Raw genomic sequence first — 121,896 nt, 5'->3', positions numbered from 1 at the left:
GGCTGGACAACTCCCGCACCCCCCCCCCCGGCCACCCAAGCCCCCTCTCCCCCTTTACTAGCCACTAGCCGTTCTACTTTATTAGAGTAGAATGGCTGGTACTGGTACTCTTATAGGCAGTACCAGTGAGGAAGCTAGACATTATTTCACCCGGGGCAAAGAATCAGTTTGGTGCCCCCCCTTATGGGACAAGATTAGGCAGAAGTGAGAAACTTCCAGGCCATAGCTGTTGAGTCAGCTGTCTGTCCCCTCCCCCATGCTCCTCTGTCATCCCCCCTGCTCCTCTGATCCTCCCACTGCTTCTTTGTCCCCCCAGGTGAGCGCTGCGGGGAGGGAGAGGAGGTGAGTGCTGTGGGAGGGGAGAGACAGAGGAGCGGAGGGGGGCGGTGGTCCGCTGTCACTGAAGCCAGCCCACTGAGCCATCGGCCCACCAGGAAACTCCCTGTAGTCCCAATGGCCAGTCCATCCCTGGCTGCCGAGGGACCCCAGAAGACGTGGATCGGGGCCACTCTGTGCAAAACAAACTGCACAGTAGAGGTAAGTATAACATGTTTGTTATTTTAAAGGAACATTTTTTTTCCCTTTACTAACACTTTAATGTGATATTTCAGTTTCAGTTTTTTCTAAAATTCTGTTATCACTTTGTCATTGTCACCGAGTGCAGATTATTGAGAAAATTTTTTTATTTAAACAACAAAAAGTGAAGGGGGTCTTTCTACTTTATGAATGCACTGTGGCATGAGGAAAGATTTACATTTTTGTCAGAGGCACTTACTGTACAGTGCCTTGAAAAACTATTCATACCCGTTGAAATTTTCCAAATTTTGTCACGTTGCAACAAAAAACATAAATGTATTTTATTGAGATTTTATGTGCTAGACCCACACAAAGTGGCACACGATTGTGAAGTGGAAGGAAAATAATGATAAATGGTTTCACATATTTATTTGTAAAAAAAATAAATAGAAAAGGTGTGGCGTGCATTTGTATTCAGCCCTCTTTACTCTGATACTCCTAACTAATATCTAGTGAAACCAATTGCTTTCAGAAGTCACCTAATTAGTAAATAGAGTCCACCTGTGTATAATTTCATCTCAGTATAAATACAGCTGTTCTATGAACCCTCAGAGGTTTGTAAGAGAACCTTAGTGAACAAACAGCATCATGAAAGCCAAGGAACAAATCAAAAATGTCAGCTATAAAGGTGTGGAGAATTTTAAACGAGGGTTAGGTTATAAAAAAATATCCCAAGCTTTGAACATCTCACAGAGCACTGTTCAATCCTAAATCCAAAAATGGAAATAAATGGTACAACTGCAAGCCTACCAAGACATGGCCGTCCACCTAAACTGACAGGACAGGCAAGGAGAGCATTAATCAGAGAAGCAGCCAAGAGGCTCATAATAACTCTGCAGAGATCCACAGCCCAGGTGGGAGAATCCATCCACAAGACCTCTATTAGTCGTGCACTCTACAAATCTGTCCTGTGAAAGAGTGGCAAGAAGAAAGCCATTGTTGAAAGAAAGCCATAAGAAGTCCTGTTTGCAATTTGTCAGAAGCCATGTGGGGGACACAGCAAACATGTGGAAGAAGGTGCTCTGGTCAGATGAGACCAAAATAGACCTTTTTGGTCTAAAAGCAAAATGCTATTTGTGTGGTGGAAAACGAACACTGCACATCACCCTGAACACACCATCTTGTGAAACGTGGTGGCAGCATCATGTTCAGCAGGGATAGGGAAGCTGGTCAAAGTTGATAGGAAGATGGATGGAGCCAAATACAGGGCGATCATAGAACAAAACCTGTAATGCCACGTACACACGATCATTTTTCAGCATGTAAAAAAAATAAAGTTTTTCCAACTTCATCAATAAAACGACGTTGCCCACACACCATCGTTTTTAAAAAATGCTCTAACACGTACAACGGCACTATAAAGGGGAAGTTCCATGCCGATGATGTCACCCTTGGGGCTGCTTTAGCTGATTCCGTGTTAGTAAAAGACAATTCACGCTTTTCTGTCTGTTACAGCGTGATGAATGTGCTTACTCCATTATGAACGGTAGTTTTACCAGAACGAGTGCTCCCGTCTCATAACTTGCTTCTGAGCATGCGCGGGTTTTTAAAGTCGTTTTAGCCCACACACGATCATTTTTTACAACCCGAAAAACGACATAGTTTAAAACGTTGTTAAAAAATGCATCATGTTCGGAAAAAAAAATTGTCGTTTTTCAGAACCCGAAAAATGATATGAAGCCCATACACGATCATTTTAAATGACATTTTTTTAAAACAACGTTTTTTTCATGCCGAAAAATGATCGTGTGTACGCGGCATTAGAGTCTGCAAAAAACTTGAGATTGGGGCGGAGGTTTACCTTCCAGCAAGACAACAAACCTAAATATACAGCCAGAACTACAATGAAATGGTTTAGATCAAAGCATATTCATGTGTTATGCCGCGTACACACGATCATTTTTCGGCACAAAAAAAAACCAAAGAAAATAAACAAAGTTTTTCCAACTTCATCATTAAAAACTACGTTGCCCACACACCATCGTTTTTTCAAAATGATGAACAAAGCGCGGTGACGTACAACACGTACGACGGCACTCTAAAGGGGAAGTTCTATTGGGCTGCTTTTAGCTGATTCCGTGTTAGTAAAAGACGATTCACGCTTTTTCTGGCTGTTACAGCGTAACGAATGTGCTTACTCCATTATGAATGGTAGTTTTACCTGAACGAGCGCTCCCATCTCATAACTTGCTTCAGGGCATGTGCGGGTTTAAAACGTCGTTTTTGCCCTCACACGATGATTTTTAACAACACGAAAAAGGAAATTTTTCAGAAGCCGAAAAACGATGTGAAGCCCACACACGATCATTTTAAATGACGTTTTTAAAAACGTTGTTTGTTTTCATGACGAAAAATGATCGTGTGTACGCGGCATCAGAATGGCCCAGTCAAAGTCCAGACCTAAATTCAATTTGGGAATCTGTGGCAAGACTTGAAAATTGCTGTTCACAGACACTTTCCATCCAATCTGACAGAGCTTGAACTATTTGGCAAAGAAGAATGGGCAAACATTTCACTCTCTGGATGTGCAAAGCTGGTAGAGACATCCCCAAAAAGACTTGAAGCTGTAATTGCAGTGAAAGGTTGTTCTATAAAGTATTGACTCAAGGGGGCTGAATACCCATGTACGCCACACTTTTCACATATTTGTAAAAAAAATTGAAAACCATTCATCATTTTCCTTCACAATTATGTGCCACTTTGTGTTGGTCTATCACATAAAATCCCTATAAAATACATTTACGTTTTTGGTTGTAACATGACAAAATTTGCAAAATTTTAAGGGGTATGAATACTTTTTCAAGGCACTGTATATCCAAAAAAAAGGTCTGGTAAGGGTTTGTTTCTTGTATATGTCGAGTACTCTGGTGGTGATATCTATTGCTCAAGAAGTGCAGCAGCAATTAAATCCATTTCTACTTTCACTGATGTGTTTTAATTAATTTTGCATTATGAAAAATGAAACAGCAAAATTGGGTACATCCTTACTGTAAGAAAAGTGATGCTCCAATGTGGTGGTTGTGGGAGGGAAGTACATACAAAAAGCCAGCCACTAGACTCTATATATAACTGAAACATATCTTTTGGGTAGGCTGTAACTTCTAGCACTCCAGAGCATTGAGTTGAGATTTTCCCTATTGGCAGTTTTTATACTATCTCTATAGTCAGGTATGTTAGGAAACAACATAGTCATTTTATTATATTACAGGACATGGCTCAAATGCATCATACTTCTTCCTCCATTGTTGGCTCCCCTTATTATCATTACTTCTTTCTGTCAAATCTTAACCTCAGTCTAAAATCGAAATATTGGGCAAGGCATCCTTACTGAGCAATATTCAGATTTGGAGTTTTAATCTTTTTAAATAAAAAAAAGTTGGACAGTTTGTTAGTTTTTTTCAGGCAGACCTGATCGGATGCTCCATTCAGCCATATGGAGCAGCAATAGTCAGCAGTGACATGTTCGCTGACACCAGCTGCTATCCGATTCAAACCTGTCCACAAAATCCAGATGGATGGAGACTCTAATTTCCATCTGTCTGGTGGATGGGATCAGATGAAAATGGACAGGTGGTCCGTTTTTATCCGATCTCCCTATAGAAGACAGCGGGGCTCTGTGGGACCTGTCATCCTCCTGCATAGCAGGGATCAGTGGATCTATCCCCCGCTGAGCAAAGTGGAGCCTGTCGGGCGCACCAATAGTGTGAAAGAGCCCTTAAAGCAGGGGTAGGCAACCTTGACCCTCCAGCTTTGGTGAAACTACAAATCCCATCATGCCTCTGTCTCTAGGAGTCATGCCTGTGATTGTCAGGGTCTTGCAATGTCTCATGGGACTTGTAGTTTCAAAACAGCTGGATCGCCAATGTTGCCTACCCCTGCCTTAAGGTGTTACTAAACCCACAACAGTAAAATTAGTTTGTATATGCAGTAAAGCATGCTTGTTATACTCACAGTGGAACCTAAGGGGTTAATCCCCTGCATTGTGTAAAAAGGCAGCTTGAGCCTGTATGCAGAGATCCTCCTCTTCTTCCACTGATTCCAGAACAGGCCCAGATGAGACAGGTACTGGAGTCAGGCTGCACATGCTTAGTTAGGTGTGTATTGCTAGAGTATTTTTATTTTCTTGAAAGAGTGCATGTGATCAGCACAGGGCCAATCAGCACTGTCCAGAGGGTCAGGGATCCTGATAGGACAGCTCAATGCAGTATGAAAACTCCTCCTGCAAGCTTTACCAGGAACTGATAGAAGTCACAAGACTGCTGATGAAAAAACTTATTTAGCAGTTTATATTTACTAAAATGATTGCATTTCCATGTTCGGTGTACTGTGGGAGATCTATATAGTGAATGCAGGGTCCTGGGTTTAGTAACACTTTAACCACTTCAATACAGGGCATTTTCACCCCCTTCCTGCCCAGACCAATTTTTAGTTTTCAGCGCTGTCGCACTTTGAATGACAATTGCGTGGTCATGCAACACTGTACCCAAATAAAATCTTTGTTTTTTTTCCCCACAAATAGAGCTTTCGTTTGGTGGTATTTAATCACATCTGCCGTTTTTATTTTTTGCGCTATAAACAAAAGAAGAGCGACTATTTTGAAAAAAAAAACACTATTTTTTACTTTTTGATTTAATAAATATACATTTTTTATTATTATTATATTTTTTCCTCAGTTTAGGCCAATACGTATTCTTCTACATAATTTTGGTAAAGAAAAAATCGGAATAAGCGTATTTGATCGGTTTGCGCAAAAGTTATAGCGACTACAAAATAGGGGATAGTTTTATGGCATTTTTATTAAAACTTTTTTTTTTACTAGTAATGGCGACGATCAGTGACTTCTAGCGTGACTGTGACAGTATAGCGGACACTTCGGACACATTTTCGGGACCATTGTCATTTTTACAGCGATCAGTGCTATAAAAATGCACTGATTACTGTGAAAATGACACTGGCAGTGAATGGGGTTAACCACTAGGTGGCGCTGAAGGGGTTAAGTGTGCCTAGGGATGTGTTCTAACTGTATGGGGGATGGGCTGTGTTCACTGTCCTGTCACTAGGAAGACTGGGGAAATGCTTGTTTACATCAGCATTGCCCCCTTCTTCCTCACTGTGACACAATCGCGGGTATGCCCGCGGACATCAAGTCTGCGAGACCTGTGGTCGGATTTACGGAGCTTGCACGTGTCCACAATGCCGCTTCTTAAAGGGGACGTATATACACGTCCTTGTGCCTGCCTGTGCCATTCTGCCGACGTATATCTGCGTGCGGCGGTCGGCGTGTGGTTAATGAGAGTATGATTTTTAAAGAGGAGCTCCACCCTAAAGTGTATCTCCCGCTGATCGAATTCCTCGCCCCCTCCGGTGTCACATTTGACACCTTTCAGGGGGGAGGGGGTGCAGATACCTGTCTAAAGACAGGTATTTGCACCCACTTTCGGCCACAGTCTGCGGGCAGGACGTCACCTCCTGTCCCCGTTGTTCCTGGGAACACTCAGCGGGAGCCAATCATCAGGCGCAGCGCAACTCGCGCATGTGCCGTTGGGAACTGGGCAGTGAAGCCGGAGCGCTTCACTTCCTGGTTCCCTCACCGAGGATGGCGGGGGGGGCAGCAGAGTGACGAGCGATCGCTCGTCCTCTGCTGCGGACGGCGCTGGACTCCAGGACAGGTAAGTGTGCCGATATTAAAAGTCAGCAGCTGCAGTATTTGTAGCTGCTGGCTTTTAATATTTTTTTTTCGGCGGACATCCTCTTTAATGATAATGGAAAGGATGTATATATAATATCAAAATATCTATGAATTTCAAGCTCCCACAAAGCCTTTAATGGTTGGCTTCAAGTAGAATAAAATATAGACGCCATGCCACGCACAATGCCTATCATTTCCCTTTCACGCATTACTTTCATGTTGTGCTCACTTTGATTTCAGCCTTTACTACACCGTTTCAAATAGGAAAAAAAATGACACAAGCAAATTTGATGATTAAATATCCTTTTGTTTACAGTTTTCCAAGGCATACAACCCACATTTACGTTTGCATATGAATCTGCATGATTTAATTTGTTTATAAAAAAATATCAAATTTCCACTTTTTGTTGTAAAAGTGTTACATATAAAGAAAAGAAAACAAGAACAATACTTGAACAAAACACAGACTTTTATAAAATGACACTACACAAAAAGGCTTTGGCAAAATGACAAAAGTGATATACTCATGTAAATATGTTGTCAGATTTGATATTCCATCAAGTGCATGTGCTTGCACAAATGTGGTTTTATCAAAAAGTTCAATACTTGTGAAATGTCTAATAACGGCATCTGTCATAATAACAATGTGTTTTAGAATTAAAATAAATATTGCAAATGTTTCAGTAGTAACAAACCAATTTTGAGGTTGATATATTCAAATCTCTGGAGGCAGTGAACTGTTGTATGTCTCTGGATGGAAGCAAATACTTTGGGAAGTACTAGATAAACTGTAGGCAAAATAAGCTACAGCTGACCCAAGCATTAGTCCAGTCATGTACGACACAGTCATGGTGTTTCCTGCAGAATAAAAGAGAAAAACAAATGACTAAAAGCAAACAAACCACGAGCACAATAAAAAGAGACCAAAGTTCATCTACGTAATGCCAAAACGTTCTGCTTTAGTATTGGATAGTCAAACACGTTAAAGTAGTAGTAAGCTCCCCTCTGTGATTTTTACCTACAGGTAAGCTTATAATAAGGTTTACCTGTAGGTAAAATGAATACAGTTGAACCTTGGATTACGAGTATACTCCGTTCCAGGAGTATGCTCGTAATCCAAAGTACTCGCATATCAAAGCGAGTTTTCCCATTGAAGTCAATGGAAACTAAAATAATTTGTTCCGCATTGACTTCAATGGGATGCAATACCGAATGTGGCCAGATGTGGGGGGCACCAGAGAGTGCCGAAAACGGGCAAAAAGGCCAGAGGACACTTCAGCTCGATTCCTGCGCCCCCGTACCTCAGGCCAAATAAGGTACTGCAGGCATATTTACCTTGAATTATGCTCGTCTTGCAAGTCAACACTCGCAAGCCGAGTCAGAATTAAAAAAAAAAAAGTTGCTTGCAAATTAAAACGCTCTCAAACCAAGTTACCTATTTTCGGCTCTGTTTGACTTCTATGCCCCGTACCTCAGGCCAAATGAGGTACTGCAGGCCTATTTACCTTGAATTATGCTCGTCTTGCAAGTCAACACTCGCAAACTGAGTCAGAATAAAAAATAAAAAAAAAGTTGCTCGCAAATCAAAACGCTCTCAAACCAAGTTACTCTTAAACCGAGGTTCCACAGTATCTCCGAAACATGCACTGTTTAGGAGATATTCCAGTGAGCGGCAGCCGGTGACCTCACCAGCGCACATGCTCTGAAGGAACGGCATACCCGTGCCATTGCTTCAGAGCTGTGTACCATGGCCAAAACACTATTTCAAAATATACAGTAAAGTATGACCAGAAATATTTGGGCAAAACCAAAGCACTGTTAATTTCTGAAGCTGTCATCAACGGCGTAAGACCATTGTTGACTATTGGTTTACATCTTGCGTTTTCAATAAAACAGCATTCAAGCTTCTATAGGTTAAATGAAACCAATTCATACCTGCCAGCTCTCTTTGTTCCGGCACTACTTTTCCTGATGCCAGTATCATAGGTACACTGCCAAAATACCCATTGGTGATTCCCATAAGCAGGGAAAAGATGCATGGCCAAGCAGGGTGACTAAAGGTTGGCTTCCCACTTGGATACACACACATTATAAAAAGTGGAATAAATACAGCACGAGTGCTAGAACATATGAGGAGATTAACACCGCTCCAGTTGTATGGTAAAGCTGCCAGTATCTATAATGAAAAAAACAAAGGGAAAGTTATCAAATTTATATTATTTATACTTATCGTGTACATATGGGTAGTGATAAATAGTATCTATATGGTAAATACTGTAATTGTACTGAAAAACATTAAAAACTGAACTTAATAGGGTGATTGTGATTGTTTCATTAGACACTCGGGCTATCTGGCTTTTCATTCCTCCTTTTAAAGGGAATGTTTAGAGTTACATGTTATACCTCTTTCTGGTGCACAAAAATGCTAAATTTGTATTTTGGCCTTCAGGCCGCTTTCACACTGGGGCGTGGGCGGCATCGGCTGTAAAGCGCCGCTAATTTTTAGCGGTGCTTTACCATTATATTTGCGGAGGTATTCGGCCGCTAGCGGGGCACTTTTAACCCCCGCTAGCGGGCGAATAAGGGTTAAAACCACCCGCAAAGCACCTCTACAGCGGCATCTTTGCCGGCGGTTCGGCCGTGGTGCCCATTCATTTCAATGGGCAACAACAGTGGAGGAGAGGTGTACACACTGCTCCTTCACCGCTCCAAAGATGCTGCTTGTAGGAAAAAAAATGTACATCCTGCCAGCGCACCGCTCCAGTGTGAAAGCCCGAAGGCTTTCACACCAGAGTGAGAGGAGCGATTTTTTTCAGGGCGCTTTGCAGGCGCTAATTTATAGCGCTATAGCGCCTGCAAAGCACCTCAGTGTGAAAGGGGTCCAACTTAGAGGCACGCATTTCTACCGATTAGTTTACATTCTCACGCCAGCTTCTCTTCTGGTGATCCATGTGTGTCTATTAAGAATTATAATAAAAAAGTATAATTGCATTGAAAGTAACCCCAATCTTAGGGTCACTGGATTAGATGACATGGAAAACATTTTCATTTCCATAGATTAGTAGAGGAATAGGATTCATACATAGTCTTCAATAGTATCTTGATTGTTTTATATTCTGTTACTATTGTAACATACTAATGAAAGTACTTTAAAAAATCTTCAATTTAGATATAAAATATAATTATCATAAACTATGCTGTTAGAGATAAGAGTTTACACAATCTTCATCTTATCGTATAAATTAACAGTATACACACTGAATTATACTGATAGGATCACCAATTAAAAAGTTAATAAAATAGAATATCTGTTTTAATCTTCAACATACATAGTCAAAATATCAGTGTTACCATTTACAATTTCTGCTTTTTTATGCGGTTTGTTGTAGTATATATCCTGCACTTTATTTACGGACATGCATATAAGCTTTTAGTACAATATGATTTTATATACCATATGAATTATGAATACTTTTATATCTTCAGTTTTGTTTACTCTATGATATATTTTATTGTACTTGATGTTACCCATTCAGTAACTTATTAAAAACAAACTACTTCGATTATTTAACATTTAGGGCTTGTTCACAGTGCAACGCGGCGCAGGAAACCAGTTTTTCGCGTTTCCCAAACCATGCTCAAAATGCACTGGGTGTGCAATCTGCTGCAGTTGTCAATATAATTCTAACGACACCCCAAACGCGGTGCATTTGCCTGCACCAGATCGCACGGTACCCTGCAGTACCATGCAATCTGCTGCAGTGCATTTTTGAAAAGTGCATGAACTACTTTTGGTGCAATACAGTGCAATATCAGATGAAAATTGCACTGTGCAATATTTTATAGAAATTACATAGGAAAGCAGACCGCATTCCTGTGTGATTCAGGTGTGAATTGGCACTTATTATTTAACAGTTTACTTTGGCCTTTAATATTCCATAAATGCACTCTATTGAATCATTGTATGTATCTTTCCAGAAGAACCACTAACCCTTAGAAAGACAAAATTGTCAAAGAGCGTTTCTAGGCATTTTTAACAAATGAAAGCATTTAGTGAGCTACTAAAGCAGCCCATAGATTAGTCTTTTTTTTCATTCAACCATTGGGCTGAGCAGAAAATAATTACCCAATTCCCCCATCTACACATATGAGGTGGATGGGGGAATCCTCCTCTCCAAGTCATTGATTGTATTCTGACAGAGGGGAGACTTATTCACCATCAGATTACACTGATCAGTGCTGCAGGCTATAGCTGGTGGGTGATGCCAATCTAGTGGAATTTTTTTAACGTGCCAGTTTTACAAAAGTCAATCGGTAGATCAACTTCTGTACAACCACCCTGCCCATACATGGATCAAAATTTGACCAATTCCTGTCAATTGCTGGGCCCTGAAATAGCTAAAGCCCATATTATCTCATAATGACAAAAGAAACTATCATGTTTTTTGGACTTGTATTTTTCATATTGTCTGCCAAATATACTCCTCTTTTTGTATAATTATCACTAATTTGCAGTCACTGTTTGTGAACTGTTTTTAGCCTTTGACCCCAGTAATCACTAACTTAGATTAGGTGTCAAAAACCTTGTACTTCAAGTAGAACTATAGGCAAAATTTTTGTATTTTCATTTTGGATAGAGTGGGAGGGTTATAGCTCTTTTTTTGCCATTCCATTGAGGAGATTTACCTCCACTTCCTGTCCCATAGCCAAAACAGGAAATGAGAAAAATTCCTGCAAACTAAGGAAATTCTTTGGACCCCCCTAGGTCAACAAAACTAGATTTCCCCTCTATTACTTTTCTGGGGACAATTGGGGATATTCTTTTACTTTAATTTTCAATGATAATGGTAAACAGGACAAATAGAGAGGGTAAATCTCCCTAACGAGAGCGCAAAAAGCAATAAAAATAGTCAGGTGTTCTAATCCATCTTCACACTATCCAAAACAGAAAAAAAAATGTGTTTAGTTATACTTTCAGTGCTTCTAATTTGCGCACCATCTCCATAATACAATTACACTAAAATACTGGTAAATGGAAGTTAAACACTGCAAAGAAGGATCAACTAATGCCTTGTACACACGATCGGAATTTCCGATGGGATAAAATCCGATGTAATTTTCCGTCGGAATTCCATTCAAACTATCTTGTATACACACTGTCAGACCAAATTCCGACCGTCCAAAACGCGGTGACGTAAAACACTACGACAAGCCGAGAAAAATGAAGTTCAAGGCTTCCGAGAATGCATCGACTTGATTCTAAGCATGCGTGTTTTTTTCTCTGTTGGAGTTCCACACAGACGATCGGAATTTCCGATAGGATCTTTTTCCATCGGAAAAAAATAAAACATGTTCTTTTTCTAAACTCTGATGGAAAAAAGGCAGATGAATATCTGATGAAAAAATTTGGTCAGACTTTTTTCATTGTAAATTCCGATCGTGTGTACAAGGCATTAGTCATAGAGTATGTGAAGAGGAAGAAATGCCACAGAACTAGGGAAGAATGATTTTTGTCCATTTAAACTAAAAGGTGAGAACACAGTATATACCAATTACCAGTCTATAGCTGTTTTGGGGATAATATACAAGTGTTGCATGCACGCACAGGAAATGAGTAGCTATTGAATTAATTTAGCAAGAACAAAAGGGACAGGTTATGCATGAACATTTTATAATACATCACACATTTGGAACGATTTACTTTTATAATATGGAACATCAATTTGGGGGACTGGTGAACATTTGGCCTCGGAGACACCCTTGTTGGCCTAAACAACATGAGTTTATTGTAACATACCTTTTCACTTGCATATGCTAAAAACAAGGGGTTGTAGATTTTTTTTTTTTAAAGTAAGTACTTTATCAGCTAAACAGATAGACTGCTGCTATGTGAAAATTATATGGGCTCATTAAAAAAAAAATAACATGCTATAATTTAGAAATAATTCTTATCATCTCCCTTTAATCACTTCAGCCAAGTAAGGATTTACCCCCTTCTTGGCTTGCCCTTTTTTTGCGATTCGGCACTGCGTCGCGTTAACTGACAATTGCACGGTTGTGCGACACTGTACCCAAACAAAATTGATGTCCTTTTTTCCCCACAAATAGAGTTTTCTTTTGGTGGTATTTGATCACCTCTACGCTTTTTATTTTTTGCGCTATAAACAAAAAAAGAGCGTACATTTTGAAAAAAAAAAACAATATTTTTTACTTGTTGCTATAATAAATATCCCCAAAAAATATATATATAAAAAATAATTTCTTCTTCAGTTTTAGGCTAATATGTATTCTTCTACATATTTTTGGTAAAAAAAATAAAATAAATTGCAATAATAATATTGATTGGTTTGCACGTCTACAAAATAAGGGATAGATTTATGGCATTTTTATTATGATTTTTTTTTATTAGTAATGGCGGCGATTTGTGATTTTTTATCGTGACTGCGACATTGCGGCGGACAAATCGGACACTTTTGACACATTTTTGGGACCATTGACATTTATACAGCGATCAGTGCTATAAAAATGATTACTGTATAAATGTTCTTGGCAGGGAAGGGGTTAACACTAGGGGCGATCAAGGGGTTAACTGTGTGTTCCCTAACTGTGTGGGGATGGGACCAACTAGGAGAGAGGACAGATTGTTTTTTCTACTTTGTAGAAACACACTATCTGTCTCCTCTCCTCTGATAGCACAGGTATTTGTATTTTTACACACGCAGGTCTGAACAAGGGTGATGGGTATATGGTTATATATCGCCTAGCAACCGTCATTGACTGTGGGTTTTAACATACATTATTTGTTTTGGGTAAATAGAAAAGGGCGAATAAAAAATGATGCATCTATGAACCGTCATCAACAGTTGAGAACATGGGAAGCCAGTGTCTTGGGGCTCAGACATGGTATTAGATTAGGAAGAAGAACTCTGAAGATTTCTGAAAGAAATGCAGGATGAAGAAAAAGTGAAGATCAAAGAGATGGATTCATGATATGGAAAAGAACGTAACAAAGATTGTAGACAGAAGACTGAGATCGAAGGTGGGCATAGAGGAATTAGCTAATTGCAGGAAACCAGGGTTCTTCAATAACCCTGGTTATAGAACCCCCAAAAATAGGGAAGTGAGAGGGGAAAGAGACATTAGTTTTATATGTATGCCATACTCATTTTTGCTCATCTTATTTGACCTCCTTGTTATCTCATCGACTCTACTATCTGCTGTTTCATCCTTCAGATCCTCTCACTTCTTTGATTTGTAATAAAACAGTTCATCGCAGTCTGTTTTTTACCTATAATAACATTTACTGTTGCTAACAATCTGACACCTTCAACTCCACAATCTTTTTGAAGGATAATGTTTCATTCCTCTAAACCTCAAAGTCGCCTCCTATTTATTTAACATTTTCATTCTGAAAAAGCTGATTGCCTGGATTTCTTTAAAATGTTGGTGACACTTCTGCCCTACCACTTATGCATCAACAAACCTGTGTACAAACCTGTATCCAATATAATTGAACCTGTGTAATTAATGTGTGTCCTGGATTAAAGGAATGATGTGGCAACCCTATTGTAAACCCAGGCAGAAATAAAAACCTGCATTACAAAGACATAATGAGCTAGTATGCATAGCATACTAGCTCATTATAATATACTTACCTTAGATCGAAGCCCCTGCAGCGGTTCCAGCACACCGCTTTGGCTGGCGACGCGTCTCCTGGAGTTATTTCGGGTATCGCAGACACCGGCGCTGTGATTGGCCAGAGCTGCGATTACATCACTTCCACGCATGCGCGCAAGAGCAGCCAGTAACGGCACACCAGCTGAAGAAATGGCACGTACGAGCCGTCTCTTCAGTGTGCATGGGCCAATGACATCAGCACATGCGTATACAGTGAATATCTCTTAAACTATGCAAGTTTATGAGAAATTCACGGTAGATACAGGTAAGCCTTATTGTAGGCTTACCTGTAGTACTGTAGTATCAAAACTGATTTCAAAGGGTTTACAACCACTTTTTAAGTGGATGTAAACCCTTACATGTACACAGTGAAGTGAACAGCCTCAGATGATACACAGAGATTAAATAAATCTCCCTACCAGTGGCGGCTGGTGAAGTTTTAGCATATAATCCACCCACTCTGTCCTCTGTATTCCACTTCTTCCACCCATAGTGTCAGGAGTATTTAGCTCAGCATCACAGGACAGAGTATACATCCCCAGAATCACAGAACAGGAGTATACAGCCCCAGCACCACAGGACAGAGTATACAGTCCCAGCTTCCCAGGACAGAGTATACAGCCCCAGCACTGACTGATGATTATTGATCTATATCCACTTCCCCATAGTGTCTTTTGGTATGGGTATGCGGAGAGCTTCCTAATAAAGGTAGCAAACAGAAACAGATATTTTTCTCTAACTTGTGACCCATCGCTCTAGCACAGAGGGGGGACAGTCTCCTCAGTTGTTCTTTCAGTTGGTTTTAGCAAACAAATTGTAATGCAGCAATAACAACTTTACTTTTCCTAAGAGCCTACTAATTCTGGATTCCACAGAGCCATGGCGTCACTTCCGGTTTCTCACTGGCACAGAGAAACCGGAAGTGACGCTACAGCTCTGAGGGAAAGCACCGCCCATGTCTTACGGTGGTGCCAATAAAAAAAAGACATCAACATGAATGAAGGAGTGTTCAAGCTAATTGCAGCAAAAAAATAAGCAAATTAAGCAGGTCACCTGCAATCGCGTGAATGCATAGACGTCACGCTTCCAATAAGGCGCTGTGTCCAGTGCCCGAACACAGTGCACTTAAAGAACCTTTTTTTGTGACTGGCTTTGGGGGGAAGCGCCCATGCACCCCCCTATGAATGTTATATTTGTATATCTGTTGTCTTTAGCTTTCTACATTCTTTAGAAGTGCAAATCGTGTTACAAATCTTTCTTCCTATTTCAGCAGTAGGTATGGAGTCTGGGCATACACTGTGTGAAAGCTGATCCGAGGAATGGCACACACCTCCCACTCCACATAGGCAGAGGAATGAAGAAACTTGCAGAGCTGCAGTGTGAATAGGCTAGCTCTCTGCTAATCTATCTCTAAGCACCCTCCCTGACATAAATTTCCTATTTTTAAGAACTTGTCAGAAGTTATGCTGATAACAGAGGAATGAAGCAGCAGAAAGACACAGCACTTTAAAGAGAGATAAGTAAACACTACAGATATATGGGTCCAGGTCAGATTTCATGAATGGGGTTTGCAACCACTTTAACCAGTTCCCGACCCCCGCATGTACATATACGTCCACAATATGGCACGTACAGGCACATGGGCGTACATGTACGTCCTTGCCTATTAGCGGGTGGGGGGTCCGATCGGGACCCCCCCCGCTACATGCGGAGGTCGGGTCCGCTCGGGGGAGCGATCCGGGACCACGGCGCGGCTATTTGTTTATAGCCGCTCCGTCGCGATCGCTCCCCGGAGCTGAAGAACGGGGAGAGCCGTATGTAAACACGGCTTCCCCGTGCTTCACTATGGCGGCGCATCGATCGCGTCATTCCCTTTATAGGGAAGACACGATCAATGACGTCATTCCTACAGCCACACCCCCCTACAGTTGTAAACACATACTAGGTGCACCCTAACTCCTACAGCGCCACCTGTGGTTAACTCCCAAACTGCAACTGTCATTTTCACAATAAAGAATGCAATTTAAATGCATTGTTTGCTGTGAAAATTACAATGGTCCCAAAAATGTGTCAAAATTGTCCGAAGTGTCCGCCATAATGTCGCAGTCACGAAAAAAATTGCTGATCGCCGCCATTAGTAGTAAAAAAAAAAAAATTAATAAAAATGCAATAAAACTATCCCCTATTTTGTAAACGCTATAAATTTTGCGCAAACCAATCGATAAACGCTTATTGCGATTTTTTTTACTAAAAATAGGTAGAAGAATACGTATCGGCCTAAACTGAGGAAAAAAAATGTTTTTATATATGTTTTTGGGGGATATTTATTACAGCAAAAAGTAAAAAATATTGCATTTTTTTCAAAATTGTCGCTCTATTTTTGTTTATAGCGCAAAAACTAAAAACCGCAGATGTGATCAAATACCACCAAAAGAAAGCTCTATTTGTGGGGGGGAAAAGGACGCCAATTTTGTTTGGGAGCCACGTCGCACGACCGCGCAATTGTCTGTTAAAGCGACGCAGTCCCGAACTGTAAAAACACCTTGGGTCTTTAGGCTGCATATTGGTCCGGGGCTTAACTGGTTAAGTCTGTCTCCACTAACATACCTTGCCTCAGTGTTTTAATTGCCATGCCAGCCGCCAGATCCTTATGCCTGGTTATCCTGCTCCTGAGCTAGCCTTGCATCCTGTGCCCTGCTGCTTTACTCCTTCTCCTTGATTTCCTTGTTCCTGTACCCAGTCTTGATTCCCCTTTTCCTTACATTCCTAGTATTCCCTGTTACCTGTGTCCCTCATTGTGTATTAATTTGTATATATTGTTAGATTGCTGAAGTTTGTCATTCAGTTTTGATTTCCATGCATTCTCATGTTTATTGCTTGCTGGTGCGATTATCTTCCATCCACTGTAAATAAATCTCACTTTAAAGACATATGGTCTGGTCCAAGTTTCTTGGTGCAGCAACATATATCTGGTCATCCCAGCTGTTGACTCCTGACAGCTCAGTACTGAGCACTCCTGTGGTAATTTATGACTAGAGGGATTAGTAAACAAGATTGATGTTTACATCTCCTCTGTGAACAAACATGGAAGTGATCAGTGCTGGGAAGCAGGGGAGAAGGAGATTGAGTATCCTATCAACTGTTCTAAATCTTTCTCTCTATCTCAAAAGTGAAACATGCGATCTGTTTAGACCCCCTAATATTTCCCCAACGACCCTGGTAACAGTACTGTTTAAAAAAATAAATAAACACCCTTTACAAGTATTACACATGCACCTGTGCACTACACACATTGTGGTAATGCATTTTAGGTGGGTTGTACACTGGTGCATGAACACACTAAGGGCCCATTCACAAGTATGAACACATCATTTTAATGCACAAAACCTGTGCACTGGTGTTTAACCACTTCCTTACTGGGCACTTAAACCCCTTCCTGACCAGAGGACTTTTTGCGATTCGGCACTGCGTCGCTTTAACTGACAATTGCGCGGTCGTGCGACGTGGCTCCCAAACAAAATTAACGTCCTTTTTTTCCCACAAATAGAGCTTTCTTTTGGTGGTATTTGATCACCTCTGCGGTTTTTATTTTTTGCGCTATAAACAAAAATAGAGCGACAATTTTGAAAAAAAAAAAAAGTTTTTACTTGTTGCTATAATAAATAGCTCAATTTTTTTTTACGTTTTTTTTTTATCCTCAGTCTAGGCCGATACGTATTCTACATATTTTTAGTAAAAAAAAAAAAAAAAATCGCAATAAGCGACTGGTTTGCGCAAAAGTTATAGCGCCTACAAAATAAGGGACAGAATTTTTTTTTTTTACTAGAAATGGCGGCGATCTGCGATTTTTATTGGGACTGCGACGTTATGGCGGACACATCGGACACATTTTTGGCGCCATTCACATTTATACTGCAATCAGTGCTATAAATATGCACTAATTACTGTATAAATGTGACTGGCAGGGAAGGGTTAACACTAGGGGGTGAGGAAGGGGTTAAATGTGTACCCTAATATTAGTGTTCTAACTGTGGGGGAAGGGGGGTGACTGGGGGGGGTGACCGATCTGTGTCTCTATGTACAAGAGACACAGATCCGTCTCCTCTCTCCCCTGAAAGCACCGCAGTGCGCGCTCGGGAGCGCACGCGGGGAACGTGCAAAGGGGCGGCCGTAAAAAGAGGGCCTGTTAGAGATTTGGAGACCGCGCTGCGGCCGTACAAACTCGTACGGCCGTCAGCAAGTGGTTAATGTGCGCACGCACTGCAGTGCATTGTGACAACACTTTGCAGTGCTTGTTTTCCTTCTCTTCTTTTAGCTTTTGTTTAAATTCTAATTTATTTAACTCTATGCACAGCAGCACACTGTTGTTGCACTTTGTGATGCATTGCGTTGCCATACAATATATGCATGCATCATGCTATCGCAACACACACCAGTGCAGTACGCACACAGCACTGTGGATCTAGTGTTGTTATAACATGGTAAGTGTAAAGACAGCTTCCAGATTTTATTTATAGTTTTACCGTTGCCTTCGATTTTTAACCATTGCGCAGAAAGGCACAATTGAAAATGTACAAATATTTGTTATTTATTCAATACAGGGCATTTTCATCCCCTTCCTGCCCAGACCAATTTTTAGTTTTCAGCGCTGTCGCACTTTGAATGACAATTGCGTGGTCATGCAACACTGTACCCAGGGTTTTTTTTCCCCACAAATAGAGCTTTCGTTTGGTGATATTTCATCACCTCTGCGGTATTTATTTTTTGCGCTATAAACAAAAGAAGAGCAACAATTCTGAAAAAAACACAATATTTTTTACTTTTTGATTTAATAAATATCACTTTTTGTAAAAAAAAAATCACAATAAGCGTTTATTGATTGGTTTGTGCAAATGTTATATCGTCTACAAAATAAGGGATAGATTTATGGCATTTTTTTTTACTAGTAACTGGCGGCAATCTGCGATTTTTATTGTGACTGTGACATTGCGACGGACATATCGGACACTTTTGACAAGTTTTTGGGACCATTCACATTTATACAGCGATTAGTGCTATAAAACTGCACTGATTACTGTGTAAATGTAAATGTCAGGGAAGGGGTTTAAACTAGGGGGCGATCGAGGGGTCAATATGTTCCCTAGTGAGTGATTCTAACTGTAGGGGGAGGGGACTCACAAGGGGAGGAGACCGATGTGTGACATCACGGCCGCCGGGCACACACACTGGGTCCCGAGCGATGCGGCGCTCAGGACGTCATATGACGTCCACCCGGAGGGAGGAAGGGTTCCCGCCGACGTCATTTTACAATGACTTGGTAGGGAAGGTGTTAATTCAATACAGTTGTATTTTTTAGATTTAGTAATATAATTGTATGTTATGTTTGTGTATGCTAATAATTTTAGTGTATTTATATAAAAAATATTGATTTGGTAAACATCACGTGATATACAAAGTCAGCAGTACCAGCAAAGTTCAATATTCAACATCCTATGGGTCCTGTGTATGGTTTGTGGGATATTTTAAAGGACTTTCAAAGCTGTAGATACATTTTTTTTTAAACATAATAGAAAAATGAAAAATAGCAAAAATGCCACTGAGTTAAAAGTGGACAGCAGTGCCTGGCAGCAAAAGGGTTAATTTTTTCTAAGGCCTGATATAAGTGTGCAGATCAGGTGTTCTTATTTCAACTTGCTTTCTGTATGCGATTTTTAGAAGAAACAATGGCAGTCTCCATATTTCTCTCATATTTTTTTTTATTAAAAGCATTTTCTGCATTGCTGCCATTGTAATAAGGTGGTTATTTATATTGAATTAATTTAATGATAAAGAAAGGAAATTAACAATTCTGTTCAATCAAGTTAAATATTCTTAAACATTCAGATAATATAGCTGCAAAATATTTTGCAAAGATTTATACAGTTCTAACTACGAAGAAAGATATCAAGCAATAATTTAGCTTCAGCAAGCTGATGTGTGATGGTACCGAGTCACTATATGTCAGTGCAGAGTCTATAGTTCCCTGAAAATGATAACAGGTTCTGTTCTCAAAGGCAAGATTACTGCAGATATTGAAACACTAATTCCACACAGCTGAATCCTACTATGTTCAATAGAGATTTACTCTTTGATCCCAGAATAAAGCCAAATATTACTAGAGTAATACAGTATTCAGATGTCTGGTATGTTAATTTAGTAATTTAGCTTCAATCCCAGGAGTCATATATCCAATCTCCCTGTGTCAATCTGTTTCTCTCTTATGCTTCTAGCTTAGCCTCAATACTTAAAACCCACTCCAGATTTATGCTTTTTCTGTTCCTACTTCAAAAGAAATATTCAAAGTTTTCAAGTTTAATTACATTTTCACAGGCAAGCAGTTCCAATGGGTTGCAATGGACTTCTTTGTGGACAGAATTTGGGCAGAACCATGAGAAAAATAATGCTTATGTGACTGCGTAAATGTTTTGTGTCAAAGTGGAGATGTTATTTAAAGGGTAGGACATTCAGAGGACTCAGAAGTGCTTGGCTCTGCTTATTAGCAACATGGGATGAAGGACAAGCTGAGTTGCTCTAAACAGATAGTCAAAAAAGAATGCGCATTTGCCAAGTTGAAATAACTACACAACTGTTTTTCGGGTTGTAAAAAATGAAGTTTTTTTTTATGTCATTAAAAACGACCGTGTATGGGCTCCAGAGCATTTTTCACGATGTAAAAAATGAACATGCTCTAATTTTTTACGTCGATTTTAACGTTGTCGTTTTTAATGTCGTAAGAAATGGTCGTGTGTGGGCTTTAACGATGTGAAAAAACCGTGCATGCTCAGGAGCAAGTTATGAGACGGAAGCGCTCGTTCTGGTAAAACTAGCGTTAATAATGGAGTAAGCACATTCATCACGCTGTAAAAAGCGTGAATCGCAGACTGAAAAGCGCAAATCGTCTTTTACTAACACAAAATCAGCAAAAGCAGCCCCAGGGGTGGCGCCATCCGAATGGAACTTCCCCTTTATAGTGCAGTCGTACGTGTTGTACGTCACCGCGCTTTGCTAGAGCATTTTTGTTTTCACGATCGTGTGTAGGCAAGGCCATTTTAACGATCGGGTTGAAAAAAACGTTTTTTCTAGACCATTAAAAATTTAATTTTTTACAACCCGAAAAATGGTCGTGTGTACGCAGCATTATAGTTATTAAGACACAACCCGAATCACTATCTGAAACTACAAAACAGGACAGTTTCAGTTTACTTGTAAATGTTTAACTTTCTTACAAAAAAAAAACTTGCTTGGTAGGTTTTAGTTTTCGCCTAGCCTTCCTTTTACTTTTTTCAACTGCCTCGCGCTAGACAGTCCCCTTACTTTCTATAGCTTCCCTTACAGCTAAAACCAGTCATAGATGGTTCGAATCTTGTTCAGTTCAGCAAGGAACCGGCAAGATTCCACCCATTTAGGGCAGGCTGATTGTACCCAAGGCGATCCATTGATAGACTTGGGTACAACCAGCATGTCAGATTGCCAGCGGCTATAGCCACTAGCAGCAATCAATGTGTTCTCCTAGCAGAGATGACCCCCCACCCCCACCCTAGGAAAACACAATAGCTCTGAGGGAATGATTCCCCCATTAACACAGACTGTGACTTGTTGGGGTAATCAAGCAATTTTCTTTTCTGCAACCTGTGCAGGAAATAAAATCACTAAATCTATGGCCTGCCTCAACCTTATCTCTTTTAAACTGACTCATATCTCCACCAACCTGCAGCAGACTGCCAGTCCTGCCCCCTTTCCCACCCATATGGTCCTGATCCACCCAGATTCCTGAACCTGTAGCTTGCTCAGCCTCTCAGCAAGTTGCTGAGAGGCTGAGGCAGCAACTCCCTGCACAGCCCAGCGCTCCAGTGAGTGGTGGAGGAGCAGAGCAGAGAGCCAATGACTGACAGTCAACAGGTCTCTGCAGCCTGAAGTGAGTGATTAGCAGTGTTTGATTGCTCAGTTCTCGGTCTTAGAGTCGGTGGGGGACAGATGCTGCAGCCACCTAGGTGAGTAGAATTTATTTTTTTATGAATCCTGAACTTCGCTTTAATGATATTATATTATGTAGATAATATGATATATTTAAAGTCTTTGCAATTTTATGTTGAGGAACATTATTCTGAAATTGCTGGGCAATTTTTATGTTTTATTTTAGTTTATAGATGTTTTTTTCAATAGCAGACACATAGGGTGCAATAAATCTGATGTGGAGGGTTCCCTTTCATATGGTGTGGCATAAAATAATCTTATCCCTACTGTTATAGATGAGAAACAGTGGTTGAAAGAGTCGGGGAAGCTACTAAACAATGGGACCAAGGGACTAGGCCTAGAAGAAAATAGGCCCTTGCCAAAATAATTGTCCCAAATTTGTAAGGTAATTGGAGTAAGTAATGGTAAGGTATCCTTATAGAGTCTCTGTGAGGGTTCTGTCCAAGGTAAAGAAGTGAGATCAGAGACAATAGGATTGTTCTCTAAAGTAGTCTATAGTTTGATAGAAGTTCCATGATACCAGTCTAGTATTCTAAGCAGTGAGGCTGTGTGGAAGTGCAAAGATATATGAGGTAACATTGCACCTCCTTTAGTTTAAGGCAGCAATAAGAAGGTTAGTTTGATTCTCGATTTTTTTATTTGCTCTATTAAGTTGTATATCGCTTTGTTAATAGAAGAGAAAAAGCCTGAGAGTGGAAGCACAGGGACAGTTTAAAAAGTATATATCATTTGACAATTTAAGATTCAGCTTTTCACAGACTGGTGAACCTCTGCCCATCTTTACTTCTGAGACATCTGACTCTCGAAGATGCTTTTTTTTTATATCCAATCATGTTACTGACCTGTTGCCATTAACTTAATTAGATGCAAAATGTCCTTCCAGCTACTTCATGTTTGTATCACTTACTTTGCCAGCTTTTTGTTGCCCTGTCCCAACTTTATTGAGGTGTTGCTGCCATCAATTATAAAAATGACCTTACTTTTTTCTTAAAATAGTACATTTTTCCATTTTAAATATTTGATGTTTTCTTTTGTGTAAAAAATATGGGTTTATGAAATTTGAAAATCATTGCATTCTGCTTTTATGTATATTTTACACAGCGTCCCAACTTTTTTGGAATTGGAGTTGGACTTTGTGAAAAAAAGATCAGCAAAGGAGGACCAAAGGAGAAGGTGCTAATTAACTCCAGGTAGAGGCAAGAAGTGATTATTAGGATCTTTATCTAAAAAAATTCCCTCTTCCTCATGGAGATGATATTCCAGCAGCATGCAGTACTCCTAATGACCATCCGGTGTCACACCATATCGAGCTTTTTTTATGTGCCCTGACACCGGATGGTCATTAGGAGTACTGCATGCTGCTGGAATATCATCTCCATGAGGAAGAGGGAATTCGATGACATTACTGTTCAAAGCCTGTTTTAACATCAATCTGGTGAGTAGACATCCTTGAGGGGACATTGTCACTGGATTTTCGCATGTTTTGCTCGGCTCACGAGTGATATCACCAATCATGGACAGTTGAAATTGTCTTGAAGAGCACCCCTTTCTGTCACGGAATATTTGTGCATCCTCTGATCTCTGGAGAACTTTCTTACCTTCATTTATCTCTTTGAATGTGAATGAGTGATCGGATTTGAACTGTGTTCTGATCACTAGCGCTGCTGTATTTTATTGATAGAGACTTTTGATGATTTTTATCATTATTTTTATCACAATTTTACTATGTATACATATAATGCTTTTATTACTTTGTTAACCACTTGCCACCCGCCCACCATCAAATGACATAGGGATGGTGCGGCTCTTGTTCTGGGTGGACGTCTTATGATGGCGCACTCGAACGGCCGCTCCCGTGCGGCCCCCGATCTTTATAAAGAGCTGCTGATGCGGCTGTTTAACCATGTCATTGGCTGTGTCCAATCACAGCTGGTCACATGTAAATACAGGAAGTGCCAGCAATCGTCTCTCATAGCCTCACACTGACAGAGTGTGCGGCAAGGAGAGCCTATTAGTGGCGCCTCCTCGCAGGGGAGAACAGGGCATGTAATGAGTGCACTGATTACAGTAAAGCCCCAGAAGTGCTACAAATCGATGCCCATAAGTGCCACTAATCAGTGACCATGAGTGCCCATCAGTGACACAAATGCATCAGTGAAACAAATCAGTGCCCATTACTGGTCAGTGCTGCCTTTTAGTGCCCATCAGTGTCTGCTCATCAGTGCCGCCTATCAGTGCACACCTATCAGTGTCCATCAGTGCCACCTATCAGTGCCCATTAGTACGGCATAATAGTGCCTCCTTATCAGTGCTCATAAGTGCCACCTCATCAGTGCCCAGCATTGCAGCCTCCTCAGCGCACATCAGTGAATGAGAAAAAGTACTTGTTTACAAAATTTACTAAAGAAATACCACGCTGATAACCCAAAAATATTTAAAGCCGCCAGCACAGCAAGTGACAAAATTGGATAGCAAAATTTAAATAGGTATGTGCAGCGCTAAAGTGAAACATCTCTGTACATCTACAGGATAATCAGATATGTGCATCAACAAAAGTCTGTGTACCATAAAAGATCATAAATCTACAAAGTACCAAGAAAAATACATAACTATAAATCTCACACGGGTATATGGATAAACATTGAACCAGATTTAGGTAATGTGACAAAAGGTGATTAAACAGAAAGGGGAAAAAATGAAGAAAATATCAAATCAAAATGAGTCCACATAGGTGAAGAACAAGTGTTGAAATGGATCCAAAAAAGGAGGTTAAGTCCTTATGTTATCATCTGGGATCATATAGGGATCACATGTGTAAAGGAGACAACACCACCAACTTTGAGAAGGCTTACCGGAACGTGTGGACTCAATGAGGCATATGCCCGATGAGTCGCCAAGGCTTGTGGTGTATATACACAAATAGGATGGAACTTCCATACCTCATAAACCTGGCCAGAATGGGAGATGATCCCTCCGTCCCTTGAATGGCTCAATGTGGTAATAATCGGTCAGGACTGGCAGCCTCAAAACAAAGGATGGACCAAGTCTTCCTTATGTACTCATACCGTATAACCAAAAAGCAACAAATGCTCCACATAGTGTAAAACCGTAGGTGTGGAAAAGGATTTATTTTAAAACACTCAAATTTTAATAAATAAAAAGTGCTTATAGGAGTATTCAATAGCAGTCAAATCAATGCAATATCCCATGCATTTCGTCTAAAGAGACATCATCTGGGGTGTCTCTTGATTCCTATTTAGATTAAATTCATCCTTTTTTTGGATCCATTTCAACACTTGTTCTTCACCTATGTGGACTCATTTTGATTTGGATTTTCCCCCCTTTGTGTTTATTCACCTTTTGTTACATTAGCTAAATCTGGTTCAATGTTTATCCATATATCAGTGTGAGATTTATAGTCATGTATGTTTTACGATACTTTGTAGATTAATGATCTTTCATGGTACACTGACTTTTGTTGATGCACATATCTGATTATCCTGTAGATATTCAAGGATTTTTCACTTTAGCACTGCACATATTTCTTTAAATTTTGCAAAAAAAAAATTACTGACAGAAACTAAGAAAACCTTTTTTTTATTTTCAAAATTATTGGTCAGACAAGTCAGATAGGAGCTCATAAGGCTGACCTCTATGTTTGCTGCCCTATTGCACGGGTCATAGAGGTCAGAAACAGTGGGCAATTGTCTGTTCAGATAGGCATCTCTCAGGCTGACTGTTTGTCTATGCAGCCCTATTGCACGGGTGGCAAACAGTCAGAACCAGTAGGCAAATATCTGTCCGTAGCTTGTCTCCTCGTATGAGTCAAATAGTGAAAACTTCTTAACTTGTTCCAGAGCGTGGTCTCAGGTGAATTACCCTAACAAACTCGGTCGAGCCGGTCGACCGACTGGTCCACATCAGGTGACGGGTTTCCAAGAATTGGCAGAAGAGACCCATTCTGGTTCAAGGTTAGAACAATTCACTATTGTTTAAATTTGGTTAGAGGATAAGAATACCAATATCTAATATGCTTTCCTTGTAAGAAACTGTATAAATTAGACCTGTATCTTGTAATACTTTGAACATAAACCTGTATGTTCCCAGCCGTTGATAAACCTGCATTGCTGAAGTCCTGCCTGGTTCAAAACTTTATTATTCCACTACAATTTACACACGTGCAGAGGTTTGCTTTTTTTATGATGCCATTTTACATATAGTGCGCTGATCAAATTGTTCATGTGTGTTTTTTCATTTGTCAACACATTGTAGAAGGGCTTTTTAAGACAGAAAATGTCAACTCATAATCAAAAATGAATCTTAACCACTTGCCGTCGCCGCACCGTCAAAATACGTCCACAAGGTGGCTCTCCTGGGCGAGATCACGTAATATGATGTCCGACGCGTGAACGGAATTTGGGCGCGCGCGCGCGCCCCCCGCCGTTCCCGATGATCAGATTCGATGCAGAACTGATCAACCACCAGGTCCAGGCCAATAAAATCTGGTCTGGACCTGGTGATCGCTCTAACCAATGGTTGTCTTCCCCTGGCAATGTTTTGTAAACATTGGCAGGGGAAGTACTGCTCTCTCCCTCGTGTCGGTCTTTCCGTTCCAGACCGAGAGGGAGAGAGCATCTAACAGTGAGTTGCACAACACTACACTGACACCAGGTCACGTAGGCACACATTTAACCCCCTGATCACCCCCCGATCACCCCCCAAATTAACCCATTCACTGCCTGTCACTGTGTCACCCAGTACAGCAATCAGATTTTTTTTTGATCGCTGTACTAGTGTCATTAGTGACAAAAATAAGTGTTAGGGTAATCAGTCTTAGGCTCTAAATAGTCTAGGGACCCCCCCTAACCCCCCCCCAATAAAGGTTTAACCCCATCATTACCCCCTGTCACCAGTGATCACAGTATAAGTGTCACCGGTGACGCAGTTTAGCTAGTTAATTTTTTATTGCATCAAGGCACCCGCCATATTTTTTGCAATAAAATTTTAACCCCCTGATCGCCCGGCGGGTGATCAAAGTTTGGTTTTAGCGCCAGATAGGGTCTGCGTCGCCCCAGGCAGCGGCCAATAGCGCTAACACCCACGCACGCACCATACGCATCCCTTTAGTGGTATAGTATCTGATCGGATCGATACTTGATCTGATCAGATCTATACTAGCGTCCCCTGCAGTTTAGGGTTCCCAAAAACGCATGGTTAGCGGGATCAGCCCAGATACCTGCTAGCACCTGCGTTTAGCCCCTTCGCCCAGTCCAGCCCACCGAAGTGCAGTATCGATCGATCGATCACTGACACAAAACACAAAAACACATAACTGCAGCGTTCGCAGAGTCAGGCCTGATCTCTGCGATCGCTAACAGTTTTTTTGGTAGCGCTTGACTCGGTCACTAACAGGTCAGGTGCTTTTTTGCCTGTGAATCTCACCACTGTACCCCTAAATTTAGAGCCCAAAATGGCAAATCGATGGTACAGTGATGAAGAGGCCTACTTGTTTATGAGCCTGACAGATAGTGATGAGGAGGTCACGCATCTGTCAAATTCTTGCTCAGAATACGATCCTGTAGACGACAGTGGCTCCCTGACAGATAGCTCTGACGACGGAGTGGTCCCTGCTAGGGTCAGGCGTACCAGACCCCGATCTTCTGCTGTCGCTGAGGTGCAAGAACCGCAGGGCTCTCGTATGGAGGAGAGAAGTACTAGCGCCGCTATTCCTTCTGGTGAACTGGCAAGCACCAGCGGCCTAGTACATCCTGGTCATATATCCAGCACTGCAGTAACACTTGGTGACGTGGCGAGTCCCATAAGTGCAGTTCAAGCTGGAGAGGTGGCAAGCACTAGTAGTGTCCCGCTGCCACCAAGAAGAAGAAGACGACAAAGACAGGCCCGTCCCCATAGTGCCCTTCCTGCTGCATTCGCCAATCCTGATTGGGTACCCACCACTTCTGCAGCACCCGTACTTCCCCCATTCACTGGCCAACCCGGAATTCAGGTGAATACAGTTGATTTTACGCCACTGGATTTTTATTCGCTGTATTTCACGGAAGATCTCTATAGATCTATTGTGGACCAAAGCAATTTGTACGCTGGTCAATTCTTCGCCGCTAATCCCCAGCTGTCCCTTGCCAGAGATTGGAAGCCAATTACGGTTTCCGAATTTAAGATCTTTCTGGGCCTTTCCCTCATCATGGGCATTACTAAAAAGAGTGAGCTGCGGATGTATTGGTCCACGCACCCAGTTCACCATATGCCCATTTTCTCTGCCTCCATGACCAGGACACGATACGAGCAGATCTTGCGGTTCATGCATTTTAGTGACAATGAACTCTGTCGTCCTCGGGGAGACCCTGGATTCGATCGGCTCTACAAAATTCGGCCCCTCGTAAACCACTTCAACGAACGGTTTGCAGCCTTGTATAATCCCCAACAAGTTGTCTGCGTTGATGAGTCCCTGATTAAGTTTTCTGGCCGCTTGTCATTCAAACAATACCTTCCCAGCAAGCGTGCCAGATACGGGGTCAAGTTGTATAAGCTCTGTGACAGGGCAACAGGCTATACATCTAGCTTTATGGTTTACGAGGGAAAAGACAGTCACGTAGAGCCGGAGAATTGCCCTGATTACATAGGGAGCGCTGGTAAGATAGTGTGGGAATTGGTGTCACCCTTATTCGGAAAGGGGTACCACTTGTACGTGGACAATTATTACACAAGCGTGCCACTTTTTAGTCACCTTTTTGATTATGGAATTGGCGCATGTGGCACCGTGCGACCTAATCGCCGGGGCATCCCCCAACGGCTTGTAGAATCCCGTCTTAGTCGGGGGGAGAGAGCCTGCTTACAGTGTAATAATTTGTTAGCAGTGAAGTGGAGGGATTCACGGAATGTTTTCGTTCTGTCCACGCTTCACGCAGACACGGCAGTCCAAATTCCTACGGCGGCTGGTGTTGTGGAGAAACCCCTCTGTATCCACGAGTACAACCTTAACATGGGAGGGGTGGACCTCAATGACCAGTTGTTGGCGCCGTACCTAATTGCCCGGAGGTCCAAACGCTGGTACAAAAAAGTGTCAGTGTATTTGTTTCAATTGGCTTTGCTGAACGCTCATGTGCTATACAGAGCTTCAGGACGGACTGGATCCTTCCTAAAATTCCAGGAAGAGATCGTCGAAGCCCTTCTGTTTCCAGATGGTGCTGTGCCCCACCTTCCCAACGCAAATGCAGTGAGCCGGCTGTATGAGAGGCATTTTCCTTTTGTCCTCCCTGGTACCCCTACCCAAAAAACCCGCCAAAAAAGATGTCGTGTCTGCAGCAAACTCGGATTTAGGCGTGACACCCGCTTTTATTGTCCCGACTGTCCTGACCAACCTGGTCTCTGCATTGGTGTATGTTTCAAACGCTACCACACACTAATTGAGTTTTAGCGTAGGGTACAGCACCACACAGTCCTAGGCACACCAACACAGGGTCTCGGAATATGTGATGGCCATCACATTTTGAGACCATAATCTGCAAGGTTCAGTTTACAGTTTTCTTACAGTTTTTATAAAAGTGAAAAAAAGTGGAAAAAAAATTAAAAAAACTCACACAAAAACACAAAAAAAATATAAAATAAAAAATCCAAAAATAGTTGTGGTTGTATTTTTCTCCTCTCTTTATTGTTCTCTTATGTTCACTCTCTACTGTCCACTCACTATTGTTCTATATCTATTCTCTCTATTTTTACAATGTTTTATTGTATTTGCTTTGCAGGTATGGTATGTTATACTGTAATGTTTGTTTTATTGTTAACCATCATTTGTTTAGCAGGTACGCCATTCAGTTGCATCGCGGATTTATTTAGCGTGACAGCAACAGCGTTTGCTCCCACGATTTATAAAGCTGTGACTCCAACGCTGTAGGAGGTGATTTCACCACCACGGTTAAAAAAAAAGCATATATGCCGAAGCATGGGGGCAGCAGGGGCGGAGGAGCGATTTTGCTCCTAATGCCGCGTACATACGGTCGAAATTCCGACGGAGGCTTGCCCATGGAAAAGTTCGACCGTGTGTATGCGGCATAACTTTTTATGCGGGAGGATGCCCCCATGCTTCGGCATGTATATTTTTTAGGCACAGGTTGCGTTAAAAATTTTTTTTTTTTTTACTGTATTTATTTTTTTGGTATTTGCTTTGCAGGTATGGTATGGTAAGATCTTAATGTTAAAATGTAATGTTACTTTGTTATAATGTTTAACCATCATTTGCTTAGCAGGTACGCCATTCAGTTGCAGCACGGATTTATTTAGCGTGACAGCAACAGCGTTTGCTCCCACGATACATAAAGCCGCGACTCCAACACTGTGGGAGGTGATTTCACCACCACAGTTAAAAAAAGAGCATATATGCCGAAGCATGGGGGCATTAGGGGCGGAGGAGAGATTTTGCTCCTAATGCCGCGTACATACGGTCGAAATTCCGTCGGAAGCTTGCCCGTGGAAAAGTCCGACCGTGTGTATGCGCCATAACTTTTTATGCGGCGTACATACGTGTGTGAGCGGCATAACTTTTTTGCGGGAGGATGCCCCCATGCTTCGGCATATATAAATGGTGCGTGTATGCCCATCATTAGAAGTGGGTGGATGAAGGGAGGTATTCTAATGGTGGGCATACCCACCGATCAATCTTTTTTTCGTTCAGCCAACAGGCTGCATGAAAAAAAAAAAAGATTACAATACATGTCCAACAAGAACCATCAACGTATGGTATGTTGCTGGACTTTGAATGGTTATACCAGAATGATGCCTGCGGGTTTAGGTATCATCTTGGTATCATTCTTTTCAGCCAGCGGTCGGCTTTCATGTAAAAGCAGTCCTAGCGGCTAATTAGCCCATGTAAAAGCAGTCCTAGCGGCTAATTAGCCTCTAAACTGCTTTTACAAGCAGTGGGAGGGTATGTCCCCTCCCCGGATATAAACTGCGCCATTGGGAAAGTGGGAAAACATTTTATCACACCGATCTTGGTGTGGTCAGATGCTTTAAGGGCAGAGGAAAGATCTAGGGTCTAATAGACCCCAATTTTTTCAAAAAAGAGTACCTGTCACTAACTATTGCTATCATAGGGGATATTTACATGCCCTAAGATGGCAATAAAAATTATAAAAATAATAAAAAAAAGTAAGGAACAGTTTAAAATAAAATTAAAAAAGCAAATTAAATAATAATAAAAAAAAAAAAAAAAAAAAGCACCCCTGTCCCCCCCTGCTCTTGCGCAAAGGCGAACGCAAGCGTCGGTTTGGCGTCATATGTAAACAGCAATTGTACCATGCATGTGAGGTATCACCGCGAAGGTCAGATCGAGGGCAGTAATTTTAGCAGTAGACCTCCTCTGTAAATCTAATGTGGTAACCCGTAGAGGCTTTTAAAGGCTTTTAAAAATGTATGTAGTTTGTCGCCACTGCGCATTTGTGCGCAATTTTAAAGCATGTCGTGTTTGGTATCTATGTACTCGGCCTAAGATCATCTTTTTTATTTCATCAAACATTTGGGCAATATAGTGTGTTTTAGTGCATTAAAATAAAAAAATATGTATTTTTGCCCAAAAAAATGCATTTGAAAAATCGCTGCGCAAATACTGCGACGTAAAAAAAATGCAACACCCACCATTTTAATCTGTAGGGCCTTTGCTTTAAAATAATATATAATGTTTGGGGGTTCAACTTAACTTTCTTGCAAAAAAATAATATGTTTTTATGTAAACAAACAGTGTCAGAAAGGGCTTTTTCTTCAAGTGGTTAGAAGAGTGGGTAATGTGTGACATAAGCTTCTAAATGTTGTTCATAAAATGCCAGGACAGTTCAAAACCCCCCCAAATGACCCCATTTTGGAAAGTAGACACCCCAAGCTATTTGCTGAGAGGCATCTCGAGTCCATGGAATATTTTATATTTTGACCCAAGTTGTAGGAAAGAGAATTATTATTATTTTATTTTATTTTTTTTGCACAAAGTTGTCACTAAATGATATATTGCTCAAACATGCCATGGGCATATGTGGAATTACACCCCAAAATACATTCTGCTGCTTCTCCTGAGTACGGGGATACCACATGTGTGAGACTTTTTGGGAGCCTAGCCGCGTACGGGACCCCAAAAACCAATCACCACCTTCAGGCTTTCTAAGGGTGTAAATTTTTGATTTCACTCCTCACTACCTATCACAGTTTCGGAGGCCATGGAATGCCCAGATGGCACAAAACCCCCCCAAATGACCCCATTTTGGAAAGTAGACACCCCAAGCTATTTGCTGAGAGGTATGTTGAGTATTTTGCAGATCTTGCTTTTTGTCACAAAGATTTGAAAATTGAAAAAAGAAAAAAAAAAATATATATATATCTTTCTTCATTTTCAAAAATAAATGAGCGCTGTAAAATACTCACCATGCCTCTCAGCAAATAGCTTGGGGTGTCTACTTTCCAAAATGGGGTCATTTGGGGGGGTTGTGTGCCATCTGGGAATTCCATGGCCTCCGAAACTGTGATAGGCAGCGAGGAGTGAAATCAAAAATTTGCGCCCTTAGAAATCCTGAAGGCGGTGCTTGGTTTTCGGGGCCCCGTACGCGGCTAGGCTCCCGAAAAGTCCCACACATGTGGTATCCCCATACTCAGGAGAAGCAGCAGAATGTATTTTGGGGTGCAATTCCACATATAACCATGGCATGTGTGAGCAATATATAATTTAGTGACAACTTTGTGCAAAAAAAAAAAAAAAAAAAAAAAGTTTGTCATATTCCAGCAACTGGTGGCAAGATATAAAATATTCCATGAACTCAAAATGCCTCTCAGAAAATAGCTTGGGGTGTCTACTTTCCAAAATGGGGTCATTTGGGGGGGTTGTGTGCCATCTTGGCCTTTTATGGCCTTCAATACTGTGATAGGTAGTGATCGGTAGTGAGGAGTGAAATCAAAAATGTATGCCCTTAGAAATCCTGAAGGCCGTGCTTGGTTTTCGGGGTCCCGTACGCGGCTAGGCTCCCAAAAAGTCTCACACATGTGGTATCCCCGTACTCAGGAGAAGCTGCAGAATGTATTTTGGGGTGTAATTCCACATATGCCCATGGCATGTGTGAGCAATATATCATTTAGTGACAACTTTGTGCAAAAAAAATAAAAATTGTCATATTCCCGCAACTTGTGGCAAAATATTAAATATTCCATGGACTCAACATGCCTCTCAGCAAATAGCCTGGGGTGTCTACTTTCCAAAATGGGGTCATTTCGGGGGGGTTTGTGCTATTATATTTTTATGGCCTTCAAAATTGTGATAGGTAGTGAGGAGTGAAATAAAAAATTTGCGCCCTTAGAAATCCTGAAGGCGATGCTTGGTTTTCGGGGTCCCGTACGCGGCTAGACTCGCAAAAAGTCCCACACATGTGGTATCCCCGTACTCAGGAGAAGCAGCAGAATGTATTTTGGGGTGCAATTCCACATATAACCATGGCATGTATGAGCAATATATCATTTAGTTACAACTTTTTGTAATTTCTTTTTTCTTTTTTTTTTTTGTCATTATTCAATCACTTGGTACAAAAAAAAAAAATATTCAGTGGGCTCAATGGACTCAGGAGAAGCTGCAGAATGTATTTTGGGGTGTAATTCCACATATGCCCATGGCATGTGTGAGCAATATATCATTTAGTGACAACTTTGTGCAAAAAAAATAAAAATTGTCATATTCCCGCAACTTGTGGCAAAATATTAAATATTCCATGGACTCAACATGCCTCTCAGCAAATAGCCTGGGGTGTCTACTTTCCAAAATGGGGTCATTTCGGGGGGGTTTGTGCTATTATATTTTTATGGCCTTCAAAATTGTGATAGGTAGTGAGGAGTGAAATAAAAAATTTGCGCCCTTAGAAATCCTGAAGGCGATGCTTGGTTTTCGGGGTCCCGTACGCGGCTAGACTCGCAAAAAGTCCCACACATGTGGTATCCCCGTACTCAGGAGAAGCAGCAGAATGTATTTTGGGGTGCAATTCCACATATAACCATGGCATGTATGAGCAATATATCATTTAGTTACAACTTTTTGTAATTTCTTTTTTCTTTTTTTTTTTTGTCATTATTCAATCACTTGGTACAAAAAAAAAAAATATTCAGTGGGCTCAATGTGCCCCTCAGCAGATTCCTTGGGGTGTCTACTTTCCAAAATGGGGTCATTTGGGGGGATTTTGTGCTATTTGGGCATTTTATGGCCTTCAAAACTGTCTTAGGTAGTGAGAAGTGAAATCAAAAATTTGCGCCCTTAGAAATCCTGAAGGCGGTGCTTGATTTTCGGGGTCCCGTACGCGGCTAGGCTCCCAAAAAGTCTCACACATGTGGTATCCCCGTACTCAGGAGAAGCAGGAGAATGTATTTTGGGGTGCAATTCCACATATAACTATGGCATGTGTGAGCAATATATCATTTAGTGACAACTTTTTGTAATTTCTTTTTTTTTTTTTTTTTTGTCATTATTCAATCACTTGTTACAAAAAAAAAAAATATTCAATGGACTCAACATGCCTTTCAGCAGGTTTCTTGGGGTGTCTACTTTCCAAAATGGGGTCATTTGGGGGGGTTTTGTACTTCCCTGCTATTTTAGCACCTCAAGAATTGAGATAGGCAGTCATAAAATAAAAGCTGTGTAAATTCCAGAAAATGTACCCTAGTTTGTAGATGCTATAACTTTTGCGCAAACCAATAAATATACGCTTATTGGCATTTTTTTTACTAAAGACATGTGGCTGAATACATTTTGGCCAAAATGTATGACTAAAATTGAGTTTGTTCGATTTTTCTTATAACAAAAAGTAGAAAATATCATTTTTTCTCAAAATTTTCGCTCTTTTTCCGTTTATATCGCAAACATTAAAAATCGCAGAGGCAATCAAATACCATCAAAAGAAAGCTCTATTTGTGGGAAAAAAAGGACGCAAATTTTGTTTGGGTACAACATTGTATGGCCGCGCAATTACCAGTTAAAGCAGCGCAGTGGAAAATTGTAAAAACACCTCTGGTCTTAAGGCTGACAAATGGTCCGGTGGGAAAGTGGTTAAAACACACTGCAACATAAGTAAGGCTCCATTCACACCTGATAGCAGGCTTTCACCGGAAATTTCAAATCGCTGCAAAACACGCTTGTGATGCAATTACTTCTAATGGCACCCCAATCGTGCCACAATTTTGCTGCGAATGTCGCGCTGCAATGGCGGCAAATCGCAATGCTGTCGCTCAAATGAAGCTCATGTTCCTTTTTGAGTGACAAGCATAGCGGGTTGCGATTGCAGCATGATTTACTATGGGACATTCACGGCACGACTGGGGTGCCATTAAGAAGTAATGGCATCGCAAATGCATCCCATGTTTTGCAATGATTTGAAATTACGGGCGGAATCACCGTAATTACGCCCACAATCAGGTGTGAATGGAGCTTTAAAGCGGTTGTATTGCCCGCATGGCCATTTTTACCTACAGGTAAGCCTATGATAAGGCAAAATAAATATCTCCTAAACCTGCTAACATCATCAGCGCATGTGCGCTGAAGGTCTGGCGGCTCGTGCTGGAATTTGCCGTAATGAAGGACTCGCAGAGGGAACATGTCAGCCCCCTCGGCAGTGACTGGGCAAGCTGCGGGAGCTTCGTTCTAAGGTACATATTTCATAATGTGCTAGTATGAGATGCACATTATGCTATTGTCTTGCAGGTTTTTTTTTGTTTTATTTTTTTGGGCGGTTTACTAACGCTTTAATGACCTGACAGAGGCAGGAGATTCAAAATGCTGAAAAAGCTCAAATATATAAAGTGGTTTCCTGTATCCATTTATATTCGAGAAGGCACTGAACTGAAATTTTAGTTAGTGTCATACATGTAAATTAAACAGCAGAACCATACAATGAATTGTCAGGTTGTAAACAGAGGAAATGCTAAGGACACTTACCTTTCCTACAAAATCTGACAGGTTGAATACTGCCATTATGAGAATAGGAAGCCACTCTCCCATTGTACAATTCCTGATTTCTGACTCCAAACCAGGAAAAAGGCACAGAGTGATGAAGTATGTCACACATATAGACAGCATGTATGCCCAGATTACCTGTAAAACCTGATAGCGGTGAAATAGCATATCTGCAAAACAAGTGTGTTACTTTATTATTATTTTATATATATTAATGACATCATGTATATGGACTTTAACAATTTACAGTAAGTTTATTTGGTAAATAATAAAACTGACTTGTTGGAGCAGTTTCAAAGTGGCACATCAGTTTTGTTAAGGGATAACATCATCTATTTATTAACTATGTACATTGAACAGACCAAGCAAATTGTGATATTCACAAAACCACCAAAACAATCTTATACCTTCACAATAAAAATGTGGGACTTAGGCTTGTATCCCTGTTTTTTTCTCTACTAAAGTGCTTGCACTGCCCAATATTTCTTCCAGGTTGGGAAGGGTCTTCCCAAATCAGATGGTGATCTGAACAAAACCTTTGCAACATCCACTCTCTTCTTACTCAGTCAGGTACCAGAGCTTGCGTGGCTACCAGAATAACTATTGCTAGAGCATGGAAGACCCCCCACGTTGAGCTTTGAGGCATTCAAGAACAGAATCACAGATAATGACAAATAAAAAAAACTCATTGCTCTACTGGAGCAGGGATGTTCAAACTACGGCCCTCCAGCTGTTGCGGAACTACAAGTCCCATGAGGCAATGTAAAACTCTGACATTCACAGACGTGACTAGGCATGATGAGAATTGTAGTTCCTGAACAACTGGAGGGCCGTAGTTTGAGGATCCCTGTACTGGAGTCTCACCCCAAGTTCCTCCAAATCTGTCAACCATGGATATCCTATTCACAGCGCTTCCACTTGTAAAGGGGCCCTAGCATCTCAAAGGGCCTGGCCACCTGGTGGGGATAGGAGAAGGCAGGTGTGGATGCAGGGGAGTTCCGTGGCTGCTTCTGTATGTGTGCGAGTCGGCAGCTGCCACTCCCGGGTGTCATTGAGCTCACATCAGGCTCTTTGGTGCCACCTCTGGCAACTTCCTTGTGTGTGCTGCCTGTACTCTATCCTGGACTGTATATATATATGTATATATATATACACACACACACACACATGTGACAGTGACTGATTGCGTACAGGTGTGAGGGGGGCTGAGAGAGTACAGGTGTGAGGGGGGCTGAGAGTGTACAGTTTGAGTGGGGGCTAAGAGCATACAGGTGTGAGGGGGGCTGAAAGGGTTCAGGTGTGAGGGGGCTGAGAGCGTACAGGTGTGAGGGGGGGCTAAGAGCGTACAGGTGTGATTGGGGCTAAGAGTATACAGGTGTGAGGGGGAGGGCTGAGGCACCGAAGGACTTGGTGGGAAGGCTAGTGGGCGGATTTGGTGGGACGGCCAGTGGGCGGGCCCTGTGGAATGTTGGTGGTCAGGCTTAGGGGGGGGGGGGGAATCCAGGCGTAAAGCTGTTTACGGGGCCCTACAATTTCTGATGGCTGCCCTGTTCACAGCCACAAGATTTAACCACTCTCTTATATCTATATCACTATGCTGATTATCAGACCCTCTTAGATTTTCTGACCCTTCCACTCTTCTGATTAGGGTTCAGGCTGACCTACAGAATGCTCCAACTACAATGTAGCTAGATTCCTAGCCTGCAACCATACTTAGTGTATTCTGTTGTAACATGTAAATAATCAGATATCTAAAACTGCAGCCAATTGGGAAGATTTGATACATCCATTTGATACAGTGTCAGACCTTTCCTGTTTGGCTAGAGTTCCGGAAAGTATGAATAGGTGTAATTTACAATAATAGAGTACACCTACTGTACTGCAGGACCCCTGCTGCTTAATTCAGTTCAGCTGTCATGTATCTAAATGTTGTCTAGATAAAGTGCAGCTGCACACTCAGATTTTGAGGTCATTTGCACCTTTTGCATGGCTAGTACAGTTCAGGAACCGTAAAGACAGAGGCTGTAAAGTGTTTGAGACAAACCACCCCTTGTCATAGATGGATCTGTCCAGCCAGTAATACAGGCTGGTGTGAAATGCTTATTTCTACTGGCTTTAGTAAGGAGGGCTGCAAGGCAGGTTAGCAGAGAAGGCTCCTACTGCATTTTTATGGGTTTGCCCATACCCATCATCAAGCTTTACCAGAGCCCAATAAACAATCAGTGAAGAGTTTTAAGAGAATGCTGTGGTAAAGAAGCAGAAGACTATAATATGCAGTGTCACACGTTGACCGTTGGGTATATCTCTTGGTGCTGATCACATACAGATTCCATGAACAAAAGGTGACAATCCTAGGACCAGCGGGCAGCAGCTGTCATAATCTGCACCTAGTGGTGGCCTGGAAGGCAAGCATGACCCGTCTCAGCTTAAAAAATAGAGAGAGGTGCACTTTGGCATCACCACCTTGGAATGTGGATTGGTTTCCTTTTGTTTTTTTTACAAACATTTGTAGCAAGTACAGAAAATACCAGTCGATCTTGCCAGAAATGCTGCATAAACAATGTTATCCCTCTTTTTTTAAACTACTAGTTCCATCGATCTACCATGCAATGGAGATAAACAAAGGCAGACACGTTTGAAGTCCAGCCTATGTAAAGTGTCCTTCCATAAATACCATTGAGAAATGAGTGTACACACATAGGGAAATTATGTTTTTTTGCAGCATTAACAGGTAGGCATGCTGCAATATATTAAGTGTTTGTTTAGAATTTTACCTATGTATTAAACACTCGTATAACAGTACGGTGATTTGATGTCAAGAGATTAAAGATAAAGTTCATAGATTATAAATACAGTATAACAGATGGAATCCTTAGGAACCAACACTTGCATGAACTTACTACCTTGCCTAGAAATTATTGATGTGCTGATGGTACAGGAGGAAAGAAAGTGTTTGATGTCTTCTTTAATTTTAAGCCACAAATAGATTTCAAATATCGATGGTTTTGTGAATTACCTGATGCCTTGCAATTGTCAAAAATATATCCATAAGCTTGGATCAACTTATCATACTAAAGTCTTCTTTATGCCTATGGCAATGATTGACCATTCTTCCAGAAGTGCATATGTGAGGTCAGGAACTGATGTGCACGAGAAGGCCTGGCTCCCAGCCTCCGCTCTAATTCATTCCAAAGGTGATTTATCTGGTTGAGGTCAGGACTGCAGGCCAGTCAAGTTCCTCAACCCCAAACTTGCCCCATTCATGTCTTTCAATGAACTGAACTGCAACTTAATTTATAGCATTTGTATCATGTGTTTTTCTGGATTTGTGGTTGATATTCTGTCTCGATCATTTAAAATAAACCTATAATAAAAATTATAGACCCTTAATTTCCTTGAAAGTGGGCAAACTTACGAAATCTGCAGGGGATCAAATAGTTATTTCCCCCACTGTATATTTATATATATACACACGTACCAATAATTGAAACACAACCCACATGTGTACCAAGGAATTGAAATGCAAAGTTCACAGTAGACTGTTAAATTTATTTACGAAAAGGGGAGCCTCAGACCACAAAGAACTATAAACTTTTCAAATAAGCATTTATTTACATGTGGCTTTTCTTATGTCAAATGTTTTATTAGGGCATTTGCTGTCTGGTTTGTTGGTTGCCACTACAATGTTACTACAGCTAAAGGAAGGCTGTAAAACTGGGAACTTCATGGGAAGGAGCAGCAATATCACGCATAAAAAAAAATATATAAATAAAATAGGGGTACATGTTTCTATGCCTTAATTTTACCAATGCCTAATGTTCAAAAGATTTAGATAACATTGACACGGAGACGCTTGATTATGTGTTGGCCCACATAAAATGGAATGTATTCATTAAAATTGGATGGAATTGAATGAAGTAACCTCTACTATCAGCTATACACATAGGCCCGGATTCAGGTAGATCGGCATAGCGCATCTCATATGCGCTACGCCGAGGTAACTCTGAGGCCCCGTACACACGACAGAGGAACTCGACGTGCTTGGCACGTCGAGTTCCTCGTCGAGTTTTGGGATGAAGCCGCCGAGGAGCTCGGCAGGCCGCCTTCTCCCATAGAACAACGCGGACAACGAGAAAATAGAGAACATGTTCTCTATTTTCTCGTCGAGTTCCTCGGCGGCTCCATCGAGCCAAAACTGTACAGACGACAGAGTTTCTCGGCAGAATCCGGGTTTTGACCGAGTTTCTCGGTGAATTCTGCCGAGAAACTCTGTCGTGTGTACGAGGCCTGAGAGGCAAGAGCAGTATTCACAAAGCACTGGCCCCCTACGTTGCGCCAGCGTAACATAAATTGGCCAGCGTAAGCCTGCCTAATTCAACGTAGGAAGGTAGTGGGCATGATACATTTTAATTAACTGTGACCCCATGCAAATGAAGAACCGAACGAAAGGCGCATGCGCGCGCATGCTCAGAATCACGTTGAATTTACTCCCTAAGATACGCCGGCTTAATGTCTACGACGTGAACGTAACCTACGCCCAGCCCCATTCACGTACGACTTACGTAAACGACGTAAAATACGACGGCTGTTCCGACATCCATACCTTAACATGACTTACCCCTGCTTTAGGTGGAATAACTTTACACCGGACGTACGCCTTACGTAAACGGCATATACTACTGCGACGGGCGCAAGTACGTTCGTGAATCGGCGGATCTCGGTCATTTGCATATTCAAGGCGTAAATCAATGGAAGCGCCCCTTGCGGCCAGTGTAAATATGCACCCACGATACGACGGCGTAGGAAACTTACGTCGGTTGTAGGAAGCCTATTTTCAGGCGTATCTAGTTCTGTGGGCACGGCGCACAGATACGACGGCGCACATTTACACTTACGCTGCGTATCTCGAGATACGTCGGAGTCAGGCCCCATACACACCATAGAATCTATCCGCAGATAAATCCCATCAAATGGGTTTCTGCGGATAGATCCTATGGTGTGTACACGCCAACGGATATTTATCCGCAGATAAATCTCCCCTGGAATGGATTTCCAGCAGATAAATATTTGTCGACATGCACAGAATATCTATCTGCTGGAATCCATTCCAACGGATGGATCCGCTCGTCTGTACAGACTTACCGGATCCATCCGTCCAAAGGGATTCCCCGCACGCGCCGTAATGAATAGACGCATGCGTGGAATTCCTTATATGACAGCGTCGCGCCCGTCGCCGCGTCATAATAGCGGCGACGGCGCGACACGTCATCGGCAGAGGATTTCAGCGCGGATTTCAATGCGATGGTGTGTACACGCCATCGCATAGAAATCCTCTGAAATCTTAGAGAGGATTTATCCGCGGATACGGTCCGCTGAACCGTATTCGCGGATAAATTCTATCGTGTGTATGGGGCCTTAGTGTTTTGTGAATCCGGGCCATAGTCATTTCCAGACAATATCAACAAACTTTAAAATCACAGCAAAACAAACTGCTGCCACATGGATGAGCTGACGCAGCTTCTATCTGAGGCTGGGTTCACACTACTACACTACTTTCATCCTACTTTGCTCTGCTACATTGGTCCTACATTTATCCTACATTGGTCCTACATCCATCCTACTTTCATGAACAGGATACTACTTTGGTCCGACTTCAATGATATTCAATGGGCCTGAAGTAGGATCAATGTAGGACCAAAAGTAGTACAGGGAGCATTTTCAAAGTCGGACCGACTTGTGTAGGACGCTACAAGACGCTCTCATAGGGAAACATTGAACACAGAGCAAAGTAGGATGAAAGTAGTGTAGTAGTGTGAACCCAGCCTGAACCAGCTTTAGAACTAATTTCTTGTCCAACTGCAACATAAAAAAAAATAAAAAATAAAAATAAAAAAGCTCCTTTACAGCCAGGCTGAGAAATCAGAAAGACTTTATTTATTCAACATAATGGCAATAAACTAATAGTATGCTACAAAAAGTTTATTTTAAAGCGTACTGTTAGTTTATTGCTGTTACTTTGACTTAGGCTGGATTCACACCTATGCAGTTTTAGGCCCGGATTCACAAAGCACTTGCGCCGACGTATCTCAAGATACGCCACGTAAGTGCAAATGTGCGCCGTCGTATCTGTGCGCTGGACCCACAAACCAAAATGCGCATAAAAATAGGCTTCATCCCGCCGACGTAACTTGCCTACGCCGGCGTAGCGTGGGCGCACATTTAGGCTGGACGCATGTGGTGCTCCCATTGATTTTCTATTCAAATATGCAAATGAGGGAAATACGGCGATTCACGAACGTACGTGCGCCCGACGCAGGCTACGCGATGTGCGTGTAAGTTGTACGTCCGGCGTAAAGTGAAGCCCCATAAAGCAGGTGTAACCCAGCAGCAGACATGCAAAGGTCTGCACCAGGGAACTCAAGCCGGCGTATTTTACGTTGTTTACGTTGGACGTGTGTATGGCTGGGCGTAGGTTATGTTCACGCCGTAGGCAGTGATCCGGTGTAGTTTAGGTAGTTGTTCCGACGTGGTTATGAGCATGCGCAGAGGAATGCGTCCACGTCTCGGCGCATGCGCAGTTGGTGATACGTATCTGTCTGGCGCTCGGCCCATCATTTGCATGGGGTCACGCCTCATTTGCATGGCTCACGCTCACTTCCACCTACACCGACTTATGCCTTCGAAACCCAGCACAGTTTTGGAAACACTGGCTTTGTGAACTCCATGCTTGCGTATATTATTTGCGATACGGCAGCGCAATATGTGCCCGCTCTCTGTGAATCCGGGCCTATGTGTTTTTTGCATTTTGCAGATTTGCACCACAGAACGTGTTCCATAGGAAACCATGTTAACCAGTTCCCGACCTCCTCATGTACATTTACGTCGGCAGAATGGCACGGACAGGCACAATCACGTACCTGTACGTCCTCTGCTAGACGTGGGTGGGGGGTCCGATCGGGACCCCCCCGGTACATGCGGAGGTCGGGTCCGCTCGGGGAGCGATCCGGGACGACGGCGCGGCTATTTGTTTTTAGCCGCTCCGTCGCGATCGCTCCCCGGAGCTGAAGAACGGGGAGAGCCGTGTGTAAACACGGCTTCCCCGTGCTTCACTGTGGCGGCGCATCGATCGAGTGATCCCTTTTATAGGGAAGACTCGATCGATGGTGTCAGTCCTACAGCCACACCCCCCTACACTAGTAAACACACACTAGGTGATCCCTAAATGTTACAGCGCCCCCTGTGTTTAACTCCCAAACTGCAACTGTCATTTTCACAATAAAGAATGCAATTTAAATGCATTTTTTGCTGTGAAAATGACAATGGTCCCAAAAATGTGTCAAAATTGTCCGAAGTGTCCGCCATAATGTCGCAGTCACGAAAAAAATCGCTGATCACCGCCATTACTAGTAAAAAAAAAAAAAATGCAAAAAAACTATCCCCTATTTTGTAAACGCTATAAATTTTGCGCAAACCAACCGATAAGCGATTATTGCGATTTTTTTTTACCAAAAATAGGTAGAAGAATACGTATCGGCCTAAACTGAGGAAAAAAAATAATTTTATATATGTTTTTGGGGGATATTTATTACAGCAAAAAGTAAAAAATATTGCATTTCTTTTTAAATTGTCGCTCTATTTTTGTTTATAGCGCAAAAAATAAAAACCGCAGAGGTGATCAAATACCACCAAAAGAAAGCTCTATTTGTGGGGAAAAAAGGACGCCAATTTTGTTTGGGAGTCACGTCGCACGGCCGCGCAATTGTCTGTTAAAGCGACGCAGTCCCGAACTGTAAAAACCCCTTGGGTCTTTAGCCAGCATATTGGTCCGGGGCTTAAGTGGTTAAATAAACTGTAAGTGAGTGAGTGAGTGAATAACTTGTTTAGCGCTACACATGCAAACTAAATCGCCTCAAGGCGCTTGTTCCATCCGGTGTCTTCCTTATCCTTCAAAAGAGGTAGTGCAAATCTGAAAAATGCAAAAAGCACTAAAACTGCATATGTGTGAATCCAGGCTAAAAGCTGTCTGGTTTCTGGACCTGGTTGTTAAGAATCTCTTTTGTACTTGAAAGTTTCAATCACAGAACTTAGTAAACAATACAAATCACAGCTACAGTATGAAAATGAGCAAAAGACAAAATGGTGTGTTAATCATCTATTTAGTGTGATCTTACTAAGGTAGAAAAAATAACAAAATTTCTGGTAAAATACCATTGTACATCTGATAAAACATAAAGTATGGTGTCGCTTACCTTTGAACTTGGGCCAGCTGCTTTTTACTTTGGGCACTGGAACATCGAACCTGACATACGTTTTTCTAGCTGTTACATCCGACTGAAGCTCTATGCTATTTTCAGCTACAGCACTTTTACTCTCCTAAAAGACAGCAAAGCACCTAATTATGAATTATAATATTTATAATGCATACCATGTGTAGAAGATCATCAATGAAACAATACAAGGGCCCGGATTCAGAAAGAATTGCGTATCTTTAGGCGGACGTAGCGCATCTCATATACGCTACACCGCCGTAACTTAGAGAGGCGAGTACCGTATTCAGAAAGAACTTGCGCCCTAAGTTACGGCGGCGTAGCGTAAATGGGCCGGCGTAAGCCCGCCTAATTCAAATGATCAAGGCAGTGGGCGTGTTGCATTGAAATGAGCCGTGACCCCGTGTAAATGAGGGGCCGATCGAACGGCGCATGCGCGTGCATGCTCAGAGTCACGTCGCAAATACTCCCTAGGATACGTCGGCTCAATGCTTTGTCGACGTGAACGTAACATACGCCCAGCCCCATTCACGTAAGACTTACGCAAACAACGTAAAATACGACGCTGTTCCGACGTTTCCGACGCCCATACCTTAACATGACTTACCCCTGCTTTATGAGGGGTAAACTTATGCCGGACCGACACCTTACGTAAACTGCGTAACTAAATCCGACGGGCGCAAGTACGTTTCTGAATCAGCGTATCTAGCTCATTTGCATATTCTACACGTAAATCTACGGAAGCGCCCCTAGCGGCCAGCGTAAATATGCACCCAAGATACGACGGCGTAAGAGACTTACGTCAGTCGTATCTTGGACAAATTCTGGCGTATCTGATTCTTTGAATCAGGCGCCAAGATACGACGCCTCACATTCAGACTTACGACGGCGTATCTGGAGATACGCCATCGTAAGTTGTTTCTGAATCCGGGCCTAGGTTTCGAAAACTGTGAAAAGTGAAAAATAAGGATTTTCTACACTTCGGGAAAGAAAAAGCAGGGTGGAAGCATGTGATCAAATAAGAATCACCACTGCAGGGGGGGTGTCACTGACCAGTGCCAGGGAAAGTGTGCTGCAACCTGTTGTTGGGACCTTGTGTAAAAGGGTTTACCAGTGGGATGCCTTACTATAGCATTTGCACATTACTGTAGAGAAACAAAAAATGAAAGGTAACCTGGAACTGTTTCCAACACCTGCCATGTGACTGGTTGCAGGGCCGTCTTAATAGCATCATGGGCCCCTGGGCAAAGTAATGCTCTGGGGCCCCTACAATGATGACAGTGCAGGTAAACGGACATCAAGTAGGTCAGAGGCAGACTGCCCCCCCCCTGTGTATCTATCACTCTCAGTGCCATCTTTGGGGCAGCGTGGGCTCAAGGACCAGCTGCTTTGGGGAAAGTGCAGGGGGGCCCCCCATGCAGCTGGGGCCCCTGGGCAGTGCCCAGGTGTGCCCTCTCATTAAGACAGCCCTGACTGGTTGATGTTGCCAGCAACCCTTATAACCTTTTGCCTACAATTCATGATTTATAAAAGGGAAACCTCTTAAGTCACAGTCCAGTCTGCTGACCAGAACTTTTAGCCCCATGATTAGGCTTAGTAGATCACAATGCTTGTGTCCATTCTGTTTGATCATTTAAAATATAGTTGTTAGCCACTTACAGACCTGGCATTAAATTAGTATTTATTTCTAAACCATTTTACCTTTAGATATGATACTTTATGCATATTTTCTCTGGATTATTATAAAATACATCTCAAATGTTTAAGTACCCTCAGAACTACACTGCTTTTGATGCTGTCTGTAAATAGTAATGCAAACACTTACTTCTTCTACATAAGTATTTTGATGCACTTGGTAACGAAAACTTGGTTCTGTTGGGTTCTTCAACAAGTTTTTAGCTAAGCTTTTATTTGTATAATATTGAACAAATCTCGTTCTTCTCACTAGAACATGCAAAACAAAGCAGATAAGCTCCAGGGCAATCGAAATTAAAAAGAAGATGATGGTACTCTCTTTTTCATCCGGTAACAGCAGCTTGGTTAAGATCCGGCTGAGTGAGATGATAACTCCTGCAGTACCTGTAATAAGAAATTAAATATCTGTTATCCTTAGTTAGAGAGTGTAGACAATCTACAACAACACTAAATATATATTTTGATACAATAGAAATGTCCATTTTGATCATCTTTTTCCTAGCGCTGACCATTGTGAATATCTGTAAAATGCATGAAAGTATGTTTTTTGCTTGTGAAATCTTCATAACTGGAGGTGAGGTAAGGGTGTCTCTTTTGTCTAAGCATATTTGCACAAAAAGCTCTCCCTTTGCCTTTTTCCAATCTCAGAGGCTTGGAAGGTATTAGGCAGTGGAGCTGAATACAAACAGCACAAACAAGGGTGCACTGACCAGAATTTTCCCTACTGTTAAGCAAACTCTGGCCTGTACACTCCTAAAAAAGCCAGGACAGACACACGATAAAGCCTCTCGGTACCCTACTAAGTGCATAAGATCCATTACCAACTTTACATCATCGTGAGTTTACCAAATACACACGCACACAAAAAAAAGTAAATATATTAATCTCTTAAACCACCACATGTCTAATTTCCGTGTTTCCAGATCTTTTTTTATTCTTCCTCCTCTTAGTTATTCCAGTCTTCATATCCACAAGGTGCCTATATCTTAACCACTTAAGGACCGGACCAATATGCTGCCTAAAGACCCAAGGTGTTTTTACAGTTCGGGACTGCGTCGCTTTAACAGACAATTGCGCGGTCGTGCGACGTGGCTCCCAAACAAAATTGGCGTCCTTTTTTCCCCACAAATAGAGCTTTCTTTTGGTGGTATTTGATCACATCTGCGGTTTTTAGTTTTTGCGCTATAAACAAAAATAGAGCGACAATTTTGAAAAAAATTCAATATTTTTTACTTTTTGCTATAATAAATATCCCCCAAAAACATATATATATATTTTTTTCCCCTCAGTTTAGGCCGATACGTATTCTTCTACCTATTTTTGGTAAAAAAAATCGCAATAATCGTTTATCAGTTGGTTTGCGCAAAATGTATAGCGTTTACAAAATAGGGGATAGTTTTATTGCATTTTTATTTTTTTTACTACTAATGGCGGCGATCAGCGATTTTTTTCGTGACTGCGACATTATGGCGGACACTTCGGACAATTTTGACACATTTTTGGGACCGTTGTAATTTTCACAGCAAAAAATGCATTTAAATTGCATTGTTTATTGTGAAAATGACAGTTGCAGTTTGGGAGTTAAACACAGGGGGCGCTGTAACATTTAGGGTTCACCTAGTGTGTGTTTACAACTGTAGGGGGGTGTGGCTGTAGGACTGACATCATCGATCGAGTCTCCCTAATAAAAGGGATCACTCGATCGATGCGCCGCCACAGTGAAGCACGGGGAAGCCGTGTTTACATACGGCTCTCCCCGTTCTTCAGCTCAGGGGAGCGATCGCGACGGGGCGGCTATAAACGAATAGCCGCGCCGTGGGCCCGGGATCGCTCCCCGAGGGAACCCGACCACCGCATGTACCGGGGGGTCCCGATCGGACCCCCGACCCACGTCAAGCAGAGCACGTACAGGTACGTACATGTGCCTGTCCGTGCCATTCTGCTGACGTATATGTACATGAGGAAGTCGGCAAGTGGTAATAAACGTATTAAGTGCTTGAATCACGTGTTTCCCAACTAATATATATTCCTTTTTTTTATTAATCCAATTCTCTTGTTATATTCAAACCTTTCATCCAATATTCCATTCCCCCCCAAAAAAAGAAAAGAAAAAACATCCCCACCAAAATAAAAACAAAACAATAATAAATATAAATACGTTTTCCCTTCCAGGTGCATCTATCGAGTGGCCTTATCCAGAATAAGGCCAAGTCACATGCAGGGATTTTAATCCATACCTATTTCTGAGGAGTAGCGCAACCAATCTGTATATGTGTCTTTAAATCTATCAAATTGATCTTTAACTGTATGTACCCATCTCTCTGCTCCCATTATTTTTCAACCTCCCCCATACAGTCCATTATATTGGGACATCTTGACTGTTTCCAAAACCTAGGTATCAGCACCTTTGCTGCATTCAGCATATGTGTGGTAATACTTATTTTATAGAACTTGGTAGATGATGGCAACCCATGAAAGAAGAAGTGTAGTGGAGAGAATTCTATAGTTCTAAGGTTCAATTTTTATTATCCATGGTGCAACTGCCTTCCAAAATACCTTGATCTTAGGGCACGACCACAATAGAGGAAGGAGTGATCCCCTTTGGTCACATCCTCGCTAGCAATAAACATCTGCTATTGGATACATTGGTGCCAGAAGCAGTGTGCGATGCCATCTTGTCCAAGACTTGTAAGACATTTCCTGTATATAGGAACTTATAGAAGTGTAATGTGTTGCCTTAATCAAACTTTGAATTTGTGTAGATGTAAAAAATTGTGGCCTAGCTCCCTCTCCCATTCTCCAATGAAATAAGGGGTTGTACATTAAGTGCTCAGGACCAATTTATACATTCAAGACATGTGCCTGGCCTCTGGGGTGTTAATACACCATGATTCAAAGACAGTGTAAGAATTTCTTGACCTATATTAAGTCCGACATTTGAAGGTATTTCCAAGTGGCCATTGGTATATTCCCTAGGTTCGATATCAACTCCGTTAAGGGTAACAAAGTGCCCTGTGGGGCAAATTTAGTGCAGATAGCCTTCCCTTCCCCATAAATCTAGACTTCCCATCTCTTCCCCTGGAGGGAACTAAGGATATCTCTCCAGTGGTGTCAAACATGATATTGATGGGGCAAACTTTTTAGAATGATTCAACCTATCCCATACGGATAGCGTTGTTGTCGTTAATGGTGATACCAATTTGGACAGACCTCTAAAGGCAGCTAAGTATTAATGGGGCACCTACTAAATTCTTACCTGCAAAGGTCTTCTCCAAAGGTACCCAAAGTTTATGTCTCCTCAAATTATCATATGCCAACATAGGATTTTTATCCCACCATACAAAGGTTGTAAATGCCCTTCATATCTGTTTAAAAAATGTCTGTGGAAGTGCCGTGGGTACTGTATAGAAAACATAGATTATTCTAGGAATTATACTCAAGAGCGTTCACTCTGCCAAACCATGTCAAAGTATGGCCTCTCCATCTTTGCAAGTCTCTTTATATATTCACCACCAAAAGATCATACAGGGAGTGCAGAATTATTAGGCAAGTTGTATTTTTGAGGATTAATTTTATTATTGAACAACAACCATGTTCTCAATGAACCCAAAAAACTCATTAATATCAAAGCTGAATATTTTTGGAAGTAGTTTTTAGTTTGTTTTTAGTTTTAGCTATTTTAGGGGGATATCTGTGTGTGCAGGTGACTATTACTGTGCATAATTATGAGGCAACTTAACAAAAAATATATATATACCCATTTCAATTATTTATTTTTACCAGTGAAACCAGTATAACATCTCAACATTCACAAATATACATTTCTGACATTCAAAAACAAAACAAAAACAAATCAGTGACCAATATAGCCACCTTTCTTTGCAAGGACACTCAAAAGCCTGCCATCCATGGATTCTGTTAGTGTTTTGATCTGTTCACCGTCAACATTGAGTGCAGCAGCAACCACAGCCTCCCAGACACTGTTCAGAGAGGTGTACTGTTTTCCCTCCTTGTAAATCTCACATTTGATGATGGACCACAGGTTCTCAATGGGGTTCAGATCAGGTGAACAAGGAGGCCATGTCATTAGTTTTTCTTCTTTTATACCCTTTCTTGCCAGCCACGCTGTGGAGTACTTGGACGCGTGTGATGGAGCATTGTCCTGCATGAAAATCATGTTTTCTTGAAGGATGCAGACTTCTTCCTGTACCACTGCTTGAAGAAGGTGTCTTCCAGAAACTGGCAGTAGGACTGGGAGTTGAGCTTGACTCCATCCTCAACCCGAAAAGGCCCCACAAGCTCATCTTTGATGATACCAGCCCAAACCAGTACTCCACCTCCACCTTGCTGGCGTCTGAGTCGGACTGGAGCTCTCTGCCCTTTACCAATCCAGCCACGGGCCCATCCATCTGGCCCATCAAGACTCACTCTCATTTCATCAGTCCATAAAACCTTAGAAAAATCAGTCTTGAGATATTTCTTGGCCCAGTCTTGACGTTTCAGCTTGTGTGTCTTGTTCAGTGGTCGTCTTTCAGCCTTTCTTACCTTGGCCATGTCTCTGAGTATTGCACACCTTGTGCTTTTGGGCACTCCAGTGATGTTGCAGCTCTGAAATATGGCCAAACTGGTGGCAAGTGGCATCTTGGCAGCTGCACGCTTGACTTTTCTCAGTTCATGGGCAGTTATTTTGCGCCTTGGTTTTTCCACACGCTTCTTGCGACCCTGTTGACTATTTTGAATGAAACGCTTGATTGTTCGATGATCACGCTTCAGAAGCTTTGCAATTTTAAGAGTGCTGCATCCCTCTGCAATATATCTCACTATTTTTTACTTTTCTGAGCCTGTCAAGTCTTTCTTTTGACCCATTTTGCCAAAGGAAAGGAAGTTGACTAATAATTATGCACACCTGATATAGGGTGTTGATGTCATTAGACCACACACCTTCTCATTACAGAGATGCACATCACCTAATATGCTTAATTGGTAGTAGGCTTTCGAGCCTATACAGCTTGGAGTAAGACAACATGCATAAAGAGGATGATGTGGTCAAACTACTAATTTGCCTAATAATTCTGCACTCCCTGTAGTTAAGCTCATATAGATGCTTTAGGTCTGGGGTGATTTGAATCCCCAAATAAAATATAGAGTTAAAACGCCAGGCAAAGGAAAAAGATTGTTGCAAAATGGATACCATCCCTGAAGGAACATGGCTCGGCATCAGTACCGACTTTTCAATATTTATTTTAAAGTTAGATAAAAGGCCAAATTTATTTATTTCTATCATCAGTTTAATCAAGGATACTTGTGGACTAGGTATAACAAGTTATACAAGGTAGAACAACAAATTATCCATGTATGCTGAAATCTTATGTTCCATTAATTCTATGCATATCCCCTTAATCTTCCCATTTCTCCTAATCATACACAGAAAATGCTCTAAGACCATAGCAAACAGTAATGGGGATAAGGGACACCCCTGCCTGGTCCCATTACGTATATCAAAATAATCTGACAATTTGCCGTTAACCTTAACCCTTGCTCTGGGATCAGCATATAAAGCCAATACCCATCCCATCATCCGTTCTCTCAGACCCATTTCCCTCAACACTCCAGCCATGAACGCCCAGCTCACCCTTTCGAATGTGTTTTTGGCGTCCATTAAAAGTATCACACAGTTTGATTCAGTCCATTATGTACCCAATGTAATGCATGCAGGGCATGGATGGTATTATCTCTAGTTTCTCGGCCCTTCATAAAGCCTATAGAAAACTGGAAAGAAACTGCGCTAAAATACTGGAAAAGGAAAAACAGCTGCAACACAGTTACAGCCTGTTCAATCTGAGAGCTGCGATTACCATGTAAACAATAGATACAAAAACAAAATATGAGAAAAATATAAATCGCGCTACCTCTAAAACATGTGAAAAAAGTGTTTAGATCACACAAAATTTTAAATATCCAAAAAATAAATAGTGCATGATGGTATATGTAAATCACTAATATACCAAAACAGGAGAGGTTGATTGCCACTATAGAGCACTATCATACCCCTCAATAACAGTGAGTCAGTGATGACATTAATAGTGAACATCAAAATAAATTAAAAAATAAAATTATGCGTTCAAATTAATCTACTTAAAATGAAGCAAACATTAAAAATTAAGAGTTATAAAATATTATAGCAAATAAAGTCCATAAATGTTTAATACATGAAATGCTAAACACCCGTGCTCTGTGCCAAATTCCAGAATATGTTGAAAACGTGTCCAAAGAAAAGTGATGTATCCTCCACCAAACAATGAATTGGCTTCTTACTAGATCGCCATGATCCCTTATGACAGGGGATCATGAACAGCATATAATAGGTAGTCACTTCCAGCCACGCAGTTCAAACAAATTCGATCCTTAACATTGGGTCTCATCCAAAAGTGATTACAGATCACCAGCATAAATGCCCACCATGTAAAAAACAATACCAGCTCCACATAGCGCATTAAATGAGTAGAAAAATTTATTAAAAAGTTGTATTGCACTTACAAGCATGCAGTAAAATAATGGCTCAAATCTGATGTGCCGGCCGGTACACAAATTTCCAGACACCCGTCCTCTGGGGGAACGTTTGGAGCTCTTGGGTGACGACAGCGCGCCGCTCCGCCCTACGTCCGTTTCGTAAAATATTACGAAGGGCATGGATGGTATTATCTCTAGTTTCTCGGCCCTTCATAAAGCCTGTCTGATCTGGATGGATTAATTCTACTATATGGTCTTGTAATCTAGGAGCTAGTATCTTACTTAGGAGCTTTGTGTCCGAGTTAAAGAGGGTAATGGGTCTGTAGTTGGCACAATATTGGGGGTCTTTCCCTGGTTTCGGGAGAATCATCACATGAGCCAAAAATGCCTCTGAGGACAATGGGTTGGTTACTGAAATGACGTTAAAGTGTCTACAGTGGGGGGATAATAGAGTTGATGAGAACTTTTTATAAAACATATTCGTAAAGCCATCAGGTCCCCGGACTTTTGCCCATTGGCAAGGCCGCAATCACTCTACCCAATTTTTCAATGGAAATCGTTTTTTTCATTTCTTCCAGGACCGCAGATGGGATGGCCCCCTCCGCAGCTCCTGCAGAAACCGAATCTATGTTATATAAAGATCTGTAAAAACAATAAAATTCAGCTGCTATTGTATGAGTGTCCACTATCTGTTTATCGTAAACTATTAAAGAATGGACATGGCGAGAGTCTTGTTGCTGTCTTAATTGTCTAGTCAGAAACGTACCCCCCTTATCCCCCTGTTCATAGAAGCGATGGGCAAAATACCTATGTTTATTTTTAACTTTCTGATCTAAAAGTTAAATCAAACAGCAGGCTCTCCAGTCTCTGTGCATCGCCGGAGTTCAGTTGAGCTTTATGTTTAATTTCAAGCTTATGAATCTCTTCTAATAGGTCTACCAATTCTTTCTGTCTTTCCTTTTTAATACGGGCACCCTGCAAAATCAATTCCCCACTAACATCCGCCTTGTGGGCTTCCCACACCACCTAATCGGACACCTCCTCGGGCGTACTGAGTTCAAAGTATAAAGCCAATGTTCGAAAAAGCTATTCCATAGCCAACTTATCATCTAAAATAGATTAATTCAATCGCCACGTTCGCTCCACACTTCCGGCCAACACCAAGCCAATCGTTAAGCTTATGGGTGCATGATCTGATATGGGTATTGACTCAATAGTCGAGGAACGAACGTGGTTCAAATAGAACTGGTCCACCAAAAACAAATCAATCCTTGTGTTTTATGGGTTTTTGAATAATAACTTAAATCTCTGTCCCTATTATGTAACACCCTCCAACTATCTACCAAATGTAGCAAGCATAAACGTTGTTTTATATGCCTTATAGCTCTATAAGACAAGTTTTTCCCGAAGAGGTGTCCAGACAGGGGTCCAAGGAGACAATAAAGTCCCCTCCCACTACCAAAAAACCCTCCCTTAACTTCCCCAAATGTACAGGGTTTAAGATAAAAAATTAACACTACGATTATTGGGAGCGTATATAGTAGCGAACGTATAACATTGGCCCTGTACCCTGCCCTTAACAAAGACAAAACATCCTTCAGAGTCTGCTCTTATTTCCATAAGTACACAGGGACACTTATTATGAAAAGCTATTGTAACTCCCCTCGCCCTTGGAATAGATGATGGTAAATTAAACCACTGATTATTTGGGAAGAGAGGCAGGAGCAGGATCAACCTTGTCATGAAGTGTGTCTCCTGCAGGAACACTACCTTTGCCCCCAGGCAACGCAGCTCGTGCCAGAGACGACCCTATTTACAAGGTGAACAGAGCCCCCTCACATTATATGACATAATCTTCATTCAACCCGCCATCGTCTATGAACATAATGCTTCCTAAACCTCCTATTGCACCACTCCTCAATGTCTATTCCCCCCACACTCAGACCCGCCCCACCCTGAACACCCCCCTCCCCCAAATGCACCTGGTAAGAAAAAAAAACCTCAAAAAAACAATAACACAGTATGCCACCATATATGGCATATCCACTAAGGGGAAGACGAGTTCGGGAAGGGGTGTACCACCCGTACCTAGAGTCCAATTCCCTTCTGCCATTTGGCAAAACACAAAGTCCCTTGTCTTGGGACCAACCTATTGGGGAAAGAGTCGTTAAAAACATCCCCGGACCCCTATGGTTATATACAGTGATGAAAATAAGTATTTGAACACCCTGCTATTTTGCAAGTTCTCCCACTTGGAAATCATGGAGGGGTCTGAAAATGTTATCGTAGGTGCATGTCCACTGTGAGAGACATAATCCAAAAAAAAAAAATCCAGAAATCACAATGTATGATTTTTTGAACTATTTATTTGTATGATACAGCTGCAAATAAGTATTTGAACACCTGAGAAAATCAATGTTAATATTTGGTACAGTAGCCTTTGTTTGCAATTACAGAGGTCAAACGTTTCTTGTAGTTTTTCACCAGGTTTGCACACACTGGAGGAGGGATTTTGGCCCACTCCTCCACACAGATCTTCTCTAGATCAGTCAGGTTTCTGGGCTGTCGCTGAGAAACACGGAGTTTGAGCTCCCTCCAAAGATTCTCTATTGGGTTTAGGTCTGGAGACTGGCTAGGCCACGACAGAACCTTGATATGCTTCTTACAGAGCCACTCCTTGGTTATCCTGGCTGTGTGCTTCGGGTCATTGTCATGTTGGAAGACCCAGCCTCGACCCATCTTCAAAGCTCTAACTGAGGGAAGGAGGTTGTTGCCCAAAATCTCGCAATACATGGCCCCGGTCATCCTCTCCTTAATACAGTGCAGTCGCCCTGTCCCATGTGCAGAAAAACACCCCCAAAGCATGATGCTACCACCCCCATGCTTCACAGTAGGGATGGTGTTCTTGGGATGGTACTCATCATTCTTCTTCCTCCAAACACTGTTAGTGGAATTATGACCAAAAAGTTCTATTTTGGTCTCATCTGACCACATGACTTTCTCCCATGACTCCTCTGTATAATCCAAATGGTTATTGGCAAACTTAAGACAGGCCTTGACATGTGCTGGTTTAAGCAGGGGAACCTTCCGTGCCATGCATGATTTCAAACCATGACGTCTTAGTGTATTACCAACAGTAACCTTGGAAACGGTGGTCCCAGCTCTTTTCAGGTCATTGACCAGCTCCTCCCGTGTAGTCCTGGGCTGATTTCTCACCTTTCTTAGGATCATTGAGACCCCACGAGGTGAGATTTTGCATGGAGCCCCAGTCCGAGGGAGATTGACAGTCATGTTTAGCTTCTTCCATTTTCTAATGATTGCTCCAACAGTGGACCTTTTTTCACCAAGCTGCTTGGCAATTTCCCCGTAGCCCTTTTCCAGCCTTGTGGAGGTGTACAATTTTGTCTCTAGTGTCTTTGGACAGCTCTTTGGTCTTGGCCATGTTAGTAGTTGGATTCTTACTGATTGTATGGGATGGACAGGTGTCTTTATGCAGCTAATGACCTCAAACAGGTGCATCTAATTTAGGATTATAAATGGAGTGGAGGTGGACATTTTAAAGGCAGACTAACAGGTCTTTGAGGGTCAGAATTCTAGCTGATAGACAGGTGTTCAAATACTTATTTGCAGCTGTATCATACAAATAAATAGTTAAAAAATCATAAATTGTGATTTCTGTTTTTTTTTTTTGATTATGTCTCTTACAGTGGACATGCACCTACGATGACAATTTCAGACCCCTCCATGATTTCCAAGTGGGAGAACTTGCAAAATAGCAGGGTGTTCAAATACTTATTTTCCTCACTGTAACTATACCAATATCCTTTCATATCACTTTAGCATATTAAATCAGGGACCACACAGAGTTACAGTAACGCTTTTTCCCCTTTCCTACCCCTCTTTTCCTTCACTCTCCCCCCCCCCCATACTTATCGACTCTGTATAGTCCCCTTCACCCGTTTTTAATTCTAGTCAGTGATCTCTTTTTTTTCCTATTAACCCATAGCAGGCCCCTCTGAAGCCAAATTTTGACCCTGTCTGTCGGTGTGGTTCTTTTGTCGGCCTCTAGCTGGTACTTGATACCATTGCTCTGAGCACTGTATAAAGGGTTTGGAATTATTCAGTCTCCAATCTGGAAAATCCACCACAGGTAGTTCCAACACTTCTATGAAATGTTGTAAATCATATTTTGTTTGGAGTGTTGCTGATTTTCCATTCCTTGTGGCCATTACCCTAAAAGTGTAACCCCACCGATATTTAACATCAACAGCCAGCAAGGCTTCCAACCAAGGTCTTTGCATAAGTGTTCGATGTGATAGATCTGGGAACAAGGCTATTTGAGCTCCCTCTAAGTCAACCGTCATATTACGAACTGTTTTCATAATGGCTTCCTATATCTGTGCATTTTACATATAACATCCCTTGTTTTATCTGCATTTTGAAAAGTAAAAGATAGAACACGATGTACTCTATCTGTTTCAATCTTCTTGGGTGCCAAGGCCCCCAGAATTAAACAAAATAGGCCAATCACAGTTAGAGGCAATTCAGAGGGCTGTATTGTTGTAGGCAAACCCTTTATACGTATATTCTGCAGGCGTTCTCTATTTTCATGATCGTCCATCTGATCCATAAGGGTATTCAAAACTCTCTCATAATATTTAGTCATATCCTGGGTGTTAGCCACTACTTGTCTGATATTATCCTGGCCCGTCTCTACCTTTTCCACTCTGTGCCCCAGCGCTGCTATGTCCTCCCTAAGTCCCTCCACAACCTGTTTACATAAAACTTCAACTGCAGTTATAAGTAACCAAATATCTTTCTTTGTTGGGAGGGCTCTCAGGTGCTCTCTAAGATCCCAATCTACTTTTAGATCTAACTGGGGTGTACCATTAATAAGTTTGAGAGACTGGGAATCAACATACTGCAACTGTCCTGTGGTTGCTCTCCCTAAGAGCCATTTCCAGGGTGCTTACTGATTCCTCCTGTAAGCCCCTCCATCACAGAAACGTTGGTACCCTTTCCCAGATATTCCACGTCCTGTTCACCACCAGGAGTTATAGTATCCCTCCCTGTTATCGAGAGGCTGTGGTCCGGGGATTCAAGGCCCTGGTCCCAACCTAAAACTACATGGCAGAGCGTTACAGCACCTCTTTTGAATCTGGGTGGTCCTCTGCCCTGCACTAAGGGGCTGCATTCGGGTGTCTTTTGTCCTCCCTTCAGATGGGGGGGGGGGGGAGGCACGTTTCCTTCCCTTGTGGGCCGATGCCATTTTAGCTGTATGTCCGGAGTCTGCACCGCCAGGGACGCTCTCAGCCTGCTGTGGCTGTGCAGAAGCGCATGCACATGCCTCTAGGGGGTTGAAAGCCTGCCGACTATCGCTGCTAGCCTTTCTGGAGCCTGGGGATCTCGGCACACTCAGTCAGCATGTCTGCTCATGCCACGCCCCCTACTAAGTAAATTAATGCCAGTTACAGTACTTCTACTGTGTCAGCAGAAATATTTTCAATGGGTCTAACTGGCATACTGCTATTGAGGTACACATCTTTGTATATTTTCATGTGTGATCTCACTTTTGTCTGTAGAAATACAATCCCACGTGTCGCATTGGTATTTATGTATGTCTGAAGAATGAAAAGCCCAAACTTGTCCCAATATTTTTTCTCATGTATCGGTCAATGCACAAAGCTAGAACATTTTTACGCACAGCACTGATGGCCATATTACATGACACACTTCCTAAACGAATAGTTGCCCGAATGATACAGCACAGAAATCACACCGCACTCACTAAGAAATGTATACTGTATTCAGTACAGTGGATTACCATAGTAAGGCCTTAGGAAGATAATAAACAATGTACTTACTTTCTCCTGTCATCACACCTTGTGTGTACCGCTTCGGTAACATTCCAGCATAGCCATAAAAGCTGGATTGCTGCACTTAGAAAAACATAAAATAGTTATAAGATATTGTGCATATGAAAACAGAAATCTTTCGTACTTTTAAATCTTGTTTTTGCATGTTTCGAATTTTTTGGTCAATTTAAAAATATACTCTTTTTAATAAAAAAAAAATCAAGAAAATCAGTTTGCATGTTTGACACCCTTACATGCTATGTTTCAGTTTACAACCCCTGTACTTTATCATACCCCAGTATCGCCAAAACCAGGGGTGCACCAGAATGCAAATAATGACTTCAGCTTACAAATTAAGCTCTGACTTGCCTCTTTAACACTTCCCACACTTCACTTTTGATCGGAGATTGGGTCTAGTATATACTCTAATTACTTTGTAAATAAATTGCAGATCTGGAACTTTTATACCTAAAGAATGCTTAATGTTTAAACTTTTGTACAGTCCTGCTGGATAATGAACACCTCCCACAACTTCTCTCAGGCCACGTTTACTGCTGCTTTAAACCTAATCCATCTAGATCAGTGGTTCTCAACCTGGGGGTCAAATGACAATTTGCCATGGTTAACCAAATCCTGGGCTGTTCCTGAATCCCGCACCGCTCTCCCAGCCCTTTCATGGCTGCCCAGCAGGGCTGTTCCTGGAGCCCATGGCCGCCCACTCAGCCTCTTTGCAGCCACCCATTCAGTTCACGACATGGCTGGGGGGCAGAGACTAGGTGTCAGCTGGCTGGTGAGGAATGTGAAGTGGGAGGGGCTGGAGGAGACCATATCTCCTGATTTGGGCATAGGTGTCACTGCTGCGGGACACCACAAAGTCGGAGACACAGTGAAGTCAGAGACACAGTGAGTAACACTACCTGTGATTATATAGTGTTGTTATGATTACAGTTGCCCTAGGGTGGTAATCATTCACCCACTAATAGATATGTGCCACATCCTTGAATATATAGGTTTGTGGAAAAAGACATGTGACCATGTCCTTGACATGTGTCTCTGTCAGGAGAGCTGAGAAGACGGATTCGACAGCGCGGTCGTTTGATCCAGACGCCGGTTTCTTCCACCATAGGACCTGTCCAGTTAAAACTTTCCAGCTTAACATTGTGGTGAAGCCCCTTTAGCGCCATCTAGTGGCCCTTTACGAGAAGGTCTCTACAACAATAACTTCATTCTTTCTGGTTGAAAGCACCAACTAATATTGTGGCGGTTTGTTTTTATATTGGGGTACCTTTTTTGGTGGACGTTCCAGGTGTATTACCTTTTGGCTGTTCTTATCCGCCCATGCCGGGTTACATTCTTACAAGAATATCAATAATACCCCAACTAGTTGCATTATTGCTCTTTGATGCATGGTGAACGTGTTTGAGGTAATTGTTATCAGACCCCACCCAATCTTGGTGTGCTCTGATTGACCACGGCTGCATTGGGACGTAGTATGTCAACTTTTCTCTCCTCAAACTAACATTATAACCACTTCAGCACCGGAAGGTTTGACCCCCTTAATGTACAGAGCATGTGACGCTGTACCTAAACAAAATTTTCCGACAAATAGAGCATTCTTTTGGTGGTATTTAATCACCTCTGTGGTTTTTATTTTTTGCGCTATAAACAAAAAAAGACCGACAATTTTTAAAACAAAAAAGCTTTTTTACTTTCTGCTATAATACATGTACCAAATATATATACGCGTCTACAAACTACTGGATAGATTTAGGGACTTTTATTTTTTTTTAACTGGTAATGGCGGCGATCTGCGATTTTTAGCGGGAACAGAGGATCTGTCGTGTCACTAGGCAGAACAGGGAAATGCCTTGTTTACATAGGCAGTTCCCCGTTCTGCCTCTACTCGCCGTGACTGTGGGCCGCCAGCGGACATCGAGTCCGCTGGACCCGCGGGCACACTCCTGAGGCACGCGGTGGGCACCGGCTATCCTGCTGTTGCGGACTGACATACACGTATGGTAATTTGTGAAGGAGAGCCGGTCGGCAAGTGGTTAATGAGTGAAATAAGTATTTGACCCCTTCGCAAAACTTGACTGAGTACTTGGTAGCAAAACCCTTGTTGGCAATCACAGAGGTCAGACGTTTTTTGTAGTTGGCAACCAGGTTTGCACACATCTCAGGAGGGATTTTATACCACTCCTCTTGGCAGATTCTCTCCAAGTCATTAAGGTTTCTAGGCTAACGTTTGGTAAATCAAACCTTCAGCTCCCTCTACATATTTTCTGGGATTAAGGTCTGGCTAACATGCCTCTTCTTGAGCCACTTTGTCCCCTTGGAATACCCATCCACGACCCATTTTCAATGCCCTGGCTGTGGGAAGGAGGTTCTCACCCAAGATTTGATGGTACAGGGCCCCGTCCATCGTGCCTTTGATGCAGTGTCCTTTCCCCTTAGCAGAAAAAAAACATAATGTTTACACTTCCATGTTTTACGGTGGAGATGGTGTTCTTGAGGCATTCCTCCTCCTCCTCCAAACACGGCGAGTTGATGCCGATTTTAGTCTCATCGGACCACAATACTTTCACTCAGTTCTCCACTGAATCATTCAGATGTTCATTAGAAAACTTCAGGCGGGCCTGTACATGTGCTTTCTTGAGCAGGGTGACTTTGCGGGCCCTGCAGGATTTCAGTCCTTTATGGCATAGTGTGTTACCAATTTTTTCTTTTTTGGTGACTATGGTCCCAGCTTCCCTGAAATCATTGACAAGATTCTTCCGTGTAGTTCTGGGCTGATTCCTCAACGTTCTCATGAGCATTGAAACTCCACGAAGTGAGATCTTGCATGGAGCCCCAGACCGAGGGAGATTGACAGTTATTTTGTGTTTCTTCCATTTGCGAATAATCGCACAAACTGTTGTCACCCTCTGACCAAGCTGTTTGACGATGGTCTTGTAGCCCATTCCAGCCTAGGTCTACAATCTTGTCCCGGACATCCTTGGACAAATCTTTGGTCTTGACCATGGTGGAAAGATTGGAATCGGATTGATTGCTTCTGTGGACAGGAGTCTTTTATACAGGTAACAAACTGAGATTAGGAGCCCTCCCTTTAAGAGAGTGCTCCTAATCTCAGCTTGTTACTTGTATAGAAGAAACCCGGGAGACAAAAATCTTGCTGATTGATAGTGGATCAAATACTTATTTCACTCATTAAAATGCAAATTAATTTATAACATTTTTGAAATGGGTTTTTCTGGATATTTTTATTGTTATTCTGACTCTCACTGTTAAAATAAACTTACCAAATGTACAAAATTAGCAGGGGATCAAATACTTTTCCCCCCTCACTGTATGCACTACATATTAGCAGTAACTGTAGGGGCTTTGGCAATCGAACTGCTCATACAAAATGAACTAATCTATTCTGTTTTTACAATTTTCCTGCACCAGAGCAAACCAAACACCCCCCATCCTTAATTATTTTTTGGTTTTCTGTCAGCCCCTGACCTTACCTACATACACTTTTTTTTCTCTTAATTTTTTTCTTATTCTGTGGTAAAGCCTATAGTAGCATTTTGCATAGCAAAAGCCCCTTTGGTGGAAGATTTAAAGGGTATATAAACAATGAACACAATTAAAAAAGTTTTGGTATTCCTATTTGATGCAACAACAAAAAAAAAAAATACCTGTTGATCTTGCCCAAAATCTTGAGAGCTAAAACCTCTGCTCTCTGCCTGTGCTGACTGCTATTACAGTGCTTTGAAAACATATTCATACCCCTTGACATTTTCCACATTTTGTCATGTTACAACCAAAAACTTAACTGTATTTTATTAGTTTTTTTTGTGATAGACCAATACAAAGTGGCACAAAATTGTGAAGCGAAAGGAAAAATTATAAATGTTTTTCACATTTTTTTCCTCAAATAAATAGGTGAAAAGTGTCAATACTTTGTAGAACCACATTTCGCTGCAATTACAGCTGCAAGTCTTTTTGGGTATGTGTTTACCAGCTTTGCACATCTATAGTGAAATGTTTGCCCATTCTTCTTTGTACAATAGCTCAAGCTGTCAGATTGTATGGAGAGCATGGAGAACGACTTTTTAAGTCTTGCCACAGATTCTCAATTGAATTTAGGTATGGACTCTTTAATACATGAATATGATTTTACCTTAATCATTTCATTGTAGATCTGGCTGTATGTTTAGGGTCGTTTTCCTACTGGAAGGTGAACCTCTGCCCCAGTCTCAAGTCTTTTGCAGACTATAACAGGTTTTCTTCTAAGATTGCCCTGTATTTGGCTTCATCCACATTAACTTTGATTAGCTTCCCTGTCCCTGTTGAAGAAAAGCATCCCCACAACATGATGCTGCAGCCACCATGTTTCACAGTGGGAATGGTGTGTTCAGGGTGATGTGCGGTGTTACTTTTTAGCCAAATATACAGCTTTGCTTTTAGGCCAAAAAGTTACATTTTGGTCTCATCTGACCCGAGCACCTTCTTCCACATGTTTGTTGTGTCCCCCACGTGGTGTCTCGGAAAATGCAAACGGGACTTCTTATGGCTTTCTTTCATAAATTTATTTTTTCTTGCCACTCTTCCATAAAGGCCAGATTTGTGGAGTGCACAGCTAATAGTTGTCCTGTAGACAGAATCTCCCACCTGAGCTGAGGATCTGTTCAGCTCCTCCAGAGCTACCATGGGCCTCTTGGCTGCTTCTCTGATTCTCTCCTTGCACAGCCTGTCAGTTTAGCTGGATGGCCATGTCTTGGTAGGTCTGCAGTTGTGCCATACTCGGGAGATGTTCAAAGCTTGGGATATTTTTTTTATAACCTAACCCTGCTTTAAACTTCTGCATAACGTTACCCCTGACCTGTCTGGTGTGTTCCTTGACCTTCATAACACTGTTTGTTCACTAAGGTTCTCTAAGAAACCTTTGAGGGCTTCACAGAACAGCTGTATTCATACTGAGATTAAATTACACACCGGTGGACTCGATTTACTAATTAGGTGACTTCTGACGGCAATTGGTTCCACAAGATTTTAGTTAGGGTTATCAGAGTAAAAGGGGCTGAATACAAATGCATGCCAAACTTTTCAGATATTTATTTGTAAAAAAATTGAAAACAATTTATCATTTTCCTTTCACAACTATGTGCCACTTTGTGTTGGTCTATCACATAAAATCCCAATAAAATACACTTAAGTTTTCGGTTGTAACATGACAAATTGTGGAAAATTTCAAGGGGTATGAATACTTTTTCAGGGCACTGTAGGTACATTCTTCTCAGTTATCTCTGAGGACTACCGATCTATGCTCCTCCATGTTATAAAAGGGGGAGAAGGGCAGAGTTATAAAATCCTGCATTGGTTTGTTGTCCCGATTGTCCTGAGTAAGTAAGATGTAACCCCCATCCACCAAAAACAACTTTTAGTTTGCCTAATCCACATTCTAGAGATCATTACCAAAAGTGTTGATAGTCAGGCTACTCATTAATGTTGCCCTAAAAAATAACACACATTTACAAATAATAACAATCAAATTAATTTATATCATTTACCTGTGCATCCAAAGGCCACCACACCAACAGCAAAAAGGTTAACTGCATAAGACTGCTTGAATGTAAAGAGTTCCAGCCAAATATCACAGATGCCAATAAATATTAACGGGCTCAAAGCAAAAATATAGCCTGTGATTTAAATACAATAAATATAAGTGTCACGATAGAATAAATGCATCAACATTTTTCAGCAAATATACTAGTTAAAGTGATTTGTCATGTGGGGGCCCAAGATCACCAGCAGCCATTTGTAAAAGTAGACTATTTGTTTCTCCCAAACAAGTAAACATAAATAGCTTCCTTCAGCAAAAAGTCAAAGAGCTCACAGTTCTAGCATAAAAGGAACCACACAAGTGGCTCACCGCTGATCTCTTGGTCCCATCGCTGAGGATTCCCCAGTGTTTCAGGGTGTCGGACAGGCTGCAGTGGTTCAGTGACAAGAGTCTGGGTTCCAAGAACATTTACCCTTACTCACAGCTTGTGATCTACTCCACTCTGAGCAACAATTCTTTTTTTCACATCCTCAGAGAGTTCTTTGCCATGAGGTGCCATGTTGAACTTCCAGTGACCAGTATGAGAGAGTGAGAGCGATAACACCAAATTTAACACACCTGCGTCCCATTCACACCTGAGACCTTGTAACACTAACGTGTCACATGACACCGGGGAGGGAAAATGGCTAATTGGGCCCAACTTACACATGTTCACTTAGGGGTGTACTCACTTTTGTTACCAGTGGTTTAGACATTAATGGCTGTGTGTTTTTTCCCCCCAAAAAGTGCGCTTGTAAGACCGCTGCGCAAATACAGTGTGACATATTATAAAAATATAAAATTGCAACAACCGCCATTTTATTCTCTAGGGTGTTAGAAAAACAATATATAATGTTTAGGGGTTTTTGAAGATTTTGAAAAAAAAAAAGTTTTTATCAGCTTCGTTCAGAAAATGTTGTGAATAAGTAATTTTTCTCCTTCACTGATGTGCGATGATGAGGCTGCACTGATGGGCAATGATAGGTGGCACAGATAGGTGGCATGGATGGGCACGGATGGGTGGCACTGATGGGCACTGAAAGGCAGCACTAACTTGCATCACTGATAAGCACAGATTGGCTTCACTGATGGGCACAAATTGGCATCACTAATGGGCAAGGCTTGGTGTCACTAATGGGCATGGATTGGTGTCACTGATGGGTGCAGACTGGCATTACTGCTTGGCACTGTTGGGGCTGCATTGATAATCAGGGCCCCTGTGAGGAGATGCCGCTGATCGGCTCTCCTCTCCTCACATTCTGTCAGTGTGAGGTGAGGAGAGCCCATAAATGGCATTTCCTTGTTTACATGTGATCTACTGTGATTGGACACAGCTGATCATATGGGTAAAGAGCCACTTCATTGGCTCTATACCGAGATCGGGGTCGCACCGTGTCCCATAAGACATTGTCCTAGAACAACGGAGCATCCCTCACGTCGGCGAGCAGGAGGTAGTTAAACATTTGATATTTTTTCTATTGTGAATAAAATACGGGTCTATGAGATTTGCATGTCATTGCATTCAGTTTCTATGTCGATTTTTTACATAGTCACAGTATTCAAAGCCAGGTTAGAACTAGCAAGAAAAATATAATAAATAATATATAAATAAATGCTTTGGTTACTTATTCATTTATACTGCCGATGTACCATCCCTTCCTGAGGCCAGTCACAGGAATAGCCCTTACCAGGAGAATTTTCAGCGTTTAGATTTAGAGTGGTATAAGAAAGATAACCATGTCCAATTTTCATGTGGACTCTGCCCCCTTTTTCACACGGACTCTGCCCCCCTTTTTCATGCCCTCCTAGGGAGATTTACTCTTTTCACAATTTAAAAATTTGCTTGGGCTTTACATATTAAAGTGGATGTAAAGTCACTCTCATCATTTCTAAACTACTGCCATAGTGCTGATCTATAAGGATATACATGCCTCCTGCATGTATCCTTACCTTTCAAATGTCTCCCCTCTGTCTGTTATAAGAACTGAAAAACTGCAGATTCTGTGGGTGAATCTGTTGTCTGGAGCTCGGTGGGTGGAGTTGTGATGTCATTAGGCTCCCCGCCCTCCTCTACACCCCCCTTATCAACATGAATTTTTTCCTATGTATTCCTTACACTAAATTCTGCTATGATCACTAACTTCCAGTCAAAATACAGAAAAGTAACCACATGACTTCAGAAAAGGAGCGGGGGTGGGAATTAAAAAATAGTCCCTGTCTTTGGGCTAGTGCATGAGATATGTACATAACCTGTCATTCACAGCAGGGGGGCGGAACGGACTAAGGTTTTTCTCTGTAAGTCCGTTTTATCTCACTGAACAATAAAAGAGGATTGCTCCGAGCTGGATTAATTCTGTGTGGCAAGACTGGGCACAGATGATAAGAAATCTTATACTGTACATTGTGACATCAAAAAATAAATAAAACATTTTCGGGTTTACATCCACTTTAACAATAAATTCAAACTTTTAATACCTTGCTAAACTAATTAAGATGCTACAGTTTAAAATAATCAGTGATTAGCCTATAAATTACATTTTTGAAACATAATCTGCAGTGCTATAAGTGATACAAATACAAAAAATAAAAAGCAGTGCTCACAAACAAAAATCCCCCAGTGATAAACAAATCAAAGTGATCCCCCCTCCCCAAGAAATCACAATTATCACATGTCAATCAACCAACCAAAATGTCTATAACGGCTTCTCTTTAACCATCAACAATCTCTGTGCTGTTCTCCCCACCAACATTTCTTTCTTCACCATACCTCTGAAATTAGGCACAACATTTCAGAAAGGTAACTATGTGCATTTTATTTAAAAGGCATGTCTCCTAAATACCACAGTTAACCATAAATTATAAAGTATTCATGATGCATTTATTGTTTACATTGATCCTTAACCACCTGGGTCGCAGAGCCGTTTTCTCTCTATATCATCCTTGAGTCACAAAGCAATTTGTTTGTTTTGTAAAAGTATTTTTACATGGTGTACCTTTTGGCTTTTGGCTGAACCTAATGTGCTTAAAACTGTTTTTTTATTATTATTATTATTTAGACTGGCAGGGCTTTAATTTAGTGTTAGATTTGCATACATATTTTTTTTATTTCATAGGTTTTCATTTTGGAAGAATTGTTGAAAATTTTGAAAAACTGCATTTTATGCATCCAAAGTGTTATAGGGGGTCTGACAATCATCGCAAATGTGCACATTGGAGACAAAATAGTTCATATTTCAAAAAATGAGAAATAGTAAACCATTAATATATCTCCCTCAGCGCACACAGAAAAGATTAATAATAGAAACAGTAAGCAGCTACTATAATAAAACCAGATATTTCCAAAAATATGTCAAAGTACTAATACTCAAACATTAGCAGCGCTAGTGCAAAAATAGCAAGAAATGGAGACAATGGGGCAGATCCACAAAAGAATTACACTGGTGTATCTATTGATACGCCGCGTAATTTTAAAGTTCCCGCGTCGTATCTTTGTTTTGTATCTACAAAACAAGATACGACTGCATCTGGGATCCATCCGACAGGCGTACGTCTTAGTACGCCGTCGGATCTTAGGTGCATTTTTTCGGTGGCCGCTAGGTGGCGTTTCCGTCGAATTCCGCATTGAGTATGCAAATTAGCTAGTTACGGCGATCCACGAACGGACGTCCGGCCGACGCATTTTTTTATTTTGTTTGCGTTCGGCTTTTTCCGGCGTATAGTTACCCCTGCTATTATGAGGCGTACTCAATGTTAAGTATGGCCGTCGTTCCCGCGGCGAATTTTGAATTTTCTACGTCGTTTGCGTAAGACGTTCGCGAATAGGGATTTGCGTAAAATGACGTCACCGTCGAAAACATTGGCTTGTTCTGGTTTAATTTCGAACATGCACACTGGGAAACCCCCACGGACGGCGCATGCGCCGTTAAAAAAAACCGCTGTTTACGCCGAGTCATGACGTATTTACATAAAACACGCCCCCATCACATCCATTTGAATTGCGCGTCCTTACGCCGTCAAAGATACACTACGCCGCCGTAACTTACGGCGCAAATTCTTTGAGGATTCCAAAAAAAAAAGTAAGTTACGGCGGCGTAGTGTATCTTAGATACGCAATGCCCGACGCAAATATGCACCGATGTACGTGAATCTGCCCCAATATATTTAAATAAAAGTCCACTTGTGAAAACGATAAAATGGTGATCCACTTAGATATTATACATTAGTGTGAGTCCATTAAAAGTAGATGGTGAGTGTAAAATAGTCCATCATAGAGATTTAATAAACTGCATACATCTTATAACACTGCATAAGATCTCCGTCACCACCCTGCTTGTGTCGCTCCCTCCAGGTAATACACTTACTAGATGTAGCCGCAGTGATCCCGGCTACGCAGCAATCCTTTTACGTAGGCTTCCCATTGTTTTCCCTACCCGGAATTACTGCGGGAGCAGTGAGAGGTTAGACAGGAAAGCATGATTGTTGCAGTGTATTGTTACATGCCCTTGTTTTATTTTTGCATTGTAAGTGTGTTATCGTGAGACGCTTTTAAACAAATAAATATGAGTTGTACTGGATTACGCTATGTATACTTTTTCTCTATTTGCTTATGATGAGCAACATCTAGATGGCAAGTGCCTTTGTCTGCTGACAGCATCTGTTGAGTGATAAGTGTACTATCCGGTATGATCTGGTAAGTGTATTACCTGGAGGGGGCGACACAAGCGGAGACGGTGACGGAGATCTTATCCAGTGTTGGAGTTTATCAGAGGTAGCAATAATAACCTACTAAACAGGTGTTCTAATCAATCTCCACTCTGTCCAAAAAATAAATAAAAAATTTGCCTTTAGTTATACTTTAAAGCGGGAGTTCACCCATTTATTAATTTTTTTTTTTTCTCCCCTTAGATTCCTGCTCGTTCGGTCTAGGGGAATCGGCTATTTGTATTAAAATATGAGCAGTACTTACCCGTTTTCGAGATGCATCTTCTTCCGTCGCTTCCGGGTATGGGTCTTCGGGAGCGGGCGTTCCTTCTTGATTGACAGTCTTCCGAGAGGCTTCCGACGGTCGCATCCATCGCGTCACTCGTAGCCGAAAGAAGCCGTACGTCGGTGCGGCTCTATACTGCGCCTGCGCACCGACGTTCGGCTTCTTTCGGAAAATCGTGACACGATAAATGCGACCGTCGGAAGCCTCTCGGAAGACTGTCAATCAAGAAGGAACGCCCATTTCCGCAGCCCATACCCGGAAGCGACGGAGAGGATGCATCTCGTAAACGGGTAAGTACTGCACATATTTTAAAACAAATAGCCGATTCCCCAAGAGAAAACGAGCAGGAATCTAAGGGGAAAAAGTGCCCTCTAAGGGTGAACCCCCGCTTTAAGATTTTTATTTTAGTAAGCTGCAAATGATTTATATATGGAGTGATGTAACATAGCTTTATACAGGCAGCCCCGAGGCTACAAACAAGGTTCTGTAAGATTGTTCTTAAATCAACTTTGTATGTAAGTTGGGGGGAAAAAATCATACAATTCCCATATACACAATCCTATACCCACAGTTGATCCAGAGGAAGGTAAAAATGGAGGAAGAGAATGAAAGGCTTGTTGAGCAGAAAGGAACACGAGGAGAAAGAAGTTATGACTGGTAGAACTATAGGGATTGTTTCCTAAATAATATGCTGTGATTGATAGTATTTGTATGCACTTAAAGCAGTACTAAACCCAAAAACAAACATTTTATATACTGCATTTTACCAATCCTCAAATGTGGTGTTTTTTTTTATCTTTTATTTTCACCTGGTGATCTGGCCAGTTTCACACTTCATATCTTAGGCCCCATACACACGAGAGGATTTATCCGCGGATACGGTCCAGCGGACCGTATCCACGGATAAATCCTCTCGAGGATTTGCGCGGATTTCCATGCGATGGAGTGTACTCACCATCGAATCGAAATCCGCGCCGAAATCCTCTGGCGATGACGTGTTGCGCCGTCGCCGCGATTATGACGCGGCGACGTGCGCGACGCTGTCATATAAGGAATTCCACGCATGCGTCGAATCATTACGACGCATGCGGGGGATCCCTTCGGACGGATGGATCCGGTGAGTCTGTACAGACCAGCGGATCCATCCGTTGGGATGGATTCCAGCGGATAGATTTGATAGCATGTCATCAAATATTTATCCGCTGGAAATCCATCCCAGGGGATAAATATCCGCGGAAACAGATCCGCTGGAGTGTACACACCATAGGATCTATCCGCTGAAACCCATTCGCTGGGATTTTTCAGCGGATGGATTCTATCGTGTGTATGGGGCCTTAGGGTCTCCACTATGGATGAAGAAGCGACAGACACCTCTGGACAGTAGCATTGTCCATCCAGGATGAGAGTAGTGCCAATTGACTTGCCGCATATTTTCTACAAGAACAAGATTTTGCTTTTACATTCCCCAACATTTTCTGCTCTCTAGAACTACAGGTTTATATGACTGCAGTGTTATTACACCTTGATTAATATCGTGTATTTATTTATTTTTCTTTCTAATGGCTTACATACAAAATCTGCTATGATAAAAAAAACTTCAAAGACTTTTTTGCACCTTTATAATTGCAACCTTTCTAAAAATCCAGGCCTACATATGGATCGTAAAACCTGCCTGAGTGGCAATTCAAGCAAATGTATGTATAATGTGAAAATACTTGTAATTAGTCCCACCTTAGGAGCCAAGACCAACATTATTTCATCTGAGTGAGCTCGGGCCCTTAAAATGTGGCCATTTGTGTTAACAAATCTATTAATTTTTTAAATAATTGCTTCACTGACTGAAAGAAAAGATTGGTTATGTTACTTACCAGCGGTGATCCTCGTGTGAGTAGTAAGAAGCTCCACCGTAGCATTATTAAGGACAACAGCAGCTAAAGCCACAATGATATAAGTCAGACTCATATCAAACACAATAGATGAGCCTGAAAGCCAATGACAAAAAAGTTAATTGAATATTGAAACAATAACCCATAGTTCTTATTTATTTATGCCTAAGAAAGTATTGACAAATTGTAAATTTAAAAACGGTAACAAAATGCGCACCCCTAAAGTCTTACTAGTCACATATTTTTTTAAGCAAGTAAACCTGTAACATGACTTCCCCTGTTCCTTTCAATATACAGTATGTATATCAAGTACTGAAAACATGATACTGAACCCAATAAGAGTTACCTTACTTAAAGTATACCTAAAAGCAATACTTTTTTTAAAGTTTTGGATTGAGTGGAGAGGGATTAGCACCCCTGTTAGCTTGTATTGCTTTCTGTGCTCCAGTTAAGGAAATTCACCCTCTTTATTTGTCCTGTTTACCATTATCATCGAAAGTGAAAGTAAAGAAAATCTCAAATTTTGGGGGTTTTCCCAGAAAAGTAATAGAGGGGAAATCGTCCAATGGGAAAATAGATCTGAAAGAGGTTCTAACCTTCCCCTAGGCTGGGTTCACACTTATGCAAATTGGATGTGGGTTTCTCCGTATCCAATTTGCATGACAGGAGACTGTGCCCGGATCTCAATGGAGCCGGTTCACACATCTCTGGGGTGGCTGCGGTCCGCATTGGAAAAGGGTCCTGTGCATCTTTGGCTCAGTTTCAGGTGCTAATTCAGGCAAAAATTCAGACCTGTTTCGCACCTGAATCAGTGTACAAGGACGCACCAAACCCCCTGCTAGGACCTGTGGTGGCATTAGTGTGAACCCTGCCATACTCTATCCAAAATGAAAAAAAAAAGTTGTGCCTATAGTTCTACTTTAAAATATGGGACAGTATGAAAGCTCTGGATGTCTTTTGTTCCTACTTACACTCTTTTGCCGCATACACACGATCGTGTGTATGCGGCAAAAGAGTGTAAGTAGGAACAAAAGACATCTGTAGCTTTCAAACTGTCCCATATTTTAAAGTAGAACTATAGGCAACACGTTTTTTCCGACTGACTTTTTCCATCGGAAATTCCGACCGTGTGTGTGCCCAATCATTTTTTCCGAGGAATTCCTTCAGAGTTTAGAAATAGAAATACATGTTCTATTTTACTCCGATGGAATTCCGTCGGAAATTCCGATGTGCATTTGGTCGGGCAGAAGCCCGATTGTGTGTAAGCGGCATTAGAATAATTTTTAAGAAGTTCATCTTTTTTACCAGGTCTGGAAAGTTTCTCTCTATGGCCCTTTGTCAATATTTTGCGACTCTATATATTTTTCACCACAGATCAGTTCAAATATAATAGTTTTAATGCAGAAATATTTTGATATTTTAAGATCAAGAACTATACGAGGGGTCTTCAAAAAGTTTCCACACTTTATTATATTTAAGAGTTACAAAAGTGCAGAACCCTCGTATATTGCAAATCTTAAGAAAAAACTCCGACTTCGGCCAGTCTTTCACATTGTCTTAACTGAAGTACCAAAAGCACACATAATGCAAGCCTAGTTTTAAGGTTCTAGTCCACAGTTGTAAATGCCCTGTACCAGCCCTGCCAGTGTATGTGAGACTGTAGGAACTAAGGGCCAGATTCACGTAGAACTGCGGCGGCGTAACGTATCGTAGATACGTTACACCGCCGCAAGTTTTCATCGCAAGTGCCTGATTCACAAAGCACTTGCAATGAACGCTGGCGGCCTCCGGCGTAAGCCCGCGTAATTTAAAGGGGCGTGTGCCATTTAAATTAGGCGCGCTCCCGCGCCGGACCTACTGCGCATGCTCCGTTTCGAAATTCCCGACATGCTTTGCGCGAAGTGACGTCATTTTTTCGAACGGCGACGTGCGTAGCGTACTTCCGTATTCCCGGACGTCTTACGCAAACGACGTGAATTTTTACATTTTGACGCGGGAACGACGGCCATACTTTATACAGCACATACGTGTGCTGTGTAAAGTTAGGGCACCCAAAACGACGACTAAATTTGCGACGGGAAACTAGACTAGCAGCGGCGTGGCGAACGCGAAAAACCGTTGTGGATCGCCGTAACTCCTAATTTGCATACCCGATGCTGGTTTACGACGCAAACTCCCCCCAGCGGCGGGCCGCGGTACTGCATCCTAAGATCCGACAGTGTAAAACAATTACACCTGTCGGATCTTAGGGCTATCTATGCGTAACTGATTCTATGAATCAGTCGCATAGATACTCTGAGAGATACGATGGAGTATCTGAGATACTCCGTCGTATCTTCTTTGTGAATCTGGCCCTAAAACAATAAAATAGGAAGAAAATAAAAAAATGTGTAAACTTAGACACAGCCAGTGGGAGGAGAAGGGATCGGGGGAGCAACTGATCTGTGTCATTTACATATGTGTAGATTGAATCTTGAAATAATACTTAATAATATGGGATAAAAAAAAAACATTTCATTTCCAAAAAAATATATATATATATATATATATATATATATATACATTTTCTGTTTCAATCCAATGGAATTAACAATGTAATTAGAGAGCTAACTAAAACAACAAGAAGGAAAAATAAAGCGACTAGCCTGAGCCCACACATAATTTATAAGATAATATATAATAATAATTTACAATTATACAGTGAGATCAGACATCTAATCCATGGGTCATCAATTTGTTAGGTCCTTCATTCTGATGCCTCGTACACACGACCAGTTTTCCCGTTGGGAAAACTGTCATAACAGCTTTTGGCTGGGAAAACTGCCGGGAATCCCGGTGGGAAAAATGAGAACATGTTCTCTTTTTTTCTGCCGCGTTTCCCGGCGGTCTTTTTCCCAGCAGTTTTCCTATGGGAAACACTGCGGTGGAGCATCCACGCGGTCGGGTTTCCTGGCCAAAGATCTCATGGCAGTTTTCCTGCCAGGGAAACTGGACGTGTGTAGGGGGAAAAAGCTGCCGAGACCATTCTTGGCTTTCCCCTCGGGTTTCCCAGCGGTAAAAAGTCCGCCGGGAAACCCGTACGTGTGTACAGGGCATGAGAGTTAAAAACCTACAAAAATTCTGTAGAAGTTTCTCCAAGTGTCCCATGTATTGCGATTCAAAATCTGTCAGTTACACTTTGTAAATTCCTACAGAAATATTATATGATCTATCTTATTAAACCAAGTCTCAATAGATGGTGCTAATGGTGTTTTCCAATGCAAAGATGAACATTATTCATTGCCAAATTGAATAAATGTAGAATTAAAATGTTCCAATAGTCTTTATATGAAACATTAGAGCCATTATATAAATAGACCCTGAGGTCCAGGAGCCACCAGATATGTTTGAATAACCATACAGAACCACCACATATTAGTGGTTCCTTCTGTATTACATCCCCTCCAATGATGCATAAGCTATAGAGATAGATGTCATAAAAGGTACCAGCATGTGGCCAGTTTAAAATTCAATTGCTCATACTTTACTCTATTGTATGTGAATACTGCTTTCTCTGTCGTAAAGTGAATGTAAACCCTCACCTCATAAAACAACCCATTCAGTTCAAAATAGAAATGAAAGGCAAAATATTTGTGTATAGATATAGAAAACATTGTAAATACTCTTTATTCCCTTTGTTATAAGTGATCACATCCCCTCTGTTCTCAGCTGCATAAGAGCTGGGGTGGAGAAACAGCACCACACTGAAATTCCCAGTGCAGCGGGAGCGTGTCAGGCCAAGTCTGATCATTGGAGGAGAGTAGGCTCAGTTCCCAGCACAGCTAGAGAACTGAATACACTGTTCTCTGTTTCTTAGTGTGGTCCGTTTTTAATAGGAAAGCATTTATTTGCTGGCAGAAACACCAAGGATGTCTCACAAAGGAAGCAATGAAAAGAGAACAGGATACTTTTTAACATTTCTATACAAGTACATACTCTTTAAGCCCCTGTTTGGGTGTTTTGCTTCTTATGCCACTATAAAGTCAATTGAAGTATTGAAACTGAAAATTCAGTTGCTCATATTTTATGCTTTTAGAAGATTTGTGACGTAACTTTAGCATCTTACATTTTTAACATTAATCAAGGTAATGCCTAAATCCCTTTCTTACTTTCCCAAATAGCCTGGAAAGTTTGAATTTCAAAATATCATCTTGAAATATCGAGCTCTGTAAACAACAGACTTTTTAAAACAAAGGCACTAAAGAGAACAGAGCAAAGCATGTGGAAAAGTGCCTAAAGCTCCCCCTGCTGATTAAGAGTAAGAATACAAAATATTAATACCTGGTATTTTAGATTTACCTAACTCAAAATATAGATATTTTAAAATGTTATTGTTTATATCCTGATCATAATAAATACAGACATAAAATATGTACACAGCTGTATACATTTCCTTTAAGTAGTTAGAGAAGGAAAAATATTTGCCATGAAAGGGAAAACATTTTTTCTCAGCAAACACATTCAATGTAACATTTAACACACCTGGAAACTTATGGTGCAGATAGTCCACATCTGTAATAAAGCTGTTATATGGAAGGAGGAAGCCAACTCCAGCAAGTAACATAGCAAAGTATATTCCATGATATCGGTCCGCAGGCTCCGCATTTGAATCTTAATGAAGAAGAACCACAGTACAAAGAAGTAAGAGAAAGTATTTTTCTGTATGAGCGCGTTCACCTATTAGTATGAAATCCTTTAGTGTTTTATATCCAACATACAAACAACAGAAATTGCTACTTAACATCATATCTTATACTGTATTATATAACTTCATAACTTATATCATATGTTGCCTTCCAATGCTACTTGCTGCAATGGCCAGTTATAGGTGGGGGTAGTGGACACCTTTTTTGGTATTAATATTACTGTTATATTGGTCAAACAACGCACTGACACCATTGCAGCCATTGTGCGATTTGCTGGGTGTTCAGTGTGTCCCTGTACCTTTAAGAAGGGGTAGTCTCCCTTCAGTCCACCTGACCTCCACCTATCCATCAGAATGCATGTGCTTCCATTGTGGAGTCACTCATAAGCTAGTGATAGGACTAAAAAATACCAGGGTGCCACGATAAGGCTCTGTGGCTTACACATGTATTTGCAATTGTGTGCAGACAAAACCCCTGTTTTAACGCATACTGTTACTGTTAGACAGGTTGATTCTGTTGTCAGCGGGCTGGCCCGTGAGTAAGCTTGGATCTTTTCATTGGATTTATCCTTGGGCTTGTTTATATCATATGTTGCCTTCCAATGACCAGTTATAGGTGGGGGTAGTGGACACTTTTTTTGTATTAATATTACTGTTATATTGGTCAGGCAATGCACTGACACCGTTGCAGCCATTGTGCGATTTGCTGGGTGTTCAGTGTGCCCCTGTGCATTTAAGATTGGGAGAGCTCCCTTCAGTCCACCTGACCTCCACCTATCCATCAGAATGCATGTGCTTTCATTGTGGAGTCACTCATAAGCTAGTGATAGAACCACAGACACCAGGGTGCCGTGACAAGGCTCTGTGGCTTACACATGTATTTGCAAATGCGTGCAGACTAAACCCCTGTTTAAACGTATACTGTTAGATAATTTTTGAACGGGGGGGGGGGGAGGGGTGCTTTAAAAAACAAAAAAATGAAATTATTTATATATTATTATATTTATTTATTATTATATTTATTTATTATTTTTGTAAAATCATTTTTACACTGTCCCCTTTTTTTGGAAATATTTTTATTAGCGTATAAAATTACACAAAGGTACACAAACAAACATTGACACAGCTCCAGTATTAGACCCACGAATGGGTCCCAGTAAAGCATTACAGTGCAAAAAAAACCATCAGGGAATGCACAGGCGCTGTGGCAAGGTAAAACAAATAATATGGCTCGTGCTCAAGAGATAGACAGTCAATGTGATAGCCCTCAAATGAGATGGAACACAATGAAGGTTAATCAAAAATGTACCCTAAAAGGAGAATGCCTGATGGACCTCTTAGTCAGCCATTGCATTAGAAGGTTCTGCCAACCATTTAGCCCAAACTATCATATTTGTTTGGGCAGCCTCTATGTAATTAAGTGTCCTTATAAAGTGGCAACACAATATGTACACGTACATGCTTTTTCCAAAGGGAGAGGGATGGCGGGCTTGGCTTCAGTTAATGATTATTGTTTGTTATGTCGTCTATAAGAGGGGATGGCACAGTATGCCGCTCGTGCCCCGAGACAAAGTGATTCTTTCACGAAACGCGTCGGGTGGATCAAGCGACGTGCTGACGTCATTCCCCTCATCGCAAGATTCTCAAACACGAGTGTTTTTTTTGTTCCTGGATACGTCCGGCCGGCGTTACAGGCCAATGCATTACATGTCTACTCAAATGTGAGTCTTTTACCTGCTGTATTTAGTTTTTAAAATAAATCACCCTGGTTTTATGCTATGTGGAGCTCTGTTTTCTTTTATATTCCCGCTGCTGAGCCCTGTATGAATTTTTATCCTGTCGTGGATACATCATTCTCCAGTCCTAGTGGTGGTCTCACAACATGCTCCAGTTTCCATAGTGGAGTGATATGCTGATTGTGGTCCGGCAGGACCTGTACGTCTGGTAAGCAGCTGTGCAATTGGTGGTGGATTCACAAAAGGTGTTCAGGACCAGCTCTATGGAATCTACACGGGTGTCTTCTTCCATCTGAATCTTTATGGACTTTATATCTACTCAGATTTAGTTGTGGATTTATGGGTTTAAATTTCATTCACTGTATCGATATTTGTTTTTGTTTAACTGCTTTAGTCACATGAACCTCTTGGTGTTGGAACACTTAGGGTTAACAACGCTCCAACCACTTGGAGTTGGTGCCCTGGTTCTGGGCTATTAGCACATTTGATTTGTATCATTAGAGTGCAATCATAGCATATATGATACACATATGTTTGTTTTTTTCACATATAGCAAACAATTTTGGTTTAGCGCAATTAATTATTTTCTTTCTCACATGTTTTGTTTATATACACTCTAATTGCTGCTTATCAATCCAATCTTTGTACCCTTCTTAGCGCAGTTGTCCCCAAAAAAAATTCTTGTTACTTACTTATATTTCAACTGCAGCTTTGATTTGTGTCTCTTTATTTAGAGGCACTATGGATATTTTTGACTTCCGTACAAATAGGGTAGTCAATACTGCTGGGGTGTTTGATTCTACCCCGATACCCACCACTTCTGAAGTAAGTGGGCTATTTATGAGATTGAAAAATCTCATGACAGCGGAAATACATACACAATGGGACATTGTTTTCTTAGAAACCTATGTCAAAAAAGGTATGGTTCCTAGGAGCCTACGGTGGGAGGTTGGTCCTCAGACGGATGAGCCTTATTGGTCAGTTGGGCCAAATACTTTAATGATGCTGGCACCTCCTTCTTGCGCTTTCTAGCGGAGAGGAAGAGAGATAAACTGACCAAGCTAGACTCAGAGATTAAGTTGGTTAAAGACCTTCTGGTACCCTTTAAAAAGGGGGAGGATTATCAAGAACTTTCTACCAGCCTGCTGAAAAATCTTGAAAAAGACCAGAAAAGAAAAAAGAAAAAGAAATACAACCGTGATTTGGAGGATTACAAGTCAGGGTTAGTATTTATGTGGCAAAAAAATGGCTGCTCTTGAGACTGAGGGTAGAGAGGGAATAGATACTACTCCACAAGTCTCTGGTGATCCTCTTGTGTCTTTACAACGCACAATATCTTCCAATCAGAGGATAGATCAACCAGGGACCTCAATACCCTCTCATGTCCAACAGCAATCTAGAGCTAAATTTAAAAACTCTAAAAAAGGTACGGTTCAATCTAATACCCCCATTAGAGGCCCACAAAAATCAAAAAATCATAAACCAGAGTCCCAATATCAACACTACAGGAGTGACTCTCCAGTAGGACGGGGTCAGACCCCCTCTTTTCAACGTAGTAATCCTACACAAATGGAATTGAATCCTCAGAATAGAAGAGAGGGCAACTATGATTTTAATATTCCAACACAAAATCGTTTTTTTCCGTTATCGGATTCGATGGGACCCTATGGTTATGGGCCCAGAGAGGGACCCTATAACAGCTGGGAAAGATTTTTTCCTCCCCCCAGTTTTGGTCAAGTAGATAGGGGGTATGGTAACTTTAGACCAGAAAACATGCAGGGGCCTCCACCTTCCCGTTCACCCTACAATTGGGGTTTTCCCAGGAGCCATCACGGCCCAGCGTGGCCTACAGAACCAAGAGAGGGGTCAGAGGGGGGAGGCGGGCCCAAGCATCCAAAAAGAAGGAGAGTGTAGGTGTTGGCATCTTCAATCTGAGCCAACAAGTACTGACTGATCCTGAAAGAGCGTTGCTCGATAAGGGTTTGAAATTTGCGCCTCCGAGAAATCTGAGCAAGTTTCAGACCTTTATGGATGTGCACAAATTCTCTAGGAAATTGAGCATTAAAAGACACTTTTTAACTAATCCAACAAATGAGGGGCCTCATCAACCTTCAAAATATAGGCATTCTAATTTATCCAACGCTTCGTTGTTTAATCCTGGGACTCTACCCGCGAGCGTCAGGGTCTTTCGAGACGTTGTACTCAAGGACCTGGATAAAATGAAAATTAAGAAGGCTAGAATTAATAAATGAATGAATGAAAAACTTATAAAGCGCGGCGCATGCGAACTGAATCGGACTTGATTCATTATGCTCTAACAAATCTCTTGTCATTAGGCCGGCGGATAAGGGGGGGGGCATCGTCGTCTTAGATAGATGCGATTATTTAGCAGAAATGCATCGCATCGTAGATGACGGTGCCACTTATACCCCCTTAAGCTGTGATCCTGTAGTCAAATACAAACGCGAACTGGAGGCCATTGTGGGCCAAGGTCTCCAAAAGGGGATTTTGAACAAAAAGGAGAGTCTATTTTTGGTACCGGTGGCTCCCCGCACACCGGTGATATACTATCTTCCGAAAGTCCATTAGAATCAAACTTGCCCCGAGTGGGCGAGTATATTGATTCTTACTTGCAACCATTGGTGCGGAATATACCCTCCTTCATTGGGGACACCAAGCAGGTTATTAATCTCCTATCGGGTCTGCAGCCCAAGGATAGTCACGGCAGACGTGACCTCCCTATACACCATCATTCCCCATGATCTGGGCTTTGAAGCAGTGAGATTATATCTGACCCGAGATTCAAACTTGGCTCCAGAACAGATCGAATTTATTATGACTTTGCTAGAATATGCGGCGAGTCATAATTATTTTTGGTTTGATAATTGTTTTTTTCGCCAGGATCGAGGAGTAGCCATGGGGGCTAAATATGCCCCCAGTTTGGCGAATGCCTTCATGGCCAAGTGGGAGGAGGACGTCGTCGATGGTTGCGGTAGGCCCGAGCTATCGCTCTGGGTCAGGTATATCGACGACGTCCTCCTCCTATGGGATGGAGAGAGAGATGATTTGGATACCTTTATGAGGTTCCTTAATGATAATGCAAGAGGTATTGAATTTTCCTTCTCTGCAAGTCAGACTTTGGTTAATTTTCTAGATTTGAATATTGAGGTAGTGGGCGACAAGTTTGTCACCACTACATTCTTCAAACCAACAGATAGGAACTCATTCATTCCTCTGGACAGTTGCCACTACGGTCCGTGGCTAAAGGCAGTTCCCCAAGGACAATTTACTAGAATTAGACGCAACTGTACAGAGGTAGAGGCCTTTGATGAACAGGCTGCCATTTTGTCCAAAAAGTTTATCGAGAAGGGTTATGATCCCATCATTTTGTCCCGGGCGGTTCAGTCTGCTCGTGATGCAGACAGGGAATCCCTGTTACAGGTTCGAGCTAGGGAAGAGAAAAATGGCTTCACTTTGCCATTTATAACTACCTTCTCGGCACAACATCAAAATATTAAACATTTGATTAGAAAACACTGGCATATATTACAGAGTGATTTAATACTTGCACCTGTGCTTCCGGTGAGACCGTCGTTGTTTTCCGGGGGGCTTCCTCTCTGGGTGCCAGTGTGGCCCCCAGTGTTCAGGACCCTCCTAGTGAGAATAGGATGTTTTTGCAAAGCCTCACGGGTTACTACAGGTGCAAACACTGCCAAGTTTGTCACCTGAATAAATTTCTCCTCCACAAGTACTGGAAGAACTCATGAAGTGAAGCCTTTTGTCACCTGTTCAACTAAGGGAGTGATATACTTGCTTCAGTGCCCTTGCGGGTTACAATACGTGGGGAGGTCCAAAAGGGAACTTAAAATCAGACTGAATGAGCACATAGCCAAGATAAGAAATGGTTTCCCTAACCACTCAGTGTCAAGGCACTATGATCTCGTTCACCATAGGAATCCCGAGGGGACCCTGTTTGTGGGTATTGATAAATACAAACCACACTGGAGGGGGAGTTCCTTAGTTAGAGAAATCTCCAAAACTGAAATGTCTTGGATCCATACCGTATGGCCTCAACGTGGACACTGACATTAACGCCTTCATTAATAATGCTTAGTTTGGGCGTTATACATTTAGGACCCCTGAAGGGAGAGTTTGCATTATCACACAAAGTAAGACGTTTAAGGATCCGCCACCATGAGTTCCGGTGGATATATGAATGCTTTATATATTGTTTATATATTGTTTGATGAATGTAACTAATCTGTACAAAATGACCTTTTTAGTGTGGATGCTTATTAAATTTAATGATATTTAGATTAGTGAAGGCTGGATGCCTGACGCTGTAATCGAACTTATTGATTTTGGTTCTTACAGCGTGCAGGATTACAACCTTTGAGGTGGTGGTGTCCCCCTGCTGCGGTGTGTTGGATCCGCTTCCGGGACACTCCGCCATCATGCCCAGCTCTGAGTGGTAATTGTGCATTGCGCTGAGCCGCCGCTCTTTCTTTTGGGCGGGGTTGCCGATTCACTGACGAATTGGGAACCTGCCTCTGTGGAACGCATAGACCCGTGAGTGTCTTGTGATGCGCACGCGCGAGATGCCCAGAGAGAGGCTTGGTTTCCCGTTTTTTTTTATTATTTTTTTTTAATTGTAAGTATACATTCACTTTGGGCCGGGAGCCTGACGTTTTGACTAGATTTATAGACTAGTCCGTACGACGTATGAGTGTGCAGTTCCTAAAGGTGATTTTTATTACTTTTATAATTTTTTTTATTTTTATTGCTGAGCGGTTTTGAGTCGCGGTATGTGAGTCCCGCCTCAGAGACTCTCTATTACCACGCCCAGCTCTGAGGTACATCTGCGTGTCACGTCGAGCCGCCGTCCCAATCTCCGGGCGGGGCTTCTGACTCCCCAACGAATGGGGAACGAGCTTCCGTGGAACGCATGGACGTCGGTGTAGTATCACGTACGTCCGGTGATGCGCATGCGTGAGAATACCCAGAGTGAGGCTTGGCTTCAGTTAATGATTATTGTTTGTTATGTCGTCTATAAGAGGGGATGGCACAGTATGCCGCTCGTGCCCCGAGACACAGTGATTCTTTCACGAAACGCGTCGGGTGGATCGAGCGAAGTGCTGACGTCATTCCCCTCATCGCAAGATTCTCAAACACGAGTGTTTTTTTTGTTCCAGGATACGTGCGGCCGGCGTTACAGGCCAATGCATTACATGTCTACTCAAATGTGAGTCTTTTACCTGCTGTATTTAGTTTTTAAAATAAATCACCCTGGTTTTATGCTATGTGGAGCTCTGTTTTCTTTTATATTCCCGCTGCTGAGCCCTGTATAAATTTTTATCCTGTCGTGGATACATCATTCTCCAGTCCTAGTGGTGGTCTCACAACATGCTCCAGTTTCCTTAGTGGAGTGATATGCTGATTGTGGTCCGGCAGGACCTGTACGTCTGGTAAGCAGCTGTGCAATTGGTGGTGGATTCACAAAAGGTGTTCAAGACCAGCTCTATGGAATCTACACGGGTGTCTTCTTCCATCTGAATCTTTATGGACTTTATATCTACTCAGATTTAGTTGTGGATTTATGGGTTTAAATTTCATTCACTGTATCGATATTTATTTTTGTTTAACTGCTTTAGTCACATGAACCTCTTGGTGTTGGAACACTTAGGGTTAACAACGCTCCAACCACTTGGAGTTGGTGCCCTGGTTCTGGGCTATTAGCACATTTGATTTGTATCATTAGAGTGCAATGATAGCATATATGATACACATATGTTTGTTTTTTTCACATATAGCAAACAATTTTGTTTTAGCGCAATTAATTCTTTTCTTTCTCACAGAGAGATGGCGGAGCCTGTTTCTTCCAACACAAGGTGATTGTTTTCCTAGCATAAAGATTAGAAGAACTAAATGTATTCACTCTTGAGAAGAGGAGAATTAGGGGGGATATGATCCACATGTACAAATATATAAGGGGTCCATATAGTGAACTTGGTGTTGAGTTATTCACTTTATGATCAACACTGAGGACAAGGGGGCACTCTTTACGTCTAGAGGAAAAGAGATTTCATCTCCAAATACGGAAAGGTTTCTTCACAGTAAGAGCTGTGAAAATGTGGAACAGACTCCCTCCAGAGGTGGTTCTGGCCAGCTCAGTAGATTGCTTTAAAGGGTCACTAAAGGAAAAAAATTTTTTGCTGAAATGACTGTTTACAGGGTATAGAGACATAATAGTTAACTGATTCCTTTTAAAAATGATTAAAAATAGATAAAAACCAATCATATAATCAGTGCTTTAACTGGGCGGGAACGCGGCGGTACTCAGTACCGCCACTTCTAAAAATGGCCCTGGAGAGTACCAGCACCTCTCTGTGCGCCCAGTACGTGGGTTTACAGTACCGGAACGCAGCCGGTGGGCTTGTCGAGTTGCGGGCCGGTAATGTGTGTCAGACAGGCAGCGCAGTCACAATAGAAACTGTATGCCGCCCCGCCGGAGCCGACTCACTGCTGCCGAGTGCGCTCCTGGCTCCCTTTCCTCTGTCCTGTCACTCCTGTCCTGTGCGTTTCCTCTACCCCCCCCCCCATGGAGGAGAGTTGGTTCATTCCCCGGCGTGTGCCGCGTGACGTCACGCCGGAGGCGAGGTGAGAGGTGAGAGGAGGACTCGCGCAGGGAGCTGTGTCGGCGGCAAGGAAAGAAGCCCAAGTCACGAGGAGCCTCAGCTCAGCCTGCATCTACAGTTCCTAGTGCTGCTACTGTCTGGATCCTGGACTCAGGACTGCAACAGAAGAAAGTAAGAAAATAATTGACTGTATTGGAGGGAGGGGGGGTTGGACTGAGGTGACCATCAGTTTTTTAATAAAAAAATGGCAGAAAAAAATATTTTTGAGTTATTTTGAGCTTGCCTTCTCTAACTAAAAAAAAACCCCATTAATTGCAGCCTCACTGTGCCACCAAACGCAGCCACTGTGCCCATCAAACGCAGCCACTGTGCCCATCAAACGCAGCCACTGTGCCCATCAATTGTCGCCACTCTGCCCATCACACGCAGCCACTGTGCCACCAAACGCAGCCACTGTGCCATCACATGCAGCCACTGTGCGAACACACGCAGCCACTGTGCCATCAATTGTCGCCACTGTGCCATCACATGCAGCCACTGTGCCAACTCACACTGCCACTGTGCCATCACATGCAGCCACTGTGCCCATCACACGCAGCCACTGTGCCATCACACGCAGCCACTGTGCCATCACACGCAGCCACTGTGCCATCACACGCAGCCACTGTGCCACCACACGCAGCCACTGTGCCACCATCAATTGTCGCCACTGTGCCCATCTAATGCAGCCACTGTGCCCATCAAATGCAGCCACTGTGCCCATCACACGCAGCCAAGGGTATTTTCATGTTCAGTATTGGGGGGGGGGGGAGCACCGGCGCCTAATAGAGTACCGGCACCTCTTTTGGCCCACTTAAAGCACTGCATATAATGTACCTGCAGTTTAGTTTCGTTTTTGCTGTTGTTTCCTGCTTCTCTGATGTACAGAGCCAGAGAGCCAATAGAGGGCAGTGATGGATTGTAAAACGAAACTGGATTGGTGTTGAGGGGTTTTAGACACACAGTAATCACACCTCCTTGATTAGTGACCACAGTGAGAAATCTTCCAGTACTGTGGTTATCAGGAAACAGACAACCAGGAAGTGTCCAGAACAGAGAGGAATTACAGCAACATCAAAGCAAAAACGAACAATGAGGACATGAAACCAGGACTGCAGTAAGATAAAGGAAGCTATTTAGCTAAAAAAAAAAAAAATCCTTAAGTGACCCTTTAAGAAAGGTCTGGATACTTTCCTAAATGTACAGAATATAACTGAGTACTAAGATTTGTAGGTAAAGTTGGTCCAGGGTAAATCCGATTGTCTCTGGGGGGATCAGGAAGGAATTTTTTCCCCTGCTGTAGCAAATTGGATCATGCTCTATTGGAGTTTTTTGCCTTCCTCTGGCTCAACTGTGGGTATGGAGTTGGGTGTATAGGATTGTACTATGTTTTTTATTTTGTTTGTTTATTTTTTGTGGTTGGACTGGATGGACTTGTGTCTTTTTTCAAACTGACTAACTATGTGACTATGTAGTTACTATGTAACTATGTATAAAACAAAAGGAGGCCAATCAGGGTTCTTTCGGCCACCCTGGGTACCAGCTCTTCCACCAATCCCAGCAGACAAATTTTTGGAGATGGACCAATGCATATAACTAGTATTTCATTCACCACAGAGAGTACTTGTGTTCAGTAGACACTGATTACAATACAGGATGTTTTTTCCGATGGAATTCCGCTCAAGCTTGGCTTACATACACATGGTTACACAAAAGTTCTCTGAACTTTCGTCCATCAAGAACACGGTGACGTACAACAGCATTAGGGAGACAAGAATTTTAAATGTGAAATTTCTATATGTCCTCCCAAGTTCCAGGACATCATGGAACCAACGCTGACAAAGCATAGATAATTCAGGGAAGGAGATGTGCATAAAGGACAGAAGTAGGTTTCTCTAAACATTCATAACGTAAACCCTTTCCAAGTTGTGTCACACTAGGAGGGAGCTGACTTCTGAAAGCATAGGACAACTGTAAATATCTAAAGAGGTGTGAGGGCGGGACATTATAGTGAGACACAGACATAGATCATTGAATGAGTATACAGAATTATCTAAAGTGATATCCGAGATCAGTTTAATGCTGAGTTTGGTCCACATTTTGGGTTCAGGGAGTTTAGGGGAGTGAGGTAAGGTAGGGTTATTCCATAGGGGGGGTATTTGGGGAGACCGTGGATATTTTTCATAAGCTAGCCCTGCTTTCAAGGCCTGAAAGGTTGTAAGCATGGAAGGGGTTAAATCATAGGGAGCTTTATGTCCACTGAGAGGCAGGTTTGACAGTGCCTCCGCAGAGCGTAACACCACGGCTTCCAAAATCATAGCAGGTTTGGACTTATCTGGAGTTAGCCGCCAAACCAAAGTGACCAACTGAGCTGCAAGAAAATATTTATGGTAATCCAGAAATGCCAATCCCCCCTGCGATGTGGGACACATAAGGGTGGACAATTTGTAACTAGGGGGATGTGGGCCCCAGAGGGAGGAAGAAAAAATCCTATTCAATTGAGAAAAATAAAGATTGGGGAATCCACTGGTAAGGAGTTAAGGAACAAATAATTAAATTTAGGAAGGATCTTCATTTTAAAAGGTTTAATACGGCCTAGGAGGGAAGGTTCTCCCATGATTGCAGCTTAGCCTTGACAGTTTGAACAACTGAGTACATATGTAATGGAATAAAACTTGCAGCATCCCTCGAGACACACACACACCCCTACATTAGTGAACTTATCCACCTATTGCAGCTGGAGAGCCAGCAGAGCTACATGTTGGACCTCTGGGTCAATGGCAAGTAATAGAAACTTGGACCAGTTGACCCTAAGCCCTGTTACGTTGGAGAACTAATTTAGGACAGGTAAAGCTCCATGCAGGGAAGAGTCAGCATCAGTCAAAAAAAGCAGGAGGTCGTCAATGTATAGGGCTACCCTCTCCTCCAGCCAAGCCAGTCTAATGCCGCGTATACACGATCGGAATTTCCACCGGTGTTTAGAAATAGAACATGTTTTATTTTTTTCCGATGGAAAAAAAACCATCGGAAATTCCTATCGTATGTGTGCAACTCCGACAGAGAAAAAACCCACGCATGCTCTGAAGCATTGAACCTGTTTTCTCGGCTCGTTGTAGTGTTTTACGTCACCGCGTTTTGGACGGTCGGAATTTGGTCTGACAATGTGTATGCAAGACTGATGGAAGTCAGCTTCATTGGAATTCCGACGGAAAATTCCATCGGAAATTCCGATCGTGTGTACGTGGCATAAGTCCTCTAATATGCGGAGAGACGTGAAGTGCCTCAGCCACAGGTTCCATGGCTATGGGAAAAGGCACCAGGGACAGAGGGCAGCCCTGTCGAGTTCCCAGTCATAGCATAAAAGTAGTAGACAAGCGACCCCTCCAAACGAATGGTGGGAGAATGATATACAGTAAAACCTTGGTTTGAGAGTAACTTGGTTTGTGAGCGTTTTGCAAGACAAGCAAAACTTTTAAATACATTTTGACTTGATATACAGGCGATGTCTTCATATACAAGTAGCGTCATGTCACAACTGAATATAAAACAGAACAGAAGTATCTCTAATTGTAGCAATATGGTTACATTTAATGAAGGTAAAACATTTATAAACTCACATGGTTGATGATTAAAACAGGCACATCTAAGTATGCAGGGATCCGGGGTAAAGCTGTCCACAGTCATAGACCATCCTCTACACCACCATCTATGTCATCCCCTTCCACGCTGTGCTCCATGAGCGCTTCAAGCCTCGCTTTCAAATTGCTCTACTGCAGGGTCGTCTCCCTGGTCAAGATTGCAGACTGAAAGCGCTAAGAGTAGGCTGTGAAGAGGACGGTGTATGTGGACAGCTTTACCCCAGGATCCCTGCGTACTTAGATGTGCCTCATTTAATCATCAACCATGTGAGTTGCTAAATGTTGTACCTTCATTAAATGTAACCATATTGCTACACTTAAGCCCTGTACACACGGCTGGGATTCTCGTCAGTGTACACACGTACGATCCAAAAGAAATGCCGTTCTTTCAAATGGCGCGAACGCGGTGATGTCATCGACTACGACGATTATGCGCTCGTCACATTCGATGCCGATCTTGCTTCACCCTACCTATGTCTTTGAAGATACCGCTCATGCGTCAAAGTCATTTCGAGCATGCGCGGGTTTCCATGGAGGCAGGTATGTATACAGACGCTCGGGTTTCTCTGCAGGAAAACACTGCAAAGAATCACAACGAGAAAATAGAGAGAAGGTTCTCTATTTTTCTCCTCTAGATTCTGAGCAGTTTTCTCGATGAGAAACCTCAAAGCCTCATGCCTACGCACGGTTTACTTGGCAAGAAAGTTCTGCCAGCAGTTTTCTTGCTGTTTCTGGCCGAGAAAACCGTGCGCCTGTACGAGGCTTTAGAGGCGCCTCTCTTCTCTTTTATACTCTGTAGCTTCTGCTGGATTTAGCTGCTAATCCCATTGTGGAGGCTGCCATTTGTGTATGGTCCTGGTCACATTGCTATAATCTTTTTATATGGACTATAAACTGAAGGTTGTGGAACGAATCATCTTAGTTTCCATAATTTCTTATGGGGAAATTCTCTTTGATATACAAGTGCTTTGAATTACAAGCATGTTTCCAGGAATGCGCGTGAACACAGGGACAGGGGCGTTTCAAAATGTTTCTTTCAATTATTTTTATTTTTTTTACTCTGTCCCTTTACATTTTTTTTTAATAAGGGAATATGAATATCCGCTGTGATAGCAACATGCAGGGACAGGTACTCTTTACTGAGAGATCTAGGGTCCTTAAGAGATTCGGATCATACCAAGATTGGTGTGATTCAATGCTTTTTTTAAAAATCACTAAGGATTTGTTTACATCCGTCAAAACTGGAAGTGATTAAATGCTCATTGCTACCAGTCTCTTAGACCAGGGGTCTTCAACCCTGGGCCGCAACCTTTCTGCAGACGGCATGAGAGAGCCCGGCGGCTGGCATGAGACAGCCGGGCGGCCGGCATATGAGTGCCTGGTGGAAGAGATAAGCGAGCGGGCGGGCAAGCAGAGATGACATCATCTCTGTCCGCCCCCCGCATCGCTGCTCTTCCGCCCTGTCAGCCTCAATGTCGGAGGTGCGGCGGGGAACCGAGAGATTACATCATCTCTCTCCGCCCCCGAATCGCTGCTCCTCCGCCCTGTCAGCCTCAATGTCGGAGGTGCGGCGGGCAACAGAGAGATGACATCATCTCTCTCCGGCCCCGCATCACTGCTCCTCCGCTCCCTGTCAGCCTCAATGTCGGAGGTGCGGCGAGGAATAGAGAGATTACATAATCTCTCTCTGCCCCCACATCGCTACTCCTCCGCCCTGTCAGCCTCAATGTCGGAGGTACGGCGGGGAGCAGAGAGATGACAGTATCTCTCGCTGCTTTCCTGCCTTCACTCGGCAGCCCTCTGTGCTAAATGGACCAGTGCTGCCACCAATGCAGTAGCAGGAAGCATGGCAAGTGACATTCTGCATCTTGTGGTAGGTAGCATGGCAGGTAACGTGGCAAGTGACATTCTGCACCTGGTGACAGGCAATGTGGCAGGTGGCATTCCGCATCTTGTGGCGGGCAACGTGGCAGGTGACGTGGCAAGTGACATTCCACATCTGGTGACAGGCAATGTGGCAGGTAATGTGGCAAGTGACATTCCACCTCTGATTACAGGCAACGTGGCAGGTGACGTGACACGTGACATTCCACATCCTGTGGTAGGTGACGTGACAAATGACATTTTGCATCTGCTGACAGGCAACGTGGCAGGTGACATCCTGCATCTTGTGGCAGGCAGCGTGGCAGGTGATGTAGCAAGTGACATTCTGCATCTGGTGGCAGGCAACATGGCAAGTGACGTGGCAAGTGACATTCAGCATCTGTTTGCAAGCGACGTAGCAAGTGACACACTCAGGGCTCCCACTAATTCTGCATTATGGTGAGTTGAACTATTTCATTTATTACTACAATGTAATTAAAGAAATAATGTGCTCACAAATTGCCCACAAAAAATCGCTTACCCCCGTGTGCCAACCCCCCCCCCTCCAACTGGGCCTTGGCCTAGACCAAGGATATGCAATTAGCGCACCTCCAGCTGTTGCAAAACTACAAGTCCCATCATGCCTCTGCCTATGGATGTCATGCTTTTGGCTGTCAGTCTTGCTATGACTCATGGGACTTGTAGTTCTGCAACAGCTGGAGGTCTGCTAATTGCATATCCCTGGCCTAGACCATAGAGATGATCGGAGCTGTTCCCCACTGTCGAGTTCCTCGGTGTATATTCTAAACAAAATGTACTTTTTTACTACCAAAATTGGCATGCTGCCCTAAACCTTTTATCCAACCTCTATATTAACGCTATTGTCATTTTGAAGAGCCAATACAAAGGAAAAATAGAGGTAAAAAATCATTGGTAGTATGACCATCCTTGTTTAAATTCATAAATATTATAAACATACAGGTCAATTACAAAAGCAATTCCTAATTTTTACTGATTGTGTTAAACTACAATAATAATAAAATTATATTTTTTTATATAGGAGGCATCTAGCTATACCTGGCTCCATTAAGGTAAGGACTCCTTGTGTTTGGGCGTTTCCAGTTGTCTGTAGTTCTTCTTCTTCGAGCTGATAACTGTCAAAGCTAAAGCTCATAACAACATTGCCCTCTGGAGTCAGGGCTGGACTAAGTTCTTTATAGCGATCTCTTGTAGCTGGCTGCATTTTTTTTTTGGAACCTGCGATACACAAAAACAAAAAGATGAACATTGTGATTGATGAAACTAAACATACATGCTAGAAGAATAATGTCAACAAGTATTCTCGTTATTTATCGATTACTAAAATCTTCCTAGCATTAAGATAAAAAACCTTCTGTGTGCAGCAGCATCCTCTAATACTTACCTGAGCCCCATCTCTCTCCAGCAATGTCCACAAGTGCCTTGACCGTCCGGGACTCTCCTCCTGATTGGCTGAGACACAGCAGCAGTGCTATTGGCTTCTACTGCTGTCAATAAAAGTCAGTCAGTCAATAAAGAGAGAGGGGGAGGGGCCAAACTGGAGCTCCTTGTCTGAATGGACATACTGGATCTGTTACTCGGGTCGGGTGCCCCCATAGCAAGCCGCTTGCTATGGGGCCACTTGACAGGAAGGAGGGGCCAGGAGAGCCGAAGAGGGACCCGAGAAGAGGAGGATCTGGGCTGCTTTGTGCAAAACACCTGCATAAAGCAGGAAAGTATAACATGTTTGTTATTTTTAGAGAAAAAAAAACAAGATTTTACAATCACTTTAACCACTTTCTTGTCAAATAATTTTATAAACTTTTAAGCACAGGAAATAAAGTTGGTACATTAACACATGAGAGTCGTATTACAACTTGTAAGCGAGATACTGAACATTTGAACATACACTTCCTCGTAGTAGGTGTAAAGGAACATAGCGTTACAAAATTAGGGATATGCCTTGTAAAGTACTAGCGTATTTTCGAAATATCGTAAAGGAACAACTATTATACACTGGTGTTGTAGGAAGGTAAAACAATGTTTTATGCCGCGTACACACGATCGGTTCGTCTGATGAAAACGGTCTGATGGACCGTTTTCATCAGACGAACCGATCGTGTGTGGGCCCCATCTGTTTTTTATCCATTGTTGAAAAAACTAGAAACTTGTTTTAAAATTATCTGATGGTTAAAAAAAAATCGGCTGTGGGCACGTCCATCAGTTAAAAATCCATGCATGCTCAGAATCAAGTCGACGCATGCTCGGAAAGCATTAAACTTAATTTTTCTCAGCACGCAGTTGTGTTTTACGTCACCGCGTTCTGACATAATCGTTTTTTTTAACTGATGGTGTGTAGGAACGACTGATGAAAGTCAGCTTCATCGGATATCTGATGAAAAAATCCATCAGACTGTTTTCATCGGATGAACCGATCGTGTGTACAGGGCATTACGGAATTGTAGATTAAAAAGGAAAGACAAGGTCCCATTTAGAAGATACGGATGCTTGGAAGCATACCATGGGAATAAAGGAGGACTGAAAGAGAGAGGAATGAAAAGGTTGGGATATAAGCTAGTCTCATGTCTGAAGACGTTACCTATTTATTGAGTGTTAACTATTATACGGGTGCTTGGAAGCATACCATGGGAATAAATGAGGACTGAAAGAGAGAGGAATGAAAAGGTTGGGATATAAGCTAGTCTCATGTCTGAAGACGTTACCTATTTATTGAGTGTTAACTATTATACGGGTGCTTGGAAGCATACCATGGGAATAAATGAGGACTGAAAGAGAGAGGAATGAAAAGGTTGGGGTATAAGCTAGTCTCATGTCTGAAGACGTTGCCTATTTATTGAGTGATAACTATTATAAACTCATAGCCCGAAGGACAGACAGAGAAGAGGTAAAGAGCAAGTGTAGATGGGAAGACGGTAGTGCAGCTTCCGTGCAGGATATGGTTCCAGTGAGTAGAAACAGATTCTCATTTACCAAGGCAAGGTAATAAGGACTTTCAAGTCAGGGGGCACTTTAACCGCTTCACGCAAAATCACGTACCTGTTCTTCATTTTGTTGAAGTGGTTATACCGGGATGATGCCTGCAGCCAGAGACGTCACCCCAGTACCGTATTTTAGAGCGGACGGTCGGCTTTCAGGAGACCCTAGTGACCAGCTGGCATGTCCGCCGGCTGGCTGGAGTCCTGAACAAAGCCGGAAGTTTGTCACCATTCCATGAGTGCGTGCAATTTTAAAGCGTAACATGTTAGGTATCTATTTACTTGGCATAACATCATCTTTCACAATTAGTGAGTGAGTGAGTGAAAAACTTATATAGCGCTACACATGCGAACTAAATCGCCTCTGGGCGCTCGTTTGTCAATTTCTCCTTTGAACAAAGAGATGGGTTTTGATCTTTCTCCTAAAGGTCAAGTGATTCTCCTCCAACCGAATGCTGGTTGGTAAAGCGTTCCATAGTCTGGGGCCCTGGAGCGCAAATCTTCTTTCCCCCTTGGACTTGTATCTGGCTTTGGGTATTTGGAGTAGATTTTGGTTGGTGGATCGCAGAACGTGATTGGAGTTGTGAGCTTTTATCTTTTCGCATAGATATTGGGGGGCATTTCCCCAAATGCACTTATGTGTCAGACAGAGTGCTTTAAAAGTAATTCTGTCTTTTACTGGTAACCAGTGAAGGCTTCTCAGTGAAGGTGAGATTGATTCCCAAGTTTTTTTCCCAGTCACCAGTCTAGCAGCCGTATTTTGAACGACTTGCAGACGAGCGATTTGGTACTTTGGGAGTCCAAGGTAGAGGGCATTTGCATAGTCCAGTCTGGAGTTCACAATTGTTCCCACCACGACTGCTACGTCTTCTTTAGGAATAAAATGGAATGAGTCTGCGTAGTAGGCATAACGCGCGCCGGCGTATAACGCGCACCCCAATTTTAAAAGGGAGTTTTCTGTAAAAACTTATTTTTTTAGTGCAAATAGTAAATGCAGTTAAAATTACACCAGCCTAAGAAGGAATCACGTATGACATATACAATAATAAACTGAAATAGACCAGAGCCCGGCTTTTCAAGTGCAAAGTCAACCTTGGTAGTATTTTTGGACTGATTTTCGGTTGCTAGTTGTAAAGTACAAAGATCAACAGCAAATTGTACCTGTACACCAATTACCTCCCACACATAAACCGCCTGCAAAGGGACTTTGTAACTACTTGGTAGTTACAATGGAAGCTTGTCAGATCTGTAATTACCTTGTCAGAGCGCAATCTGCGTCCAAGTAGAGGGTGGCTGTATGAAATCCCCAGGAAGGAGCAGGACTTTGTCGCCGGCTAGTTGCCCGGGCCTATGGCATACCTCGGAGGGGAAGAGCCCGCCAGAAATCACCGCCGGAAATCACAGAGCCGTCATCTCCACTCGGCGGCTGTCACGTCACACACGCACAGTCCCGCCTCCGCCATCGGCATTGGACCATCTCCTGTGACAGACAGAACACTGGTCCAATGCTGGTGGCGGAGGCGGGACTGTGGACTTCTACAAAAACTTGAACAAAGAACATTAACTTCTTCAGACCCGGGCCATTGTAAAAAGACGGCCACAAGGTGGCTCTATAGGTCAGAGAGGCCGTCTTTTTATGGCTTCGGCTCCTGTGGCGTGCGCGTGCCCGGCACATCACTGAGATGCCGATGCATGTGCCTGGCGGCCACGATGTCTGCCAGGTACCCACGATCGCCCGTTACACAGCCAAGGACATGGATCTCTGTGTAAACACAGAGATCCACGTCCTGTCAGGGAGAGGAGACCGATGCTGTGTCCCTTGTACATAGGGACACATATCGGTCACCTCCCCCAGTCAGTCCACTCCCCCCACAGTAAGAATCACATTTAACCCCTTCCTCGCCCCCTAGTGTTAACCCCTTCCCTGCCAGTCACATTTATACAGTAATCAGTGCATATTTATAGCACTGTTCGCTGTATAAATGTGAATGGTCCCAAAAATGTGTCAAAAGTGTCCGATGTGTCCGCCGCAATATCGCAGTCCTGACAAAAATCGCAGATAACCGCCATTACTAGTAAAAAAAAAAAAAAATCTGAATTATATCCCCTATTTTATAGCCCCTATAACTTTTGTGCAAACCAATCACTATACGCTTATTGCGATTTTTTTTTTACCAAAAATATGTAGAAGAAGAATACGTATCTACCTAAACTGAGAAAAAAAATCTTTAAAAAAAAAATTGGGATATTATAGCAAAAAGTAAAAAATATTATCCCAGATTCACAGAGAGCGGGTGCACATTACGCCGCCGTAACGCAAATAATTTACGCTACGCCGACGCAGCGCAGAGAGGCAAGCATGGAATTCACAAAGCCAGTGCTCCCAAAACTGCGCTGGGTTTCTAAGGCGTAAGCCGGCGTAGGTGGATGTGGGCGTGAGCCATGCAAATGACAAGATACGTATAACGAACTGCGCATGCGCCGGGACGTGGACGCATCCCCGCATATTCACAACCACGTCGGAACAACTGCCTAAGATACGCCGGATCCCTGCGTAAGCCCTGAACGTAATCTACGCCCAGTCACACACGTCCAACGTAAAATACGACGGCTTGGGTTCCCTGGTGCAGACCTTTGCATGTCTGCTGCTGAGTTACACCTCCTTTATGGGGCAAAACTTTACGCCGGACGTACAACTTACGCGCACCTCGCCTGCGTCAGGCGCACGTACGTTCGTGAATCGCCGTATTTCCCTCATTTGCATATTTGAATAGCTAAACAATGGGAGCGCCACAATGCGTCCAGTCTAAATGTTCGCCCACTCTACGCCGGCGTAAGCAAGATACGTCGGCGGGGTGTAGCCTGTTTTTAGGCGTATCTTAGTTTGTGGGTCTGGCGTACAGATACAACGGCGCACATTTGCACTTACGTCTGCGTATTTTTAGATACGTCGGCGTAAGTGCTTTGTGAATCCAGGCCATTGTGTTTTTTTTTTTTCAAAATTGTCGCTATTTTTTTGTTTATAGCGCAAAAAATAAAAACCGCAGAGGTGATCAAATACCACTAAAAGAAAGCTCTATTTGTGGGAAAAAAAGGACGCCAATTTTGTTTGGGAGCCACGTCGCACGACCGTGCAATTGTCAGTTAAAGCGTGACAGTGCCAAAAGCTGAAATTTTGCCTGGGCCAGTAAGCAAGTGGTTAAATGAAGATATGGCCAAGATTGACCCAAAAATGTACAAGGATGAAGGTCTGATGAAAAACGCCTTTATTGCAGATGCTGCAGTGGTGGAGGGGCAATCTTCAGAGCAGAATTTCCCAGGCCTAAGAAAATCTGTAACACATTACAGCAGTGGTCCTCAACCTTTTTGACACCTGTGACATCTGTGCTGAAACCTGACATGCGGGAGTAAAATCTCGCACGGCTTCATTCCCGCAGACCAGTGTGAACCTGGGCTTATACATGTAAAATAAATGTAAATATAAGTCCCATATTAGTTATCTGGTATTTTATTTGGCTAAGGCCTTGTTTATACGGAGTGTACCAAAGCATATACCAGTGGAGGGTCGTATTTACCCCAATGGAGATGCACAGGTGTATCCCCATGTAAGCAGTCCTACTGATGTCAATTGGGATGCAGCAGCTGAATAGACATAGAACAGGGGTCGACAATATCCGGGCGCCAGGTCGCATTGGCGACAAGAAATTGTGACCTGGCGCCCGCGCTCGCGGGTAATTGAGGCCGCGGCCTCAATTACCGGCCGTGGCGGGGCGCATGGAGGCACAGGATCCCGCGACGGACGGTAATTGAGGCCGCGGCTTTGCGGCCTTGCGAAGTCCCAAGCTCTTCCTTCTCAGCTGGCGCCATCTGGTGGTGGCCGTTGACATTACAAGTTAAACAGCAATTCTAATGTGTGTCATTTTTCACTATTTTCACTGCCATCTCCTTCCCTCTAATTAGAACCCCCAAACATTATATATTTTTTTTATCCTAACACCATAGAGAATAAAATGGCGATCATTGCAATACTTTCTGTCACGCCATATTTGCGCAGTGGTCTTACAAGCGCACTTTTTTGGGAAAAAAATACACTTTTTTTAATTAAAAAAATAAGACAACAGTAAAGTTATCCCAATTTTTTTTATATTGTGAAAGATAATGTTACGCCGAGTAAATTGATACCCAACATGTCACGCTTCAAAATTGCGTCCGCTCGTGGAATGCCGACAAACTTTTACCCTTTAAAATCTCCATAGGCGATGTTTAAAAAAATCTACAGGTTGCATGTTTTGAGTTACAGAGGAGGTCTAGAGCTAGAATTATTGCTCTCGCTCTAACGATCGCGGCGATACCTCATGTGTGGTTTGAATACCATTTACATATGCGGGCGCTACTCACGTATGTGTTCGCTTCTGCGCGCAAGCTCGTCAGGACGGGGTGCGTTTTCTGGCTCCTAACTTTTTTAGCTGGCTCCTAGATTCCAAGCAAATTTGTCAACCCCTGACATAGAAGATGCTCCAAATCTGAAATCTATGCAGGTGCACAGCCCTCTTGTACTAACATGGCCCTCCACAAGCGTTCGCTTTAGTATGCCCCATGTGAAAGAGGCCTAATATGCTATTGCATATGCATGTAAATATTTATATATTTAGGCTATATATACTGTATATGTATATAACTCACAGATTAGTCGTTCAGTGAATATACTGCACTAGGCAGCTGTGGGCTGGTACCCTACAAACAACAGGAGGGCCTGTGTCTGAGGAGAACGTTCTGGATTTACACCGGGTGCAGTTTAGTGACCCTGTCATGACTGAGAGCTTGGCACCTCAGTGAGTGGAGGGGAATGTACACAACATACTGTATATCAGTCTTTCTTGCTGACAGTAATTGGGTGAGCAAACCCAGAGCTGACTTGCCTGCAGTGACAGGGAAAGCTGGACCATTCATTGCCGAAATAAGGAGAAGTAAATTACAGCCAGAGGGTGATCAGATAAAATGAAAGCCAGATGGAGGCATGGAGGCACAGGACAAAAAACAAACCTCTTCGATATGAAAATGTGCTGTGGCTGGGGTCTAGAACAGGATGTTAAAGGCAGCTGAGTACACTGGAGGCAGAAATAGTTTTCGAATATGAAGATCTGTATATTTACTGTGGTTTCTGAAATGGAAAATGTTTTTTGAAACTTAAAAGGGTAAAACTATGGGCAAATTAAACATTTAGATACATAATACAACCTGTCAATAGCATTCATATAATGCCACGTACACACGATCGGTTCATCCGATGACAACGGACCGATGGATTTTTTCATCAGATATCCGATGAAGCTGACTTTCATAAGTCTTGCCTACACACCATCACTAAAAAATCTGATCGTGTCCAACGCGGTGACGTAAAACACAACGACGTGCTGAGAAAAATGAAGTTCAATGCTTCCGATCATGCGTCGACTTGATTCTGAGCATGCGTGGATTTTTGACCGATGGATTTCCCCACAGACGATCGATGGGGCTCACACACGATCGGTTCATCCGATGAAAACGGTCCATCGGCCCTTTTTTCATCAGACGAACCGATCGTGTGTACAGAGCATAAGAGTCCCCAGTAACATAATTACAGTAAAACCTTGGTTTGCGAGCATAATTCGTTCCAGAAACATGCTTGTAATCCAAAGCACTTGTATATCAAAGCATTTTTTTTACAGGGTATAAAAGAGAAGAGAGGCTCCTCTAAGGCGGTGTACACACCATCAAACAGAAATCCGCGAGTACACAATACGCGGTGACGTGGCCGCGCCCATTACGCGCCGATGTGCGCGGCCCTGGAAGGTAAATACTTCGACGCATGCGTCGAATCACTTCAACGCATGCGAGGGATGGCGGCCGAGCGGACATGTACGGTGAGTCTGTACAGACGACCGAACATGTCCGACGGACAGGCTTCCAGCGGGCATGTTTCTTAGCATGCTAAGAAACATTTGTCCGCTGGAAAACGTTTGGCTGGACAAATGTCCGCTGGAAACCTGTGCGGTCGGCCGTACACACGACCGAACATGTCTGCTGAAACTGGTCCACGGACCAGTTTCAGCGGACATGTTCGGTCGTGTGTACGGGCCCTAAGTGTAGCAATAAGTTGCTAAATGTTGTACCTTCATGAAATGTAACCATATTGCTACACTTAGAGGCTCCTGTCTTCTCTTTTATACTCAGTTGTGACATGACGCTACTCTTATATCAAGACATTGCTTGTATATGAAGGCAAAATGTATTAAAGAATACAATATTTTTACTTGAGAAATTCTTTAACTATTTGCAGACTTTGTGCGTGCTACACATGCAAAAAAAAAAACTCCATCATTGTACACAGGGTGTGTGGCACTTCCAGTGGGATTCCAGAACTAGGGCAATGAGACTGGCTTGTTGGCCTAGTTCTGGGATCTCCCTCCAAGTATACTGACTTCTTTCCCTTAACTAATTGTAATGCCGGTGTTCTGTCAATTTGGGCCCTCCATAGAAAAGTGCTATATGTTTTTGTTATCGATTCTGTACTGTTATTACTACTTTAAAAAATGTATGCTGTTCTGTTTTACAATAAAATGTATGGAACAACAAAAAAAAAAAGTGCCCCTGCATGCGCAGAACGGAAGGGCACTCCAGCTGATTTCCCAATCAGCTGGCGTGACGTGACCACAGCACATGTGCACATCATAGGAGGCTTTTTTTTGTATGGGAGATACCATTTGATGGCCACAATTGAACGCTATGAAAACAACTGAGGGACACCATATTTGTCATATTGTGCCTCGCTGTTGCGGCGCGAGTGTAGAATGTGCTTAAGGTCCGGTTTTGTCTGAGTGGCAGGGTTTGGTGTGTTGAACGGCGGGTTTTGCCCGTTTCTAAGGGCGGGTTGCAACACAGACAAAACCCACCCTTCAACACACCCACAACTTGTCCTGCAACAGCAAGGCTCAATCTGACAACTACGGTGTCCCTCTTTGCACTACTTTTAAACGTTTCCGTGAAATGGTATATCCCGTCGCAATAAGCCTCCTACCATGTGAGCATACGCTATGGTGACTTCACGCCAGTTGATTGGGAAATGTGGGAGGACGTACCACTGCGTTCACCTGCATTGGCGCTGCTCCTGTCCGGCCGTTTATGTACTATGGCCAGACAGGAAGCAGTTAATGTTTTTTTGTGTTACTTATTTTCTCTACCACTTCCTGGTTTCCCTGAAGGCCATAGTGACCGGTCACACAAATGCTTCCCGAGAAGGCAACGTCGCCATGGCCTTCAGAGAATTCCGCACCTAAACCATGAGGTCTCACAGTATTGTCATTCCGCGCATGCGTGAGATGAAGTGCATGAGGTCATGTGATCATGGTGGGAAAAAAAACTTCTTGTGGGAGGTTGTTTTTCCCCCAACAGGTGCATACATTGTTGCATGGAACACGCGTGAGAGAACGTGCATGGCGTCATGAGCTTCATATCTCACATGCTCAGTATCAGACATTTTCAAAATGGCAGCAAGGGAACGGGGACCCAGGCAGCACAGAGACAGGACAAAAATAGCTAAATGTGATGGAAAAGTCACAAGGATATATGTCATGATTGCTTTCTTCATACAGTATAGGTGGAGGACCTCGTGTGAAAATGATACAGGTACCTTCCCCATAAATGCAGTTACATCATTGGATAAAGAAAATCCAATTGCTCCACGAATGAAATAATTGGACAAGGGGATTTATATATACCTCAATATGAAACAGAGGGAAAATATATAAAACAACAATGTAAAAACTCTATATACAATTTTATGTATAAAAATCACATCATATCAACTACCATCCAATCACAGAAAGGGGTTCATTAATGTCTTCAATGTAACATATAGTAGCTGACAGACACATACAATATTATTGGTGCTGTAATATTATATGTGTCATCATGAGCTACCATATGTTACATTAAAGACAAGAAATTGGATCCTGATTATGTCAAGTTAACCACTTTAGCCCCGGGCCTGTTTTTCAGAGTCGGTGTTTACGAGACAAAACCATTTTTTTTTGCTAGAAAATTACTTAAAACCCCCAAACATTATATATATTTTTTTTCTAACACCCTAGAAAATAAAATGGAAGTCATTGCAATACTTTTTGTCACACCGTATTTGCGCAGCGGTCTTACAAGCGCACTTTTTTTGGAAAAAATTCACTTTTTTAAATGAAAAAATAAGACAACAATAAATTTGGCCCAATTTTTTTATATATTGTGAAAGATAATGTTACGCCGAGTAAAATGATACCCAACATGTCACGCTTAAAAATTGCGCCCGCTCGTGGCATGGCGTCAAACTTTTACCCTTAAAAATCTTGATAGGCGACGTTTAAAAAATTCTACAGGTTGCATTTTTTGAGTTACAGAGTAGGCCTAAGGCTAAAATGAATGCTCTCGCTCTAACGATCGCGGCGATACCTCACTTGTGTGGTTTGAATACCGTTTTCATATGTCGGCGCTACTCGCGTATACGTTCGCTTCTACGCGCGAGCTCGTCGGGACGGGGCGCTTTAAAAAAATTTTTTTTTGCTTTTCGCATTTATTTTTATTTATTTTTAAATTTTTAACACTGAAAAAAAAAAAAAAAAAATGATCACTTTTATTCCTATTACAAGGAATGTAAACATCCCTTGTAATAGAAAAAAGCATGACAGGTCCTCTTAAATATGAGATCTGGGGTCAAAAAGACCTCAGATCTCATATTTGGGCTTAAATGCAAAAAAAAAAAAAAAATTGGGAAATGTCATTTTTTCAAATGACAAAAAAAAAATGTTTCTTTAAGAGGCTGGGCGGGACTGACGTTTTGACGTCACTTCAGCCCAGCGGAGCTATGGGGACGGGCGAAGGAGATTTTTCCTTCAGTCTCGTCCCCGCTCAGCTGCCGGATGGTCGCGATCCCCTCCGCCGCTACCGACGGCTACGGTAAGCGGCGGAGGGCGCGGGACAGCGGCGGGAGGGGGGCCCCTCTCCCGCCACCGATAACGGCGAATTCGCAGCGGAGACCGCCATTATCGTTAACACGGCCGCCCACAGAAGAGATGAATATCTCGATTGTGGCAGCAGCTGCTGCCGTTACCGAGATATTCATCTCTAAAGTGAGGACGTATAACGGCGGTGGGCGGTCGGCAAGTAGTTAAAGGTGTCAATTTGTCTTCTTTCACATCTTCAATGATACATGAACCCTGTCTTTGGTATGGTAGTTGATATGATGTGATTTTTATACATTATGGATTTATGTATCAATAAAATTGTATATCCCTTTTTTTATTTTTGTTTCCTATATTTTTCCAATGTTTGATATTAAAGCGGAGTTCAAACCTCTAAAAGTTTCCAGGGACCCTGCGATGTTGGCTCGCCAAAGCCTGGCGCAGGCGCCGCTATTGCAACTTAGGGAAGCCGGCAGTGAAGCCTTCAGGCTTCACAGTTGGTTTCCTACTGCGCATGCGCAAATTGCGCTGCACTCTCTGGGTGGCCCTGTTGTCTTCAGGGGGGCACACAGGTTCCAGAAGGCAGCAGGGGGAGGGGAGGAGGAGGAGGCCGATTCAGACCCAGAAATTACATACATCACCGTGGCGGCGTTAGGACAGAAGGTACAAAACAAATAGAAAAAATGTAAATCCAAAAATGGGGGGGGGGGTTTGTTTAAGACCTAGTTGCATTTTTGGCTGGGAATCTGCGAAGTTCCACCGATTTTTTTTTTTTTAAGGTCAGCAGCTACAAATACTGCAGCTGCTGACTTTTAAAATATGGACACTTACCTGTCCAGCGCGCCTGCGACGTCCTCACCCGAAGCCGATCTGTCCCTTGGCTCTCTGGTGGAGGTGCCGCCATCTTGCGCCTTCACAGCCTGGTTCCCTACTGTGCATTTGCGTGAGTCGCGCTGCGCGATCCCACTGGTCCCTGCTGTCTTCTGGGACCTGTGTGTCTCCCAGAATACAGTAGGAGGAGGGGCCGGACATGGCATAGATCGCCTCGGAACCTGCGGCGATCTATGCCCGGAAGTGAAAGCAAATACCTGGATTAGACAGGTATCTGCTCCCCCCTGAAAGGTGCCAAATGTGACACCGGAGGGAGGGAGGAATCCATTTTTGGGTGGAACTCTGCTTAAAGGCTCGTATAAATCCCCTTGTCCCATTGTTTCATTTGTGGAGCGAGTGGGATTTCATTATGGAATGGTGTAAAATTATTGTTTGCCCCCCCCCCCCCTGGTCATCAATGACAGGTTTATAAAGTAAGGATAGGGGGGCGAGCCTCTTTAACCCCTTCCTGCCTGCCCCAGCGACATTTTAATTAGTTCTGAATGCCTAGGGGGGAGGCGGGTAGGATCGGCTATCACGTGCCCAGTGTCACATGATCAGAAGGCGGTTCCACCAGCTGCTGATCTTTAGTTGGACGGACAGAGAGCCGTTTTTGACAGCTCTGTCTTTGTGCTGGGAGCGCCCTCTGAGCACATAAGAAATCTCACCCTTTTTGCCGCTGCGCATAGGTGTTAGGCAGTCATAAAGGGGTTAATATTAACACTACTACTTTGTTATCATTTCTATTTTATTTCTAGCTCTATATAGGACTACAGCATAATAAGACATGACATATAGAAAGTGCATGTTGCCTGTGAGCTCAGTGAGCTGTTATGTGTCCATGTTGTGTATATAGAGTGTGTATTGTGTACATAGAGTGTGTGTTGTGTATATAGAGTGTGTGTTGTGTATATAGTGTGTTGTGTACATAGAGTGTGTGTTGTGTACATAGAGTGTGTGTTGTGTACATAGAGTGTGTGTTGTGTATATACAGTGTGTGTTGTGTACATAGTGTGTGTGTTGTGTACATAGAGTGTGTGTTGTGTACATAGAGTGTGTGTTGTGTATATAGAGTGTGTGTTGTGTATATAGTGTGTGTTGTGTACATAGAGTGTGTGTTGTGTATATAGAGTGCGTGTTGTGTACATAGAGTGCGTGTTGTGTACATAGAGTGTGTGTTGTGTGTATATAGAGTGTGTGTTGTGTATATAGAGTGTGTGTTGTGTATATAGAGTGTGTGTTGTGTACATAGAGTGTGTGTTGTGTACATAGAGTGTGTGTTGTGTACATAGAGTGTGTGTTGTGTACATACAGTGCGTGTTGTGTACATAGAGTGTGTGTTGTGTACATACAGTGCGTGTTGTGTACATAGAGTGCGTGTTGTGTACATAGAGTGCGTGTTGTGTACATAGAGTGCGTGTTGTGTACATAGAGTGCGTGTTGTGTACATTGAGTGCGTGTTGTGTACATTGAGTGCGTGTTGTGTACATTGAGTGTGTGTTGTGTACATAGAGTGTGTGTTGTGTACATAGAGTGTGTGTTGTGTACATAGAGTGGGTGTTGTGTACATAGAGTGTGTGTTGTGTACAGTGAATGTGGGATCTGCAGTGGAGAAGAGGGTGGATGTGTCTCATATATCCGATCACACTCTCCTCCTCCTCTACAGGATCCGATCATCTGTTGATTATCCCAGATCTGATGTATACAGTGATCCTCCATAGAACACACAGCCAGAGACCCCCCTCCTCTCTGACACCCAACAGGTCCCCCATCATCAGTGACACCCCCACCCCCGGGATTTCCGGTGTGCCATCTCCTCTTCTGATCCCACAACATCACCTTACCAGTCCGGATCAGCACAATGGACAGCTCCGATGGTGATCAACAATGTCCTCCACACCCCGCCTGTACGAAGGATCCCAGCTTGTTGTATGAAGGACAGCCGATCACATCCCTACCTACAGGCTCCCTCCCGTGCGCGCTCCCGCTCCTTCTTCTATAGTGTATGCTGTGCACGCTCCCGATCTCCTGTCCAGGTCATATGATAAACCCAGCCCCGCTGTCTCCATCCTGAACCCTTCCTCCCCTGTCTGCTTCACATCAACACCCTGTTGCCTCTATTCTCCCTGATACCCTCTCTCTGTGGATGCCTCCCTATGGGATTTCATTCCTTCCTCTTTCTCCATTCCCCTCTTTATGGATCTCATCCTGTTTGTGTTCTGATGTAACACCATAAAAAATCGAATAAATTACATAATAATAATAATAAATCATCCATCTATAAAGTGGTTCTAAAGGATTTGTTTTTATAAACCACTCCAAGTCCAGGCCAATTCTGCCATTTCTCTCCAACATTTAAAAATGTTTTTTTTTGCCCAAAAATTATTTAGAATCTATATATATATATATATATATATATATATATATATATATATATATATATATATATATATATATATACACACTGCTCAAAAAAATGAAAGGAACACTTTGAAAACATATCAGATCTCAACAGGCAAAGATCTCATGCTGGATATCTATACTGATATGGAATGGGTAATGTGTTAGGAATGAAAGGATGGCACATCATTGGATGGAAATGCAAATTATCCACCTACAGAGGGCTGAATTCAAAGACACCCCGAAAATCAAAGTGAAAAAATGATGCAGCAAGCTAGTCCATTTTGCTGAAATTTCATTGCAAGAACTCAAAATGGTCCTCGGTAGTTTGTATGGCCCCCAAGTGCTTGTATGTATGCCTGACAACATCAGGGCATGCTCCTAATGAGACAATGGATGGTGTCCTGGGGTATTTCCTCCCAGATCTGGACCAGAGCATCACTGAGCTCCTGAACAGACTGAGGTGCAACCTGGTGGCACCGGATGGACCGAAACATAATGTCCCAGAGGTGTTCTTTTGGATTTTGGTCAGGTGAGCGTGGGGGCCATTCAATGGTATCAATTTCTTCATCCTCCAGGAACTGGCTGCATGCTCTCGCCACATGACGCTGGCCATTGTTGTGTACCAGGAGGAACTCAGGACCCACTGCACCAGCGTAGGGTCTGACAATGGGTCCAAGGATTTCATCCCGATCCCTAATGGCAGTCAGGGTGCCATTGTGTAGCCTGTAGAGGTCTGTGCGTCCCTCCATGGATATGCCTCCCCAGACCATCACTGACCCACCACCAAACCGGTCATGCTGAACGATGATATAGGCAGCATAAAGTACTCTGTGGCTTCTCCAGACCCTTTCACGTCTGTCACATACGCTCAGGGTGAACCCGCTCTCATCTGTGAAAAGCATGGGGCACCAATTCTGGTGTTCAATGGAAAATGCCAATCGAGCTCCACAGTGTCCTGCAGTGAGCACAGAACACACTAGAGGACGTCGGGCCCTCAGGCCACCCCCATGAAGTCTGTTTCTGATTGTTTGGTTAGAGACATTCACACCACTGGCCTGCTGGAGGTCATTTTGTAGGGCTCTGACAGTGCTCATCTTGCTCCTCCTTGCACAAAGGAGCAGATACCGGTCTTGCTGATGGGTTAAGAACCTTCTACGGCTCTGTCCAGCTCTCCTAGAGTAACTGCCTGTCTCCTGGAATCTCCTCCATGCTCTTGAGACTGTGCTAGGAGACATGGCAAATCTTCTGGCAATGACACGTATTGATGTGCCATCCTCAGGGCCGTTTGAAGGAATTTGGGGGCCCCAAGCAAGAAGCGGGGGACGGGGTGTTGTGAGTTTTAAGTAGAGGGGGAGGACAGCTGCCGCCGAACACCGAGATATACTTCTGTCATTGCTTGCAAGCAAGTTGATAAGCGGGGGGGGGGGCCTAGGGGCGCTGTGCAAGCATTTTTTTTTATCAATTTGATAAGTGCATATAAACCGGGTAGTACTTCTTCTGATAAGCAGGGGGGTGGTGCTGCTGCCGCCGAATGTCGGGTAGTAGTACTTCTGATAAGCGTCCCTCCCCCATGTGCTCTTTTTACCCCCCCCCTCCCTACCGCATACCGCATGCCAGGAGATTCAGTTTGTTGTTCCCGGACGGACTAAAAGGAAGTGAGCACTGAGTGTGTGCACTTCCTGTCAGTCCGGCCGGAAACAGGACACTGAATCTCCTGTACCGCGCGGCTACGGTACCCGGCCGGACTGCAGGAGGAGGCTGTAGCACTTATAGGAAGCGGCTGCGCAGTGGCGCGGCAAGGGCCCGTCCTGCTGGGGCCCCTGGCCAACTCAGGGCCCCAAGCAGTTGCTTGCTTTGCCTGTCCTGTTCCGACGGGCCTGGCCATCCTGGAGGAGTTGGACTGCCTGTGCAACCTTTATAGGGTCCAAGTATCGCCTCATGCTACCAGTAGTGACACTGACCCTAGCCAAATGCAAAACTAGTGAAAAACAGTCAGAAAAGATGAGTAGGGGAAAAAAATGTCAGACACCTCCACCTGAAAAAACATTCCTGTTTTGGAGGTTGTCTCATTGTTGCCCATCTAGTGCACCTGTTGTTAATTTCAATCAACAGCAAAGCAGCTGAAACTGATTAACAACCCCCTCTGTATACACCCCTCCCCCTCTGCCAGATCAATATCCCAGGAGTTCTGATTCAAAAATGTTCCTTTAATTTTTTTGAGCAGTGTGTGTATATATATATATATATACATATATATATACATATTGTGACAGGAAGTCAGGTAAATCTGTGGGTGTTGACACAGACGGGAGATACATTTCTGCCATCTGCAATACACCAATCATTATCGGGCGTCGGCTACAAACGTAGCCAGAGAAAGGCTAAAGGCCGTTGAAAAACTTCAGCTGTTCAGAATGAGGCAATTAAGGCCTCTATAAGTAGCCCAGAGGTTTACCACTAATGGGCTGCATGCTGAGGCTTTCTGAGTGAAAGAGCCCAGTACTGAAGGTCTTCTGAGGAGGTGAGGAAGGATTGATTTTTCTGTGTGATCAAAAATCAAAAGACTATTGTTTTGTGCTGTACGACCAGCACTGTCTGCCCAGCGCTAGGCTTAGCCAGACTCCATAGATAGGTGCCTGTGTGGAAGGTAGACGCCCAGAGTGGCTAGGGTTTATTTTATGTTTGATTTTGTTTATGCTGTTTGGATGCTTGCAATTGTTTTCCAGCAAGATGAAAAAATAAACCAAAAACTTTGTTTTCAACCGTCTTCGACTGCCAGTCTGTATAAATTCAGTGTGTGGTGAACCCATCCAAGGGGTCACACACCCCGCTACCGAGCTAACCCCTTACAATATATATATATATGAATTTATATATTTAGCAGAGACCCCAGAGAATAAAAGAGCGGTAGTTGCAATTTATGCAGCAACTTTTTCAAAAACGTTATTGATTTTTAATGCAAAAAAACACAATATATATATATACACCAATTTGTTGGTAAAATGTAAAAGATGATGTTACGCAGAGTAAATAGATACCTAACATGTCACGCTTTAAAATTGTGCACACTCGTGGAATGGTGCCAAACTTCAGTACTTAAAAATCTCCATAGGCGACGCTATTAATTTCTTTATAGGTTGTCAGTTTAGAGTTACAGAGGAGGTCTAGTGCTAGAATTATTGCTCTCGCTCTAACGTTCGTGGAGGTATCTCACATGTGTGGTGCGAACATTGTTAACATATGCGGCCACAAACAACATATGCTTTTGTTCTGCATGTGAGCACAAGGGGATGGGGGGGGGGGCATTCATTTTAATTTTTATTTATTTTTTGTTTTATACTGTCCCTTTAATTTTGATCACTTTTATTCCTATTACAAGAAATTAAAACATCCCTTGTAACAGGAATAAGGCATGACAGGTCCTCTTTATGGAGACATCTGGGGTCAACAAGACTCCAGATATCTCCTTTACCCTGGAAAGTGATCAAAAGAAAAAAACATTTATCTCTGTTTTCCAGGGAAAAGAACTGGCAGGGTTTACATCTTCCAGAGCCGGAAGTGACACCATGACCATCCGGTCCACGGCCAGCTCTATGGTAATCCTTGTGAGATCCAATCTCTAGCTTCCCAGTCACACAGGAGAGCCTGGAGTGGCACTGGAGGGTGGCGGGAGAGGGGGACATCCCCTCCCTGTAAAAGCCATCCAGTGGCTAAACAGCCGGAAGGATGGCTTTTACATTAGAGGGAATAGCCAGCTAAAAACAAAGATATCTGAATGATGCCTGTAGCTGCAGACATCATCCAGATATCCCCACTTAAACCTAAGGACGTCATATGACGTCCCATGGGCAGGAAGAGGTTAAATAACAAACATGTCATACTTACCTGCTCTATACAATGGTTTTGCACAGCATGATGCCGCACGATGTGTGTCCATTGACACACAGAGCATGGCCAGCCACTGGTGCTCCTGGCTCCTCCACCTTTTCCAGTGTCCCCAAAGGAATACACTTGCTATGGGGGCACTCATGCGTGCTTGCTCCCAAGCCGCACAATGTGTGTCCATTGACACACAGAGCAGGGCTCTGTCCTGACCCCCCCCCCCCCCCCCCGCTGTGATTGATAGTATCAGGAACCAATGGCTCCCGCTGCTGTTTCTAAGCCCTAAAGGTGGGTGCCACACTGGACGAAGAAGACCCAGAACCAATGGCGTCTGCCTCATAAATACCCCTCCCCAGCATGCACAGCGAGGACAAACCCTCCTGATAGGCTGCTGGGAAAGAGCACCCAAACCTTGACTCCACTGCTGCCACCTGCAGTACCGGGGCTGGAAAAACACCCCAGCACAACAGAATAAGCCCGCAGCACAGCCAAGCTGAGACAGAGACCCTGTTTTGCACTCAACAATCTTGATCTGAGTTTAACTACACTCTGATCTACCTTTACATTTAACTAGCACCAGTACCATAAAGTACACAGGCGCTACATTTGTATTTGTTAGGGAGGGTTTTTGTTTTTATTGTTTTTTTGGGTAACTTTGTTGTTTGACTATAGATCCATGTTTATCACAAGTGTGTTTGAAGCCATTTACTGCTGACTGTCTCATTACCTCTGCTGTTAGTTTATTCCAAGCATCAACTACCCTTTCATTAAAATAATACCTCCAGTTTGAGGTCATGTCCTCATGTTCTTGATTTTGTTTTTTATATTGAAAAAACTGCCCTACTGAACCTTAATCACCCCCTTGATGCATTTAAAGGTTTCAGTCATGTCTCCCCTTTCCCTCCCTCCTTCAGACTGTACATATTAAGTTCCTGAAGTCACTCTTGATATGTTTTAGGCCCCTTTCACACGGTCAGACCGTTCAGGTCCGCCTGTCATATTTGTCAGCGGACCTGAACGGCTACTCCATACATCTCTATGGAGCATCGTATGTCAGCGGAGACATGTCCGCTGACATCTGACCCGATCCGATCTGCTAAAATCAGACGGATGGCGGACCCATGGCGGATCAATCTTATTAATATGTTTGTGTAAGTGAGGTCTCCAGAACTAAAGACAGTATTCTAAATGAGGTCTCACTAAAGATCTATATTGGGGAATCAGAACCTCCTTCCTCCCCTAGTTATGCATCCTAGAATTCTATTCGCTTTCCCCACTGCCTGGTCACACCGTTTTCTCATTTTGCAATCATCTGAAATAAGTACCCCCAAATCTTTTTCCTCTGTAGTGCTGGTCAACACGGTATCCCCAATCTTGTACTCTCTCAGGGGATTATTTTTCTCTAGGTGCATTATTTTACATTTAGAAATATTGAACTACAGTTTCCTCTGCTTTGACCAATCTTCCAGCAATCCATATTACAGACACCTCCAGGGATATCAACCCTATTGCACACCCTTGTGTCATCAGCAAAAATACATACCTGGCCCAACAAAGATTTTGTTATATCACATACATATAGATTAAATAGAATAGGACCCAGTACAGAGACTTGTGGCGCTCTGTTCTGAGTGAACCCCATTTACACCCACACTCTGGTATCTATCCCTTAGCCAACTGTATATCCAGCACCACCCTGGTTCAAAACAGGTGCCACACATTTGGGGGGGGGGGGTGTTAGGCCGACGCCACTTAGGGGTGTCAGACAGGCCCGAACTGGCCCGGTGGGGTTACCGGGCCACTACAGGCTCCCGCCTCCATCATCCCCTGCCTTCATCCCCCTCTGAGGTTCCACCAACAACCCCTGTCTCAATGCCCACCCTCTGTGGTGCCACCAATCACCCTCCAATATCCCCCTGCCTCCACCCCCCTCTGCGGTGCCACCGCAGCCACCATCGCCCCCTGCCTCCAATCTCCATGCGCAGTTCCAAGCCGAACCGATCTCGTCTATTTTTACTGGCACATTCCAGCAACCACAGACATTTACGAACAGGGGAAAAAGGTGCCCGTTTTTACGAACTGTCTGTAAAAATACGGACGGTTGGCAACACTGCAGGGCACGATTGTGACATCACGGAGCGGCAGGACTCAGTAATACCAGAGTAGGCTGCTCTACTATTGGGCTAACTGACCTTCCTACACACTGGAGCCTGTACTGGGTAAACCACGAATGATACAGCAGAGTGTTCAGCAGCTCTGCCCTGGGCCTTGTCACACTGACCTTGAAAACCAACATCTCTGACACCGACTGAGTTGGGGGCAGGAAAATAACACATGTATATGTACACAAAAAAACCTTCTAAATCAGAATTGATCTACAGCTGTTCTCTTCGCTGTGAATTGAAACCTAAAAATCCAGCATAAGATTAGAGTGGTGTTTTTCTGAGAGGCAGCCTGGAATGGCATTCTCTGACCATCTTATCACAGTCTCTGACCATGTCCTGTATCATGCCCGCAGTCTCTAATCATTTCCTGTATCATGTTCGCAGTCTCTAGCCATTTCCTGTATCATGACCGCAGTCTCTAACCATTTCCTGTATCATGTTCGCAGTTTCTAACCATTTCCTGTATCATGTCTGCAGTCTCTAACCATTTCCTGTAGCATGTCCGCAGTCTCTAACCATTTCCTGTAGCATGTCCGCAGTCTCTAACCATTTCCTGTATCATGTTCACAGTCTCTGACCATATCTTGTATCAAAATGTAAAGTTGGGAGGGGGGTTGCCAGTTATAGGATCTGTCCCGACTCCCGAGTGCCAAATGCTCTAGGTATGCCCCCGAGTATAGTCAAAAAATGTTTTTGATTAGTCTGTCACGATCTGCCCTCTTTAAAGCCATGCTGCTTTGGGTCCAGCAAGTTGTGTATTTATAAGTGATCAATGATCCTTCTTTTCAGGAGTGACTCCATTAAACTGACTACAACTGATGTTAAACTCACTAGCCTGTAATTGCTAGCTTCTACATTGCTGCCCTTCTTGTGGATAGGTAACAATATTAGCTGTCTTCCAGTCATAAGAAACTTCTTCTGTTAGAAGTGATTAATTAAAAATATCCGTTAATGGTCCAACAACTATACCTCCATGTTTTCTTAACCACTTAAGACCCGGAGCATTATGCAGGTTAAGGACCTTGCACCTTTTTGCAATTCGGCACTGCGTCGCTTTATCTGACAATTGCGCGGTCGTGGGACGTGGCTCACAAACAAAATTGGTGTCCTTTTATTCCCACAAATAGAGCTTTCTTTTGGTGGTATTTGATCATATTTTTTGCGCTATAAACAAAAATAGAACGTCAATTTTGAAAAAAATTCAATATTTTTTACTTTTTGCTATAATAAATATCCCCAAAAAAGATATAAACAAACATTTTTTTCCCTCAGTTTAGGCTGATACGTATTCTTCTACCTATTGTTGTTAAAAAAAATTGCAATAAGCGTTTATCGATTGGTTTGCGCAAAATTTATAGCGTTTACAAAATAGGGGATAGTTTTATGGCATTTTTATTAATATTTTTTTTTTACTATTAATGGCGGCGATCAGCAATTATTTTCATGACTGCGACACAGAGTGGGCCCCGAACCTGGTCTTCTAGGGTCCCTCGGCGGCTGTTTTGGCTCCCCCCTGCAAGGACTCAACACCTTCATGCGAGCGAGCATGGTGTTGAGTCTTAGCGGGCGCGCTCCCGTGATACATCGGCAGCCATAGCCGCCGACTGTATCACTCGGCCCCCCCCGCATCATTGGATGTGATTGACAGCAGCGCCAGCCAATGGCTGCACTGCTTTCAATTCATCCAATATAGCCAATCAACAACCAGGCTGAACGGCGAAGAGGATGTCGGGGGTGAGCGCGGGACTTTCGAAGGGTCAGGTAAGTATAATGAGGGGGCTGGGGGGGCCAGTATTGACAGATGTTTTTTCACCTTAATGCATAGAATGCATTAGGCGGCGTACACACGGTCGAACATGTCCGCTGAAACTGGTCTGCAGACCAGTTTCCGCGGACATGTCCGACCGTGTGTACGGCCTAGCGGACAGGTTTCCAGCATGCTAAGAAACTTGTCCACCGGAAACATGTCCGTCGGACATGTCCGATGGTTAGTACACCTAATCGGACATGTCTGATGGTTAGTACACCTAATCGGACATGTCCGCTGGTTATGACGTGTAACCAGCGTCCCGAAATCTCGCGCATGCGTCGAATTGATTCGACGCATGCGTGGAAGCATTGCACTTCCGTGTTTGAGAACGTCGGTGTCTTCTACGTCACCGCGTTCTCTGTCCGCGGGGATTTTGGTCTGATGGTGTGTACACACATCAGACCAAAAGCTCCCAGGAGACATGTCCGATGAAAACGGTCCGCGGACCGTTTTCATCGGACATGTCTCCTCGTGTGTACGGGGCCTTAAGGTGAAAAAACTTTTACTTTTACAACCCCTTTAAACGGGCAAAGATTGAACTCCACTGTGCTAAATATATACAAAATAGATTTTTTTTTATGTAGACTAACCCTAAAAAATACACTTTTCTGCAGTTTCTTGTAAGTACATCTCCAACTGCAGAAAACCACATAGACATGAATAATCTGTCAGCAATGAACCCTTTCACAATTATTGGCACTGAGAGCACGAAGGGGTTAACAGTTCTTGGCAAATAGGTGGAGTTATTAGAATTAAAATGGTCAATATAAATTTTTAGCGAGGATCCATGAAGTGCAGATCACAGGCACTAGAAAGAAAGTTTTAGGGCCCTTTCACACGGGGCGGATCAGTAATGATCCGCCTCTGTGTGTCCGTAAGCTCAGCAGGGATCGCTCCGTATATCCCAGCTGAGCCGGCGGCTGACAGGGTGGACCCCGCACACTGTGCAGGGACCGCCCTGTCTTTTCTCCGCTCTCCCTTATGGGGGATCGGATAAACACGGACCGTGTGTCCGTGTTCATCCGATCCGATCCGCAGACGGAAGAAAAAATAGGGTTTTCTTCCGTCCGCAAAATCGGATCTTTGCGGAGGCGGGTCTGAAAGGGGCCTTAGGGAACACAGGCAGGGGGTGGCAAGGGTTAGAGAATATAGGCAGCAAAGGGAAACAGCTACCTAATGCACACCACTGGGAGAAAGGGCTCAATACTACAATGAGATAAAGAATTGTGAATTGATTTGTCTATTGTGTTTAATATACTACATGATGAGGTCTGCGTATACAACATTTTACCATTTGAATGTGACAAACAATTGCAGTCACACCAAAAAAAAAAAAAAAAAATGTTGTGTTTTATTGTAATATAATTATTTCCTATAATTTTAAACGCCATGTAGTGGCCATTGGATGGCTATTTTTCGTGAAATATTTCAATCAGGAGAAATACCACATCATGGCCATTGCATGGTGTTTACGATCATAGAAAATAGTAATATTACACAGAATATTATGGTTTCCCTTTTGGCTGTGCAAATGTTTGTCACTTTCATTATTTTTATACGTAGACCCCTATATTTTAATCAAAAAGCAGCTATGATCAGGGAGGCGCTCTAGGAGAAATGATTTTACAAAATACTTCTTATGACTTATTTTGTTGCATATTTTCAGTAACATCCAAAAAAAAAAAAACACAGAATAACAACACTTCCTGTAGAACCCAAGCTGATCTAGACAATCCATAGCCAGATCAATTAGAAGGATTGTTTCCACGTCCCAGCTCCTTTCATTAAGCCTGACATGTATCTGAAGGCAAGTGACTGATTTATCGGGGTAATATCGTAATGAACTGTTTATACCACCAGTAAATATATCTTTAAGTAAGTAGTATCCATTATATTCCTGAGGGTGATGGTCTGCCTTATATTTTTGATCATAGCTCAGCAGAATCATATTATTATATACAGTATGTATATATTAAAGATTAAGCTCTGAGTTTACATTACAATAATTAGGAAGTAGAAAGAAGGTATAGGGTGCTGGATCTCTTATAGCTGTAGATATTTTCAGTCAGGTCTCAAGCAGATTAGAAATAATTATTCCCCCTAGGCAGCAACCAAGGGTGGTGCCAGGGGTGCATGGGTGTGATCATTGTCTCATGCCCCAAAAGCAAACACCACCGTCTTTCGAAAAACCTTGCCCGGCATCTCTCATTGGGGCCTCCTGCCCATCTTATTGACAGTGGGCAGACCCTGCTTCCTGATGTGGCAGTACCCCTGGCCATAAGTCTACCTCTACGTCAGGGGTGCCCAACCTTTTGAAGAGCGAGGGCCACTTAAAGAAACACTAAAGGCAGATTTTTTTTTTTTTTTAAATAACAAACATGTTATAGTTACCTTCACTGTGCAGCTCGTTTTGCACATAGTGTCCCCAAACGCTGTCTTCTGGGGTCCCTCGGCGGCTGTCTCAGCTCCTCCTCGCAAAAGCTTTCCACCTTCATGCGAGCAAGCTCGCATGGTGTAAAGCTTTTGCGAGCGCGCTCCCGTGATACAGCAGCGGCCATAGCCGCCGACTGTATCACTCGGCCCCGCCCCCCCGGCGCGCCACGTCATCCGCTGTGATTGACAGCAGTGCCAGCCAATGGCTGCGCTGCTATCAATCTGTCCAGCCTAGCCAATCAACGGCCAGGCTGGGAACCAAAGAGGATCACGTGGACCGCGGGACTTTTTAGGGGTCAGGTAAGTAAAATGGGGGTTCGGGGGCGGTACCGTCGGATGTTTTTTCACCTTAATGCATAGGATGCATTAAGGTGAAAAAACATTTACCTTTACAATCCCTTTAAGCGACTTAGTAACCAGTCTCGGACCACAATGAGCGGAGCAGGTGGATGACAGGCTTGTGCCCACTCTGCATATGGAAAGAGGAAACAACCAACTAAACTCTATGGGCCCTCTAATCCAATCCGCCCAGATGGAAGGGACACAAGACCATTTACATCGCTGCTCCATGGAGCTAAATGGAGGGCTGGACCGATTGCGTGATAGGGGCCTAAGGCTGCTTTCACACTGATGCACTGCGGTTTACCCGCACCGCAGGTGCAGCTCAGTGCACCTGTGGCTTTCCGATGGGTAAGCTGCACTTTGCCTTAGAATTCCATTATATGCCGCAGGTGTGGTGCACTTTCTGAAACTGGACCAAACCCACAGGTAAAAAACAGAAGCCTATGGCTCAGTGCAGATAACCCACAGGCGCACCATGCTGCACCTGCGGATCAGTTTGAAAGCAGCCCAGTAACTACTGCAGAACAGATATGCCCATTTATACACTGTGCTTTTAGTAATAAACTAACCTTCAATAAGTCTTCCATTCAGGTATTGATTTAGATTTGTAATGATTCACTGGTATAATCTGTTAAAATAAGCAGAAACAAACAGAGACACACACACACACACACACACACACACACACACACACAGCTTCTTGTGGTCTGGAGCTGAAGTGCACAGCAGGAAGATGAGAGAAGAGAAGAACAGACAGATGCACACACAGAGAATGTAGTAAAATAATGAAAGAGGAGAGAGAGGCGGGCCTTCTCCTCTTAGATTTATTGACTTCATGATGTCACAAAATACACACCCATCAATCCCTCCCCATCACCCTTGTGAGTCTTTTATTGGCCAGTTCATAGAAGGGTGGTTTCTCCTCACAAGTCCATTTCATGTTCTTCCAAAAGTCATACAGGCTCCTTCTGGGGTCTGTAAAAGTCAGGATGTGGGGGATGGGCAAAGTCAGTTTCCTATAGAGAATCCACAATTGCTTATCCAAAGTGAAATTTCCAGGAATGCAGGGGGGAGGGAAATGGATTAGCCTCCTTTGAAAAGTCCTCTGCTTCTTAATTTGGAAAACAGTTCTGCTTTTCACAAAACATCAAATCCCTTTAAAACAATCTCTGATAGAACTTATCAAGGAAAATAAGCAATATACTAAAGAAATATTAACCGAAATACACTTTAATATTTCTAATCATAACATAAAATTTTCATTTTAGTTTCACGTCTATCACAGCCCCCCCTTGAAATGAATATTTTATCAGTTCATTCTCTTTGTTATTTCTTAACAGACAAGGACGGTAATGGAGGACACGGTCCATATAACAAAACATTATCATAACCAATATAAACAGAATTGCTATACCTATTTGAGTACAAATGTGTTATCACCCAAAATATTGTCCGCAGGTGACATTCTAAATGCCCCCCTTGTTCACCTAATATCCTGTATAAGGCCATAATTTTATACAAAGTCATTTGTGAAGTGGCCTCTAGGTGTTCAGTAATATACTGGAATGCATCCTTGTTTATAGTTAACAAACCTCTATTGACCATAGCAACCAGAATTTATCCAATCTACATTTACATTACTAAGTTAAATTTCATAAAAGCATCCGTTCCCACCAAATTACTATATTTCCCTTCATTAGCATTTTAATTTTATATTGGGCTCTGTCCTAAATATTTTATTTCCTAAAGAAACTTTATTACATTACACTAGTTTTCAGGACTGATCATGCAGCATGAATATTCTTGTCGCATGTCTGTTTAAACAAACATAGCAGCCTTTGGTTCAGTCTTAAAGATTCACTGTATCTCATAGGGATCCTTCTACAAAACACAACTTCCCTCTCTGACTGAACACCTTTTTCACTCCAAAACCTGGAAGATGACCCTTTAATCCATAAATATGGCTGTATCATACCGCATCATCTATCCATATTTGTATTTTTATTTTTAAACTATTTTAACTGACTTTCTTAAGCTATGCAGATTAACACCATTATCATTCTCTTTAAAATGACACCCTCAAAGTAAGGTATTCTTCAAACCAAATGGTGCAAAAAACCCACAGTTTAGTAACATATGAGAGAAAGAAAGAATGAGAGAGAAAGAAAGAAAGAGCAAAAGAAAGAGAGAGAGAGAAAAAGAAAGAAAGGAAAAGAAAGAGAAAAATAATACTTTATTAATAAGGGCTTTCTTTCAGATCTTCTAATGATTGTGTACAAATTACCTTTTATTATTAAAGAAAGATTTACCCTCATAATACGCTTCCATAGTTTACTTAACATAAACTCTGATATTTATTTATTTTTCCCTTCAAACTAGGCAAAGTTGAGGATGTTTACACTGGGAGTCGGATTTCAAGCTAGCACTCACTCCTGTAAACCACCACAGCCTGTAACCTGATCTGCTGTTAATGACCTCTAAGGGAAAACATCTGTCCCCCCCCATGCTTGGAGCAGATTGTACAAGTTTTAGACCATATACAATCCAATCGAATTGCATTGTTTTTCTCATTTTTAACTCTTTTTCAAAAATTTTAAAACATATTTGGTTTGTACATCTGCCAAAAATCATGTACACCACATTATAACATGACATTCCTTAACTTCCAATAGCGACAAAAGATCGCTTAGAGGACAAATCTCATGAAATCCACTGACCAGTCCCTGCGCATGAACCGACCATTGTTTTCTACTGATAAAGTCACTCATAATTACTCACAATCTATATTTTATCAGAAATGTCATTTTATAATAACTTTTAACACTTGTTTATTTTTTAATTTTATTTTTACAATTTTTATAATAATATTTTTTATAAAGTTTTTTAGATTGAACATAACTTTCATATTTTAATATTTTTCTCTGGGGAACCTTATAATAAACCAAACCCAAGTTTAGAATCTGTTGTAAACATTGCTCAAACCTCAACTTATTAATTCTTACAACCAGATCTGTAGGATTTCAGTTAAATATAAAATACCATGTTGTTTACCATAGACTGAATTGTATACAATTCTTCACACAATCTCAATCAACAATTTTCCCATTAAACCTTTGTTCTAATCCCATGTTTATGCTTTGACATGTCATAAAAGCATTTTCAGTTGTTGGGGTAAACATATTCATAAACATTTACAGGCAGAATTAAACTTAATTATCTCATTAAAGAACTTCTTTACACTCTGACATTAATTAACTAATTACCCCATGTAACAAGGACCCCCCTTTGAGATATTCCAACCCACAAACCCCAGTGGTCACAATCCCATGTATTTGAAAAAAGATATATAATTTCATTCAGATTTGGGCACAGTCCATCATATCACTCATCTCCAGAGAATATTTTCGAAGGAACCTCTTAATCATCACCCAGGGGATATTGGTAATTATCGGTACCTACATCAGGAATGCGAGAAAAAACTCGTACACGAATATTAGTTACCTATTTTCAAAAGCGGTCACATAATCATAGCTCATAACAATCTAATCTAGAGACTGTCTCAAACAAGATTTCAGAAAGGGATAATGTATTGAATGCTCCCCCCTTGGGGCCACTTACCCACTTAACCCTGAGGATGGCATGGCACAGCATGTGGAATAAAACCATTTAAATGTACTATGTAAAATGTTCTACTGTTCCAATGTGATACCCAGAATCTCCTCATCCCTCATTTGTGACTTGTGAACACAGCTTCTGTAGTCATGAACGCCAGGATTTACACACTCTCTCTACCGCTTTTGGGCACCCCATGAGGTCAAGGCATTGAGGTCGGGGCACACATGACAGTATATGAGCGGATTCTACCTTCAGGTAGGTCTGCCACTCCCATCTACATCATTCTCCTCCCTTACGTGTCTGTCCAGCGAAGTGGCATTGTAGTTACCCCCCCCTGGACAGACTAAGGAGGGCATGAAGAAGAAGGCCCGTGGGCCGGAGGGCACAGAATCCAGTATGGGCAGCGGGCAGCGGGCAGGAGGCGACACCATATGCGTTCAGAACGAGGCAAAGCCTTCAGCAGGGAAGAGCATCCGGGCAGGCCCATGCTTCCTCCAGCTGGGCATACAGTTGGGCAGAACGTGAGGGGAAAGAAGGGGCACGGCCTCAAGCAGTCGGGCGGGGCCCATGCTTCCAGCAGGCATCGTGGGCAGAACATGAGGGAAACGAAAAGACAATAACAGGCCCTGGGTATCACATTATAAATTTCAAAACTGGCAAAAAGCCCTCTATGTATCAAGTCAAAATACAGTGCATGGCATCGTCAGTGTAAGTGTAAGTGGGCAACCCAGATGGGACAGGTCCCCACAGAACACGCATTCAATCTATCCGATTAAAAGGATAAAAAAAACGGGACGAAATAATTCACCTAAATTAATTCTCTGTAGAAGATTTTAACTGTAAAATAAAGACTTAACAATTGCTTATTATGTGCATCAAATGTCTGTTCCATATTTTTTAAACCTCAGGAGAAATATCCCATTATTTCTAGTTAAATCGAATTATCTGATAAATCAGCGTACAATGTAACAGGCATATTCAGACCAATTTTAATTGTACAGAAACAGTTGCAATATCCCAAGTCAACCTTTTGTTAAAAAAAACTCTGTGTTACAAAAAAAAAACTGTCTCCTAGGTTGTCGTCCCTGGGGGGGAAGAGGGGGGCTATCCTCCAACTTGCAAATGTGGCAGAGCTCAGGGCGGGCAGGATGCAGGGGTCTGGACCGCCCACATTCCTCACACACCCAGTTCTATCCCCCCACCAGGGAGGGGGCAGGAGTATATATTATATCAGGGAGGCATCCCAGAAATATAAAAAAAAAAAACAGCAAAAATAATAATAAGAAGAATTCATTCACCACTTGCCAACAAGGAATTGGGAAAAGGGATCAATGAATTTCAATGGGAAGAAGAAAAAAAGGGTTGAAGAAAGGAGAAAGAAATAAGAAAGAAAGAGTTCGATTCCAGCACAGAGTTGAGAACCCAAACGAAAAGTGCATGCAAAGAAAGACACCATAAGTTATATGTTACAGACACAATGTACCATTAGACGCAATCAAATCACTTCTAGCACAGTCAGTACAATCAGCATGCTACATAGAGGGAGGGGAAGATAGGGGGCTGTGTAGTAGGCAGCAAAGAAAGGGTTGGACGGGAGGATCTAAGAAGAAAATGGTGGAGAGGGGAGGAGCTATGAAAAAAAAAAGAGCGGCAAGGATTTGGAGAAGAAAGGGAGGAGCTAAGAAAAAGATGGCAGAGGGGGGAGGAGCTATGAAAAAAAAGCGGCAAGGATTTGGAGAAGAAAGGGAGGAGCTAAGAAGAAGATGGCGGAGGGGGGGGAAATCAGGAATCAAGGAAAAAGTAAAGACAAAGCAAGGAGAGAAGAAAATAAAAAAATTCAACCTTCAGCCAGATATTAAAAACAGAAATCAATGTCAACAGCAGTTGATATATATATGACAAGAAATCCAGATATATCTATACTTATCAGAAACAAGTAATTGCTTAACCATGCGGTCCTTTCAGACTGGCAAGGAAAGGATTCGTTCTATTCCTGTACCAACACAGTGCTTTCCAGCAAAAACCCCATAAGCATATATATATATATAAAATTAACTAAGAAATGGAAAGGCACAAAAATGAAAAAGGTTTTCTGTTTAGACTGCAAAGAGTTATGTATGCTATCTATTGCAAGGCTCAAAGTGAAATGGAATCCAGCTGTGACAAAAGGCATAAGGTTTCAGGTCACAAATTAGCACAGTTAGCAGAGCAAGAAGCCAGACACAGAATTTAGCAGCCTTTGTCCAGATAAAGGGTTAAGTAAGCTAGCTATTGCAAGCCAGCTGTAACAAAAGGCAGAAGTGTAAGGGAAAAAGCAATTTAAGACACACAAATGTACACAAATAGCCAGCTAGCAGAAGCCACACAAAAACGACCTCCTCCAGCTCAGCCCCACCTTTCCTAGCACAGGGAAGTTCAGTAAACAAAAACCCCCGCGTTATTCAAAGCAAGGACAAAATGTGGAAAAGCTGACTCAATATCTCACCACAGACATACTCAAATAAACCCCAGAATCCCAGTTCCCCAATTAATCTAAACAAGGAGGTTTGGAATATTTTTTCACAAGCATAAAATAAAACAAACCCATATCTTCGCAGCCAACTTCCTTAGAGCTGTATCCCAGGCTCAAATCCCAGCCAGCATGCACTCCCCGTGCACACAACCTTTATCACATCGGCTTAATCCGAGACGATGCACGACCAGTACCTTAACTTAGTAGGCCGATTTCACACACCCCTTACAGAACCACAAACAGACAGCAAACAACCCACAAGCTCACCCTTCTACTCACACCCTTCGCACCCTTCTACTCACAGGCAGCAAACAACCCACAAGCTCACACCCTTACAGCATACAAACAGGCAAGAACCAAAAAAAATTAATAGCAGTGAATCAGCACAAACCGGGGTTCGCTTCTGGACCAGAATTATACCGTCTGTTTCAAAGGCTCGGAATTTGTAGACAAACTAGATGGGAATAGAGGCCGTCCAGCCTGTAACACGGTGTAAGGGAGCCAAAAAAAACTCGCACTTACCGTGTTTAGGGGTTCATGAC

At 42.6% G+C, this 121,896-nt stretch overlaps 1 protein-coding gene across 2 annotated transcripts; it reads right to left on the bottom strand.

Annotated features, from left to right (window-relative positions):
- Window positions 1-6,551: 6,551 nt before the first annotated feature.
- Window positions 6,552-104,271, bottom strand: SLC29A4 (solute carrier family 29 member 4). 2 transcript variants are annotated; one of them, XM_040357088.1, is made up of 12 exons: window positions 104,037-104,271; window positions 97,379-97,496; window positions 90,399-90,578; window positions 75,248-75,376; window positions 70,709-70,822; window positions 63,822-63,950; window positions 58,273-58,347; window positions 46,029-46,282; window positions 44,186-44,309; window positions 35,919-36,106; window positions 8,201-8,441; window positions 6,552-7,123 (listed from the first exon to the last, which is right to left on the bottom strand). In XM_040357088.1, the coding sequence occupies exons 3-12, from the start codon at window positions 90,562-90,564 to the stop codon at window positions 6,981-6,983; spliced, it is 1,563 nt and encodes a 520-aa protein (XP_040213022.1). In that variant the 5' UTR covers window positions 90,565-90,578; window positions 97,379-97,496; window positions 104,037-104,271; the 3' UTR covers window positions 6,552-6,980. The 2 variants fall into 2 exon arrangements, with proteins under 2 accessions (XP_040213022.1, XP_040213021.1); XM_040357087.1 differs by lacking the exon at window positions 97,379-97,496 and having other exon boundaries at window positions 104,037-104,270.
- Between the last annotated feature and the right edge of the window lie 17,625 nt (window positions 104,272-121,896).

The sequence above is a fragment of the Rana temporaria genome, chromosome 6 (genome assembly GCF_905171775.1).
Source record: "Rana temporaria chromosome 6, aRanTem1.1, whole genome shotgun sequence".
NCBI classification, from domain to species: domain Eukaryota; kingdom Metazoa; phylum Chordata; class Amphibia; order Anura; family Ranidae; genus Rana; species Rana temporaria.
The sequence above is the reverse complement of the archived record's forward strand: the minus strand, read 5'-3'. Positions and strand labels throughout refer to the sequence as shown.

What these genes read in the sequence shown, in the direction of transcription:
- SLC29A4 (XM_040357088.1), bottom strand. Translation starts at nt 90,564, where the DNA reads ATGCAGCCAGCTACAAGAGATCGCTATAAAGAACTTAGTCCAGCCCTG. An exon ending in TGTCAGATTTTGTAGGAAAG is followed by an intron (nt 8,442 to 35,918) that starts GTAAGTGTCCTT and finishes TTTTCATTATAG; the next exon opens with ATACTGGCAGCTTTACCATA. An exon ending in GGAACAAAGAGAGCTGGCAG is followed by an intron (nt 7,124 to 8,200) that starts GTATGAATTGGT and finishes TTTATTCTGCAG; the next exon opens with GAAACACCATGACTGTGTCG.